This window comes from Rattus norvegicus, chromosome 2, assembly GCF_036323735.1.
Source record: "Rattus norvegicus strain BN/NHsdMcwi chromosome 2, GRCr8, whole genome shotgun sequence".
Classification (NCBI taxonomy): Eukaryota; Metazoa; Chordata; class Mammalia; order Rodentia; family Muridae; genus Rattus; species Rattus norvegicus.
In genome coordinates, this window is record NC_086020.1 from 62,566,473 (window position 1) to 62,710,651 (window position 144,179).

Sequence of the window (144,179 nt, forward strand, 5' to 3'; positions counted from 1 at the left end):
CATGGGATTATTTCTATCTTTCTGTACCTGTTGAGGCCCGTTTTTTGACCAATTATATGGTCAATTTTGGAGAAAGTACCATGAGGAGCTGAGAAGAAGGTATATCCTTTTGCTTTAGGATAGAATGTTCTATAAATATCCGTTAAGTCCATTTGGCTCATGACTTCTCTTAGTCTGTCGACATCACTGTTTAATTTCTGTTTCCATGATCTGTCCATTGATGAGAGTGGGGTGTTGTAATCTCCCACTATTATTGTGTGAGGTGCAAAGTGTGTTTTGAGCTTTAGTAAGGTTTCTTTTACATATGTAGGTGCCCTTGTATTTGGGGCATAGATATTTAGGATTGAGAGTTCATCTTGGTGGATTTTTCCTTTGATGAATATGAAGTGTCCTTCCTTATCTTTTTTGATGACTTTTAGTTGGAAATTGATTTTATTTGATATTAGAATGGCTACTCCAGCTTGCTTCTTCTGACCATTTGCTTGGAAAGTTGTTTTCCAGCCTTTCACTCTGAGGTAGTGTCTGTCTTTGTCTCTGAGGTGTGTTTCCTGTCGGCAGCAGAATGCAGGGTCCTCGTTGCGTATCCAGTTTGTTAATCTATGTCTTTTTATTGGGGAGTTGAGGCCATTGATGTTGAGAGATATTAAGGAATAGTGATTATTGCTTCCCGTTATATTCATATTTGGATGTGAGGTTATGTTTGTGTGCTTTCATTCTCTTTGTTTTGTTGCCAAGACGATTAGTTTCTTGCTTCTTCTAGGGTATAGCTTGCCTCCTTATGTTGGGCTTTACCATTTATTATCCTTTGTAGTGCTGGATTTGTAGAAAGATATTGTGTAAATTTGGTTTTGTCATGGAATATCTTGGTTTCTCCATCTATGTTAATTGAGAGTTTTGCAGGAAACAGTAACCTGGGCTGGCATTTGTGTTCTCTTAGGGTCTGTATGACATCAGTCCAGGATCTTCTGTCCTTCATAGTTTCTGGCGAGAAGTCTGGTGTGATTCGGATAGGTCTGCCTTCATATGTTACTTGACCTTTTTCCCTTACTGCTTTTAATATTCTTTCTTTATTTTGTGCATTTGGTGTTTTGACTATTATGTGACGGGAGGTGTTTCTTTTCTGGTCCAATCTATTTGGAGTTCTGTAGGCATCTTGTATGCCTATGGGTATCTCTTTTTTTAGGTTAGGGAAGTTTTCTTCTATGATTTTGTTGAAGATATTTACTGGTCCTTTGAGCTGGGAGTCTTCACTCTCTTCTATACCTATTATCCTTAGGTTTGATCTTCTCATTGAGTCCTCGATTTCCTGTATGTTTTGGACCAGTAGCTTTTTCTGCTTTACATTATCTTTGACAGTTGAGTCAATGATTTCTATGGAATCTTCTGCTCCTGAGATTCTCTCTTCCATCTCTTGTATTCTGTTGGTGAAGCTTGTATCTACAGCTCCTTGTCTCTTCTTTTGGTTTTCTATATCCAGGGTTGTTTCCATGTGTTCTTTTTTGATTGCTTCTATTTCCATTTTTAATTCCTTCAACTGTTTGATTGTGTTTTCCTGGAATTCTTTCAGGGATTTTTGTGACTCCTCTCTATGGGCTTCTACTTGTTTATTTATGTTTTCCTGGAATTCTTTCAGGCATTTTTCGATTCCTCTCTGTAGGGTTCTACTTGTTCTCTAAGGGAGTTCTTCACATCTTTCTTGAAGTTCTCCAGCATCATGATCAAATATGATTTTGAAACTAGATCTTGCTTTTCTGGTGTGTTTGGATATTCCATGTTTGTTTTGGTGGGAGAATTGGGCTCCGATGATGGCATGTAGTCTTGGTTTCTGTTGCTTGGGTTCCTGCGCTTGCCTCTCGCCATCAGATTATCTCTAGTGTTACTTTGTTCTGCTATTTCTGACAGTGGCTAGACTGTCCTATAAGCCTGTGTGTCAGGAGTGCTGTAGACCTGTTTTCCTCTCTTTCAGTCAGTTATGGGGACAGAGTGTTCTGCTTTCGGGCGTGTAGTTTTTCCTCTCTACAGGTCTTCAGCTGTTCCTGTGGGCCTGTGTCTTGAGTTCACCAGGCAGCTTTCTTGCAGCAGACAAGTTGGTCTTACCTGTGGTCCCGAGGCTCAAGTTTGCTCGCGGGGTGCTGCCCAAGGGCTCTATGCGGCGGCAGCAACCAGGAAGACCTGTGCCGCCCCTTCCGGGAGCTTCAGTGCACCAGGGTTCCAGATGGCCTTTGGTGTTTTCCTCTGGCGTCCGAGATGTATGTACAGAGAGCAGTCTCTTCTGGTTTCCCAGGCTTGTCTGCCTCTCTGAAGGTTCAGCTCTCCCTCCCACGGGATTTGGGTGCAGAGAACTGTTTATCCGGTCTGTTTCCCTCAGGTTCCGGCGGTGTCTCAGGCAGGGGTCCTGCCGCTCCTGGGCCCTCCCCCACGGGAGCCCAGAGGCCTTATACAGTTTCCTCTTGGGCCAGGGATGTGGGCAGGGGTGGGCAGTGTTGGTGGTCTCTTCCGCTCTGCAGCCTCAGGAGTGCCCACCTGATCAGGCGGTGAGGTCTCTTTCCCACAGGGTCTGGAGCAGAGAGCTGCTGCGGGCCCGGGATCCGCGGGAGTGGGACCTCCGGCAAACACAGGACGTGCCCGGTCCTAGATGAACTCTGCCTCTGTGTGTCCCGATCTCACCCGGCAGCTCTCTTACAGCAGACAAGTTGGTCTTACCTGTGGTCCCTAGGCTCAAGTTTGCTCGCAATGTGCTGCCCAAGGGCTCTCTGCGGCGGCAGCAACCAGGAAGACGCAAGTCATTGTTTTTGATAGCTGAGTAATATTCCATTGCGTAGATGTACCACATTTTCTGTATCCATTCCTCTGTTGAAGGGCATCTGGGTTCTTTCCAGCTTCTGGCTATTAAAAATAAGGCTCCTATGAACATAGTGGAGCACGTGTCTTTTTTATATGTTGGGGCATCTTGTGGGTATATGCCCAAGAGAGGTATAGCTGGATCCTCAGGCAGTTCAATGTCCAATTTTCTGAGGAACCTCCAGACTGATTTCCAGAATGGTTGTACCAGTCTGCAATCCCACCAACAATGGAGGAGTGTTCCTCTTTCTCCACATCCTTGCCAGCATCTGCTGTCACCTGAGTTTTTGATCTTAGCCATTCTCACTGGTGTGAGGTGAAATCTCAGGGTTGTTTTGATTTGCATTTCCCTTATGACTAAAGATGTTGAACATTTCTTTAGGTGTTTCTCAGCCATTCGGCATTCCTCAGCTGTGAATTCTTTGTTTAGCTCTGAACCCCATTTTTTAATAGGGTTATTTGTCTCCCTGTGGTCTAACTTCTTCAGTTCTTTGTATATTTTGGATATAAGGCCTCTATCTGTTGTAGGATTGGTAAAGATCTTTTCCCAATCTGCTGGTTGCCGTTTTGTCCTAACCACACTGTCCTTTGCCTTACAGAAGCTTTGCAGTTTTATGAGATCCCATTTGTCGATTCTTGATCTTAGAGCATAAGCCATTGGTGTTTTGTTCAGGAAATTTTTTCCAGTGCCCATGTGTTCCAGATGCTTCCCTAGTTTTTCTTCTATTAGTTTGAGTGTATGTGGTTTGATGTGGAGGTCCTTGATCCACTTGGACTTAAGCTTTGTACAGGGTGATAAGCATGGATCGATCTGCATTCTTCTACATGCTGACCTCCAGTTGAACCAGCACCATTTGCTGAAAATGCTATCTTTTTTCCATTGGATGGTTTTGGCTCCTTTGTCAAAAATCAAGTGTCCATAGGTGTGTGGGTTCATTTCTGGGTCTTCAATTCTGTTGCAATCGTCTATCTGTCTGTCTCTGTACCAATACCATGCAGTTTTTATCACTATTGCTCTGTAATACTGCTTGAGTTCAGGGATAGTGATTCCCCCTGAAGTCCTTTTATTGTTGAGGATAGCTTTAGCTATCCTGGGTTTTTTGTTATTCCAGATGAATTTGCAAATTGTTCTGTCTAACTCTTTGAAGAATTGGATTGGTATTTTGATGGGGATTGCATTGAATCTGTAGATCGCTTTTGGTAAAATGGCCATTTTTACTATATTAATCCTGCCAATCCATGAGCATGGGAGATCTTTCCATCTTCTGAGGTCTTCTTCAATTTCTTTCTTCAGAGTTTTGAAGTTCTTATTGTACAGATCTTTTACTTGCTTGGTGAAAGTCACACCGAGGTACTTTATATTATTTGGATCTATAATGAAGGGTGTCGTTTCCCTAATTTCTTTCTCGGCTTCTTTCTCTTTTGTGTAGAGGAAGGCTACTGATTTATTTGAGTTAATTTTATACCCAGCCACTTTGCTGAAGTTGTTTATCAGCTTTAGTAGTTCTCTGGTGGAACTTTTGGGATCACTTACAAATACTATCATATCATCTGCAAATAGTGATATTTTGACTTCTTCTTTTCCGATCTGTATCCCCTTTACCTCCTTTTGTTGTCTGATTGCTCTGGCTAGAACTTCAAGAACTATATTGAATAGGTAGGGAGAGAGTGGGCAGCCTTGTGTAGTCCCTGATTTTAGTGGGATTGCTTCAAGTTTCTCTCCATTTAGTTTAATGTTAGCAACTGGATTGCTGTATATGGCTTTTACTATGTTTAGGTATGGGCCTTGAATTCCTATTCTTTCCAGGACTTTTATCATGAAGGGGTGTTGAATTTTGTCAAATGCTTTCTCAGCATCTAATGAAATGATCATGTGGTTCTGTTCTTTCAATTTGTTTATATAATGGATCACGTTGATGGTTTTCCGTATATTAAACCATCCCTCCATGCCTGGGATGAAGCTACTTGATCATGGTGGATGATTGTTTTGATGTGCTCTTGGATTCGGTTTGCCAGATTTTTATTGAGTATTTTTGCGTCGATATTCATAAGGGAAATTGGTCTGAAGTTCTCTTTCTTTGTTGTGTCTTTGTGTGGTTTAGGTATAAGAGTAATTGTGGCTTCATAGAAGGAATTCGGTAGTGCTCCATCTGTTTCAATTTTGTGGAATAGTTTGGATAATATTGGTATGAGGTCTTCTATGAAGGTTTGGTAGAATTCTGCACTAAACCCGTCTGGACCTGGGCTCTTTTTGGTTGGGAGACCTTTAATGACTGCTTCTATTTCCTTAGGAGTTATGGGGTTGTTTAACTGGTTTATCTGTTCCTGATTTAACTTCGGGACCTGGTATCTGTCTAGGAAATTGTCCATTTCCTGCAGATTTTCAAGTTTTGTTCAATATAGGCTTTTATAGTAAGATCTGATGATTTTTTGAATTTCCTCTGAATCTGTAGTTATGTCTCCCTTTTCATTTCTGATTTTGTTAATTTGGACACACTCTCTGTGTTCTCTCGTTAGTCTGGCTATGGGTTTATCTATCTTGTTGAATTTCTCAAAGAACCAACTTTTGTTTCTGTTGATTCTTTCTATGGTCCTTTTTGTTTCTACTTGGTTGATTTCAGCTCTGAGTTTATTTCCTGCCTTCTACTCCTCCTGGGTGTATTTGCTTCTTTTTCCTCTAGAGCTTTTAGGTGTGCTGTCAAGCTGCTGACATATGCTCTTTCCTGTTTCTTTCTGCAGGCACTCAGCACTACGAGTTTTCCTCTTAGCACAGCTTTCATTGTGTCCCATAAGTTTGGGTATGTTGTACCTTCATTTTCATTAAATTCTAAAAAGTCTTTAATTTCTTTCTTTATTTCTTCCTTGACCAGGTTATCATTGAGTAGAGCATTGTTCAATTTCCATGTATATGTGGGCATTCTTCCCTTATTGTTATTGAAGACCAGCTTTAGGCTGTGGTGGTCTGATAGCACGCATGGGATTATTTCTATCTTTCTGTACCTGTTGAGGCCCGTTTTTTGACCAATTATATGGTCAGTTTTGGAGAAAGTACCATGAGGAGCTGAGAAGAAGGTATATCCTTTTGCTTTAGGATAGAATGTTCTATAAATATCTGTTAAGTCCATTTGGCTCATGACTTCTCTTAGTCTGTCTACATCACTGTTTAATTTCTGTTTCCATGATCTGTCTATTGATGAGAGTGGGGTGTTGAAATCTCCTACTATTATTGTGTGAGGTGCAATGTGTGTTTTGAGCTTTAGTAAGGTTTCTTTTACGTATGTAGGTGCCCTTGTATTTGGGGCATAGATATTTAGGATTGAGAGTTCATCTTGGTGGATTTTTCCTTTGATGAATATGAAGTGTCCTTCCTTATCTTTTTTGATGACTTTTAATTGAAAATTGATTTATTTGATATTAGAATGGCTACTCCAGCTTGCTTCTTCCTACCATTTGCTTGGAAAGTTGTTTTCCAGCCTTTCACTCTGAGGTAGTGTCTGTCTTTGTCTCTGAGGTGTGTTTCCTGTAGGCAGCAGAATGCAGGGTCCTCGTTGCGTATCCAGTTTGTTAATCTATGTCTTTTTATTGGGGAGTTGAGGCCATTGATGTTGAGAGATATTAAGGAATAGTGATTATTGCTTCCTGTCATATTCATATTTGGATATGAGGTTATGTTTGTGTGCTTTTCTTCTCTTTGTTTTGTTGCCAAGACGATTAGTTTCTTGCTTTTTCTAGGGTGTAGCTTGCCTCCTTATGTTGGGCTTTACCATTTATTATCCTTTGTAGTGCTGGATTTGTAGAAAGATATTGTAAATTTGGTTTTGTCATGGAATATCTTGTTTTCTCCATCTATGTTAATTGAGAGTTTTGCAGGAAACAGTAACCTGGGCTGGCATTTGTGTTCTCTTAGGGTCCATATGACATCTGTCCAGGATCTTCTGGCTTTCATAGTTTCTGGTGAAAAGTCTGGTGTGATTCTGATAGGTCTGCCTTTATATGTTACTTGACCTTTTTCCCGTACTGCTTTTAATATTCTTTCTTTATTTTGTGCATTTGGTGTTTTGACTATTATGTGACGGAAGGAGTTTCTTTTCTGGTCCAATCTATTTGGAGTTCTGTAGGCTTCTTGTATGCTTATGGGTATCTCTTTCTTCAGGTTAGGGAAGTTTTCTTCTATGATTTTGTTGAAGATATTTACTGGTCCTTTGAGCTGAGAGTCTTCACTCTCTTCTATACCTATTACCCTTAGGTTTGATCTTCTCATTGAGTCCTGGATTTCCTGTATGTTTTGACCAGCAGCTTTTTCCACTTTACATTATCTTTGACAGTTGAGTCGATGATTTCTATGGAATCTTCTGCTCCTGAGATTCTCTCTTCCATCTCTTGTATTCTGTTGGTGAAGCTTGTATCTACAGCTCCTTGTCTCTTCTTTTGGCTTTCTATATCCATGGTTGTTTCCATGTGTTCTTTCTTGATTGCTTCTATTTCCATTTTTAATTCCTTCAACTGTTTGATTGTGTTTTCCTGGAATTCTTTCAGGGATTTTTGTGACTCCTCTCTATGGACTTCTACTTGTTTATTTATGTTTTCCTGGAATTCTCTTAGGGATTTTTGCGATTCCTCTCTGTAGGCTTCTACTTGTTCTCTAAGGGAGTTCTTCACGTCTTTCTTGAAGTCCTCCAGCATCATGATCAAATATGATTTTGAAACTAGATCTTGCTTTTCTGGTGTGTTTGGATATTCCGTGTTTTCTTTAGTGGGAGAATTGGGCTCCGATGATGCCATGTAATCTTGGTTTCTGTTGCTTGAGTTCCTGCGCTTGCCTCTCGCCATCAGATTATCTCTAGTGTTACTTTGTTCTGCTATTTCTGACAGTGGCTAGACTGTCCTATAAGCCTGCATTTCAGGAGTGCTGTAGACCTGTTTTCCTGTTTTCTTTCAGCCAGTTATGGGGACAGAGTGTTCTGCTTTCGGGCGTGTAGTTTTTCCTATCTACAGGTCTTCAGCTGTTCCTGTGGGCCTGTGTCTTGAGTTCACCAGGCAGGTCGCTTGCAGCAGAAAAGTTGGTCTTACCTGTGGTCCCGAGGCTCAAGTTTGCTCGTGGGGTGTTGCTTATGAGCTCTCCGAGGTGGCAGCCACCAGGAAGATCTGCGCCACCCTTTCCGGGAGCTTCCGTGCACCAGGGTTCCAGATGGCGTCTGAGATGTATTTGCAGAGTGCAGTCTCTTCTGGTTTCCCAGGCGTGTCTGCCTCTCTGAAGGTTTAGCTCTCCCTCCCACGGGATTTGGGTGCAGAGAACTGTTTATCTGGTCGGTCCCTTCATGTTCCGGCGGTGTCTCAGACGCAGCGGACCTGCTGCTCCTGGGCCCTCCCCCACGGGAACCCAGAGGCCGTATACAGTTTCCTCTTGGGCCAGGGATATGGGCAGGGGTGGGCAGTGTTGGTGGTCTCTTCCGCTCTGCAGCCTCAGGAGTGCCCACCTGACCAGGTGGTGAGGGCTCTCTCCCATGGAGTTTGGGAGCAGAGAGCTGCTGTGGGCCGGGATCTGCGGGTGTGGGACTCCCGCTAAATACCCGAAGTCGGCTCATTTTTTTTTTTAAAGAAAAATTTAAATGCAAAGTCTAAAACATCAAAAATTCTATCCCCGGCTCTCTGCTCCTCCCTGTTCCAGAGACAGTCGCATCTTCTCGTGCAGGGCCAGCCTCTTCTCATAGACAAGATGGTGAAGGTCGGTGTGAACAGATTTGGCCGTATCGGGAGCCTGGTTACCAGGGCTGCCTTCTCTTGTGACAAAGTGGACATTGTTGCCATCAACGACCCCTTCATTGACCTCAACTACATGGTCTACATGTTCCAGTATGACTCTACCCACGGCAAGTTCAAGGGCACAGTCAAGGCTGAGAATGGGAAGCTTGTCATCAACGGGAAGCCATCACCATCTTCCAGGAGTGAGATCCCACTAATATCAAATGGGGTGATGCTGGTGCTGAGTATGTCGTGGTCTCCTGGCGTCTTCACCACCATGGAGAAGGCTGGGGCTCACTTGAAGGGTGAAGCCAAAAGGGTCATCATTTCCACTCCTTCAGCTGATGCCCCCATGTTTGTGATGGGCGTGAACCACGAGAAATATGACAACTCCCTTAAGATTGTCAGCAATGTATCCTGCACCACCAACTGCTTAGTCCCCCTGGCCAAGGTCATCCATGACAACTTTGGCATTGTGGAAGGGCTCATGACCACAGTCCATGCCATCACTGCCACTCAGAAGACTGTGGATGGCCCCTCTGGAAAGTTGTGGCGTGATGGCCATGGGGCAGCCCAGAACATCATCCCTGCATCCACTGGTGCTGCCAAGGCTGTGGACAAGGTCATTCCAGAGCTGAATGAGAAACTCACTGGCATGGCCTTCCATGTTCCTACCCCCAATGTATCCATTATGGATCTGACATGCCGCCTGGAGAAACCTGCCAAGTACGATGACATCAAAAAGGTGGTGAAGCAGGCATCGAGGGTCCACTAAAGGGCATCCTGGGCTACACTGAGGACCAGGTTGTCTCCTGCGACTTCAACAGCAACTCCCACTCTTCCACCTTTGATTCTGGGGCTGGCAGTGCTCTCAACGACAATTTTGTAAAGCTCATTTCCTGGTATGACAATGAATACGGCTACAGCAACAGGGTGGTGGACCTCATGGCCTCCAAGGAGTAAGAAACCCTGGGCCACCCACCCCAGCTCAGCAAGGATACTGAGAGCAAGAGAGAGGCCCTCAGTTGCTGAGGAGTCCCCATCCCATCTCACCCCCCAACACTGAGCATCTCCCTCACAATTCCATCCCAGACCCCATAATAACAGGAGGGGCCTAGGGAGCCCTCCCTTCTCTCTTGAATATCATCAATAAAGTTCCACTGCACCCTCAAAAAAAATTCTATCCCCTTCACATTACTAGTAAAGTAAAACTGGATCCTAATGGTGCCATCCAATGACTTGCTTACTTTGATTACATTTGTTCAAAATTTGAAATATTGGCTTATAGAATCTTCATGAAATAGCTGGTATAGAGTCATTAAATATGGGAGACAAGACTCTGAGAGGCAACACTAGAAATATACTTTCAACTTAACAGTAATCTACAGTGAAAACATTACCAACCCAGAACCTACTCCTCTTAGAGAGTGAGTCCTTTGTCTGGGGCTTTACAGATAGATCCTAAAGCAACTGCCAATGAGACTGACAGAACAGTATCTGGGTCCTCGCATCATCTCTCCATGAGTTTTGGTATCACCTATGTCTTGCTCCTACAGCGTGTTGCCATAATTAAATTAGGAAAAACTCCATCTCACCCAGGACTTGCTATCCCTCTGGATTTACAGGAGGAAGTGGGCATGTTATGAAATGCAGACGGCAAGGATGGGAGGTTGAGCTCCAGTCAATGGCCAGAAAGAAGCTAAGGGCGCTCAGATTTACAGCCACAAGGAAACACACTGCCAACAGCATGAGTAAGCCTGGAAGAGGATCCTCTCCCATCAAGCCACACAAGAAAATATAACCCAGCTGCTGCTTTGATTGTTCCATCCTGAATCCAAAGACTCTAGACAGGTTTTGGTCAGACTTCTAATCCCCACATGCAAACATATGTTGTCTTAAGATACCATGCCTGTGACAGTATTGGCAGAACAATGAATGCAAACTCAGGGGCATATAGTAAGAGAACAAACTGTCCAGACATGTGTGTTCACTCTGACCCCTGTGAAACATTATATTGGCTCACTTCTCAGCTGAGCCACTTGTCAGAAGAGTGAGATGCAGGCAAATGCCAGAGGGCAGTTTAATGTCCAGTGATGCCCTTCCCTTCTCTGCACCTAAGTTCCCTCACCTGTAAAATGAGAGTTGTATAATTGGGAAACACCAGTGAACTTGTCAGGTTAAGAAGACTTGTGTTCTGTTTCAGGAAGAACACGATGCGCTTGCAAGCCCATTTGATCCGGGAATTAGCATGTAAAGGGTGGAAGAGAAAGAGACAGGTGTTGACAACCCACACAAATTTCTGTTCTGAGGAGACATTCAGAGGACCCATTCAGTGACATTCCCTTGGAAATCAGTGAAACGACTTCACCCAAACCAACCATAGACCATTATTTGCCAAGTCGGCTATTCTAGTCAGGATTTCTATTCCTGCACAAACATCATGACCAAGAAGCAAGTTTGAGAGGAAAGGGTATATTCAGCTTACACTTCCCCCATTGCTGTTCATCCCCAAAGGAAGTCAGGACAGGAACTCACACTGGGAAGGAACTAGGAGGTAGTAGCTGATGCAGAGGCCATGAAGGGATGCTACTTACCGGCTTGCTTCCCCTGGCTTGCTTAGCTTACTTTCTTATATAACCCAACACCACCAACCCAGGGATGGCACCACCCACAATAGTCTGGGCCCTCCCAGCTTGATCACTAATTGAGAAAATGCCTTACAGCTGGATCTCATGGAAGCATTTCCTTGAGGGAGGCTCCTTTCTCTGTGATAACTCCAGCTGTGTCAAGTTGACACACAAAGCCAACCAGCACAACTGACCCCTTGTCAACATGACACACAAACACATCATATTAAGTCTCAACCCTTACTTCTTATTCATCCCCAAGATCTAAATAACTTTAAAAGTCCCAGTCTTTACAAATTCTTACATTTTAAAATTTCAATCCTTAAAAAAAAAAAAAATTCAATCCTTTTAAAATATCCAATCTCTTGAAATTCAAAATCGTTTTACAATTCAAATTCTCTTAATTGTGGGCTCCATTGAAATATTTTATTATTTCAAGAGGAAAAAAATCAGAGCACAGTCACAATCAAAATCAAAATCAGACTTTTACTATCCAATGTAGTCTGGGATCCATTCACAATCTTCTGGGCTCCTCCAAGGGCTTGGGTCACTTCTCTAACTCTGTTCTTTGTAGCACACAGTTGTCTTCCAAGCTCCAGTTGCCTGTACTCCACTGCTGCTGCTGTTCTTGGTGGTCATCTCATGGTATTGGTATTGCAAAAAAAAATGCTGTTTTCTGTTACAACTGGACTGCACTTTCACAAATAGCACCTCATGGGTTCTTTTCATGGTGCTAAGCTTCAACTTCTTCTGCATGACCCCTTCAGTCCTGGCTGGGCCTTCAACTGCCACTGAGGCTGCACCCTCACCAATGGCCTCTCCTGGCCTCTCACATGGCCAAGCATCAGCTGCTACCCTTTCATGTTTCAAAACCAGAACCACCTGTGTAACTCGTGTACATTACCACGTCTGACTGCCAACGCAAGGTACAACCATGACTGCCTGTGGAACACAGCTTCTCTGCCTTCTCAGGAAACACTTCCCAGAAGATTTTACTTTAGTGATACTGGTCTCTTCTTAATCACTGCTAATTTCTTAACTCCAGCTAACCAGCATCAATCAACCCAGTAATGCAAAGGTTTTGCTTTAGTAGTTCTGATACCTTGTTAATCTTCAGCTCCAGCTAACCAAAACCACAGAATCTTCACAATCAAAACAGCAATGGTCCTGATAAGAGTCTTTAATCTTTCCCATGAAATTTCACAAGCTCAGCCTCCATCATTTGCACTGTTCTCAACATTTATCTTCCAAGCTCCTACAGAACAATCCCACAGAGCTCTTAACAGCCCAAAAGCTCTTCGAGCTCAAAGTTCCAAAAATCTTTCCACAGTCCTCCAAAAAATATGGTCAGGCTGACACAGGAATACCCCACTCCCTGTACTAGTTTATCTTAGAGTTTGTATTCCTGCACAAACACCATGACCAAGAAGCAAGTTGGGGAGGAAAGGGTTTATTCAGCTTACACTTCCACATTGCTGTTCATCACCAAAGGAAGTCAGGTCAGGAACTCACACAGTGTAAGGGCTTGAAGGCAGTAACTTACGGCTGATGCAGAGGCCACAGAGGGGTGTTGCTTACTGGATTGCTTCCTGTGGCTTGCCCCAGCTTGCTTTCTTATAGAACCCATGATTACCAGTCCAGGGATGCCACCACACATTCTGGGCCCTACCCGCTTGATCACTAATTGAGAAAATGCCTTACAGCTGGGTCTCATGGAGGCATTTCCTCAAGGGAGGCTCCTTTTTCTATGATAACTCCAGTTGTGTCAAGTTGATCAAAACTAGCCAGTACATGGGCAAATAGGCTACTAGCACTTCCAAGCTTCTTTTGTGGACAATATTCTGAAGAAACTTTTTGTTGGAGAAGGTCCAAATCAAGTTTTGGGTTTTGTTTTGTTCCTAATGAAAAAAATTAAAAATACACCCTCAGCCCAATTCTGAGACAATGAGCATGAAATGCCATGTCACACACACACACACACACACACACACACACACACACACACACACATGCCACGCACATGCACACACACCCCTTCCCTAATAGTAGACATGGCTTCATTATGAGACCGCTGTCTTGACTTCTGGTTAGGTGGAAGAGCAGAGCCAATATTCTTAGAAGTAAGCTGGAGCAGCACATTCATGTGAAATAGTTTTGTGGGTCTCCTTTTTCTGGTGCTACATAAAGAAAGGCTTTCAATGGAGCCATGGTAAGTAGTTTTTAAGATTTCAAAGTCAATGAGGGATATAACTGAAAGCATAAATTCAAAAACCATAGTGTGCTGAATGTTGAAAATAGAGAAGTGTTCTTTACAGTGTGAAAAAAAATCTGCTCATTAGGGCCTCAGAATGAATCCACTCTTACAAGCCTAATCCATGAATAAACTAAGAACTAGAACTTTGCTAAAAAATTCCTCATGGATTTACAAGTTGCTATAAGTCCCTGAGGAGCAGGGCTTGACCTATAAAGCTGCCCAGGGTACACAGGTCTGTACAGTGCAGAGAGAATTTGGGAACTGACATCTCTCCACAACAAAGACACTACTGATACCAAAAGCCAAGACCTATCTGGCTTTCTGTCTCCCATGTTAAATAGCACTTGGTGTGGGTTTAAGAGTAACTTGATGACTGCTGGCTTAAGAAAAGGGAATTTTGAAAGACTGTTGGAAACACAAAAACAGAAAAGTCAATCTTGAGTTTGTAAAAGCCTAGGAGTAAAAATCATTAAATTGAATTTCTCTTAATCTTAAATTTATAGCTATGACTATTCTAATAATATTCAGATTTTCTAATTACTTAGAAATATAAAAATAAAACAAAGGTATGTGCATATGCCTTTTTCCTCTTGTCAAATGAAAGAACAATGTCAAAGAGCCCAGTCAATAGAAGGTTTTAATAGAGGTATATTTAATTTCATCTCCCATTCTCTTTATTAGTCAAGTGAAAGCTAGGTCAATTCTTTGACAACTCTTGGATTTTGTGATTAACTCAGTTAAATGCTAAATGTATTGTTTGGGTTGAACATACTTAAAACATAGTAACAAAACTGGACCATAGTAACCAAGCTGATAATTAGCTACCTTGTATGATAAATCTGTTATGAAGTTTGCTTTAGCCAATGCAGGATTCCTTCCTTGCCTGAATAAGAATCTAATTTGGGATCACTATATGAGAAAGAAAAGTGATTAGCTTCAGATGGGGAAAGCATAAGAATGGCCAGCCAAAACAAGAACTGTTCCACCCTACGTAGAACATGCATAGTATAGAACATGCACTGTGATCATTTGATCAATTCAAACCTGAAGAGCCAGAGATTGGTCCTGATCTTCAATATTAGTAAGATATCAATTTTTACTCTTACTAGGTAGAGACCTTCAGAAGCATTTGAGCTGTAGAAACACCCAGAGTGGATTTTTTGTATATTGTTGAGTTGTCATATTTTCTAGATCATATTTAAGAACTCAACAAAGTAGTTTTCTCTTTCATGACAGTACCCACAGCAACTGTGGCCACCTGCACAGGACTTCCAAAAGATCAAGCCAGTCAGGGAAATCAGATCTGATTCTCCATCCTTTGGGTTCTAAGATGAAAGTCCATGGACTGGCTCCACGGTGTTCAAGTCTCTACATTACCTCTTACTCTCAGTCTTGGGGACTCAGCCTTTTAGCTCTGACATAAAATGCTGACATTCGGCAGCCATGATTCCAGGCCCATCCACACACATCCACTCATATTTTTCCTTCTGTAATAAAGTCATATCATTTGGTAGTAAACACTAGCAGAGTAACAGTTGGGGTGAAAACTAAGAATGAAAATACTCTGGAGGGTTTTCATCATGAATCAGAAGGCTTCCTTTGTCAAAACTTCATTGCAACTTGAGACTATTTAAATCCTTCTCCTCCCTTCAAGGTTGAACTCAAAGTTGACTGCCATACTTTCAAAATACCCATGTTGACTGTCAGTTTAATTGTTAAGGTGGTGTGTGTGTGTGTGTGTGTGTGTGTGTGTGTGTGTGTGTGTGTGTGTGTGAGAGAGAGAGAGAGAGAGAGAGAGAGAGAAACAATTTTCCTCACTGTAAAACCTGAGAAAACAAGTTAAAAGGAAGATACTTTTTGAGATAGTCTCATGTCTTCCAGGCAGAGGTGACCTTGAACTCTGAATTCTTTGCCTATCTACTGATTGTGTACCAAGATTACAAGTATGAGCTACCATGCTCAGTTTTTGCAGTAATACAAACTGATCCCAAGGGCCTTATTATACCAGAGCATTTTGGCACATGGTTTTGGAAGTTTTGTTCCATACACACCTGGTTCAATTGTTTCTGTGCGTGGTTGAGATAAGGCATGGCAGAAGAATGTAGCAGTCAAGGAGCAAAGAAATATCATGTGATGTGAGACAACTCTTTCCTTCCCCCTTTTGTTCAATATTCCCATCTCTGGATGGTTCCACCACATAAGACATAACCATAGGTGTGTGCTTTCTAAACTCTAGGCACTTTTGAGTCCAATGAAGTTAACATTCAAGATTGAGTTTCACATTCGGCAGCAAGAAGCATAGGATTAATGACACATATTTTGTCTTTCCAACCTAATCCTCATTCTGACTCCAGACCCAGGTACTTCACTGGCAGCTTGGTATCTCCACTAGAAAATCAGAAAGCCACTTACATGTCTTAGATGTGCCTCAAAGTTTCTCCCACTGAACTTGCTCCACTTTCAATCTTCCTCCTGAATCCGTCCTTAAACTCTGATGACCCTTTCTTACCATACTTAAGCATCCTTAAATCCACATCTTTCCGAGTCTCATTTTTTTACTAAAATCCCTTGGCACTTTTCCAGTGTTCATTAGTAAAAGGCTAAATCCTTCATGAGACTGCACAATTATAGATTCTTTGGGCTGAAAACAGCAGAATGACCATGACCTTCAATTAGGTTCAATAATAATGACACCACTTAACAAAAGATACCTTATTGAACTATTTTTTGGCAAGGAATTTTTAAATGCAAATACATAATGGTCATGGATTCAACTTCCTCAGTAGGGTGCACAATTTTGAGAATGTCTCCCCTCCTCACATGACCAAAAATTGTCACAGCCCCATACTAATTTGTTTTCAGAAGACAACAAGCTTCAAGATCAGAATCATTTAGTTGTGTTTGACTGAATGAATAAGTTACTTGTTTTGGTCAAGCATACATGGCATATGGTTATACCTTTGGGCTGTCTCAGAATAAAGTAGAATACCTACCAACCATGAGTTATGCATTCTACATTCACCCCATACTGTCTGTGTTGATCAGCAGTTAATGAAAAAATAAAGGAGAATATTAAACATCCAATTTTCCTGTTTTAGAGCCACACAGAGAATGGGCACACTGAACAGAATGGAAACACAAGACAACCAAAGGTATGTCCCTCTCTCCTTCCTTAGGAATTTCATGATGCTGACAGGAACATAAAGTTGCCAAACTAAACATACCACATTCTAATTTGATGCCAACTGCAAATAAAATCAGATAAACATGAAAATTATTAGAGATGAAAATGACTGTGGTCATTCCTTAAAGATGCTCAAAATGGCTTTTGTGAGCTCCAAATGAAGCTAGGCACTTCATCTAAGGAAGAGATGAAGATTTCAGATTGGGAGGGAGAATATGACTGTAGTTCTAGTCTAGCCTGATCAGATAAAAATGTGACATCAGACTCTACAATGGACTTAAAGATGAAGTGGACTTCTTATTACTGGGGACACTAAAAGGCATGTAAGGACAGCTCAACAGTTTATGTAATGAAATCAGGTGGAATTTGGTGATGAATGTTAGCTGAGTGACAATTTTGGAAGGAAACCAAGCATGAATATTCTGCGTGCTTTCTGCTCCTGATCAGAAATTTCTTAATTTGTCAAAATGCCTTTGCAACCTGAGTATGAGTTTAACCTCCTACTGCCTTTAAAAGCAGAACAGAACTGCCCACGGGTGACTAGTTGGATTACCTGTGCATGTCCTTAATTCCAGGAATTAGATGAAGACATGTAAGAAAGATATTACTACTTCAGACTCATTAAGATGCCCACAGTCCAAGCAATAATAGTAACAATCAATGGTAATGAGAAAATAGAGAAACTGGAGCTCTTGCGTGTTGTTTGAGAGGCTGGGGAAGGTTCAACCTTGATAGAACACAGAGCATAGTTTCCTAAAAATGTCTACAGTAGAACTACTACAGGACCCAACAAACCTTTTTTGGAAAATGTATTCGAAAAAACTCTTAAGTGTAAGAGTCTGAGAGCTGTAAGCACACCTGTGTTCATATCAGGAATATCCACAACAATCCAGAAATGAAACACGTCGAATACCAAGCAACAGATAATGAATAAACAAAATTGGAATTTATATCTTTGTGTGTATATGTATGTGTGGATGGATGGATGGATACTTTGAAAAGAAGACAGTTTATCAATTACTGTAACATGGGTGAATTTTGAGGACAGCACAGCAATTTAAGTCATGCATTAAACAACGCTATGTGATTCCACTTACAGAGATATCTAAAATGGAAAAAATAGGTCAGGATGATAGATCTCTTATGGGCAACCCAAGGTGACATCTTGCTTCCTGGTAGAAACTAGCCACAGATTTGTTGTTCGGTTCTAATGAAATATCATGGAATTACCTTGATGTTTCTTTTAGTTACCCTTTTCTCTCTGGGAAAGCATGGATCATTTAAGCAGCTAGAAACATGCTAGAGAACATTGGTGCCCTTAAGCCTTGGCACCTCTGGTGGCCTAAGAATCCTCAGATTTCCTCAACTGATCCAGGATCACAAAATTTAAGAGTAAATCTTCTGCTATCCTTGCCAGCCCCAAATGATTTTAGACTCTAGAACCAGTTAACCTAGAATCTAACAACAACAGAAGCTTCCTATCAAACCTTAGCTGTTCCTTCTGAAATATTATTTACTTCTTTCTAGAAGGAAGAAGTTGGTCATTTGTTAAAGCAAGGTATTTCCCTTCAAAAATATCTCAACGGTGATAGTTTGGGTTATTCTCTGCTTATATGTCAAGCCTGGGGCCAATAAACTGGAAGAATTGAAAGTCTCAGAAGATGACACCACCGAATCCTTAAGTCAGGGAACTCTACTCCACACGTGCAGGAGGAAAGAGACCATGCTAAAGTGCAAGAACAGAGTTCCTTACTGATGGCATTGATTCTCCTCAAACAAGGAATTCCATGTTTCCCTGAGAGGGTAAATATGAGAAGGTCAGTTAGCTCAAGATGACTCACCAAAATGTACCCAGAGTAGCTGTATGCTCACCGGGAGACCCCTGTTGGCATTAGTGGCTGTAAATTATGGTCATTCCTAAGAGGTAACAAGAGAGGTTCTGTCAGCTGTGCAATTACTTTGTTTTGGCAGGACACTTTGGAGTCAAGAAAACATTGGCTGGAGTTCAAGGCCAAGATTTTGGATCAGCTGCCACCATAATTTTTCAGAAATATGATGACCGTTCCTCAAGAAATAGTTTCCAAAGTAGGCTGCAGGAATGCCCCTGTACATGCTTGAAAGGGATTTAAAGAATGAAGCCCTTAGGGACCTCTGAGCAGAAGGTGAGAGAGGTCCAGGTCATAGGAGGAATAAATCCTCCTCACCAAATATAGTGATGATTCAGAGAGGGATTTCAGTGAGACAGGATGGACACACGCTCTTTATCTTGTAAATGACAAAGAACACAGCAGAATAAAAACTACCTGGGTTATCTGTAGAGGTCGTCTCTTAAATGCAAGTTCTGTGCTAACTATAGCAAGGGAAACATCCTATACTACCCAGCATAGGTTTGGGTATGAGACTAGGAGAGTTGTGTAAGCATGTTAAGGACAAGCCAGTGGGTCTGGTGGCCAGTGAGATCCAGGGTGGGTTCTTCTCACTTTCATATTATTGCTGGCCTTGCAGATCTATACAACAAAACATTTTCCATACTTTATAATTCAGAGGAATCATTGAAATTTGAATGTGCAAGTCTGTGGCTTGTCGTAAAGAACATTCTCAGTCTTTTTTTTAATTTAGTGTAACATGGCATCTACACAAACACCCAAGCCATATCAGGGTTGTTGAAAGAAAAATTTACCATGTGCCCAGGTTCCTCAGGCAGAGAAGATATGGTTTGAGTGGTAAAAAGTTGGGTTTTAAATATAGTGTCTTGAGTCAGAAAGAACATTATGGAAATGTATATGATGGCTACAGAGGCAGTGTATGTGACTAGTGAGGAGGTGGGAACAACCATCTAGAGAAGGCATTGGGGCAATTATAAGTTAAATACAACACTTGACGTGTTTGTTGTATGTTGTGAAGGTACTGTTTTGTTCACTGAAAAGATGTGGAAGGACCATTAGCCTACATCTCTGTAACAACACTAACAAAAACACCAATGCTTTGAAAACAGTAGCTAGACTATGAAATAACATCCTTAAAATACAAGGTGAATCATTAATTTGTTACCAGTTATATTAATTTGTATTAATCTTTTAGAAATAAAAGTAAGTGTATTAAAAATCTTTCTGCCATTTAAGAAGTGTTGGTAGTGGCTGGTTAATATATAAAGTTTCCAAAATGGAGGCTAAGGCTAAAGGGTTTTGTTGTTTTAAGGAAATCGTCATCCTAATCTCACAGAAGCCTATAAAAAGGTCTCTGCTCAATGATGAATTTATATCAGTGATATGTTATAAACACTACATTTAGTAAATTCAACAGCAATGATCAAGTTGTGTGGACTAAGGATTTACTTGGAAAGCTTACTGTGTTGCACTCATTTTGAATTTTTATCTTCTATATTTTATCACATTTACAACTATACTATATATGTGGGGTATTGGCTATGGAAATCATTGGAGTTTTGGAAGAGGTGGGGGACCTGAAAGACTCAACAGTGAAGCTCCACTTGTGATAGTCCAGGTAGGTTTGGTCCTTTTGTGTTGCCTTTCCCCTTCCCAACTTCCAAGGCTTCTGCAAAGACAAGAGTTTAGGATGCTTAACTGAAGTCACAAAAGCATTTTGATGTTTAAGGATGTCTGTTTAGGGGCTCTAAATAGTTGGTGTCTTGACAAATCTCTACAACAGGACTTTCTTTAAGCATGTTGTGGAACTGAGACATTCTTTCCAGTTGAAGGTTCTTTTCTGGGTAGGAAGAATCCCTCACTTCCCAGATCAGCGAACTTCCCAGATCAGAGCTTTGGAGCTCTGGGCAACAAAAGCTCATGAATGGATCACCCAATATCAAAGAAGGACTGCGTCCTCTTCTATAACAGAATGATGTCATGGACTGATGGGTCATCCCAATAAGAAGAGGAAGAGAAGGGATGGCAGCTATGTAGTGACCCCGCAATGAACAGGTATGAGGGGAAGTGCCATGATCTTCCGTGTGGACTTCTGTAGTGTAAATACCGATATCATAGCCACTTTAAAGATAATACATGATAATAATATGATAAGATAGTAATATGATATTGCTGGCATGGATTTGGGAGATCACGTAGTATACGTACCATAGATATGGGTGAAGGGGTTGGGGATTTAGCTCAGTGGTAGAGCGCTTGCCTAGCAAGCGCAAGACCCTGGGTTCAGTCCCCAGCTCAAAAAAAAAAAAAAAAAAGACAGAATCAATACTTTGGCTGGAGAGATGGTTCAGTGGTTAAGAGCACTGACTGCTCTTCCAGAGGTCCTGAGTTCAATTCCCAGCAACCACATGTTGGCTCACAACCATCTGTAACAGATCCTGGTGTATCTCAAGACAGCTACAATGTACTCATATACATTAAATAAATAAAATATTTAAAAAAATTCCAACAACATATGCAGTAGAAGAATAGATAATTAGCAAGCATGTTTGGAGTTTTTATTATCTATGCTTTCTATAAAATGTACTTAATTATAAATTTAATTTTAAAGAATTCTGGTTTTTTTTTTTTCTTTTTTTTCGGAGCTGGGGACCGAACCCAAGGCCTTGCGCTTGCTAGGCAAGCGCTCTACCACTGAGCTAAATCCCCAACCCCTGGTTTTTTTTTTTTTTGTTTTGTTTTGTTTTGGTTTGTTTTGGTTTGGTTTTTGTTTTGTTTTGTTTTTTGGGAACCAATGATTGACAGAGACACTGAAAGAAAAGAAGCATCGTCAGGAAATCCTGTAACCACGAGACACTTGGACACCCTCGTGGCGCTGAGAGGAAATTTAGACAGGAAAGAAGTCACACGGCTGCATGCTTGCCCAGTTATCCGTGCACTCAGTTGGCAAGACCTGAAACCCTAATAAAAATAAGTGAGAAAAAGTATCAGAATATAATGAGTGCAGGGGCTGGGGGTTGGCAAATTGGAGAGCCGGTTCCACCCATAGACATCCCTTTCTTCTCAAAGCAAACAAACAAATAAAAACAAATTCACAGACCACAAATCACGGACTCAAATCCCCTCACCAGAGATTACAGAGCGGGGCAGGCCACGAGGGAAGCAGGAAAGCTTATGGAAGAAACTGGATTTGAACTTCAGATAAAGGTTTGACTACTATGAAGTAAAGAGCCACTAGTCAGGAAGAACAGTGGGAAATAAAATCTAAATAGGCAGTCAGGCATGGTGGTGCATACCTGTGATAACAGTACTGGGGGGCCGTGTGAGGGATCTGTAGTTCAAGGTCACCCTTGGCTTACACAGCAAGTGTAAGGCCAGCCAAACTGCATGAGACCATTTCAAAAATAAAAAGTCTGACAAGAAAGTAAAAGGGATTTTTATTCCTGGGCAAGAAAGAAATCAGTTGATGTAATCGAGTTCAGCACTATGTGCCTGAACCAGACAAATAGTGTGACTCAGTGCCACAGACTCAAAGAGTCAGGGTGACAGACTGTGGAGTCTGACCTGTGGAGAGTGAGCCAAGAGGCTCAGGGCATCAGATGCACCAAGTCGCTCAGGAACGCCAGTACAGCAGTTGTGTGAGGAATGAGAAGGGTCAGAAACAGAATGAAGAAATAGTCTCCTTCCTGCTGATTTGGGATCAGGAGATGAAGAGCTCATGTGGTGATGGTGAAATGAAGGGCTGGGATCTGACTGGATATGGAAGGTAATGAAAAGAGAGGTCACTCCCAGAGAACTGCGTTTTACTAAACTGGATGGGTGATGCTGCCATCGAGAGCGGGGTTCCTGACTTGAGACTGTAGCTCTGGCTTCTTGATCACTTTGAACCAAAGCAGGTTACTCAAAGCCTCAGTTTACACGTCTCTGTGGTAAGGAGGAAAACCAAAGTGCCCCCCAACCTTGTTACAGAGCTGAGGAAATTGAAGGAGGGAACACAGGTGTTGAGCCCAACCCTGGCCCGAGGGCAGACCTCAGTGGACACTTAGCATCCTCCAACAGAGAAGGGCTTGCACTCCGAATGCTTTTCACTCTCCTGAGTAAGATTCGGAGAATCGTCTAAGCTGTGCACAGTTAAGACATGAGGGGGCAAGCTCTGTTTCAATGCGCTCTCTCTTGCTAGACGTTTGCCTGGAAGCACGAAGTGCCTTTAAAACCACCCTGGATATTTCTGCTTTGAGGGATGTCTGTCCTGAACAACTGCTTTTTCTCAAGCCTCCCCCAAACCAACCTCTGCTCCACCAGAGAGAGAGAGACTGGCGCTGACCACTCTGCTTCATGGCAGAAGACTTGCTATGGCCTGGAAGGCAGCCCTGTGCTGGGCCTCTTCTGGAAGAGTAAGTGTCTGCACTATCCTGGCCTTGAGGCTGCTGGGTCTGGGAAAAGGAAGGCTTTCTGGAGACCAGGAATCACATGGCCTCCCCTACAGAGTGCTCTCTTACAGCTTGTATGCTGCTTCACCCCTCTTGGTCCCTTGGAATGTAGTATGTAAAAAAAGAAATAATAAAACTCTTTGATCTATACTGACAAATGTACCAGTTGGTAACACTCTCCCTCTTTTCTTCATTAAATGTATTAATGTTTTAATTGAAATAGAATTATATTATTTCTCCCTCCCTTTCCTCCCTCTAGCCCCTCCAGGCAACTCTCCATCAAACCCTTCCATGCTCCCCAATCTAAGCTGATCACTATTTCATTACTCACATATATATGTATATGTGTGTGTATATGTATGTATATATATACATGTGTATGTGTGTGTATATATGTGTATACATGTGTATGTGTGTATATATGTATATATGTGTATGTATTATGTATGTACATGTATATATATGTGTATGTATATGTGTGTATATGTGCATGTATGTGTGTATGTATGTGTGTATATTGTATATGTATGTGTGTATGTATGTGTGTATGTATATATGTATGTATGTGTATGTATGTATGTATGTATGTATGTATACATATGGACAGTTGGGTCCACTTTCACTATTTGTGTGCATACAGTTTCCAGGCTAACCACTATGCATAGGACAACCAATTAGGGGCCTCATCATCAGTGAGGCACAGTGGGAGAGCTCGACAGCATTCCCGTTGCTATTATTTGAATGGAGAGTGTCACCAGCAGGATCAGATTTGGGAGTTTGATTGCTAGATGGTGGGCTTTTGGAGATAGACTGGTCCCTTGGTGGTATCAGAATATGGTGATGCTACTGGGAGTTGGCTAAAAGTAGATGGGCTCTAGTGGGATAAAGTAAATGACTGGGTATACTTTTGGGGAACTATGACTCACCCTCATTCCTTCCTGAATCCCTTTCCCTTGGTTCCTGTAAATTGCCTATCTATTCCTCTACATGTGCCCTCTGCCATGGTGCTCTGCCTCAAACATGGGTCTAAGCAACAGTGGACTGAGCTCTCTGAATCCAAGAGCCAAAATAAATCTTTCTCCTGTTTCTGTCAGATAATTCAGTCACAACTACACAAAAGCATTATATCCACAGAATTTCTGGGGCTGAGGGCAGCTAATAGTAGGAAAGCTATTCCTTATGACAACTGAGAGACAGGGTCTTCTCCAGCAGACCACAGCTTCCCAGGAGTGAATTCTGAGGATCAGTTCTAAGGACTGTCTCAGCAATAGAGGAGGCAGAAGGCAGGCATAGTGTGACCACAGGTTCAACATTGGCCCCTCCATCCTGATGAGAGAACCCATATTTGGATGAAAGTGTTCAGCCCTCTGAATTCATCCAGCTATGACAGACTCCCTTTTAGTCCTTTTACATACCTTCCTCAGAGGTTCACTTCAAGTCACACTGTCAAGACTGAGGCCACTAGCCATCAAAACAGACTGAGAAGAAAGCAGACTGTGTCTCTTACCAGAACCCTCCTCCAAATTACTGTAGGTTTGTCTTATTTTGCAGAAAGAAACAAACAAATAATAACAAATTGGTTGAATGTTTTATGGTATGTCAGGTGGGAGGTCTAAGTCTGAAACCATGGCAATCTGGTGAGGTTGTAACTCGTATTGTTTTCATTTTTCACACAAGATTGCCTAGCTCAAGGGTCAGAGCCGAGCTATGAAACAGAAAGGATGCAAGTGACCCAGAAGCAAACAGCATTTACTGCCACAAAGTGTGTAGTACACAGGCCTTCGCTCACACCCACTTCTGGTCTTCCTCCTCTCTGTGCCTTGGGAACTTCTGCCTCTGGTGATTGTGAGGGTTACACCAAGCCTGCAAAAGGAATTCTTTTCCTTGGCTCTATTTTGACCTGAGTAGATGGTTTCAGAAGAAGCTCCTTTTTAAAGGTATGAGGCCATTGGTACCTTTGACATTAATAGTTGCTACTTAAATCAACATAGATATTTATGCTTTACGGCTGGATCACATCCCTAAATCAGTGGTATTTAGGTCTCTTTGGGAATCCTTGGTAAAACATAGGTCCATTATCCCAATAAGGCATCCTTGGCCTGTCAAAAGTTGCTGGCTGAATATCATGTTTTGAGGGTACTGAGCTGTAGGGCTATAGGGAAAGAATCAAAGAATCCATGGCCCTAGAGATGGATGGGAAAGTAGCAAGAATGAATACCTTTTCCTAGAGGTCATCTCCAGGCTTGCCCTTACCCCTACCACACCTTCCCATGCTGCCCCACTCCAATCAACATCCTGCTACAGCATCACCTCAAACAGGATCCCAGTGCATGTGACACCTGTGGCCTCATTCAAGGACCCCCTGACTGTGGCATCAGGACCAAGGGGACAGTGCTCCAGGCACGCCAATCACTATATGTTTCTCGGACATAAGAATGGGTGACTTTTGAGACAGTGAGATGGCCTCTTTTAGCCCAGATGAAGCTAGAGATGCGGAAGGCTGATCACTCCATGTGGTATTCTTGCTGAGAGCTCTTTGGGAAACAGGACGGAAGTTCTCTGGACTGTGGGTGAGGAACACAATGACATGAATCAATGACATCATCGGGAGCATGCAATGTCTCAAGGTACCCAGGTTCATTCCCCTAACCTAGCTGCCTTGTCTGACCCCAGTAGGAGACGATGTGCCTAGCCCTGCAGGGATTTGATGTGCCAGGGTGGGGGATACCCAGGGGCTCCTCTACCCTCTCAGAGGAGAAGGGGAGGGAGGGGTGAGGGGAGGGATTGTGTGAAGCGGAGACTGGTGGGGAGGCGGTGATGGGGATGTAAAGTGAATAAATAGATTAATGAGGGAAAAAGATGCCCAGGTACAAAGTAGGGGGAGTATTCTCCATTCTTCAGGGTTTGGCACTCATCCCAATGACACATTACTATCTCTGTACATTTCCTTTGTGGGGCAAAAATTCTTGAGTCCTTCATGGACTCAACATTTCATTCAAACGTTTTAATACATCATCCCCAACAATTGATCTTTCGCTTTGGCTTATCCAAGGGAATAAAAAATCCTCAGAAAACTTGAAAATATGCAGTATATATTATAGAATTATAGACAGGAAACTGTTTCTGTAACTTATACTTTTAATGAGAACATATTGTTATACTTAGCTATGTGATATTCTTGCTGAATATGAACCTTTACAAGAACACATACACATTTATATCCAAACACCAAATGAAGTAGATTGCTTAAATGACCAATTTTGCACCAGAAATCAAATATATTATACAAAACAGGGTTATATCCACAATCATTAATCCTTGCTTTCTACACAGAACAACAATAAATTAAATCACATTATATGCAGATAGTTCTACTTACATCAGAATAGTAAACTATATGTAGCTAGTGTGGCCTTGAGTTTTCTGCCAGATTCATGGTAAGTTTTTATTGTTTGGTGGTCCTATATTTAAATTATCCATGAACAAAATGGCTCAAAAGACACAGGCTGTGGGGCTGACCTGCAGTGCCTAGCTCATGACCCCCTGGTGTTTGAGCTCTGCCCAGGGAACAAAGCTCTGATTCTCTACAGTTCGAGGGCACTTCCTTGCTGACTTATAGGCTACACCACACTGAACATGTTCAGGCACAGGCATTGAATAATGGATAAGATGGTCCATGTCAAAATCCACGTTTTCTTCTTTCTCTGCAGAAATAACTCTTTCTCTACCCAATAATAAGTGACACTTTTGTTCTAGAAAATAAAAATGAACTTGGTGGCCTGTTATGATTCACACTTGGCAAATGGACTCTTTATCCCTGTGCATATAAATTTATGTCTTTAAATATGAATCAAAGAAATGGAACATGTTTTATTAACTCGAAAGTCTACTTGTTCAAATCTTTCCACCAGGAATCATAGGATACCTCATATACCAAAGAGTTTTTGTGACATATTTATTTTTACCTCTGAGAGTCTGCTCTCAGTGAAATCCTTTCAATTATGTTTGAAGTGACTTAAAACAGAAATGCCTGCATCTGCTGGCTCAGAATGCTCTGAGTTTGGGATGAATGAACATTAGTGGTTAATGAGAGATTTGAACAACCTCCAATTCAGTGCCTTTTGAGGATTCTGTTCATCCCATAGGCCTGCGGGAGACGTCTGAAAAACCCGTAGGCTGAGAACAAAGTCCAGCTCCCTGGTTTACATGAAAATCACAGATGTGAACTGTCTGAGAGCATGCATGGCCAAGATACTGTCAGCTACCTCCTCACAGTGGTGCTGTTTTGTCTGTGTCTCTGAGTAAGTGCGGAGGCCTCCTCACAAGTTCCGACCTGCATGGGAAAGCTGCTGACACCTCCATAGAAATGCGATGGATGGCAGGTGGGACTCCGGGAAGAACAGTAGAGCCTGTGTCCGCTTCAAACTTCTTCTCCCTGTCACCTCCCCTGTCACCTCGGAGGCATAAGCTCCTGGTTCTTCTCTCAGGCATGTCCAGCACTTCTTGTGGAGACTGGCTATTGAAGAAGGTCTAAACTGTTCCTTATTCTTCCATTCTAAAGACCAACTTCAGAGATGGAACCCTCCAGTGGGGCTGGCTCATTCTCCCTACTTCTATGCTGCCCCTAAAGCATCCTGTGTTTCTAGACAGTTTCCATTTTTTCCCACTGACTAAGAAATTCAGCTCATTAGCAGCTGTCTTCTGAAGTCCTGAACCATGGGGTGTAACAAATAAAACATGCCATGTAGGTTTAGAGCCAAATGTCAATAGGCATTTACCTTCATAGTTGCACCCACTAGGGATCTGAGTTCTTTGTGTCTCAAGAAACTTAGGCCCTAGTATTTTCCAATTTATGAACACTGTTCCTTCGGTCTCTTTTTCTTAAATATGCATGCATGCGCGCACGCATACACATCTAAAAGAACCTGCCCAAGTAACTCTGCTTCAAGAAGCAATGGCTCCACTGGAAACAGCTTCTGAACCCGCTCTGTGTCTGTCCGAGATATACAAGGCCTCCCTTTTCACTTCCCACTGCCTGTCTTAGACTCCTCCAATCAGTCCCAACCAGAGGAAAAGAGGCAAGTTAGGGACACAGGCAGATGTGCCTTCAGCAAAGGGGCAGGGTGCCTGTAAGCAGGGGGAAGTGACTTGTCATTCCAAAAGCTTTTTCTTCAAGAGAAAGAGGAAGTGGGGGTGGGGCATCTGCTCTCATTCCATAGGATTCCCCTCTCCTCCATGAGTTCTGAAATGTAAACAACCATTTCAAGACATGTGGAGTTCTGTCCGTGGTTCAGGAAAAGACACGCAGATGGCTCCTCAAAACAATGCATGTTGACGGAGTCCATGTGAAACCTCTGTGCTGGGAATAGATATGACTCTACCCAGAAAGTTCTATTTCTGAGTTCAGCTTCTCTCTCAAATCTAAGACAATAACATTGGCTGTAAAATTCGTGTTTATTTCCATCACCACAAGTATATGCTTATTTTAGCGTGCATATGAACTTATATTTGACCAAATATGAAAAATGCTAATAAAATACTCACCCTTTGAAACCTTGATCATTGGACTTAAGAGTAAAAAATTATAGAATGGCTTAAGAACTAAAGTTCCATTTTGTTTATTATATAACATTGACTACTGACAGATTATGAATAATTGTCAAAGTAGTTGCTTTGCAGTGAGGAATTTGAGTTCTACAATACAATACCAAGAGTGCTTAACCCAGGGCCATCACGGAACAAACATCTACAGCCTCAGCGAAGGTTTCCCAACTTAGTGGTGTTTTCAGAACTTCATTTTAGAAACTCATATGAAGACTTATTTTTCCGAGACAAGGACTAACTGTGCAACTACAGCTGACCTGAAACTCACTCTGGAATCCAGTCTGGCCCTGAACTCATAGATATTCCCCTGCTTCCACCTCCCAAGTACTGGGATTGAAGACATGTGCCACTTTGCCTAGTCATGTAAAGACATTCAAGAAAGACAAACCATACAGCAGACATGTAAATGAGCAATCAACCTTAATAATACTAGAATTGCTTTAACATTGTAAGAAAGGACTCCAGGGACCTCATGATTAACCCTGCCTTTTTTTTTTTAAAGGCTAGCTTCCTTCTCATCTTTAACATCTAATCTGGGACTATGCTACTAACCTTAGAACAATTCCTCTAGCTAGAGCAAAAATAAAAGATACTTGTAGTAACAACACTGCCATTAATGGGTCACCATATAAACTCAAGAAAGGACTAGAAATATCTACACCCAAGGAATATAGCCAGGTAGAGAACTTTCCCCACCACCACCCTCCTGTAATTAACACACAGGTTCAAAAAAAATAAACATCAGAAAATGAGTATCTCTGAAACACAGGGGAAAACGTCGTTGAAAAAGAGAGAAACAAACAGCCCTCTGGCTCTAAGGACTGGGGTGGTTGCAGTCCGCTCATCTGTCTCCATTAGGTGCGTCTCTGACCATCAGCCGCAGCCTTCCTGAGTTGTGCTCCACAAGCTCTCCTCCTAGATTAGCATTTTTGAAGTTTACCTTTCTGGCCTACTTTTTCTGCTCTTTTGGAAGTCAGCATTTTTTTCCCTCAATATCCCACGTGCAGAACCACAATGTACCTCCTTCCATGGTTCAAGAGCTAATTCATTTTATCATGAGGTTTGCATCCCATTTCCTGAGCCATAAAGAAATGCACCCCTCACAGAGGCAGGTCATTCACTTTGACTTAACCGAGAATGAGGTGTGACACACTCCTTCCCCGGGGAGCTAGCTTTCAGAGCTTGCTGCGCTTGCCTGACTTTCTCTACAGTTAACCTGAACGGATATCCAAGGAGTTACTTAATTCCTCCCCTTCAAACTGGGTTTCAGATGCTCAAAAATGTTACCAAGAGAAGCGTAATTACAAGACTGTCCCCTTGTTCCCTCCTCGAATGATAAACTAGGAACCCAAATTTAAACCTCCGCACACAGAACCGAGCGCAAAGCCGATACCCAGCAAAGGTTGGCTCTCAGTCCTGGCCATGCTGCCCTTGTCTGTCCTAGATCACTGTCCAAGCTATGGGTGATTTGTGGTGGCTGTAAAACTCTATGAGGTTAAAGGGACACAGCACCTACCAACGTTCTCTTTTTTAATCAAAATCATCACCTCAGATTTTGATAAATTGTGTGCAGTTTTTTAAAATGTATCATCACTGTATCTTGCTGTCGAATTCTCACTGTCTGCTTGTTCTGGAGGGAAAGGGGTTGTGTTTCTTTATAGATTCTGCTGAAGTCTACTGGTTTTGAAGTGCATCATTCGACCATAGTTCAGAAGGGATGTAGCCCTCCAATAACATACATTTTAAAGCGGTCGAAAATGAACAACAGCTTAACATCAATCTAATGCTTCAGATACTGTAAGCTCAACAGACTTCTCCCCATCTTCAGTCAGAGCAGCGAGGTTAGTATTAGCCACAGCCAAGAAAGAGAACAGCAGAGAAAAAGAGAACCAGTCCTCCCTCACCACAGATTTGTCACACGCCTCCTCCATGCTCTTAAAATATAAGTGAAATTTAATCTTCAAAATGAAAAAATAGACACATTTCTAATACCAAAATATAAGATTAAAATACTTAAAAATAAAATGTTAGTATGAAGTAGGGCTTTTTTTTACATCATAAAAGAAACATTTTAGACTGATTTTTTTATATAAATCCACCTAACTCACTAGTATTTACAGATTTCCAGAGTAGCTTTGATGAGACACTAAAAGAGACAGGGAGGATCCTTTCTTGAGATATGAAGTCAGACCTGAATGTGGACGTTGGACGAAGCCCTCGGCAACCACAAACCTGTTCCCCAACTCCAGAGAGAGGGGCATGCATTCCCAGCCTTGAGATTTCTCTCATTCCTTTGTCCTCTTATTGGGTGTTAAATTCTTTCCAAGAATATTCTACTTGTAAAAATTGTTTTATTCTAGCTACAAAACATTTCATTTTGGAAAAACCACATTTTTATAACCTTGTGTGAAATACCCCCAAAGCAATCAAGATATGGAGACTCCAGACTTTCGAGACATAAATCTACTCCGATGCCCCTCCAACAGCCAGAACACTTAACAGGATTACGTTATATAATTATATCTGTTTGCCATGAGATGAAAGACCAGAAGGCAGATAGTGATTAATAATCATTCCTGAGCTTCTAAAGAAAATTTAAAATGAAATGACTACTGCTTAAAAGAATGAATTCTCCAAGAACACCCTTTCTGTTCCATTGATGTCTGTCCTTCAACTATCTCTTTAAGGAATCTCAAGCAGACAAAGCAAGGGGGGCATTTCTTTTAAGCCACCGAAAAATGTGATCTGATGGAATCTTCCCGCAGCTCTCGATGTTTCCCAATGTTGCTTTCTTCTTGGTGATTTCGCCTCTCAATGGTTATTCTGTATTTCTTCCTGGGTAAAGGCAAAACAAATGTAATAATAAAACCTCACTTGACTATAAAATACTATGGTTCCTCTTACAAAGAGTGCCCTCCAGGGACATCTGGGTTAGGTTTGATAAATGACTAGTGACACAATATGAAACCCTGGTTGGAGATTAAAGTAGTGTGCCCCCAAGGCATCATGTCCTTATTCAGGGAGGAAAATTGGCATGCTTTCTGAAATGCCAGAGGACAAGCCTTCCCCTTCTTCCTAGGAGCCTTATCTATTCTGCCCCAGAATCTCAGCTTGACTCCCAGGATATGACCCCAGATAAAGATCAGACTAAGTGTACTGTGACTAAAGGGACAGGAACTCGATTGTTCCCACAAAGAGCTACATACACTCGGACATACATCTCCATGCAAAAATGAAGAAACATTACAAATAAACCATGACGATTTATAACGACCCATGAATTCAACTACCGAAGATGACAACAGGATGGGCCACTGTCACTGCAGCAAAGGACTGAAATCTTGCACACATGTGTACATTGTAAGTTTATGAGCCTTGACGTTAAGACACAACAACAGCTACGAATGTGACTTCTCCAAATACAGGACACACTGCAGGGATCACAGACCACCGGGAGCTCTTTTCAAGGGAACTTGTTCTAAATCAAAGGAAGCCTGAGAATAGGAAGTTCATTCTTTGTCCAGATCTCCTCCTTGTGATTGTATTTGATAGGTCGAAGGGACTCTCAAAAATAGATCAATGATCCAGGGATCCCAACCACTTTCTAGCAAGTGCCATAGGAATCCAAAACTCACTGCCTGCCAAACCCAAGATGGAGCCAAAGAACCGCTTTAGTAATTTAACCATCATCCTTCTTGTTTAAAAGAAGGGTGTGGGCCAATCACACGGAGCGTTATACAAAGACAGGAGACAAAGGCATAAAGGGGCAGAGTGAATTTTAACTCCATAAACAGTCCCTACCTGAAAAAGTAGAAGGCCATTAGCAAACCAGCACCTAGTAGGGCCCCCACAACAATTCCTGTCACTGCTGATTCTTCTAGGCCACCTGCTTGAAAAGAAACATCAATAATCAGAGCTCATTTTGAGAAATGAGTAAAAGTACTTTTGATTTTTGCTCATCTCCCATTTGAAACTAATTTTCCTCTTTGCGATATATGTATAATATATATTGTAACATATTGTACATGATTTATATATAATATTTATATATTATATGAAATATATAATGTAAAATATGTATGTCTAATGTTCTGAGAAAAGGTTTTCAGAAAATACTAAATAAACGCACTGTGGCGTGAGAGTGAACAGACCAAGGTCAGAACAAGTTCAAAACTGGACCCGGGACAAACACCAGTCAGCCTAGCACTTGGGAAGATGAGGCAGAGGCTCTCAAGTTTGAAGCCAGCCTGAACCACATAGCAAGATCTATGACAGGGAAGGAGAATGGAGGGAACAAAGGGGATGGGAGAAAAGATAGATAAAGAGAATAAAAGATGGAGAAAGAGACAGGCTCAAGATGCACTTGATGAAAGCTGCAAACTGAAGATCTCAGACATAACCATCCTGGTTTTGAGTTTAAAGTCGAAGATGCATGAATGGACAGAGGCGATGGCCTGCACTTGTCTCCCTCAGGTGGGTGACAGTGACACTTCAATGGTGACACTTCAAAAGTCCGGGGGAAATTGCACTGGGTCAGTATTCTGTTTTCAGATGTTCTCTCACCAGAGCCAGAGTTCCATCCCAAATGTCCTATATAGCTTTGTGAAAATGTAAACCTTAAATCCTTCTCAGTAGGATCTCAGTTCCCAAAAAGTCAACAGCTATTTTCCTTTCAGAGTTTAGAATAAGCTTGCAGTGCATGGACTCCTTGGCTCCTCGGGTGACAGCTGGGTAAATTCCCTTTACATGTGGGAAATGTGAGAGTTGGCAGGTTGTAGGGAGTCTACTAGGGTCCCCAAATTGGCAAGAAGGAAAGTGAGATGTGGGATCCAGACCTAGCAATTATATAGTCAACACGCTTTCTCCTTAATTCTTTCTCATAATTATCACATGGATAAAAATTCCCACCATTCAAAGATGGTCCTGAGACATAATGGCCATTCATATATTCACCTAAAATCACTAACTGGCCTGAAAGATTGACATCATTTGTTCTTATTCATAATTACAAAGCCCCTCAAAGACAATCACCTCCTAAACCGTCCCTTTTGCTGTGCTATTCAAAAAAAAAAAAAACTTGCCTCTCTATCTGCACCCAGAATATGAATAATTTGGTGGGAGTGTGTGTGTGTGTGTGTGTGTGTGTGTGTGTGTGTGTGTGTGTGTGTGTGTGTGTTCAATACTTATTTGCCACTTTGGAAGTTGTCAAGCATTTAAGAGCATTCTGTCCTGTCCTAAAGATTTGGAGGTCAACTGTGAACTTTGAAACCAATAATGAAATTTCTTACAAGAGTTGAACAAGTGACAGCTAATAACATTTCTATTTTTCCTAAAAGTGGAAACCTCTAATAACTAAGAGAATGTATTGTGAGATATAAATCCAGGCAGAATATCCTACCATTTGGAAGTAAAGAATAAAGGAAAGAAATATGGAAGGTTTTAATAATAGAGGAGGGTCAGCCATTTGTAAATTGTTTCCATGGGTTTGAAGGTATCAGAAAAATGCATGGGTGCTTTCAGAACATGAGTTCCTGAGAGAAACATGTTCCAGACTCACATGATCCTGGAACTGGAGAAGGACAGTAAATTAAGTCTCTGAACTTACATGATTTGCAAGGAGAGCTGTTGGTGTGCTCCACAATTCTGGTTTCATCTATTCTCAATTTCAAAGAGCCCCAAGGATATTTGACATTGGATCGCATTTTGAACCGGCCTTCTTTTCCAAAGTAATCACCAATGACCTACAGAAAGACAAAAGTCAGATGGACAAAAGGTAAGACCAAAGGTACCTGTTCCCAAAGGAGGCACAAAGTGCACAGTCTTGCAGGCATGCTCCAAAGCACAGGGCCTGATCTACACAGGCTGTGTCTGCACATCACCACCTTCAGGAATTGACAGCAAGAGCTTCAGAAAAGCAAGAAATGGGAGAAGTGTTCCCCTACTGTGCACACTGTGACTGCCTCAGTGACTCCTCCTGGCATGGAAGAAATCCAAGTCTTGGAGGCTTAGAAAGGTGTGGACACAACAGACAGTGCCACCTGAGGTCCATCTGGAGGTCACAGCCTACCAATGCTGGCCCTCGGTATTCATCAGTTGGTACTGCAAAGTGGGAAGGGTAGATTTTTCATTTCCCTATGAAACAATAATCTACAAATTTACATGTTTTCCCCTTCCTCATCCCATAGGACCTTGTCTGGCCTTCTGCCATAGGCAGTTCACACCGTCAGCCATGTTTTAGGCCCGTTTTCCTTAGAAAATGAGACAGAATCAATGCTACTACATACATACTCAAGTTAAGTATGTAACAGGTACACAGCCCACATTCTTCAGTTAAATTGTATGTAGATAGATAGATTGATTGATTGATTGATAGATTGATAGATAGATAGATACATATCTATACACACATATATATTTAGAGTGACAACAAGGTAACTTAGGAGCCTTTGTCACCAAGTCTTAGGACCTAAATTTGATCCCCAGGACCCACATGTTGGAATAAGATAACTGACTCCTACAAATTGTTGTCTGATCTACACACACACACACACACAGAGAGAGAGAGAGAGAGAGAGAGAGAGAGAGAGAGAGAGAGAGAGAGAGAGAGAGGGAGGGAGGGAGGGAGAGAGAGAGAGACACAAATAGATACATAGATACATAAATACATAAATAAATGCAATTTTTACAAATTTAGAGTGTCACTAAGGAACTCTCTGACCCTCCTTCGGTCACTGCCTCTTTAGAGGTTGCATTCATCTCTGATAAAGTCACTTCTTATGCTCTGCCATTATCAGGTTGGACTGTTTCAGCTGTCACCTTAGACCCCTGGAAAATCACCCCTCATTCACGACGTAATTGTAGAGTCAAGCTCCAGTTACATGACTAGTAGATCAGTCACGCAAGCTGAACTGGCAGTGCCTTCTCGCCCACAGTCTCCTGGGTGGTCTGTGAGATTTCTCCTCCCTCCTGACTGAGTCATACCAGGCCCTCATAGGCTATATCTGGTCATGGTCAAAACAATCCTAGGTCTTCCTGAAATAGGACTGTTACTGCTATGTGCTGAGCAAACCCAGTGTACTGCAACCTCACAATGAGATGAGATGGGTTATCACTTCCCACCTTCTCCAGAGAGGGAAGCTGGACTGCAGATGAGACCCAGAACTTGGGGAAAGGGGTGGGGTGGGATATGAAGTCATTCAGTGAACATAGTGAGAGGACTCCTGTTCCATCACCAAAGGCTAGACTACCCCTACAGAGAGGAAAACAGCAAGTCCCGCATGTCTGTGTCCACAAAGGCAACAAGAGTGATGACCTCCCAAGGAAACAGGGCACACTTCGTTATCTGCTGAAAAGTACATTTTCAGTAGAAATACTGAATATTTATTTAATACTTATTTCTTTCTCTATTTCTTTGTCCATTAGAGGTCATGTGTTACTTTTCTAGATTTCATTTTGTATGGCTCTAACAATGTCAGAAGATCAGTGAGGAAAATACTACATTTCCCATGTTAAAGCCCCTGCCCCCAGTGACCATCAGAGGCTTGTCTTCCTTACATGACAGACTTCTCTGTCCTGAGACTCCACCATCTTTTGAAATAGTAACACCTGAAAATCTGTAACAACACTAGAAAAAGAAATCCAGAAATGTAAGAGGCATGTTAAGTTGCACTTCCTCTGTCGACGGATGTCCTTATTACACAGTACTGAGGAGAGACTCTTGACCATTGAGAAGTAGGGTTTCTCTACCAAGAACACACATGGCACCATGTCCTGCCTTCTGTCTGAGCCCTCAACCAACAGTGAGCTTTCATCCATGGAAAGACTCATTCTTATTTGAAGTGTGCTTTGGACACCAGGACAAATGCACTCTCGGAGTCCCCACTTGTGAGACTCAACAAAGCAGAACCTTCTCTCACCTCCTGGGTACCTGCTTCTGTATCAGTCATGGCAACCACAGAGAAGTCTCCATACCGATCCCCATTAGCATCTATGGACACCTGCCCGGCGATACCTACAGAAGAGGTAAAGAACTCTGAGTTAGATTCTTAGGGAGCCTCTGCCTGCCAAGAAAATGAATTAATGGGATTTTTTTAAAAACAAATTCATGCCACAGGGAATCACATCAGACTGGGAGCATTTTTGTTGGCATTTGGAAAGACATTGTAATTTCATCTGTGTCTGCATTCCTAAATTCTTAACATTTCTCCATTTAGAAAAGAAAAGAAAAAGAAATAAATGATCTTTGGGGAATACTTTTTTTTTAAATGAATTAAGGCCAGTCCTGAAGCAACGTGTTCATTCTAGAGTTTTGATTTTTTTATTCCCTAAGAAGTAGCAGAGAAGTAAAGATGTCTTATCACACATAGGTTGATGTGACTTATTGGATAACTCTTATAAAGAAAATCAGTCGGGCCTAGGATTCAGTGAGCGTTTTTCATACAGGTTGCATCAACACCCAGGGAAGCTGGAGGCCTGGTTGCTGAGTCTCTGGAGCCAATGTTTAAAGAGCATTGCCTAATGTGTGTTCATTTATTGGTTATTTTAACATTATCTGAAAGATTCCTGGGGGCTGAGTTAACATTGCCACAGAGGTTAAGTTAGAGCAGATGGATTCTTTGCTGAAGGAGGGTCCTAGACAGAGCACTAAAGTCCAGTGAAGGAGGGGCCAGTGAACGGGGTTAAGGTGCTTGCCACCAGACTGGACAGAGGTTTGATCTCTGGGACCCACATGGTAGAAGGAGCAAAGTAACTTCTACATCCATACTGTAGCACATGTATAGACAGACACACGCATACACACACACACACACACACACACACACACACACACACACATACACACACACAAATAAAATAAGGTATTGATCCCCTTAGCCTCTCTACAACTGACATAAACAGGATCATGTTCCCACCAAGAGGATGTGGAGATATTTGCATGAGATAAAACACTCGAGGCATGTCCAACAAATACCTAAGCGAAGCCAGCTGTTTTCTTCTTCCAGTTCCCCTACTGCTATTACTCCTACAGGTTGGGTATCCTACAGCTGAAGTACTTGGGCCAGAAGTGTTGCAGATTTCAGATGTTTTCAGTTGTTTGAATATGCATACACCTTGCAGGTAGGACACAAGTCTAAACACAATAAAACTTCGTATACACTTGCACACATAGCCAGAAGGTAATCTTAATGTGATATTTTAAATAACTGTTTTGCATGGAACAAACATCCATTGTAAGGAAGTTTCCATCGGACACTTGATTTGGGGATTTTGAACTTGAGATCTGGGAATGAAGGGTGATATTTTAAAGTTACTGGTATCACTACTGTGCTTTCAATATCACAGAAAGCACTTGGCCATCCTCAATCACTCTGGACGACTCAGCACATCAAGATGGACTTCAGTAAAAGAGTAAAAATTATAAAAGTCCCTGGAAAGTACACAGGAAGAAACCTGTGATTCAAATCACTATCAAGAAGTCTAAGTGACTGATCTGGTTTGGTTTACAAAGACCCCGAGGCAAGAAAAGAACCAAAGAACTGTGAGGTTTCTAATGAAGGACGTGTGGGTTTATAGTCAGAGCCAGTGAGATATGAAGCTGGAGCAGATCATCCAGAACACAGAGGACCCACCCACCCTGATCAGCAATGATGGGTACTCACAGTGGCCAATCCCCAAAAGGCCACTAGAGAACAATGGCTGATAATAAATAGTCTGTTACTTTGTCTTCCTTCACTAAGTAGTAGGATGTGTGTATCGGCCATGTTCTTATTAAACAAAAGCCATTCGTTTTCTTTGTGGGAGAATTCCATATTGTTCTTAATTGGTGCTTCAATGAATTTGGTTCTCTCCAGAAGTAATGACTGCCCCAGTAGAAAGAGTGTCTGCTGAGAAGTATCCCAGGGGAAAGTTCCATCCTCTTGTGTGGTTTGGAGAGGCAGTCTTTTGGGTTTACTGTCCTTTGGGCTGTGGTTTGAAGGTCCACTGATTTTTCCGGACTTTGGCTTGCTTTGCTGGAAACAGAATGGAGGTGCCATTCGTCTACATTTTTTGTCTTCTTCATGCAAGCAGGTTACAAAAGATAGACCTATTATCATATTGTGTATCTTTGGGGGCATATAAAACTTCAAATTATATACATTTAGTTTGTACATACATGTGTACATATGAATATATGTAGGTAGATAGATAGATAGATAGATAGATAGATAGATAGATAGATAGATAGATAGATAGATAGGGAGTTTCTTCTCCAAATATTGTGGCTGTCCGAAATCACTTGTCATCTGTTCAGAGGTGTTAGGGAAGGTGTGTCCTGCTGAGTGTTTTGCAGCGTATTTTATAAGGTGAAGTGGCCCTAGTAATCCAAGACCTCATTACATCTCTAAGTTATTGCAATTCTGCCAGGAAATAGGGTGAGAACTCTTGGGGTGGCTGCTTTGCAAAGTGAGACTTCACCTGAGAGTATCGAGCAGAAGGTGAAGTTGTCAGGCTGGGCACAGAATTTTCCTATGTATCAGCAGTGACTCTCTCTACCCCAGTTTCTGTTTGCCTAGAGTGGAGCTTGTGTTCTATGCCACAGTCCTGTTTACTTTGTCCCCCTGACCTCTCACCCAGAGGAAATACGGCTTCTTCTTGGACCATTTATTGAAGGTCTTCAGAGTTGATCATAGGTTTCATGGCAATAAAATCCAATTTTGTCAAATAACATCCAAGGTAATTTTTTTCTCCCAACAACTTAATGGTCACTTACAGCAACCACCAAAATTAAAATTGTTTTTAACGTTAGGAAGGTTTGAGTTTTTCTTCACACATCTACCCTAGAGTTCTTTGAGGGACTACCTTCAAATGCACTATTTTTTAGCAAATAAAATAGACTCCAATCCATTCAAATACAAACTTACCTTGGCATTAATCTTTACCTTTTGGGCACATAAGGTTATAGTTTTAGACTCAACTGTGCAATTATTTATACTCTTGGTGCATACTGACTGTGTAGACTTGGCCCTAAAATGGAACCATCAAGATGGCGTTAAGAGAAAATTTAGCGCATGTCTTGGCTTTAAACAAAACTGTATCCCAGCCATTGTGGGCACCTGCCCTCCTCTCAACAACCTCCTTCACTGGTGCCTTTCAGCATCCCCACCTCTGGCTCCTATCCCGCTGTCAGAAGACCAAGAACAAATGACCGCACCATGCAGTGAGTAATAGCTAAGAATGGGATGTGCCTGACCAAGGTTGTGTCCCCATACACCAGGTTCTTGGTGTATTGTGCGCAACTTCTGGGAAACTTGTTTGTCCTAATATGCTCCCTGAATTACCCGATTTGATTCCTGCCCCTCAGCTGAAGCAGGAAGAGGCAAAGCAAATTCATCCAGGGAGCTTACTCACCCCAAGCAACTACTTGTCTGAAAAATGAAAGCTGCCACTCTTGTCTAGAGTTAAACATGGTATTCACTGAAAATACCATAGAAAGTTAGCAGTAGCTACCATAGCTACTACCCAGACAACCCTATCTGGAGCTCCACTCCTTCCCTTTAATCTCTGTGGATGAGCTGACAACATAGAACATAGAGGGGACCACCCTGTACTCCTCTCTCAAATGTACCCTTGGCTTTGTTCTTGTCACTGAAACTTTTCGCTTCTCAATGAGAAGTTTCACGAGTAAGTATAAGCAGACTCCAGCCCACTAAAGGACTCACAGGATGAGCTGGCACAGTGCAGAACTATAGATGCTTTTCCGTTAACTTACTTTTCAGCCTCTTCCAGAGAAAATGGGGAATGAAAGAATGGCCCCTTCGGCTTCCTGTTTCCCGAGTCTGCACTCTGTGTTAATGGTTCTCAGAAGATGCTCACCAGCGAACTACAGGTTATGTGCCACAGAGCAGTCACAAGGCATACCATCTCCCTAGAGACTAAGAGACTTTCTATTTCAGCAGGATTTCCGGGTCCATGGGTCTGGTCCCATTGCTTCTTGAACACTGGGTCCTACCACACCGTCCCATATATTCAGACATGAGTCACGTAGACCTCCCAGCTCCTCAGTTGACAACCTCCTACCACATACACTCAGACCACAATGAAACTGATGCTCCCTCTGCAGCACAGTGTCCTAAACAAAATGACGTCTCCCATTGCCCTGGGGTCTCACTCTGCTGCCATGTTCACAGACCTTTCCTTGGCTACTCTAAACCGGCATCCCACACCACCCCTTTCTATATCTCCCTACTCTATCTTATTTTAGAGCGCTGGGAAGGGGCTATGTGTTTATTGCCTTTTCCCACACACACACATTTGCACATGAGAGAAAGTGATTGTGGGCACCATCTTTACATCATCAGTGCTTCGTCTCCTGTTCCTTGAACAGTGCCTGCTACATCGTAGATGCCTGTTGAATAGATTGGGTGAATGAACATGTAGTTGCTGCCTGCCCTTGGAACCAGCTCAGGCCAGTTTGGAGCGTTAGTGAGGTAAGTCTTATATACACTATTAACAAAAATATAGATTAGCAGAATTTTCTGTAAGATGTTTGGCAAATAGTCAACCCTGAACAGGTTGTATTTAGGAATATATATATATATATATATATAATAACTAGTGAATATAAGGAGGCATGAATGTGAAGAACAGGAGGGTATACATGAGGGTTTGGAGGGAGAAATAAAAAAGGAGAAATGTAATTATAACCTCAATTTTTTTTAATTTAAAAAAGAAGCCATTTTGGTAGTAAATGAATCAATGAAGCCGATCAAAAGAAAAGTAAGTTTGGCAATAGTCACTGTACTTTATAAAACACCAACATACATTGAAATCTAAAAATCCTTCACATTAGGAATGTTCTCTGTGAAAAATAGTCACACAAAACTTCAGCGAGGATGTAAGATCCTATGCCACCATATAGCAGAATGGCAAGACCTGTAACAACTGAGGTATCCAGTCAGAGAGAGATTAGAGCTGGGTCTGGGGTCATCTGTAATCCATGTGCTCTGGAAACAGAAGCAGGAGGAATGTCTCATGCTTAAGGCCAATTCGCTCCATATAAGCAAGTTCCAGGTCAGCTAGGACTATATAGTAAGACCCTGGCTCAAAACAAATAAACAAAAAGAATTACGGAAATTATTATATAACCATAAGGCAGAACCACATCTCTCATTTTAAAATGTATTAGATCTGTGAGTGCCTGTATGAATTTTTTTGACATACAAAAAAAATAAGAGTGTAATATAAATAAAACTACAGTGAAAAGTGGTGTTGACAGTGAGACCCGCTGGATAAAAGTTCTATGGGGCGTATAACGATGCTACCAGAAAGCATAGCACTCCTCCGGAGTCATCTAGGAAAGGGCTGTTATAACGATTGCACTGGGAAGGGAGACAGGGGTGGGAAGCAAAGCTTTCACTTTCCATTTTATACATTTGTGTTCTATTTAAATTTCCTAGCCAAGCATGATCTCATTTTTAAATGTCAACCTAGGTTGTTGGAATGATGAGATGGTGTCCTTTTTGTTGCGGTTATTCTTATGCTTTTCTGTTTTGCTTTTTTAAAGCAGGAACTAATATTCACTGTCTTGAAAGTAAAGTAAAAGCCGAGGGCCTGGACCTGCCGCAGCTCTCAGCACCAGGTTGGAAATGACTTCTTCCGCATTCCACTAAAACCAACGGTCTGATCACAGGAGCCCACACCCACGTTAACACTCTTCTAAGCCGGACTGCACATCTTCCACAATCGTGTTTCTGTAGTGAATAACACTTATGTACTCACTTACGTGATTTTTAAGTACACGGGGCTAGGTAGATGGTTCTATGGGTAAAGTGCTTACTATGCAGGCGTGAGGACCTGAGTTCACTCTTGTCCCATGTACAGTTCATAGCTGTCATCCTGGTGTTGACAGAGGCAGAATCAGGCAGGTCTCGGGGGCTTGCTGCCCAATCAGTCTAGACAAACGGTGACCTCTTGATTCAATACAAAATTGCCTCAAAAACTAAGTTGAAGAACAAAATAAAACCTGACATGAGCTTTCACACACACACACACACACACACACACACACACACACACACACACACACCATAGTGTACTTGTTATTTAAATAAGCAGCAACAGGACCATCTTTATTGCAGTAAAATTTGCTCAAAGCGTGTCTACATGCATTGCATTATTTGACCTTATTTTCACAAGACTGTGACTTGAACTGACTTATCCTTACTTTTAAAATGGAGAAAGCAACACAACTGTAGCATATATAGAGGGCCCAGGTCAAATTCACACAGGCTCCCTGACTGTTGGTTCAGTCTCTTTTGGGTCCCTGTGAACCCAGGTCAGTTGATTCTGTGGGTTTTCTTATGGTGTCACTGACCCCTCAGCCACCTTCAAGCCTTCCTCCCCCTCTTCCACAGGATTCTCCGAGCTCCTCCTAATGTTTGGCTGTGGGTCTCTGCACCAGTCGCTGGATGAAGTCTCTGATGTAGCTTGGTCATCTTTAGGACTCCTAACAGTAAGACTGGGAGCTGTGGACTATGTAAGAGTCTATGACTCTTTTGCATGCTTTTGGTATCCTTTTTGTCCTGCTAGGTTGCCTTGTGCAGCCTTAAACATGAGGGGAGGTGCCTAGTCTTAGTGCAACTTAGTACGCCGTGTTGATATCCCTGAGAGGCCTGCCCTTTTCAGAAGGGAAATGGAGGAGGAGTGGATTGGAGGAAGAAGGGAGGTGGGGAGAGAAACTGAGAGGAAAGGAGGAGGAAACTGTGGTTGGGATGTAATATAGATGAGACAAATGTTTTAAATGGAGAAAGAAAGACTCTAGAAAGGGCCTTAGTTCCAGCAGATAGGGCTCACAGGAGCAGCACCTTATTTGGCTGCTGTGCTGCAACCATGGAAACCGAATCCCTACCTTCAAATGTCCTGTTCCAAGTCTGCTGGATGATTTTCCCCCCATCCTTCTTGCTGTAGCCAGCTCTGAGCACTTCATGCAAAGCCAGAACGTAGAGGAGGATGGCATCATGGAAGCCTTCAACGAACATGTTCACCTGCAGAGGAAACCCACTGGGTGAGCCTGAGACCCTGGTGATTCCTATCCAACAATGATACAAGCAACCACCGTGGTCCAACCTGAGTCTGGAAGTGTGAGATCCACGGTGGAAGTGGGCAGAGCTATCAAAAGTAATGGCCAAGCCTTATGTTTCCTGACACTGACTGAGTAGGAAAAACCCTGACGTGGGAATTTGCAGAGCAAACAAAGCATTACAGAAGGCAAAGAAACAGTTCTGTGGTCCAGGTAATCATTCCGGGAACTTCCGACAGTTTCCTTCCATGCACATCCAGCCTTCTACCCACATCTTCTGTCAGACTCAACATGAGTCTGACTCCCCAGTGAAGTCTGCCCTAACTTCCATAGCCCATAAGATCACCAAACTCTCAAGCGGAGGACACCCACAGAACAGTAGTAACTGGGCAAGCTGAGGCAGAGAAGTCAAGAGTCTGAGGCCAGCCTATACCACATGGCAACACCTTGTCTCAAAACATTAAAACAAAAATCCATTTGTTCATATTTATCAAAACTGTTGTCCATTGCCTATAGGTATGGAAGATACAAAAAGGGAACACAGTGCTTTCTGCCTGCCTATGGAGTGGGGCCATGCTGTCTTCTGAATTGGCAGTAACCCCTCAGTCTCTCTCTCCACCCTCTGCCAGACTTGAAGGACAGAGATGGATGCATTCTTGACTGTTGGTACAGTTTGATCTCTAGCTCCAGTAAGGTCTCTCTGATTTCCATAGCCTTGGTTTAATAAATGGAAACACTGGCCATTGAACTTAGGGAAGTTGCTGTGTCTCATTGCATTTTGTTTCATCTATATCCATGCACATGGTATAGATCCTTCTTCAAGGGTAATTGCAAGAATCATGGCATAACACCATAAAGTGTTTGGTGCATATCAAGTGTTAAACCACTAGTTTTGTGGGTCACATAATGTTCTCCGTAGTATACACTAGAGTTATTCAGGATACAGTAAGAAGACATAAAATAGAGCAGTTAGTATTATAGATTGGGAAGATGACGGCAAGAAGCTCGTTGGTGGGAGCAAAAGCTGAGCTGAGTTTTGAAAATGAGCAGGTGAGTGGAAGGGAGGAAGGTTTGCAAAAACACTATGAATAGAATAATGTGGCGAAAGCATATCCTGACCACTGCTCCATTAAAAGCAGCAACCGCTCTGCTGAGCTGAGGCCAGAGGAATGAGGCCACATGGAGACAACCAGTAGAAACTCAGACTGCTGGGATCAAAAGTCCTCCCCAGGGAACTTGGCCTGTCCTTAGTAGGCACTTGATACCATGACTTGCATTATTTCCTCCTTAGAAAGACTATAAGTCCCCTTTGGTAGGTCCTGCTTCCACATTTATACCGTTACAACATAAATTCGAGTAAAATGATCCACTGCCATCTTGAAATACTGGATAATTTGCAAACTGTACAAAAGGCACAGAATATTCATACCTCAAGAGTCAGAGTTAAGAACAGAAAGCCAAGGTTACAGGAAGACTTGGACATTCCTCAGAGGACCTGGGAGGTGCTTATGTAAGAAGCAGCCAGCCCAGTTCTTCTAAAGAGGAACCCACAGGAAGAATGCCTTCACTGACCTTCTGTACGGCCCAACTCAACATATTCACAGATGGTGTCTCCCTGTTTGAAAACATGAATGGCATCACGTCTTTCATGGGCACACCCACAGAGGGCAGCTCAACACCCAGTTTCATTTGTCCTCACCCCACCCCTCCTTGAGTCCTGTTTTGCATTATAGGAACAAATACTTCAGATTTGCCGAGAACCTGGGCAGCTCCAGCTTTGTCCTTTGTAGCTGTGTGCCTACATCATTCTGGGCCTTCAGTTCCTCATCTCAAAAGTTAAAGAAATAACAGTGCCTTCCTCCTGGGGTTGATAGCAGGTTAAGAAATGTAAAGGACTTCAAACAGCTTCTGCCACCATCAACCCTGATAACTTTTATTGCTCTGACTGTCTAGAGATGAGGAGTTTTAAACCCAAGAATTCTACTTAGCTTCTAATTCCGAGTAGCAGTATCCAATAAGCAACCTCTTTTATTGACCCATTTTATTCTTGATGGAAAGTAGGGCTGCTGATTCACACTCTGGTGCCCCAGACAGATCTCTTACAGCACTATGATCCTAATGCTACCAAGTAAAAAGCATAGCTCTGTCCAAGCTGGTTTATGCCACTGACCTTCAGGGTACATAGGACAAGTTCAAGGTCACAGAGATCTTGTAGTTGGCAACTAGCTGGATCTATAGCTCACTCCTAACTGGGACTCCTCAATCTCCAGATTCCTCATTTGTGAAGTACACGGCTTAATTTAGCACTGGATCACCTCACAGAGATTTTCTGGGGATTAAAATAAAACACCCACAGAAGTTCCTGAGACCATGAATGCCTTGGGTTCATACTCTTAGCTGTCAAACTTACATCTCAAAGATGCTGTTTTCTTAGGCAGAGAATGCTATAGAAATAACATCTACCAGTCAAAGATAATTTTCAACTGCCTCGAATATGCTAATTTAATTTTCCAAAGGAATACAAATTTTCACTTAGACCATGAAGTCATCATGACTTGAGAAAGCTTGCAGGCTGATGAATCTTAATAAGTAGAGTTTAGCTGTTAAATTTAATTCTCAAAACATGGTCATGATTCCCCTACAGGTCTATCCTCTCTTTTATACCTCTATAGAAATCACCTTGCTACAGGGGAAAGGCATGGAATCCTAGTTGGAACATTGAGGGAGGGAGGTGTCCTAAGAGAGCACTAGACTTCCCATGTCTTTCTGAAGAGCTCTTGGCTGCTAATTGTTGGCTTCCAGAGAAGGAGTCATGGTCTTCAATGGCCTAGCCACTATCAAGTTGCCCATTCTGTAGGAAATAATGTCCTACCCATGTTCATTTGAGCAACAGTTGCATGAGGAGTACCATTGTTTTGCTCAGTCTTCCTGAGTTTTATTCTTGCATGTAATGCTCTGCAAATCCCTGATGCTAGGCCACCTGTGGTATCCCTGATTAAAATATGATGTGAGTTCCTGGGCCTCACCCTGTTTATTTATGTCTGCCTCCTCCTTTTCTTCCTCTTTCTTATCCTCCTCTTCTCCCTCCTTCTCTTCTTCTTCCTCCTCTTCTTCCTCTTCCTCCTTCTATCCTCCTCTCTAAATCCTTATCCAGAGACACCGTACTGATGCTGGCCATTGATGGGCCTGGTCATACACCCTAGCACCAAGACCTAACTACCCCTTTCCATCCCTTCCTTCTTGAGGCATTCTCCCATCCACTACAATGGGAGTGAACAATCGTCGGCCCAAGAAAGATGAACTTGAATTGTTTTTGTCCTAACGAGTTTGACACCAAACAGAACAGGTAGGCTCTGGACATAAACTCTGTTCTGAAACCTGTCTTGATTTCCAAGTAGACTGCAACAGTTACCTCTTTACTCTTTAGAGTGGCAGAGTGTCTCCCTCTCCTGCCACAGTTAGCGGAAAGGATGCTGGCCCCACTGAAGCTCTGTGGAGGAGGTTTCATCACACCTACCTCATAAACCCCCCAGTCAGAAGCAAACCCCTGATGCTGCCTTTTCTCAAGGAGAACATTCTCACTCTCACACATGGGTTTTAGTGGGAGGGAAGCCCGTTAGCACATTACAGCCACTGAAAATTGGAAGTGCAAATTAAGGAGAAAAACAATGAGAGAGGGGGAAAAGACAGCATTAAGTAGTGTTAAGAACACTTTCCTTTGGACTTCCCAGCTAGAAGGAACCAGATTACTTGTTGTGCCTCCCTGTCTCTGGACAAAACACTTGAACCTCGAGGTCCTGGCTTGGAGATCACACTGTTACCAATCACAGGAAATGGGATTCCCTTCACTAGATACTTGTTTGAGTGTTCACCGTCTGTTTTAGTTACAAGAGGAACAGAGGGGCAGAAAGGCTTACTTTGCCTCACAGGTCAAGGGAACAGTAATCATGGAGGCTAAGTCCTGGTGGCAGCACCTGAGCAGGCTAGTCCTACTGCATTGAAGTCACTAGGAAACAGAGAGCAGTGAGGGCTTGTGTAAGCTAGCTTCTTCCTTTTGACGCAACCCAGGATCCTAGTCCAAGGAAGCTGCCTTTCGTGTGGCCTCTCCCACTTCACTTAGACAACCCCTCACAGGCATATCCGAAGACTTATGTAATCTAAATAACGTGCCCAGAAGCTTGTCTCCTCTGAAATTCCAGATCCTTGATGGCAATCAAAACCCGCCATCATAACATCCTTTTAGCTGGAAAATCCTCCCATAGCATCATTTGCTGAGCTCTTAAATTCCTGAGTGCAGCCGCTCCTGGGCCAGATAATGAAGATGTTGGATTAAGAAAACATGGCTGTTTGCAATCTCCACCGGCAGCATCACTGACCCATGCAGACAGGCTCTACACATGAAGTCATGACATGACCTCTTGTCTGCCAGCACTGTTAGCCACATTCTCTCTCATGGAGAAAGCTGAATAAAAGTGATCATCCTTTTCCTTTTTCAAATGAGCCTAGGATAGGTAACAGTTGGCCTTCTCGCATGGCCCCCCTGTTACACTGCATAATATCTTCCCCCATTTCTCTCTGGGGAGGCAAATTCACATTTAGATGAACTGCTCAATGCTTGTGAGTAAGTAAAGTCTACTTCAAATGCCCTGTATCATGAGAAAGACCTGTAAAGGGGGTGCCTGGATACCAGAAAAAATGCAAGGCTCTCAGGTGAAGGCTGCTGAAAGAAAACTCCCAAAGGGGAGTGCCAAGCTGAACCGTCCTGGGGTTTTGCTTGTGGCACTCACATGAAACCAAGCATGTCACACAGTGGTTCTATCTCCCTTACCACAAACTGTTGGTTCCCGATGCAAATGAGGAAAGCTGTGGGTGTTAATGTCTCAAGATCCTCTGAAAAAGACATGCCTTCTAACCTCTCATTCGGCTGAAGATCACATAAGAAAAAAGTGGACTTTTGGAAAGGGAGCAAGTAGGAGATGAACCACCGTCTGCTCTCTCCCTTCATAACTAATAATGCCAGCATCACCTTGTCAAATGGACATAATAAGGCCTTGGAAGTGGATCTTGTCTGAGTCCCATGCACTGCTGAAGACAGCAGGCATCAGGAGTGGCTTGGCAATGCTGCATGGGTAGCTCAAAAGCCCAAGATAACTCTACATTTGGTAAACACTGAACGCATCACTTCTATAATTTATACTTTAAATATATATTAGCTGGGACTGAGAGGACAACTCAGTGGATAGAGGGCTTGCTATGAAGTGTGAGGACCCCAGTTTAGATCTGTAGAACCCATGTGAATGCCAAGTGAGCGTGGTGGCTCAGCTCACCTGTAATTCTAGTGCTCAGAGGACAGAAGCAGCTGTACGCACTGTTTGGGGAAGCTCTGGGTTTAATGGGAAACTGCCTCAATGAATAAGATGCAGAGCTCGGGCCATCAACCTCGGGCCTCTACACACATGTATACACATATGCAAACATACATGTCTACCTCCGTGCATACACATACCACAGAAACATACTCTATGTATTATTAGTTTTCATTCAATTTCCCTAGAAGTCATAACATTAAAAGTCTGTACCCCAGCAACACTGGAAAGCACCATGTTCCAAGGGCTACCACACTCTCTCCAATGTCTCATAAAGAGAAGTCTCACTTTGCCAGACCGAGACTCTTGATTGCTTGTTGACGTATTTTAGCCTTGGGAGAAGTTAATCTAAACACACTGAAACTTCCCTGAATTCTGAGAAAGTCAGACATCTTATCAACAATGGAGCTAAATATTGCTTTTGCTTCTAGGATGGGAGATCTCTTCCTTCCTCAACTGACTTCAGGGTGGGATTTTCCCCTAAGTTGCCCAGAAAACTGTCTCCATCCTGAGCTGCCCAGAGAACTGTCTCCACCCTTGTATCAAAGTTGCTGGACTTGCAAGTATCTTTGATCATGTAGCCAAAAGAATAGCTGTCTCCCATGATAAAACCAATAAATCATAAACAGAAGGAGGATTTCTTCTCCCTCATCACCTAGAACAGAAGGGTTTAGAAAAAAAATATGCTGATAGAGATGCAGGTTTTGGTGGGGTGGGTTGTGAGGAAGATCTCACCTTACCAACTGCAGTGCATTTCTGTGTTTTTAACCCTCAGAGAACTCTCATTTTAGGGTACTTGAGGATGACTTGCAAATTAACTAAAGTTTTAAGGTAACCTTTTTTCCATTGTAAATATTTCTGTAAATACTACCAGTTGGATATTAGAACAGTAGGATACTTTTCTGAATCCAATCCTATTTTTATTTTATACAGTATTTTTCAACTGTGATCTTTGGAGCAAAAGCCAATGGCAGGAAAAAATAGTTTGTACCAGTTTCATGAAGTATGTCTTTGGGTTTTTGTAAATAATTTTAGCTCAAATAAAATTGCTACTTTAAATACAAAAAAAAATGTCTTTGTGAGATCATAGAGTTATGTCGGCATTCATCATGACAATATAGACCTCATACCTGGCACGTCAAACTCACTGACAAGAGCAAACACTGGCAAGGAAATCAATCCAGTAAGTCTCCTGTAGAAGAGCAATCAATGAATAGGACTCTAGGGCTAACACAGCACAAGTGTCAATGGCCTTTTACAAACTTTTGGTGCTCACATAGGGAACTGCATTGTGAGTGACATCTATCCTTAACCTCGATAGCTCACTTATATGCATCTAGATGTCTGGAAAGCCAGTGGCCCAACCCCCATATGGCTTTGCAATACCAATGCGATTTGTGTCCTTTTCAAGGGAGAATGTTTACATGGTCATGAATCAAAACTCAGCAGGTTCAGACGACAGGTGACATGCAAGACAGTGACAAAGACACCAGAAAAGGAAGAGAGGAGAGACCAGGGAAGAGGGAGATAGCAAACTCAGAAATAGATAAAGGTTGAATGTCGGGACCTGCTCTTTCACAAATACCAAAAGGCTCTTTCCAATGGCTATAGGCCATTTGGTAATCTCCCCTTCCCTCTCTCCGTCAGCCTAAGCCTATAGTAACTTGGCATCTTATACTGTTTTTCCACAACCCCTCTCTTCTTCCTCCATACCTGCCCCTTTGCAAATAGTACCTTTATCAGGTCCTGTCACCTCCCTCAGGCAGGTCTTCTTTTTCCTCCCAGCACATTCACGGATAAACCTACTTTCACGCATCCACTCACACTTGCTCTCACCCAAACCTCCTCCTTTCCATGGCAGCTGCACTTAGCACAGATTTGAGTCTTGTCACTCAGCAGTCTCTTTTGCATATTTGCATGGCTGCGTACCTAGGCATTGCACTGCTACTGAGAATATCGGCCATGTTACAGGTACATCTCTTTTCATAGGTCCAAGGGCCAGCATCTAATACAGAAACTTCATTCACTTGAGTTGACCTAAGTGTCACCTGCCACTTCCCACTACTCTCACTTGTGCCTGCCTCTAGCATGCCATCATCTTGGCCATTTACTAACACTAATGTTCTGTAAATGAGGGGAAGAAATCCCAACATTTGTTACAGTGATATTTAAAATGAGGGTAAACAGGGTGTTGTGTAATCGTAGTCCCTGTGACTCAGGAGGTTAAGATCCAGATTGCTAAAGCTCACATCCCTGAGGCCAATCTGGGCCACATTGTGAGATCCTATCTGAAAATCAGAATAGAAATGGAATAAATGGGTCCGAAGAAAGGATTTTAGGGCCTCTTCCATGATAAAACCAATAAATCCCACTGTGTTTTAGCTGTTCAAAGGCCTCCTTTGGGCACTGTTGGCTGAGATTGCTATAATGTGGGTACCGCAGCTACCACTTAAGGGCAAGGCTTCCAGACCAACACTGGGAGGGAGGCTCGTACTGCAGCTGGTGATCTCAATCAGTGAATTAGGACTAAATAGTTGTTTATGAGATCTTTTCCATCAAGGTTGCTACCAAACCAATAAAACTGAATTAACCAACATTGCTTTCGTAAGAAGCTCAGTGTTTTATATTTTGGAAATTATGTGTAGATAAAGTTAAGTAATTATTGGCAACTTCGGGGCATAGAATATTATTATTACATGCCTACAAAGTGAGATTTGTGTAAAGATAATCAGAACCGTAGAACAAAATAAATAATCTAAGATACACACACACATACACACACAGTCTTCCGGATTAGACTGAAACATCTCAACAGGGAAAACCAAGTCTTTTCAGCACATGGTAGGACTACAGAAAACAATGGGGAAAGATTGAGGTTTGACTCTCAAATCACAGCAGATACAAAGACTCACTTGAGATGAATCATAGACATAAGTATCCTGTCTAAAACTTTTATAAAGTCTGAAAGAAAATGGAATATCATTGTGATTTTGGCACTGGCAAATTTTTGTTAATGAGAAAGTACAAAAAGCACTGAACGTTAAAAAATAAATAGGCTAATGTATTCCACTCCTACGAAAGATTCACTTCCTTTAATTTGACTTTGTAAGCACATAACAAACTGCCCTGCTGCTACTTGCACATCAAGAAAGCAGGGGCGTCAGGAGTGTTATAACTACAGTCAGGGAGGTTGGTACTGACTCACATTCTTCCTCCACACCGTCTCTACACTCACAGTGGCTCCTTCAGTGTTCCCGTGTGTGATCCACTCACTCCAGGGGTCTGTCTTCATTGCCCTGGTCCCTTCAACTCACTCACAGCTACATACTCCAAAGTGACGTTTCTCCAGTGTTTGAATGCATAGAGTTTACCTGGGAACCTTGTTCAAAAATACATCTTGATTGATCCAGTCTGTGGAACTGGGAATCTAACTGTCCTTGTTCCCACAGTGTCTGAAATGATGCTCCTGACACTGATGCTTGCAAGGCTGTCCAATTCATCGTCATCTGGAACTCTCAAGTCCTGGGACTACTACAGTCCCCTATCCTCCCATACTCTTCGATGTGCAGAACAAGCTCTTTGGACTTGGACTTCCCTCCTCCTCTGCATTTGGTTTCAGAGCTCTGAATGGAGTCATTTCAGGGGAACAAAAAAGTAGGTACATGAATGTCATTCAGGCCCAGGTGCCAATGGGAAACTACGAGTAGAAGCCTGCCTGACACTCAGGGGACAGGTTGCAGTCAGACACACACACATTGGTTATCTTCTACAGAGAAACAGTCACCCTGCCTATAGATGAAGGCTACACTACACATACACACACACACACACACACACACACACACACACACACACACACACACACACAATGTGTTTAGAGAGAAAGGGGCCAGAGGAGAAACTTGGAAGTAGCAATATTTGTGGAGCAAGCGGCAAAGAGAAATCATGAAAGAAAACTGAATACAGAGATCTGGTTAGAGAAACTCGCACATTGTGGTATTTGGGCAGCCAGGGCAGGAGCTAGTTTCCAAAATAAGAAAGATGTCTTTCGAAATAACTCTTCCACTTGGGCTGTGACTTCATTGCCCCCACCCAACCGTGTCTAATGCATCCCTGCTCCTAAGCTTCTGTTCCTTTTATTTGTCTTACTTAAAAGGCTCATCGTTCCTTACCCATCAAAAGCTGCCTGCACAGGCACTAGGCTGTCCTCAGAGTACCTAGGACAATACTTTACCTCAAGGTAAAGAAAGCACTTACCTTAGTAAGGGCTTGATAGTATTCACAGAGGCTCAGTCAACAAACATCTTCCAGCTCAACTACCTATTCCTGATGTTACATAGGTCAATAGAGTGGTCACTACAAGGGAACTGTGGACACAGAGGACACCAAATAAGATAGCCCTCAATCTGGCCAATCCAAGAAGGGTCAAGTTACTACGTTAATATGATCCACAGGATTTCTTAATGAAAACTGCCAATCTCTTTAAGATCTTTAGGATAGAGTGGAAGAACATATAACTGACTTCAGTAATTAGTAGTCACTCATCGAGACAGTAGAGTAGATGAAGTCATTGATAAAGCTCTCAAATTAAAGCCAAAGCCAAAGACTTATAATAAAAATAAAAATCCCTACCTCTAAATCACTATCCACAGGGCCAACATTTTTAGATCGTTAGCAAATGAAGCAAGCTGGCTGCAGTGGAGCACTAGAAAGTACAGACTAATTCATTATAATATCCTAAAGCTCAACTCACTTTCAAACTTCAATCTGGTTTCAATGGTTGAATCCTAGTAATATATTACTCTGTTCTTATTTATAATGTGCTGAACCCCAGAAAAGATGTCATTTAAAACTATTCTTATATGACACCTAAGGCCCTGAGGGTGTTCTACTTACAGCTCCTGGGCTGTTAACTTTGGACACCCTCACCCAGCGCACTTAGTTATAAAATCCCTTTATCAATCATTTTTTTCATAACTTCCAAGAGTAATTTAATATGAATTTTATCCATTTAGCAGATTAGAGTCTCCGACAAACAGGTGCCCTTGTGTCCTTGATAATGTTAGTAATGTTGTGTTGTATTGATGGTCATTATCTTAGTTTCACTTCTGTTCCTGTGATAAAATACCCTCTGACAAAAGCAAAGTAAGGGACAAGGGACAGTTTATCTCACAACTCTACGTTATGCTCCATTAGTAGCAGGGATGTCATGGTGACCGGAGCTTGAAAAAACTTACCACATTATGCCCACAGTTAAGAGAAAGCAAAAGGCACTTACAGGCTGTGCTCTGTTCAGTTCCTCCTCTTAGTCCTACAGTCCAGGGGCGGGTGCTGCCCACTTTTCTTGCTGGCTCATTCCATATCAAGTAAAGCCCTCAGAGGCATGCCCCTAGACCAACCCAATCTAGACAATTCCTCCCTGAATCTTCCTTCTACATTGTGTCAAAATAATAATTTAAAATGGCCACCTCGCCCATCAACTGACTTTTTTAAATTATTTTTTGCTTTTTGAGATTTTAATTAGTTATATCATTCCCTGTTCCCTTCCCTTGCTCCAAACCTTTTCCTATATTCCTTATTCTTTTCCAAATTCATGGCTTCTGTTTTCATTAATTATTGTTGCCTACATGTATGTATGTATGTATGTATGTATTTCTAAATACATATGTACAACCTAGTTAGTCTGTATAATATCATTTGTATGTGTGTTTTCACGGATGACCATTTGGTGTTAGAAAAAACAATCAGTGTGCTCTACCCTAGGGAAGACTATCTCTCCCACTCTCCTCTTTCCTTAGTTGTTTATAGTTCTTTGTATAGGGCTGAGATTTCTGGACTTCTCCCAACCTCTTTCATATTCACATGGATCAGGGATCATTGTGGAAGAAGACGCAGGAAGATTGCAAGAACCAGAAGAACAAGGAGTTTGCTGTAAGATTATATCTCCTAGAAGATACACCCACACACATCTCACGAACATGGTGGTCTAAACATGAACTGAACAAGGTCAAACAACATCATTGAGCCACTGCCTTGGGCTCTCCCACCTCATGTACCAATGAAGAGAGCAGCATCGATGAACAATGGCCTCCTGAACCAAATCTCTGCCCTATAGTTACAAACAAAACCCCTGTGGATACACTCAGCATGCAACATCAGAATTCCCTGTTAGCAGTGGCTGGGGAGGCTGAAATTGGCCTATCGGCCTCTTTGCTCCCAAGCTGGATGTCTTAACATATGTCATTTCCTTCTAGCTCCTACCAAATGACTTGAGGTCCAGAGTTATTCTGTTGTGACACTGAGTTGAAATCAAACACTCATGTAATAGAGTTTAAATTATGAAAGGACCATTACTCCTCTAGTCATTGGGTGACTTCATAAGTCGTTCTACACTACTTTCCTGCAGCAGATGAGGGATGCCTGACATCCACAGAACATTCTCTGGCAACACAATACCAATACCTCCTCTAGGTTCATTCGCCTCAGGCCTTCCTTTTCCAGGTTCTCCCTTTAAACTCAGTCTCCTGGGGAAGCTAATCTACAGCCCCAACATCACTGTGTAAAGGAGCCCTGAGTAAAGAAGGGATAGCAAGACCCCAGGTTGACACAAAGCCTTTAGAAAGGATGAGAAATGCAGAAAAAAGAATTTTGTCCGCTAATATTGCCCTTCCAGGCCTTACAGGCTCACAAGTGCAGTTCTTCAGCCTTAGGTACATTCTTCCCACAGGTCAAACTGGTCTTGTGCCTACAGTATGGATTCGAGGTGAACAGACTTCTCTGAGAATAATTACATTGTACTTCAGATGTGAGGAAGTTGCCCAGATGAGCTGGCATGCCCTTCTACCCCAGTCAGTATCAGAAAACTCCTTAGCCTTTCAGTTGTGGGTGGCTTTGCGTGCACAATGCTATTTCGCTCATGCATTCGTGAGAGTGTTATCACCATTGCTGCAAACATCTTTGTGTCTCAAGTTGTTGTATCGCCACAAACACTAACACTACCCCACATTCATTCAAAAGGATAAAACAGGATGCTTGGCTTCAGAGTCCTTTTGCGTAAGCCCTGGGCCTCTTTGTATTTTTCCAGTGTGCTAGGTCAAAGCTTTTTACAGTTAGAAAGCCACACCTAACAATGTGTAACAATCACAAGCAAATGAGTGCTTATTTATAGTCAAAAAAGCTTTAACCCAGAATATTCCAACGTCTTCAAATAGTCTATTCGTGTTACTTAACCTATTTAAAAGATACCAGAATAATTTAAAACAATTTCCACCTTTAAGAAAATGACAGTGATTTTTTTAAGTCCAATATCTTCATTTAAGAGTTTTGAAGGCCAGCAAATATTTCTCTAGCTAGCAAAAACCCCTTGCCATGCCTCCATCCCCCCTTCTTTTTTTCCTAACAAAACCCCTCATCCATTTTCCTAATACAACTAATCTTATTAATATGTTTGCACGCAGACTCATCGTTCTTTTTTTTTTTTTTGTTAAAACCAACTTGAGATTTGATTCTATTCTCACAAATAAAATTAGCAAGGACCTACTGCATCTGAAAAGGACTTTTCATTTGGACACACTATCCCTGGCTGGCTATGAGAAAATGGGGTGAGATCTGAGGAAAGGGAGCTGCAAGAGAAGAGGCTGCCTTTCCATTCTGATGGAGCCTTGCAGAAGCCTTGACTGCGCAGTGCTGTCAGAGTGGGGCAAATACATTTTGCATCAACTGCATTCTCTTCTCTTTCATTTGTTTGGCTGAAGACCTAACTTTTCCATTCTTCAACTAAGAGATTTTGGATCTAATTAGATAGCATGAGACAAGAGGAGAGTGAAATAAATACCTCGCTGAGATGTTATTGATGACTGATAAAGTTAAATGGATTAAATACCATGAGACCTTCCCCCTCAGAGAAATTACAGTATTACTTTTCAACACTTTAAATGTCTCAAATGTCACATCTAGGCTCTTTAAACAATTATTTATTAAACCTTGTGTCTCTCAAATACAACGCCTAATGAGCTGCCCATCCCCCCACTCCGCATTGATTTGTGAGCATCAGAGGGAGACCTAGGATAGGAAACATGCTCCCAAGGCACCCCATCCCATCCCCTCTGCCACACTGCCACACATCAGACTCTCCCACAGTATTTGTTTAAATAGACAAATTTTCAACTTTTAAAGAAAAAGAAAAAGCAAGCTATGGGTGGCCTGAGAACCACAAATGAGCAAATACCCCAAGTCATAAAATCCCCTTCTGTTCAGAATACCCGGTTAGAAATACAAAACAGTATTTACCAAATTCTACCCAGGGTTAAAAACAGATCACATTAGAAACTGTAAAACTGAACTTGAAACCACAAAGCACTAAGATCCAGAATTGTCTTTTTTTTTTTAATGTACACTACACACTCTTTTTATTTATTTTTTTCTTTTAATGTTCAGTTGTTTGTTTGTGAGGAGACCAACACAAGCGGTGCTGCCCATATGGGAATCAGGGCAATTTGCAAGAGTCAAGTCTCTCTTTCCACCAGGTGGTTCTGGGGATCAGAATCTAGTCCTCGGGAACATGCCACGGGTGTTATACATCAGAGGAATCCTGATCCATTCTTTAGAATTAGGCTGCAATCCTACATCTGCAAGCCTTGTGGCTGTGTCTTTGTAAAACAAGCTAGGCACAGAACATTGCAATTCCTTAACTCTTGAGTCCAGCATTAGGGCTTGCCTTTGCAGTTAAATAATATAGGCTGGTGGCCAGCTTAGAGCTAAAGAAAAGCTGGTTGTGTATACTCTAAATCTAGAATAGTATTTCCAAGAAGCATTTCTGATGTAGTATTACAAACAGCTGAGTACTCTTATGTAATAAAATTCTCCTACAGTGTGTGTACTTCTGTGTACAAACCTATGGTGCCCTGCACATGGGTTAACTAGGAAGTAATTTTACAATAAAGAATGAACAAATTCTATACCCAGCTAATGATAATGACACTTAGCTTTTAAACTAAGACTTGTTAGACATAACTTTGAGCTTTAAATAGCAGAAACCTAAAAATGAGAAGACCCGGCTAGAATCTACAGTTGTTAAGCAGAGAAGTCAAGAAATCTGACCAAGAAGATAGAGAAATATCTAGGGTTTTCTGTCTGGCCAGTCAAACCTACTAGGCCAGTTCCAGCGAGTTTCAGGCCAGCGAGAAACCCAGTCTTCATAACACAAGTGGATGACACAGGTTTTCCTTTAGCTTTACATGCCTGTGATACATATATGTATGCACATGCATACACACATACCCATATACAACAAAAAGGAAGTCAGAATCCTTCTACTAAGCTTACACAGAAAAGAAAGAAACTGTTCTTCCCCATCCTGCCAGAAGACAAGTGTGTCACTGAGGAAAATGTAAGTGCAAAAGAGTGTGCCCGGAACAGATGAATAGGGAAAGTGTGAAGCTGAGAACGTTGGTAAGAGTGGTAAGTCTGGGGTCTTAGATGACACTCCTTTCCTGGCTCCCAAAAGTTAATACAGCCTAATGACCTCCAGAAGGTTCAGAAGAGTATTTTTTTAATGAAACTGGCCATCCTATGAGAAAAATGTACTCAAGATAATAATGTTTAAGGTGATTCTTCAAAATAGCTGGGTTGATGCTCATGGCGCTCCAATCCAGTTCAACATTAGACAGATTTGTTATCAAAGCCCTGGAGAGGGCTGAAGGAGGCACATAAAAATAGAAGGAGAAAAACACTCATGAAATGCTTCCAGTATGGATGATGAAAAGATAAAATAGCAACAAATAAGAACCTGGAAGAAATTGGGAATGTAGATGGATAAGACAATAAAAAGGATGACAAGACTCCTAACTCAACAAGCATAAATAGCATCAGTTATGAGAAAGAACTCATTGATGTGCCTTTTGATAGGATAATATTTACCTTGATTGTTTATTTAATTATGACAGAGCATCAATTACAAAATTAGCCCCAATTTTAGACAAATTAAATAAAAATAGCATATACTCTAGAATTGGTAGAAGGGATATCAGGAAGATAAGCCTCTGTGTCCAAGAACCGAAGTCAAGGTGCTGTTTTGAAGTGTGGATCCACGCAGACAAGCAGAAAGTATGGAGGTTTTTCTTTGTCTTTCTCATTTCTAATCTTTTTTATTTTTTTCTTGAAGACAGCATCTTCAAGTCTTGGCTTGTCTGGAACTCATTATGTTGACCCAGCTGACCTGGAACTTGTAGTGATCCTCCTGCCCTGGTTTCTCAAATACCAAGATCATGGGCATATACCACCAAATCTACCTAGAAAGCTTTTGAAAATTAAAAATATAAAAGACATTTCCAAATCCAGTAGTTTGGATGATAAAGTCAGAACAATCTCTCAGAAAGGAAAAGAAAAAGGCAGAATTAGAAATAACACTTGCTTTGACAGCATAAGTACTAGAAGATGAGACAGATAATATAAGAACCAGATAAAGATGACTACCACTCAACTCTAAAAGTTTCTGAAGGAGGGAACTAAAGACATGACATCGAGATTTTAAAATACACACACCAAGCCCAGCGCAGTAGCTCACATCTATAATCTCAGCATTTGGGAGACTAAGACAATAAGCTTGCCACAGTTCCACAGTCTGAGCTACATAAAGAACTCCAGCCCAGTCAGAGCTACAGTGCAAGACCCTGTCCTCCAAATAACAAAATATAAAATACAAATGGATAAGCAAACACACTCATACCAGGACTCATCACTGAGAATTTTCAGATCACCAATCAGTCCAGTTTTCTGTTTGTTTGTTTGTTTGTTTGTTTTCTAATTCATTCCCCCTTCCTTCTTCTGTGTCACTTTGCTTTACATCATTAAAAGATAACGTCTCTTGGTTGTATTTCACTGTCATGTTACTCCTGATTAGTTCAGTCTGCATGGAACACAGGCAAGAGAACAGAACCAGAAGGAAGAGGAAAGCCAGGATATACCCCCTCCCAACTCTCTCTTTGCCTTGAGTAATATCTCCAGTAAAAACTGTATTTTTCCATCCTTCTAGCTTTTGTGGGCAGCCCAAACTTTGGGGACCTAATAGATCCCCATGATCCTAATGATGACTTTTTGCAATTTCTAATTTCTGGCTTGCTTTACTCTTCCATTAGGAATCATCTCCTCTAACATGTTGAACTCTGTTCGTTCTATTGAATTCCTGCTGAACTGGCTCTATTTGCCTTACTAGAACCTCACTGATACAATCAATCAAACAGAGGAAATACTAAAAGTCTTGAAGGATAAACAGGAAAAGAAAACAGAACTTTAAAATAAAGAATTAAAATGATAACAATAAGAGCTACAAAATAAAAGTAATGGCATCAAAGTCTTATGGAAAAAGAATCTTTAAACTACAATTTTATACCCAGCTAAACTGTCAACTTAATGTTGAAATAATTAGTATTATTATTAATATAGTACAAAATGTATAATGCACAAAGTATCAAAAACTTTTTCCCATTGATGCACTCTTTCTTCAAAACAAACAAGAATTTTAAGAATAAAAAAGGAGATATGATATCTAAAAAAAAAAGGATCATGCAATACAAGAGAAAACTAAAAGACAGTTCCAAACTGATGTTAAAATAAGAAATTACTCCAAACTGGAGCAGAAAGATAAGGTTCAAAACATTAATGTCATGACATAAAACCCTTTACTGAGGCACTAAAATAAAATAGTAAGAACTATGTAAAAGCAAATAAGAAAACTGTCATTAAATTCCAGAGAAGGTACAGGAGAAACAACAAATGCTCACAACAATGAATGTGTAAGAAGTGAGCACGACATCTCAGAAATAAAGCTAATGGTTTCTCTAATATAAGACTAGATAGAACTTTAGCATTTTCTTCATTTTTCTTCTGGGGAAATGATTTTTTCAATGTAATCCTACACAAATATTTTTCTTATTTGTGTAAATAAACATGCCTCAGGACAATAACCAAATGGTATACTATCCAGCTGTAGCCATGATCTAGCCCAGTGGTTCTCTTCTTTTTTCTACATGGATCACCTAGGTGAAACACTGACTCTCTCTCCAAAATGTATATGATTATGCTGTAAATCTTTACATGAGCATAATAATAAAAATCTGAATACTATCTTTTATCTTTTCTTCAAGCCTTATTTTGTAAAAAAAAATTAACAAGAAAAGAAAATATTAGGAGACAAAATAATGTGTCAAACAATTTGATCTTTTTTCCATTTCAGGAATCAAGACATAGTATCAAAATTTTACTACCAAGAATAACAATGTAAATAATCCATTTTAAAAGCATATAGACAATATCAGGAAAATCATTAATCAACCCTGTGTAGTCAGAAGCCCAGAAGGGAGGAGACACGGAGGAATTTATATATGACTATAATCCTTATAGTACTAAAAATGTACTACTTAATTGAATGTACTACCTTTTTCATTCATTGTATCATGCCCTTTCAATCTGGAAATCTACGATATTTTTATTTAAACAACATCAGGAAAAGAAGGTGAAGTTCACCCAAGGGAAAAGCCAACTGTTAAAGTTCCAGCTGGTGAATAGGTCTCAAAAGTGCCAAATACAATAGGAAGAATGGATCAAGGCCAGGAGTGGGATTTACAGGAAGGAGAACCCAGGGATGCTGCCAGAGCCAAAAAAAAGTGTCTTCAACTTTGGCTCACCCAGTCCTAAGAAATAGTAGTGAGAACAGCAGGTCCTGGAAAGTCAGCTGACTCACGAGTGCAGAATGAATGAATGTGTAAGAAGTGAGCACGACATCTCAGAAATAAAGCTAATGGTTTCTCTAATATAAGACTACATAGAACTTTAGCATTTTCTTCATTTTTCTTCTGGGGAAATGATTTTTTTCAATGTAATCCTGCACAAATATTGTTCTTATTTGTGTAAATAAACATGCCTCCGGACAATAACCAAATGGTATACTATCCAGCTGTAGCCATGATCTAGCCCAGTGGTTCTCTTCTTTTTTCTACATGGATCACCTAGGTGAAACACTGACTCTCTCTCCAAAATGTATATACTGTGCACTTACAGAGTCGGGTATGTAATTACAAGTAGTCAATGCATCATGAGGCAGGAAACTTTCATCTCCTTAAAGCACCTACAGAAACCTGTAAAAGGGCCCTCTGCCTCCATCATTCTGCTGGAGATGAGTACCATCCACATGTCCTGGTGCTAAGGTGCATGACATTTTCTGTGAACTGGCACAGGAATGCATCTATGATGTGACCTCAAAGCTCAAGGTTGTGGGTATTTTCTTCCCACTCATGAGTTTTTAGAGGATTAGGATTCCATCTGGGACCACACATTTTCCAGGATCAGGTTCACAGCCATGCTCCCCAGAGAACTCAACAAACAGTATCTGATAATCAAGAAAATGATGGTTTACATGTGGGCGAAGGGTGACTGCAGCTGAAGAGGACACTGAATCTTAGCACGAGTTGTCAAGTATGTGAGAGTGTGAAGGGAAACTGATATGCTAAAAGTGTGTACTTTGGACTGGTGAGTACAGAGAAAACAAGGAAATACTTCAGCCTGCCAGGCTCACGCAGAGGGCCTGATACACTTAATCTTTGGGTCATAAGTTTGCCTCCTTGTTGGGTACATTGTTGTTAAGAGGATCAGACTGATGTAGTGGAAAAAGAAAATCACTGGCCCAGGAGTCAGGGGATGCAACTAATCTCAGCTTGGCCACCATACAGCGCATTCTAAAACCAAATACCAGCACTGTGGATTTGGAACCACTCCTGAGGCAGAGTGCTAAGCAGCTCCATTAAAATGCCCTTGAGTGAGAGCCACTGCACACGTAGGTGACCCAATACAAAATCCAATGGTGGCGGCCAGGCAGGCACTTGGCAAAACCTTTTCTGAACCAGGCTTCAAGATCCTGGGGCCTCTCCAATGCAGCATTACTTCTTGGTTTGCATTTATCAGTGACCCCCAAGTGGTCTTCAGAACCCCTGTTGTGGACACTTTTACTACCCTCACACCATCTCCATCTGTGAAGCTGAACTTTTTGTGTCCCTAAGGAGGTCCATACACAGAACCCATGGCTGATGAGCATTGCTGACAAAGACAGGATACTAAAAAAGGCTTTGGCTATTTGAGAAGAGATCAGGGTTGATGTTTCCCCAGTATAACAATACAGGTTGAGTATCCCAGAAACTTTAAGTGCTGGTGTGACATCACAAATGGAAACCTCCTCATATCTTGTGGTGGCTTGCAATCAAAAGGCAGGGGCAGTTGAGATAATGTACAAAATTATCATCAATCCACATGTCTAAGGTGTATAGGAATCAGTGTGTTTTACAATTAGACTTGGATTCTACATTCCAAATAATGTGCGTACATGTATTTATCGAAATTAAAAACAAATCTGAAACCCCAAATACTTATGGTCCTAAGCATTTCAGGCAAGGGATACTCCTAAAAAGAAAGCATTTAACAGGGGGCTTGCTTATGGTTTCAAAGATTTAGTCCATTGTTACCATGGCAGGGAGCATGGCAGCACACATGACCTGGAGCCAGTAGCTAAGAGGTATATTCTGATGTGCCATCAGAGAGAGAGGGGTGATGGAGAGAACCTGGTTTGGCATGTGCTTTTGAAACTACAAGTTCCACTTCCCGGTGACACACTTCCTCCAAAAAGTTTCCACCTACTCTGATAAGGCCCCAGTTCCTAGTCCTTCTAATCCTTTTAAATAGTACCACTCTCCAGTAACCAAGCATTCTATTTGAATATAGGAGCATTCAAATACATATGGGGCCATTCTTATCAAGCCACCACACACAGCAATGAGGAAACAAACTAATATATAGCCTTGCAAACAGAATAAAGAATCTGATTGTCACAATAAGTATAGAGCCAAGTGTTACCTTGAGGGAAACTGTATGTTCTCTGTATAACACCTTATACTCCACTTCCCACCCTTTTCTCTTTATTTTTGTGAATTGCAAACATATATTCCATCTAACGTCCACCCCCTCCAGTCTTCTTACGTCCTCTAAACATGCCCATTCCCAACTTCATGTCTTCTGGTTTGTTCAGTTTTTTTATAAGCCACTAATCCCAGTGATTGTTGTCCACATGTACAGGGGTGAGGACCATGCACTGAACCCTGGAAAACCTGTCTGTGGCCACATTCTCAATAAGGAATGACACTCTTTCCCCTGTTTTTCTCAATTAAATTTTTAATTTTTTTACAGAGAGCAAGTTATGGAAATGAAGGTTGATTTTACAAAAACAAAACTGTATTAACTGGGGCTAGGTAAGTGGCTCACTCTGTTGATTACTGCAAAAGCTTTGAAGACCTGATTTCAGCCTCTAGCAACCACGCAAAACTCCAGGTGGAGCAGCACGTGCCTGTAATCCTAGATTAGGGAAGGCAGAGGCAGAAAGATCCCCAGGAGTTGCTGACAGCTGACTAGCTGGGTCAACAAGCACCAGGTTCCATGAGAAACTGCCTCAATAGATAAGATGCAGAGGGAGGGAGACTCCCTACGTCGACGACTGAGCTCAACATACATGTACATACACATGCACACATGATTGTGCACACATATGCTCACATATACACTTAAAAAATTGATTAATTCATCCAAGTTTAAGCAAAAATATAAAATCACTGTGCTATTAAAATATTCAAATAATTTTACTGTTTAATAATTATTGTTTCTCTGTCTTTCTAGTGCTACAATGTAGCCTGTAAAAAAAAAATTTTAATTTCACTTATTTTCATTTTTGAAAAGATCATAGCTTTTTTAGGGGTACTAGCAATATGCTAATACGGATGTGACTCTAATAAACATAAAATTGGATCCGGGATATCATTCAATTTGCAATGCTAAAGCAAAACCCCAAAGGCACAATGTCTCTTCTCACCCTCGTCTAAGCAATCCTTCATGCTTGCGCCATTTTTATTTGTTATGCTGGGAAAGCGTCTCATTTTTAAAAGACAGAAAAACCTTCACCAAAGAAAAATAAAAGAGGATTTCTCAATCTGCGATACTGTCTCAACCCCCTACATTAAGCACCGTGCTTCATGCATCAGTCAGACACAATGCTGTCCTCTGCAGTAACACAAACTCTGAATTTTAAAGCTCAGAAGATTCAATATCTTCTTGGTGCTGTAGGGTTATAATTTATATTTTATTTTCATTCAATATACTCAATTTAATAATTGAATTCAGCTAAATTTAATTTAGCAGTAGACACATCAGCATAAGCATGAAGAAACAGAAGTGTTAAAAGGAAACAAAGCAGAGCCTACCCGGAAGTCACGTGATTACCTGGTGACCACATAGTACTACGAGGAGGACTAATGAGTCCACCACACTTGCTGGATATGAGATGAAGACAGGGGCAGAGCCCATGCAAGGCTCTATGAAGTTATGTTCTATGCAGACATATATGCCCGTGGATGCAAACATGAGAAGCTAAAAGACCTGGAGCAAAGCTGTCCACGTGAAGCCTTAGACAAATGAGGCACCGCCCACCACACTGCTCTACTTCCTGTCCTCTGGAGCCCAGGCTTCTAACTCTAGTTCCTTTGCTCTCTCCCACCACACAGCACAGCCAACTATGGACTAACCTTGTAAGCAACTGTGCTCAAAAGCTATGAAAAGGAAGGGTGGCAGGTTGGATGGTGGATTGGATTTTCCTTTTTTATTTTTCCAGCTCTGAGAGTCAAACCCAGAGCTGGAAAAATAAAAAAGGAAAATTAAATGTATCTTCAGAATTAAAATAAATCATTATAATAACCTCAATTCTACTTAAAATTGTCAATTTTACTTATTTTTAAAAGTCAGCATGGAGAGGCAGTATCATAGTTCACAGATGCAAATACTCTTGAAAATACTAGAATTAGAAAAATACTGTGAGTTGTAGTCATAGCGATAGTCTTCTTAATGAGATTTTGGTTGGCCTACAATTACGTCAGACAACATATGATGAAGTAATTAAACTTTAACAACTTCAGAAAGGAAGCAGACAAGACGACACTGCCGCTCAGCTTTCAAATCATAGTTACTATGGACCACTGGGTAAAATATGTACATGAAATACCTTTAATTTTCATTATTGACAGGGAAGCGAAGACAGACCAGCACACCCACCTCAGCCCACTTACTCAAAGGCCCTCTGCTCACCCCACCCTGAGAATGGATTTGAACATCTCAGAAACAGAGCTAACTGTGCCAAAGGCTGTCTGAACAATAGCGACCAGGGAGGTGTTTAACCCTTAGCCCGGACTGAGCTTCCTTAAAATGCATGAGTAACAAAAAACGTTTCTGGAGCGGGAAGACCTAGAACACCCAAGGAGGAAGCAGCTTGCCGCAGAGCAGAGGAGAAAACTCCACGGCCAGCGAGAGACAGGAACAGACCAACCAAGAAGAGGACATCCATTGTGCAAAGAACGAGCCTCCAAAACCTAAAATATCTTCTGCCACCAAGCTTTGGACAAATTAGCCATGCAAAGCCCGGGCACTCCTTCAACTGCCTCCTCCCCCTCCAACAACACGCTCCTAACTTAGTAAATGACTGGAATCTACAGGGTCTCCCCCTCCCACAACATGCTCCTAGCTTAGAAAACGATGGGAGTCTACAGACACCCTGTTCTGCATCACAGGTCCCCGGGAAAAGGCAGTTTTCCACCCTTCAGCAGTTGCAAAGGAGAAGTGTAAGTGAATTGCAGGACTGATGATGGGGTGGGGGTTGGGGAGAGGAAAAGTGGCCAGGAAAAAAAAAAAAACACGGGAGGCGACAGCAACATTCAGACTTGAACTCGGAATTTTTGAATGGCTCAGAATGGGACACTTTGTCACCTCTGGTTTAATTAGAAGCCTGTTTTCAGGATGCTGGAGGGCGAGGTTCATAATCAAGCACTTACGTAATCCTCCTCATTGAGCCCTTGTTTCTCAACAGAACTTTTCACCTCCATGGAAAACTTCTCAAACTCAGGCTTCGCGGTCCTCAGCAGGGTGACTGTTTGGAGGGATGAGTAAGCTTGCTTAGCTTCAAAGTCGTGTTTGTCCCCTCTCTTCCACGAGCCATCTCCTACGGGAGAAATGAAAATATTTATAATTCCAAGCCAGTCACCATAAAGAGGCCATTCTGTCTTTTCAACTGCCATGTGTCCCCACATGGTACCGTTGGCAGCAGAGGCAGAGGTATTGTCATAGTTCTGCGCTTAGGTATAATATGACAATGTCAAAATCATTAAAGAAGAAGCTGTCTCTCCGGACACATGTTCCTTTGAAATGTGAGAGAGACAGACAAGCTCTGTTGATGTAATTGCCTTATAATAACCATGGAACTGCGATTGTCAGCCCCCCGGAACTGCGGCACTGCGGAAACAAAGTTCCTTTCTATTCACACTTACTTCCTTTCCATTATGGGTGTGTTTGTGTGTATGTATGCATGAATCTATCTATCCATCCATCTATCTATCTATCTATCTATCTATCTACCATCTATCTATCAATATCTATCTGACAAATATCTATATCTATCATGGAAATGAACCAAGTCACTAGTGTGGCCAAACAAGCACAATGCTATTTGGACCTGGAGTGCAGGTTAGAGTAAAGCATGAGGAAAGATTACATACAAGGTTGGTACTGTTAAAAGCTGGAGGCTACTTCTTCATCTTCCCAGGATAGAAAGGGTGAACTTGAGGGATTATATCTGTACTGTATTGACAAGGTCATCAAAAGTACTAAACAATGCTAAATCGGTGTGTAAAATCATGAATATCTTGAGCACACATATATCAATAATGAAAGATGCATTATAGGTAGATAAGTAGATAGATAGATAGATAGATAGATAGATAGATAGATAGATAGATTATTCATACATTCATACATACACACATACATACACACATACATACACACAAACACACAGGTGATGGATGGGTAATAGATATCTTGAACACTTTTATAAGCATAAACTCAGTCCTCAAAATATCCTTTCTACTTAACAGATGAGGAAACTGAAGCACAGAGACAGTGTTGTTTCACAGATCCTGCCTCACAAAAGTGAAGGCTAGTCATCTGGGAAAGTCTCATTCTCTTCTTTTGATTTCATTTTGGTAGCTTGAAGGGCCCCAAAAGACAAGACAGACGGACTTCTGATTTATAATGATAAGCAACTTTCCAAATGAATCTGCAGCTTTCTGAAGACAAGGTAAGAGTACCACATAAGTCAACTGTGCCCTTCAATGCCCTGTCTGCATCGATAGCTCGAACCTAACAGCTCAGAAGCAGGGGGACCTCTGAGTATATGGACAAGTCTACGGCATAAATTCTACAAGTCCAGAAGTCCACTACAGAATGACTGTCTCTGGAATCTCTAGCACAGCTTGAGCCAGATACATCTGAACTCTGTGCGTATGCGCACAACTCTATCATGGCCACAGAGGACATCATAGATGTCATCGAGAGTCTCTACCAAATTTGAAAACAAGATCTGAACCATGTAAACAACCAAATAGCCTCCTGTAGGACTCGGGGACAGAAAAAGAAAGCAAAGGGAAGAGGCAACAAGCTCCAAGCAGGAGCCATCTCATGTGAAGATAAGGAATTAGTCTGGTCCTAATGTGTAAACAGGGATTTAATAGATAGAGAAGATGGTGGAAAGGCGTGTCTGGCAGAACCCATACAACTGGGAAAAGGCACAAGTATGTATAGCATCCAGCAGGCAGAGCAGAAGATGGATCTCAGTCTGGAAGATGAGAAAAGACAGAAGCAGAGAGAGTGTTTGTGGAAACATCTGTTTCATCACAATCCTAATAATAGCAACCGTTAATTAGTTGGTTACTATGCCCAGGAGCTACTTAGAGATAAATAAGACAGAGCTGATAACATAATTCATTAAAGACTAAATCTGTGCTCAATGACCACAACATTCAATTCAAGCCACCAAAACAAAAATTGACAAGACTCATTCTCCCTCTTCTCCCTCTTCTATGACTTTTCCCAAATCCCTAGGAGATCATAGCCTAAGAGAAGCCATGCCTGGCTCTGGAGCCAGTGAGAGAGCCTAGAAGGGTACTCGGTACCCAAGACCCAGACACAGTCACAGTCACTAGCCATGGATGAACCAAAGCCCAAGAGTTCTCATGGAGGAACCTACTTCCTATAGACATGCAGTAAGTACTTGCTGAATAATTTTCTTGTTTTCCATTGCACTTGTTTTTAATCGTGTGTATGTGTGCAAGCTCATCTGTGTATGTGCGTGCATACACATGACACAGAGACCAGAAAACAGCAGTGGACCTCACAGGGGATTGTGAACTGCCAAATATGGATGCTGAGAACCTCACTCAGAGCATCTGCAAGAGCAACGCACACTCTTCTGACTGCTGAGCCATCAATGTAGGCCCTACTGACTCAGTTTCTAGTTGAATCGAAGTGTCAGCATCTGCTGAAGCTAGGCTATAACACATGATGTTTCCCTACCATACATGAATGCCTAAATGTGGTCCCCAGACTAAGTTTAAGAAGACACAAGTAGGGATACATAAAAGTCCTGATCTTTCTAGACAAAGATAATTAGAGTCTTTCATCAATGGAGAAGAGTTCAGTTTTCTTCAGGGACTGAAGGGAAATTCTTAATTAATTAAATTAATTCTTAGATTAATTAATTCTTAAATTAATTCTCATGGGCTTTTATGCTATCTTAAAGAATACATGTGAAAGTAAAACAGCAATAAACTCAGTAAATAAGAGAGGAAAAATATATTTTTCAAAAACGAGTGAAATCCAGTCTAACAGTGCCAGCATGACCTAACTTTAGAAGTTTGTTTCTAGAAAATCATATAAATGACAATGCTTAATAAAGCCAAACCAACCTAAGTAGGTATTTGTTCACAACCATAACTTCTTCTGCGGTGAGCTCTTCTCCTACGAGGAAGGCAAAGGTTGATTTGCACGGTGTCCCATCAGTGGGGACAAATTTAATTCAGCAGACAACTAGGTGCCTCTGGAGATTTATGAGCAGAACGGAAGAATGGCAGGAGAGGAGCAGGCCTTAGGAAATAGCAGTGGATTAGAGCGGGGAGACACTGAGCATTCGCAGCCACAGTAATCCAGGCAAGAGGTTAAGAGAGATCGTCTGTGGGACGTCACATGCCAAAAACACAAAGCGGGACTTCCAGGAGATCAAGCTCACTAAGAACTTTTATTTTCCATTTTCTTTTTTCTTTTTTCCTTTCCTTTTCTTTCTTTCTTTCTTTTTTCTTGTTTCTTTTTTCTTTTTTTTTTTGGTATTTTGATATGATAGTACATTTTTTCAAAAATAAATGTTTCAACTTTTATAATCATAAGAGATAGCACCCACAAGAATGGAAACGAGATAACTATACGAGAGGAATCCCAAATCAACAATGGTGAGGGAGGGGCAGTCAACAGGGAGGGAGATGCATCACAAATGGCGTCAAGGAGAAGAAGAACAGTGAAGAAAAAGCAGAGTGAAGGAGAGAAGGACAGGAAGAAATGATGGTGTTGGTTACTGTCACTGCCCACCCCAAGTGACTTCAGAAGGCCAAAGGACACCACTAGGCTGAGGTTAGAAACAGGTCTGAAGCTAGAGAGAGTATGGCTACAAAAGGCCCTGGATGCCAATCCTACACACATCAGGGTTGGAGCCCAGGGACTCCCTGCCCTAAAGAAGAAAGTGCAGGATGGAAAGGAGTGCACTGTGCACAGACTGTTTCTGGTGAGCAGGAATAGTTACAGGAGACACAGAGGCACTAACAGAAATGTAACAGAGGCCTCCAAACCCGGAGCATAAAATTTTCAGAAAGGAATAGTTAGAAACCTCCCCGGGCTGCCCTGGAGCTACGTCATCCCATGGAGCAGCCACCAGCTGCAGTGTTATTATTTAAATTCCAATTACCTGAAAACTCCTCCCTCACCACGTCTGCCACATTTCAGGTGTTCGATGGTCAGCCATGACTGCCACGTGACCAGTGGCCACCCAAGCAATGCTAAATAGAATATGCCTAGCCCTACAGTCTGAGGACTCAGAGGGATGGGTTACAGGATGACGAGTGTGAAGCCAGTCTGGGCAATTAGGCAGGGCCATGTGCAGAAAAGGTGAGAGACTTGGAGCAAGCCATGAAAGGAAAGAAAGAGGAGGAGAAGAAAAGAACAGAGGGCGAGGAGGAGAGAGGGAGGGAGGGCAGGAGAGAGAGAGGGGGAGAGAAAAGGAAGGAAGAAGGAAGGGGAAACATAGGAAAGAAGTAAAGGGGACCATAACAGGAAGTGCCATTAAACTGCATTATTTGGAGCATGGTCCTCACCAAGGCTAAAAAATTCACCAAGAAAGCTACTTGTGACCTTAAGAAAATGACTTTCAGGAGAGGGATAGGTATTGATGTTATTTTTTTAATTACATGCGTATTGGTGGTTATGTAATAACCAACTTGACACAATCTTAATCATCTGGGAATGAAGCCTCAGTCAGAGCCACCGCAGATAACAGGCTCCATTTCCCGGACTTGGGGCATCTGGAACGTGTGTGAGTGTGAGCTGAACACCAGCACGCAAGCATCGAACTTACTGCTCTGTGCTCTTGATTGTGGATGTAACGTGATGAGTTACTTTAAATGACTGTCTCTTTTACTTCCCAACAACGCCAGGTTATTTTATCACAGCAAGAGGAAAAACAATGTGTGAGTGTGTGTGTGAGTGTGTGTGTGTGTGTGTGTGTGTGTGCGCGCGCGCCTGCCTGTCTGTGTGAACAGAGGTGTACACGAATGTAGGTGTGAAGGTCTATGCACGCCTGCGGGTGCATGAATGCCAGAAGATAACATCAAAACCCTGAGAACTGGAATCCCAGGTACATTAGGGATGCCCGGCTTGTTATGTGGGTACCGGGATCTAAGCCCCAAGCCCCATGGTTGGCTAGAAGAGCTTTTTAGCAATGAGCCGCCTCTCAGCCCACAGGGTAGGAGTTTCACAACTGTCCTGAGGAAGGAATTAAAAAGAAAAAGAAGTCTGCTGCTGAGAAGTAAGGTAGAAAAGAAGATGTCTCTTCATCATCCTTCAGAGTAAGAGAAAGCATGGGCTTTGCCTCACTTTGCTAGACTTTAATATTAAATTAAATTAATATCAAATAATAAATCAGGAACGCAAGCTTGCACTGAGTGAAGAAAATCAAGAACATGTATGAAAAGGAAGGCGGGCCGTGTAGCCGGGACGGTAGCTCCAATGGCTGCTGCCTTTGCTCTAATGACTGGGACATCCTGCAACTCAGCACCTACCAAGGACTGAGCACACAGCTGGCCTTCAGTGGATGGGACACAGAATTGACTGCCTGTCATTCACCTAGGCTGCCTGGTTACCGCTGTGGCTCTTCAGCTCTGGTAGTTGTCAGTGAAAAAAGACGCTCATCTTGCCTCATCTTACCCACTCCCCACAGTCCCAGTGTCACACAGAGCCAGGGGCTAGGCTCCCAGACACTCCCACCAATAGTCCATGCAGCTCAGTATAGCTCCTTTGCCTGCAGCCAGGTAGCCTTCCGTCCTCATAGCAATTCTATGAAAAGATTGAAAGCCGATGCTTACAAAGGAGGAAACCAAGGATCCAGGAGGTTAAACATACAAACAGGAGAACCTTCAAACCAGGGCAAGATACTTAAGCCTTATCCAACCTGTGTGCAGACCCTCAAAGCTGAAGCACCCCAAGATTTAAGACCACATCTGCAGGGCACAATGCACAGACTCAAAAGAAAAGAGTAGCACAGAAAACCCAGGAGAAGTCCTAGCACGCTGCCCAGCAACCACTGCAGCTGAAGGGATGTATGAGAATTCCTTTCTTTTCTCTCTTTGTTCCAAATTGACTGTAAAGTGCCTATATCACCTTTATGGCAAAGCTTTACAAAAGCAATCCCTCCTGCGGCATCTGTGCTCCACTGTGGTATCTGTACTCGACTTTACTTGAAGCCTCACCTGAGTTCCTGCTGTCTGAGTTCTCAGGAAACAAGGTGAATGCAACAACAATCCCAGTGCTGCAGCTAGGATCAAGCAAGTGCCTTCCCACTATACACCTTTGGAGAAGGTGCTAAGGAGGCTAAAATGACCAGAGAGAAATCCCAATGGGTGCTATGAGAACATCTGTAAGGCAATGCTATCATCTACTCCCTAGGTAGTTTTTTAAGTACAGTCTTAAAAATCTCTTCAAGCACTTTAATTCCCCCAGACTGTATTATACACTGAACTGGTCGTCATAAAATTTGGACAGGTTTGGAGACAATTCTGAGGGCTCACCAAGACTGAGACATCTAGTAGTCAGACAAAATAGATGCACTGTTGACTGTGCTTTCTAAAAATAGCAGTAAAAACAGAGACCATCCTCTAGAACAGCGACTCTGAACCCGAGGGTCATGATCTCTTTGAGGTCTCATTATCGGATATCCTTCATATCAGATATTCACACGATGAGTCATTACAGCAATTACAGTTACAAGGAAGCAAAGAAACGGTTTTATGGTTGGGGGGGTCACCACAACATGAGGAACTGTATTAAAGGGGTGCAGCCTTAGGAAGGTTGAGAACCTCTGATCTAGAACAAATATACAGTTTGCGTGAAGAACCGTAGGGAACACAGGGTGTTGAAGGATCTTTTTGGAATCACAGCTCTGTGATAATGGAGGGTTGTTAGATTATCAAAGAAGACCCTTATAATGATACTCCAGAATGAAAGTTTGGGTGATTCTGCCCAATGTCGTTGGTCACTTCTGCTCTGAGGAAATAGATGCTTCAGGGTCTATGGAAGACACAGAAAGGCACCTTACTGTAGGCTCCGTCCTCCTTCCTTACTCCCAGAATCCCACACCAGCTTTGATATCTAGGAGTCCAACTGAGAATTTCCAACTTTATCCAGGGGTAGCCAACCCGATACAGCCGGAAGTTGAGTAGAGCTTCCATGGGAGCCAACAAAAAGAGCCAAGTCAACGGGAAGGATCTCCTCTCATCTGCTAGTCTTGACCTGGTTAAACTAGAACTAAAGAATGACCTGTGGAGTCATGGTCGCAATCTTTGATATTGAAAATGGAGGCAGGAAATCTAAGACATTTGTAATACTAAGGATCTTGGGAAATCGGATCTCTACCCTGGACTTGCCACAACCAGACCTCTTTCAGGTACAAGAAACCTTTATGTGTGTGTCACTGCAGTTAAGTGTAGTAATTATTTTTTTACAGATATCATTCATAATGTACGCAGACCCTTAGGGTGGGTTAGATGTGAGTCGGTGAAGGCAGTAGTAGAACGGACCACCTGATATGTGTGTCTAAAACACACATCAGAGAAAAGTTTGCCAACTTAACTACAATTTTTAACATTCCGTGTGCGGTAGTCAAAGCAAACTAAGACTAATAATGAACGTGACAAATATTTGTCAGATACTTGCTATGCCTCATAATATCTGCTGGGTGGTTAACCCAATTCCTCTCCTGTGTGTGTATCTGTCGCTCAGCCTGATGAGTCACTAGAACAGACCAAGGCTGCAGAGGAAGGCAGATTAACTCACTTCCCGAAGATTAAGGTTGTAGCTGTTAACTCTTAGGTCTTAGCAGTTAAGAGTCAGTAGACAGGAAAGTCTCTTGGGCTCATTGAGACCAGAGCCCAAAGCCTGAACAAATGCACAGTAAAAATGTAAAAGAATCAGATTTAATCAGAAGCCTCAAGTACTCATTGTGATTTGGGCAAAACCATTTTGCGATTAAATTTTCAGGAAAATAAAACTGGAGCTAGAGAGATGGTTTGGCGGTTAAGAGCCCTGGCTGCTCTCGCAGAGGACCTGAATTTGGTGTCCAGCCCCACATGGTGGTTCACAATGAGATGAACTCTTCTGCCATCTGTGGGCACTAAGCACACATATGGTGCCCATGCATACATGCCAGGCCACACACATGAAAGAAAGAAAGAAAGAAAGAAAGAAAGAAAGAAAGAAAGAAAGAAAGAAAGAAAGAAAGAAAGAAAGAGAGAGAGAAAGAAGGAAAGAAAAAAAGGAAGGAAGGAAGAGAAAAAAGAAAAAAGAAATTTAAAACAATTAAAAAGAGAACAAAAATGGAACCCATGGAATAAGATTTCTAACATATGAATAATTTAATTATTTAAAGTAGTTAATTTCGCCCAGACATGGTGTCATACACCTCTAATGCCATCACTTGGAAGACAGTCCAGTGGACCCCTGTGAGTCCACTGATCTAGCTGTTCCAGGACAGCCATGGCTACATAGAGAGACACTGACTCAAAAAAAAAGTTTCGAAAATTTTAAATATAATTTTTAAATGTATATATTAAAAATGAAACTGGAGGAGCTGCTAAAGAGATAGCACAGAGTAAAGGGCACTTGCTGCTCCTTCAGAGAACTCAGATTTGGCTCCCAAATGACAGATCAAAGCTGTCTGTAACTCTGGCTCCAGGATCCAGTGCCTTCTTCCGCCCTCTCGGGCACCCACCAGGCACAAGTGGTACATGGGCACACATGCAGACAAAAAAAACTATACACGTGAAATATAATAAAATTGAAAAGTTAATAAATAAAAATGGGCTTCCACAATGACTCAGTAAGTAAAGACACCAGCTACCCAATCCTGATGACCTGCATGCAGCCCCCCAGAACTCACATAAAAGCAGAAGAGAAATAGCTCCATACACACACACACACACACACACACACACACACACACACACACACACACAGAGACAGAGACAGAGACAGAGACAAAGACAGACAGACAGAGAGAGAGACAGAGAGACAGAGAGATTAAAAATTAAACCTACAGAAACTTTGTTATGGACATAAAAATAAATTCTGATAAAGTTATATTTTACAAGATTGATAAAGGATACAGAAAATTTCACCATTGGTATATAAAAATATAGATTGCCAAAACCTCTGTATGGGAAACGGTGCTAATTCCTAGCAATGCTTGTGTAGAACCATTAAGCCAGCATTATGCCTCCAGAGATTTATATTATGTAATATATAATATATTCTAAGTATATGACTATCAGTGTATATGTATTTCAGACTATTCAGCATATACTGTTCTTAATAACAAAAGGCTGGAGGCAGTGCTAAGAAATAGAGGTGGATTAAAGGTATACTATGCCTCTGTACCATAATACTATCATTTTATTGAAAATTATTCTTGTGAAATATACATATAATAGACAATATATATTTCTAAGAAATTGCAATGTAACTTTTTGAGAGTTGCAGAATTTTAACTTATTTTCTTCCGGTTTTTCTTAATACATTTTCCACATTTTCTGCAACGCTCGTGCATTGTTCTAACAGGGTAAAGCCACACCAGTTTTATCTGTAGATGAAAGCAGTCCTAGTAGTAACACTTGCATTTGTTACTACATGCTCAATGCAGGCAAACATGCTTGTCTGTTTATAGCCTGCGTTCTTACACATCATTTTAAATTCTCTATTTCACCTTGTAAGTCAGAATTGATATATTTCCTTTAACCTGCTTTTATCTCTATGTTAAAGAACTCGGTGCTGGAGTCACGAGTATAATGATATTCTGGCTTTAAGTCAGTAAACGAAAACAACACTCCGCTTAACAGAGCCGAGGGAGGGAGGAAGGGAAAGACCAGAATGCTAGTGAGCAGAGTGAAATCCGGGATCCGTCCTGTACGCACCACATCCCCGCTGCTATCCATCACAGGAAGCAGTGGCTACTTTTGTTTCATCAGCTTTTCTTTAACCCCAGGAGAAGTGTGTTATATTATCTGTATATACACAATGACTGCTGCTGAAGTAAACCAGGAAATTGGGGCAGGAAACCATGGTGAATGTTTAAAGGCTTGGATCCTATCTAAATAACTATATATCATCAGCAAGCACTCAGAAGTGGAACTCTCCATAAACACGCCATCTGTAATCTGCATGTTTACAACTCTAAGGCCATGTAGCTTTGAGCAGACATTGTGTGTGTCTGAGAAAATGTCCTATAGTCCTGAAATGACTACTTGCACGAGAGTCCTAACTACCATGGAAGGAAAAGGCTTTGAATTTGTGATCAAGATGAGCCCTGTAAGCATTCTTCCATTACATAGGTGCTGAAGAGATGGCTCCCGGTTTAAGAGCCCTGGCTGCTCTCCCAGAGAACCCATATTCAAGTCACAGCATCCACGTAGAAGCTCACATTGGTTTGTAACACTAGTTCCCAGGCTATGCAACGCCCTCTTCTGGCCTCCTTGGACACTGCAGACATGTGATGCACAGACATACATGCAGGCAAAACACCCAAATAGGTACAAATAAATACTTACTTTAACTTTAAAAAAATAACCCTTTATTACACAGACCCTGGGAGTTTCCCTAAATCCGTTATAAGGAATCACAGATGTCTTTGACCTATATCAGTGGCTCGTGAAATTCTACTTAAGAGCAGATTAAGGAGGGCCTGGAGAGATGACTCAGAGGTTAAGAGCATTGAACGCTCTCCCAGAGGTCCTGAGTTCAATTCCTAGCAACCACACATGGTGGCTCACAACCATCTGTAATGGGGATCTGATGCCCTCTTCTGGTGTCTGAAGAGAGTGACAGTGAACTCACATACCTAAAATAAATAATAAAGTGGGCACTCATGCAGACAAAAAAACCTACATACATGAAATACAATAAAAATTGAAAAAAATCAATAAATAAGAACAGGCTTCCACAAAGGTTCAGTAAGTAAAGGCACCTCCTACCCAATCCTGATGACCTGCATGCAGCCCCGGAGAACTCACATAAAAGCAGAAGAGAAACAGCTCCATATGTGTGCGCGCGCGCGCACACACACACACACACACACAGACAGAGAGAGAGAGAAACAGATTAAATATTAAACCTACAGAAACTGTTTATGGACATAAAGATAAATTCTGATGAAGTTATATTTTACAAGATTGATAAAGAATACAGAAAATGGTATATAAAAATATAGATTGGCAAAACCTCTGTATGGGAAACGGTGCCAATCCTAGCAATACTTGCATAGAGCCATGAAGCCAGCATTATGCCTCCAGAGATTTTTTTTTAAGAGCGGATTAAGGTATCGTAAGCTACAAGGGAGGGGAGTTAGGAACAAAGACGTCCACATGCTTTTATCTTAACTTGCCTGATCATCATTTCCTTTTGTATTGCTCTCTATAATACATTTATAAGATGAATACATTATAAATAGTCACACATGTATAATATGAATACATTATAAATAGTCACACACTACTATATTACTAAAACGTATTACATGCGTATTATGAAACAATACATATGCTAACTATGGCAACGCCTTGGCATATTGTATCCTATAACATTATGTTCTAATCTGTTCCTGCTACCTAAAATCCTACCCCAAATCACACCTAAATTATTCCAAAAGTCCACCGTGACCATGGCATCTGGTACCCACATGTACATTCCTGTGGAGTTAGGACTGGGCTACGCTGATACACTCAGGACTTCCTTGACACCACAGGTATGTGGGGTCTTTTGCTCCCAGTGGATTCTCAGAAAAGACGAAAAGCTTGAGAAACCATGAGGCAATATATATGGCAGTACTCAGAATCATGAATTTCCAGAATCAAATATGGCTCCCACGGTGACAGAAAGTACATCTATGGGCCTCCCTAAAGCTTTTGACTCTTCTTCATTCCTCTTTCTGACATGTTGACAGAGTCGGAGAAGCTGGAAGTTACCGTAAGAAGAACTGTTGAAGAGTTCAATGTTGAAGAAAGCGTAGTCTCCACTGGTCATGCCGTGTCTGTGCACCGCCAACATGATTCTCCGAATGGTGTCACCACTGGCACACATGATCACCACTGGGGAGAGAAACAGTATGTGAGTCACCAAACACAGCAGGCGGAAAGCAGGCCAAAACAACCAGGGGACAACAGGCACAGAACGGGCCATCTATAAAGTCTTGAGTAGCTCCTCACAAACTACCTAATGCATGGTGACCATGTACCCGCAGGAGGGACATTACACATCTGTGGCATTACAAATAGTTGGGTAGGGACATTCACACATCCCATGGGATTCCCAAAAGTTGGGTAGAAAAACATACTGTGTTTTTTCCTAAGCATACATACCCATGATAACATTTAACTTCTAAGTCAGACACTGGGACAGATTAACAATAGTAACTAATAATAAAATAGAACAATTACAACAAATACTACAACAAAAGTAACTTGAAACTTACAAAATTTCAAACTACAATTGGCTACGAGTAGCTAAATCCTAAGATGAAGCCATATCTAAAAGGGACAAAGGGAATTACATGGTTTTAACTTAAAATGAACATAGAAAATAGCACCATAACCAAGAGATAGGAGCCAGCAATACAGACACAACAGCCTCTGGATAGAACACCGAGAGGACTGGAAATTACACAAATAGGCAAAGTGCATCTCATCAGGAGGAAGCAGCTACAAAACCAACCTAGAGGACCCTAGGATGAGTGACCCATCCATACTCCCTAAAGTACTCAACTTAATGGGGAACAAAGGCAGGCTTGTAAAACACTAAACACCAAGAGACTTAAAATAAGAAAAAGCTAAAAGCAATGTATGCTACTCAAATGGATTCTAGATCTTAAAATACAAGCAAAAAACCTTCAACAAAAACATTAAAAGGCAGCCGATGAAATCTGACTGAAGGTCTGCAACTAGGTCACGGGATATGTTCGCATGAAAGCTCTTGTTTTATGACTATTACTGCAGTTACTTATGAAAACATCCATGTCCTTAAATGTTTTGAGAAATCTTGAGATATGAATCAGTCTGTAGAGTCCCTTGCCTGGAGTGCCCACAGCCATGGGTTTGATTCTCAGCATCACAGGAAACTGGGTGCAGAGTCATACACCTGTAATCACAGCGCTGTGTGGGTCATCCTGGACGTTAAATGAGACTTTGCCTCAAAGAAAAAGTGTTTAGAAGTATAGAAGCATGATCCTGTAAATTATCCTTGAATCATCTTTGCATTATCTTCATAATTGTGTACATTCATGTGATTATACAAACACGTACCAGCAGTGTTCGCGCACATGTATGCACACACACAGTCCGTGTTCTGTCAGTTTGTAGCCACAGTGTTAAATATAAGAGGCTTTAAGCATCTTTAAGAGACTGTTGTCGTGGCCTAAGCGAGACACAGGCGACAGTGAAGTGGGGGGACTCGGCCACTGTCCAGTCAATCTGATGGTTCTTGGCTCACAGGCCCATGACCAGGAGAACTGTATTTTCCTCTTATGCAGGATGAGAGGAGACCCACAGAGGCCTGGTGCTGTAAATTGCCTTACCGTGCTTCATGCCAGCCCTCTGGGATGTGTGTGTTCTTTGTAAAAGTATGGGTGCTGAAACACATAAAACAAATTGCAGTCTGTGCCTGAACAGCCTTGGCATCCTGCATGAAGGCCCGGGCTCCTACTGATATGTCTGCCATTCCCTGCACACACTGGCTCAGAGCTCCAGGATATGACTGACATTTAACTACAGAAAGGTGCCGTTCGCACAACAGCAGCACTAGGAAACATGGCTTTAAGGCAATGAGAAACACCTGAAGCCCATAACTGTGAGAGTAGATGTTGTTTCTTTTGGAATTATAATTATACATTTGGGATTTTTCTTCAAAATCCCAAGATGTCTCAATAAAGAAGGTCTCAAAGAAACTCCTAATTACCAACTTGGGCCCTCATTTTAGATCAAACTCCTTTGATGGAAAAAATCACAGGCAAGGTATCTCAGAAAATAGCTAATAAGGGGCTCAAGCTGGACAAGTCCAAAGAGCATGGATTCCAAGAATGGGCATCTCCAGAGGGAACCACGGAGCCCCAATTGGCTGAATACTAAGGAACTCTTATCAACTTGTATGGACTGTGTAGAGTTCAGTGTCTGTCAATAGCTACATGCAGAAACTGATTCTGCTGGCACATTGGATGAATAGCCTACATGGTATTTGTAGATTATCAGAACTGCAGATTGCTTAATTCCCATGAGGGCCACGTAGTCGGGACATATTGACACATGTGTCAATATGGCCTCTCTCTTAGCATGCTAACTGGGGAACCAGATTATAAGCAACAGCATGCTACAAGGAACATGGATCAGAGAAGCCAGTGGGGCACCAGGTGTTAATCCTAAGCATCCTTTTGAGAGCCGTACCTGTCCTAGGGTAGACCAGACTGAACCCTGAGGCCAGAGAACTGGCATCCCTACATCCTGAACAGAGTCCGGTCCTTTCTTTACGTTCCTGCTTTGCCTCTGTACTTCTCCCCTACTTCTATCATAGCCTCTGACGAATTTTTCTTGAAGTGTTACTACATTTGTGACTGAGAAAGGGTGCTAGACATTTGTCTACCTGCTTAGATTTTCATTCTTCTCAGTTTTGTCCATTTTGTGCCAAGTATACGGTTTGCTCAAAAAAAAAAAAAAGTAATTCATTCCCAAGGTCACTGTTTCTCTCAAATAATACAAATCTGTAACATCGTCGTCGTCATTGTCATCATCCTCATCATCACCACCATCATCACCATCACCATCATCACCATCATCCTCCTCTAGTTTTAGTTCAAGTAGAAGCAATACCACTTCATAGTACTGATTACCACCAACAAAGCCATTGGAGTACAGAACCCTAGTTTTTATGGTGTGCCTCAACCTTTCAGGGTTGTCGCATTCATACCTAGTTGAACTGTGGGTACTTTTAGCAAACTTTCCTCTATACAATTTATCAAAAGGCTTGAAATATTTTTTCTGAGATAGCTTTCTGTTCTTATTCATATTTCATCATTTTATACAGTAGCCGGATTACATAGTTAACAAGCACAAGTGATGTAAGAGGAGTAGGTACGACCTAGGAAGTACCTGGAAACGTACAGACCGTGTGTCACATGAGGAAAACTCTCTAGCTTCCCAGACCTCCCAACGATAGATGAGGCTGACAGAGAAACAGGGTCTGCCAATCCTCCTGCACAAGTGGGAGTCAATGCAGACTGCTTTCGTTGTATCAATATGTATTTCAATAAATAAATATCAACTGCTTTTAGACAGCTCCTCTCTGCATAACCCTTTTCTGTCCTAGAACTTGCTATGTTGAACAGGCCACAAATGTCTGAAAATCACAGGAATCCAGCTGCCTTTGCCTTCGAGGGCTGGGATTGAAGGCATGTGCCACCAAGCCTGGTTTTAATATGTAACGATTTATCAGAGATCAATATATCACACTTCAGAAAGAAAGGATAATGACTGATCCTGCGTGCTTCTTAGTAGCCTATTTTTTTAAACCTGTCCCACTTTAACTTGTGACATTGGTGTCATCTTTCCCCATCTGGGTGCCACACTATCACCACTAAATGGCTTCTCATTGTAGCAACATGTTCTTGTAATCAAAGGGGTTACACACACTGGAATGGCTTTAAATGTTAATTAACAGAGTTAATCACATTCCAAGCGGTGTCTATACACACATACTATGGAAAATCTCCTTTCCCGCTCTTGGACGTCCATTAAGGAAGCTTCCAATGACTGGAAAATATCATCCTGAGTGAGCTAACCCAAACACAGAAAGACATACATGGTATGCACTCACTGATAAGTGGCTATTAGCCCAAATGCTTGAATTACCCTAGATGCCTAGAACAAATGAAACTCGAGACGGATGATCAAAATGTGAATGCTTCACTCCTTCTCTAAAAGGGGAACAAGAATACCCTTGGCAGGGAAGAGAGAGGCAAAGATTAAAACAGAGACTGAAGGAACTCCCATTCAGAGCCTGCCCCACATGTGGCCCATACATATACAGCCACCCAATTAGACAAGATGGATGAAGCAAAGAAGTGCAGACCGACAGGAGCTGGATGTAGATCTCTCCTGAGAGACACAGCCAGAATACAGCAAATACAGAGGCGAATGCCAGCAGCAAACCACTAAACTGAGAATAGGACCCCCGTTGAAGGAATCAGAGAAAGAACTGGAAGAGGTTGAAGGGGCTCGAGACCCCATATGTACAACAATGTCAAGCAACCAGAGCTTCCAGGGACTAAGCCACTACCTAAAGACTATACATGGACTGACCCTGGACTCTGACCTCATAGGTAGCAATGAATATCCTAGTAAGAGCACCAGTGGAAGGGGAAGCCCTGGGTCCTGCTAAGACTGAACCCCCAGTGAACTAGACTGTTGTGGGGAGGGCGGCAATGGGGGGATGGTTGGGAGGGGAACACCCATAAGGAAGGGGAGGGGGGAGGGGGATGTTTGCCCGGATACCGGGAAAGGGAATAACACTTGAAATGTATATAAGAAATACTCAAGTTAATAAAAAAAAATATAGAAAAAGAAAAAAAAAGTTAAAAAAAAAAGAAAAAAAAAAAGGAAGCTTCCAATGGGTCTTCTCAGCAGCTTAGGGGGTTGTCTCAGAAGTACAGCAGCTTAAAGCCCTATATAAACTGTATAAAGCAACTTTTGAGGTTTTCTACATATATGTCATGGAGGTTTTTTAATTATTATTTTCAAATGTTTAAGTTTTGATTAACGTTTACTCCAATGTGTTAATGATGTAATCAAATATAAAATAGAACATTTTGATGTTATACCTGCCATTTCCCAAGACTATTCTTTGCATCTAACTGCCAGGGTCATTGTCAAACTTATCTTCAAAGTTGTACTTTTTTTTATTAAACAGAGTGCTTAATTTTAAAGTATTATGTTGCCATCATATAGTGTATAAAATGTATAATTGCCATTCATTGTAACTATTATTTATTTTTAAACTAAAGTGTAAGAATACCTTTTGATCAAAGAAATCTGTTATTAATTGGTTTTTTCTCTTTTCTGATGTGGCATAAAAACTTCTGAGTTTAACTGCCAACAGATGACCAACCACAAGTGAACCACTTCTCAGCTGCAGCCTTGCTCATAGCAGAAACGACTTACAAACATTTAGTTTTTGTATCTAATCTCTGACTATTAAAATGCTTATACAGTTTATTTTTACCAAAGAGATGTAATTCATTAAGATAAAGTTGCAGTATAAATGTCGTCTTATAACATAAATGAATAAACAAATAAATAAGCAAGATTCCAATGGGTTAACATCCCTCTTCTCTCAAGGAGCCCCCATTTGTCCCAGCAAGAAGGAAAGTAACAAATTTTCTCATTGGTGAATCAGAACAGGAGAGAGGTAGGCTAGGCTCTTTCTTCAGAGCAGAGCCTCCTGCTGCACACTGAAAGTGTGATCACAGAAAAGAAAAATGTAACAGTAGGAGCTGGGGGGTTGGCTCAGTGGTTAAGAGCACTTCTTGTTATTGCAAAGGACCCAGGTTCGATTCCCAGCACACACAGGGAGGTTCATCACCTCCTCTGGCACCAGAGCACCAGGCATACATGTGATACACTACATTCTGGCAAAAAAAAAAAAAAACTCATACACATAAAATAATAAAAATAAATCTAAAAAGAAAATTTTAAATATACACTAAATATTAAGGAAATAAAATCATTAGAGAAATAATTTAAGAAATGTTCTTAGTTAAAAGACATGAGTTTCTGATATTCTTCTAACCCAAAGACAAGAAGAAAGGCCCAAGTGAGGAAGCTTAAATCCCACTTAGAAACAACATAGTCATAGGAGGCAGAGGGAGGGAGGGACCCAGGTAGGAAAGGAGAGATAGAGGGGACTAGGGGTCGGATCCTCCAGTATGGGGAGAGTCAGGAGAGAAGCCCAGAGGGACAGGAGAATGAATGGAAATATGCAGCTGCAAGGGGTGGGGAGTCTCTAAGAAGTCCCAGAGACCTGGGATGGGAGAGACTCCGAGTGTGAATGTGGGTGGCCTTAGCCAAATGCTCAACAGAGGGGATATGAAACCTGAAGAGACCACTCTAGTAGTCATACAGGACCCCCAGTGGAGGGATAAGGACACCAACTGACCTACAAAATTTTCAACCCCAAATTGCTCCTGTCTAAAAGAAATGGAAGGACAAGAATAGAGCAGAGCCTGAAGGAATAGCTGACCAGTGGCCATCCCAACTTGGGATCTTTCCCACGAGTAGGCATCAATCCCTAACTCTATTACTGATGCTGTGTTGTGCTTGCAGACAGGAGCCTAGCATGGCTGTTCTCTGAGAGGCTCTACCAGCAGCTGACTGAGACAGATGCAGAAACCCACAGCCAAGCATGAGATGGTGGTCTGCGACCCCTATGGAATATTCCTTGGGGCAAGGATTGAAGGAACTAAAGGGGATGGCAACCCCATTGGAAGATGAAGTCTCAACTAACCTGGACCCCTGGGAGCTCTCAGAGACTGAGCCACCGACCAAAGAGCATCCATGGGCTAGACCTAGGCCCCTAGCATATATGTAGCAGAGGGCTGCCTTGTCTGGTCTCAGTGGGAGAGGATGCACCTAACCCTGTAGAGACTTGATGCCCCAGGGTGATGGATACCCAGGGTGGGGGCACCCTCTCAAAGGTGAAGGGGACACAATTCTGCAAGGGGAACCCCTAGAGGAGGCAGCATTTGGGATATAAATAAATAATAACTAAATATATAAATGGCATGAGTTTCTGAGAAAAGGGTCACACCAAGGTGAAACACTGACAGCAGTGTGCACTGTGATAAAGTATTGAACTACTGAGAACAAAAAAAAAAATTCTAAAAATATTTTGTGGGGGTGGCTGGTGATAGTAAATTCTAAGTCCAGAATACATCAATTCAAACTAACAGCAACTTCAGACTCTAGAAGCCAATGAAGTGATGCCATCAAATTTTGAGAGGAAAATTACTTATAGCATGGAGTTCTGTGCAGAATTGTATAATTATGTGTAAGGGTAAGATGAATAAGTCTGCAGTCCTGAAAAGTTTCAAAACGTATCTCTTGCCCATCCTTAGAAAGCTCCTGGAGGATGTGGTCCTCCAACAAAGAAAGGAGGGCACACACGGAACGAACAGGCTCAAAATGAGAACCGGTGGAAAGCCTTGGGAATCACTAAACAAGGAGCTCAGGGTCGTAGTAGAATAGAATGCCAAGAAAAGGACGACACTGAAGCAGCTCCCGAGCTTGGAATAGAGGAGAGCTTATATGTGATTTTAGCAGTCACTCCACAGCAGTCTAAGCAAACAAAAGGATGAGTGTGTGTGTACCAGTGTGTGTATGAGTGTGTGTGCACGTGTGTGTGCATATGTGTGCGTGTGTGTTCATGTGTGTGTGCGTGTGTGTGCGTGTGTGTGCGTGTGTGTGCATGTGTGTATGTGTGTGTGCATGTGTGTGCATGTGTATGTGCATGTGTGTGTGCATGTGTTGTGCCTGTGTATGTGTGCATGTGTGTGTTCATGTGTGTGTGCATATGCGTGTGTGCATGTATGTGTGTTCGTGTGTGTGCATGTGTGTGCATGTGTGTGCATGTGTGTGTGCCTGTGTATGTGTGCATGTGTGTGTTCGTGTGTGTGTGCATATGCGTGTGTGCATGTGTGTGTGCATGTGTGTGCATCTGTGTGCATCTGTGTGCATCTGTGTGCATCTGTGTGCCTGTGTGTGTGCGTGTATGTGTGTATCTGTGTGCCTGTGTGTGTGTTCTGTGTGTGCATGTGTGTGTGCATGTGTGTGTGCATGTGTGTGCCTGTGTATGTGTGCATGTGTGTGTTTGTGTGTGTGTGCATATGCGTGTGTGCATGTGTGTGTGCGTGTGTGTGCATGTGTGTGTGCATCTGTGTGCGTGTGTGTGCATCTGTGTACCTCTGTGTGTGCGTGTATGTGTGTATCTGTGTGCCTGTGTGTGTGCTGTGTGTGTGCTTGTGTGTGTGTGCATGTGTGTGTGCATGTATGTGTGTGCGTGTGTGTGCATGTGTTTGTGCATGTGTGTGTGCGTGTGTTTGTGCATGTGTGTGTGCGTGTGTATGTGCGTGTGTGTAGGTATATACATATATACATATGTATTCATATATGTGTATATGTGTGTATATGTATGTATATGTATATTTATACACATATGTATTCATATATATATGTATATATATATGAAGGCATATCCTCAACCAACTGGATTCACTGTAAACATCATTCAGAAGGTAACATGAATATCAATACTGAGGTAAGGAAAATGTTGACATGATCATACAGGAGGAATGAAGAACACACTGCATGTGTAGTTAGCAGAGAGTGGATGATAACTTAGCCATTCTCCACTAGCATTCCAAGAGACAGAACCTAAAACTGAAAAGAAAAATCAAAAGTAGCTTCTAATTTGGAATTCTAAAGGAAAGTCGCTGGTGAACATCCACAGGAGTCAGCTATGATGCTCTGGTTAATTCGAAACGAGAGGTAGGGGACAAGAAGCATTTTTCCAGACAACACCTGGGGGTTTGGGGGTTTAAAGGGTTTGGGAGGGAGGGGGTAGTTAACCTTACATAGATGTATACCTAGCTTGGATAAAAACAAAAACTTAATTTCTTTCAAAAGCATATTTCTCTGTTCCTACACTACATAGTAACAAATATCATTTATAAAATACAGACTGTGCCCTTGTTTCTGCTGCTCCGAAGCTCTATCCATTGGAAAGACCCCTGTCATTTCTACACTGTGGCCTGTAGCACCTTTCTTTCCCAGTTCTATACACTAGGGAGGTTTATGAGGGTCCTTTGCTTTAAAATTCTGCTGACAAATTATTTGATCATTTAGATCAGAGTATTAAAAATAAGTTGTTCTTGTGCTCATTAAGTATTTCTATCTCTGTGGTCACTCTCCAAGCCAAAATACATAACAATACATAGGAAGAATTAAAAAAAATAAAGCTAGTTTTTATACAAAACAATTTGTGTAGGTTTCTTCTACTTTTGCATCTGAGAAAGTACATAAACACAACACTGACCTTTCTCTGCTTAAAAAAAGTGTGTTTCTGACTTTTTTATAATAAATGTATCATTTCCTGTGATGTAGCAAGATCCGTAGCGAACTATTTAAACAAATCCAGTACTAAATACAAAGTATTTGCCTGTTGCTTGTTCGTTTACACTTTGGGACAGGGTTGGCCTTGAACTCACAAGCTTTTTGCTTCAGCTCCTGGATGCTGGGATTTACAAGCATGTGCTACCATTCCCATCTAAGATCATATGTATGTATGCATGTATGTGTGTGTGTATGTCTGCATGTATGTATTTCTGCCACTGACATCTATTTCCTAAAGTGTTTGTAGAATACCCTTAATACATGAAATAGACGATCCAGAATGTAAATGGTGAGCATAGCTTAGCTACCTGCCTGAAGAGTCATTTTGTCTAGTTTTCCTTGGAATTTCTGGGGGTGAAAATAATATCTCCCTTACAACTCAAATTTTTATTTGGAATTAAACACAGAAACTTTTTTAAAAGACTTGAATATTCAAGAATCACTCAAGGGGCTGGGGATTTAGCTCAGTGGTAGAGCGCTTACCTAGGAAGCGCAAGGCCCTGGGTTCTGGTCCCCAGCTCCGAAAAAAAAGAACCAAAAAAAAAAAAAAAAGAATCACTCTCCAGTATTCTCTGCCCCACCCCCATGTATATAAAAAAAAATGGTCACCATCTTGTAATAACCAGGATGCACGGACAAACAAATCCTTGTGAAATCTCATCTACTGCTTCCTAGTTCTCGAGGCTGCCTGAGGCTGGTTCTTGAGAAACTTTCTATTGCCCTCATGCCTGGGGGTTGAAATTGATTCTATCCTCTTAGCTGATAATATACACGCTGTGAAGTTGCTGTTATTTTTTTTTAAATCACACCTACACAGGTGTGTGCTTTCATTATAGGAGACTTTTTTAAGTTTTTCAATTGACTTAAATGACAAACCCCCTAAGAGATATGGATAATTTGGGGATTTTGAGAGGGTTGTTTGTTTAATTTTTATTTCTAAAAGGCGTTATGTAGCCAAAAGAAAATTTAGTCACACTATTGAGATGGCAGGGAAGATATTCAGATATCCATAATTTGATTTTAAAGTTGAAATGTTCTTTCCAAAAGAGGGATAGGAGGGACTCTCTAAAGCATGCCCTGGCCCCTCCTAAAGACAGGAGATGCTCTGTGGCAGAAATGCTGTCAGTTACATTTTTACATTTGGAGGAATAGGACTCCAGCTCAGAATAGCGGTTGGAAGAGGCCTGATTCTCATCTAGTACCTTGTTTCGAGTTCAGTGCCTTGCATTCCAGAGGTGTGGGCTTCTCTGCTTCAAGTTCTTCCCAGGATATGGCTTCCCCTTCTAGGTGAAGGTGATTATTATCAAATATAGCACAACACCCACTACAATGAAGCCACACGTTTACTGCTTGGGTCTGGCACTGTTTCAAGGAATGCTGGTAACTTTGTTCATTAAACCCTTCCAGCATCCCCAAGACGTAGCTGTTGTAGGAAGCCCACTTTACCTGAAGAGACTGGGGTACAGTTTAACAGCCCAGGATCCTGTTAGCTAGCAAGGGACTGAGCCACAAACTCCCCTGAAACCATGCACTAAACCTCTACCACTTAACACCGTGCTTGACTATGTTGAAGTGGAGATTCAGGTCTACAGGAAGCACCTGAGAGCTCACGACTTTCTCTATGAAGAGTAAAAAATTGAGAGGAAGTCAGCCTGGAAAAGAAACTATTTTTATTTAAATTTCAGGAAACCTGCCGTATTGCTACTGACACAGATTTTAGAGAAAGAATCATAAGATCGTAATATAAAATACACACGCCAGACTAACAGACTCGCACCGCTAAATTGAATGAGAATAAATGCGAGGAGATCGAAGTACATCTACCAAGCTTGGTGTATTTAAAAATAGTAATAGGGACAGAACGCAGGCTGAAGTCCTTTTAAACCAAAACACAACAGTCATCCCCCACCCCCACCCCAGACCACTATCGCACTGTGACCCTCCCAACACCATGGTTCCAAGAGCACTGTGTGGCTCAAGGCCCCACAGCAGAGCAGACAGATCCTCTTATCCCAGGCCACTGTACCAAGGTCACCGCCATTCTGGGTTCAGCGAGGCAGGGACAAAATTTGCAAATCTCGGATCTAGCGAGGCGTGAGGACACGCCCCCATTCCCAGCCTGCCCTGGGAAGTCACCAGCTTTGAGATAAGGCACTGGAAGCCCAGAATTGAAGGAATACCAGGGTGCGGTAGCCTGAAGACTGGGAGTGGGGGAAAAAGTGGGTTTCTCGCCCAGCAGGGGCAAATCTGCTACGATAGGACAGAACTTTCCTTTTACATAACCAATGCCTTGCCTGCGCACCTAACAGTGATTCTGCATAGACAGCCTGGAGTTCTTAGGTCGAAACTTGTCCTGTCCGCACTGTCTACAACACCTTGAAGTCAGGGTAGCCAAACTGGAGAGAGGGGAGGGGGCAGCTGTGACCCCACTCTTGAAGCTTTCTCTGCCCACCTCACCTGTTCTGAGCCTGCAAGCTAAGTGTCCCGCAACAGCCAGGCCCCAGGTTCCCAGCAGTCGAATTGTTGCCAGTGCTAGGCAAGCCAGGATAGTACCCCCGGGCATCGGAAGCTTTGCGGCGTGGGGGGAGGGGGAGAGTAATACCGAGGACATTCTGGGCGCCTGCGCACCAAGGGGAAACAAAGGCGGGATTTCTCGAATGTTGTGAACCACAACTGGGATGTCCGGACTCACTGCCCTACACTGGGTATTCGTCTCCCTCCTCTAGCTACACGACAGAAACCTGGGCAGCTGCAGGGGATTCCCACGCTCCCTCTAGCCATGATCACAATCCCCAGCACTGTGCTCTGTCTAGATTGGCTATTGTTCCAAACCCTCCAGCGACTGGCAGAGAAAGGGTCAGGAAGGGAACCGATGGGAAGAAAGCTAAGGCGCGCGCTCTGGCCAAGCCCAGCTCCCTGCGCTTTCAGAGGCTGCGAAGCCCAGCGCGCCCGGGGCGAGTGAGTGTCTCCTGAATTCAGACACAGCGACGCACTCTGGTACCTGTGCAGAAGCTTGTTTATAAGACACTAGAAGGGGCATGGAAGGAATTTAAAGGGAAGGCTTTTAAAAGAGACTTGGGGTCTATGGAAAGAGCAGTCAAGGAAGCCAGGAGACCCCCAGCTAGTCAAGAAGCTGCGCGCTGCTAGCTGTCCCCAGACGCTGTGGTCCTACCAGGGGGCGCGCGACAGCAATGAACAGAGTAACGAATTCCTGGAACGCATGGCACCCCGGAACTGTCGAAAGGGAAAAGCCTTGGTATTTGGCCACACCTGTCATACCTGAGCTAACAATCGGCTCAGACGTCCCCTCGACTGGCCAGGTCCACCTTCCCGGGACTGTCTAGGCACACCCCTTCCACCGCGATGGGCTATCCTCCACCCGCCCCTGGGTCAGGCAGCTCACACTTGAACAAGCTCCCGCGCGCAACTTCCACGGGTCCTCGGGTTATAGGGAAGGGTGGGGTCTGCAGAAGACTGACTTGGTGGGATTTCGGGGGAGCCACCAAGAACCGCTGGGTCAGAGCCAAGGACCCCTTGTCGCGCTCCTGCTCACCTCGCTCACTGCCCTGGATGTAGCGCACTATGTCGTCCAGGTCCAAGTCTTTGGTCTCGTCGAAATTGTAGGCAGACGTGTGCAAGCCCTCCTCCTGGAAAACCTCGTGGACCCCCTCGAGAGTGAAGTAGCAGTTTCTCTCGAGTTTGTCGTCGCTGTAGAGCAGGGCAGCGCGGCTCCAGTGGTGGTGGCGGAACAGAGCGAGCATCATCTCTCCCATCTTGGCGTAGGCAGGCGCCACGCGCGTGAGGTGCGAGTACTCCGTGTCCTTGTGCTGGAAACCCGCGGCCAGCGCTCCTGCGGACAGCATCGGCAGGTCCCAGTGAGACGCCAGCCGGGCCACCGGCGCCGCAGCGTACTCGCACACCGGACCCAGGATGAGGTCCGGCTTGGCGCCGCGCGCCGCCGCCACGCGGTCCACCAAACTGAAGAGCGCGCGGTTGCCACAGTCAGAGTCTTCATAGGCCACCTGGAAGCGAGTGCCGGGCGGCAGCAGCTTCCTGCCGGTGCCATTGCCCTCCACGCTACGCAGCGCGTACTCGATGGCCGGCCTCACCCGGGCCAGCGAGAACAAGTACGAATCGTCCCGGGGCAATAGCACAAGCACCTCGATCTTTTGAGCCGCCAGCGCCTCTCTCTCCCGGCGCCTGTTGCCTGGCCCGGTGTCCCCACCGCCACTACTCGCACCGCCAGCCAGCAGCGCCCGGGCCAGCAGCACGCACGCCGAGAAAGTGAACAGCAGCAGGGACCGCATCCTGTTGCCAGCAAGCGCTCGCCCTGGCCACCGGCTCGCCCTCTGCCCCCCACCCACCCTGCCCCTTTCCTCCCTGCTCTTTTCTTTCCTCTGTCCCTGCGCCCCCTTAGGCGCTCCAAGAAAACAGAATACCCCCTTCAGTAACGCGCCAAAAGATAGAGAGGAAGACTCCTCTGCAATATCCCTAGGCTTAAAAAAAAAAAAAGCAAAGAAAGAAAAAAGAAAAAAGTTCACAGAATGTAAACCTGTGCGTCTGTAATATACATATAGACTTATTATAAATATATATATATATATATATATATATATATATATGTATATATATATTCTCCCTTCCTTTGCACATAGGCTATTTGGCTTAGAGGTGGCTTCTTATTTGGGCGTTGCTAAGGTTGCGTTTGAAGGCCTTATTTGTAAAAGAAAAAGAAGTTAAACTTGTCCAAGTGCTTGTAATTGACGGTGCACCTCCTTCGCGTTTGATCCCATTGATTCGCGCGGGTTTCTGGATCCATAGCCGGTGTTTAAATAGCGTGGCAGCGGCGCAGCGCGTTACCACACATGGCGCGCCGAGGCCGGGCTTGTCTCTGCAACGGGTGGGGTGGGTGAGGGTGGGGAGGGGTGGGGTGGGGGCTGGGCTGGGGGAGCCTCTCATTAACATTCTTACATCAGGGCTCCTCCCCGCACCCCTGGCCTACTCGTGGTTGCCGGGTCCCTAAGCCCCACTCTTTGCCGGTGCTCAGCTTTGGCCCAAAGCCGCAGCCGCCCACGTCTACACCCGCGGGAGCCCTCACTGCGCAGCGTTACTCTAAGGTCCCCGCCTCTCCCTGGCTCCGCTCTCTCCAGCCCCAGGATTTAAAAAAAAAGAAAGAAAATGTAAATATGTTTGAAGGAAAAAAAAATGAGCGCTCGCACATGCACAAAACACACGCGCTGCGAAAACAGAGGGGAGATATTTCTCCAAATTGGTGGCTTCGTTGCAAAACTCCATAGGGTCTCACCTCTTTTCGTGATCTGGCCACGTTCTGTCTGGATGCGTCCAGTCCTGTCCCGCACCTGACCTTTCTGGTCCCTGGAGCAAGGTCAGGGAACAAGGAACAAGGTCCCAGTGCAAGAAGGTTCATTTGCAGACCTGGTATGCCCATCTGGCCTGAGCGGTGCCCGCAGCGGTCCTTCCCCCGCCCGGAGTGAGTGCTCTCCCTCTGGGCTGCGGAGACACGCTAGAATCACAGTGTCTGCGGCGTCACCGTGTCCCAGTGCGCAGACCCTCCGCGGGGTCATCGAGACCAGAAAAGCGAAACTTGTTGCTTCGGATGTTGGGTAAATGATTCCACTCCCGGAAGTGTCGCGGAGCTTGAAAAGCATCTCCCAAAGGTAGTATTTGCTAAACTCCATAACTAAAAGAGACACACTCACCCACTGCCCCCAAATCTTCCCCCCAGAGAATCCCTAACTACCGAAAAGCAGTCTGCCAACCCCAGAGCTTCTGTACCAGGATGCCCGATATTCTGGGATGCCCAGAAAGGTCCTGCCCGGGAGACCCAGTCTTCCCACTGGTCACAGCTACCACAGCGATGCAGACGGAGTGGAAACGACTGTGGAGACGTCTCAGACCGAGGCGCAGCTCAGGACCGAGCAGCTGCGCAGGTCCAGAAGGCCCTGCACCCTCTTTTCGTGGTCACGCAGCAAAGACATTTACGGCGAGAACAGGCTGTATTGCACAAGGTAGTTCTGACACCAAAGTCTTGCAAATTAAAGTTAATTCAAAATGTTTCTAAATGTTCTTTCATTTGGCTGGGCGTCAGTGTGCGCGAATTCTATTAGTCTTAAACTTACGCCCTCTCTCGGCAGGAACTTGAATGAGATTCTTCACCAGCTGCCCCAGGCTCTTTTTTTTTTTAAATAGTTAGGAGCCCCCCTAAAATGTCCTTGCTCTCATTTGTGACTATGAAGTGATAAATCGAGGTGTCCGAGGACACGGCAAATCCAGGCATCAACCCTCCTCGAGGCTTAACAGCCCCCTCTCTGTCGCCCTTTCTAGCAGTGAAAATGCAATCGAGGGTAACTTTTCAAAACCGGAGCCGATTAGATTTCAGTTGTACACTGTGGTCCCCAAACCTTCGCTGTAAGTAGGGACTTCTAAATCCTAGGTGAGCTTCTGTTTATTTAATTAGAGCTGCTAACCAATACTAAGGGTAGTTATCCACGCACATTAGAAACTGACAAGTAGCGCTTCACAGCAATTAAATCCTTCCTGAACTCTTGGGAGAGCAAACATTTGTTTATAGAGTCATAGTTATTTAAGAAAAAAAAAAAAGACAACAGCTAAATCCTGGATTCCAAGGGTCTTAGTGGATTTCAGCTGGTTGCCAGGAGACATGAAGGACTGGGGTTTCCTATTACTACCCGGTATGCCCTGTCTGGGGAACGCCAGCCAACAGCGATATGATTCTGCAGTGTATGGTGTGGGCTCACTGGAAGAGTCTGGGATTTCAGTGGCACCGAGTGTGGAGTGCCTCTCACATCTCTGGAGCTGCCCAGCCTCGCCCTTGGGTCAACAGCAGGGCATTGCTCTTCCTTTAAGGCTGGCACCATAGCCTCCCTGTGGTCTTTGAGTAGAAGCGCTCAACTTCCAGCCTGTTGTTAAAAGAGCACAGAGGACAGGAGACCGGATCAACCCAGAAACAGAGGAGAGGAGGCCACAAAGTTGCTGCCTGTGTGCATTGTTCAACACATCCTTTGCAGATTCCAAATGAACAGAAGCTGAGATTTTAAAAAGAAAGGTCTTCCAGTGCCAACGAGCACAAGATTATTAACAGTAATACAAGCCTATTGTCCCAGTATTGGGAGGGTTTTGTCTACTTATTGTGGGTGTTAGGAGGGTTTGTTTACTTTCCATCATAATTCTTTGGGCAACCAGCTGACGATATCATGTGTGACTGTCGTGTAGTTCTGCATCTTAGGCCTGAAAGAACTGTGGCCCAAAGCCTGCACAGTACATTTAAATACCTCTTTGTCTCCTGAGGATATTTTCTACTGGGAAAGATCACATGCAACACTACGTAAAACAGGGTCGGTAAGCAAAGGGATTCCCACTGTAGGTAACATTCTTTGTATCACATTTATAGGTGGGCCTGGTGGCACAGGCTGTGCTGAAGGATGTCAAAGGCCACCTGGGCTGCAGATTAATCCAAGGCCAGCCTGGGTGACTTAATTTTACAAGGTTCTGTTACCAATAAAAAGCAAAAAAAAAAAAAAAAAAGAAAGAAAGAAAGAAAGCTGGAAATGGGATTACTTGCCTACGATAAATTCAATACAATGTAATACACAGGCACACACACACACACACACACACACACACACACCATCTTATGAGATCTTAGCAATATATTTTCAGGCTTTCCAGAAGAGTAAAACTGAACAGCACTTGAGAAATATAACTTTTGTAACATTTTTTTATCATGTTAGCAAAACAAGAAAGAAAAGAAAGAGAAACAGTCTTGCATTCAGGTTTTAAACACTGTTCCTTTCAACTCCAAAAACAAACAAACAAAACAACAACCAGAAAAAAAAAACCACTGAAGTTGGGGAAGGGTCATTTTTTTTTCACATTCAGAATTCAGTTATCAATTTCAATTGTCTAAGAAAACAAAGGACTAACGTTAACTAGTGGAAAGCCTAAACACATTAGTGTTAAATGTGATATTACAGAAACTCAGAAGTTTTATAAGGTTTAGAAATATTTTTATCAATATCCAAGAGCTATTTTGTTTCTAGTTCTGTCAAGTGAATTTTGTGTCCAGATGTTTTTGGTTGGTTGGTTGGTTGGGGTTTGTTTGTTTGTTTGTTTGTTTGTTTGTTTGTTTGTGGCTACAGCCATACAGTATGGAGAAGCTATGGTGTCATTTCAAAGGACAAGGACAAAGTGTGGAGCAGAGACTGAAGGAAAGGCCATCCAGAGACTGTCCCAACTGGGGATCCATCCCATCTGCAGACACCAGACCCAGACACTATTGTGGATGCCAAGAAGTGCATGCTGACCGGAGCTTGTTATAACTGTCTCCTGAGAGGCTCTACCAGAGCCTAACAAATACAGAGGTGGATGCTCACAGCCAACCATTGGACTGAACTTGGGGTCCCCAGTGGAGGGGTTAGAGAAAGAACTGAAGGAGCTGAACGGGTTTGCAACCCCATAGGAAGAATAACAATATCAACCAAGCAGACACGCAAGAGCTTCCAGGGACTAAACCACCAACCAAAGAGTACACATGGAGCGACCCATGGCTCTCACCACATATGTAGCAGAGGATGGCATTGTCTGGTATCAACAGAAGAGGCTCTTGGTCCTATGAAGGCCCCGATTCCCCAGTGTAGGGGAATGTCAAGGCTTGGAGGTGGGAATGGGTGGGTGGGAGGGGGATCATCCTCATAGAAGCAGGGGAAGAGAGATGGAATAGGAGGGTTCCAGAGGGGAAACTGGGGAAGGGGATAACATTTGAAATGTAAATACATAAAATATCGAGTAAAAAAAGAAATGTACTAAAAAATGCCTGGGGCATTTTCTCCACAAATCCCCTGCCTCACAACCCTGGCCTGAAACCCACCAAGTAAGGGTCCTTGCAGATTGTCCAAGGTCCTTCCATCTTGTCCAGCCAATCCTGAGGTCACACTAAAGAATACCACAGTGAAGCCTTAACATAGAAGAAAATACCTTCTGCAAGACAGAATTGTTGAAAACACACTTCCCCCTAGAGGAGAAAAGATGAAAGGCCATGACACATAATCCAAAAACCCTTTCTGAAGTGAATACTGAGATTTTCATTTCTAAACATACAGCCAATGGTTTAGAGAACGCTATTGAAGAAGTGAAAGGAAAATCAGTGGACACCAAAAGAATTAAATTAGAATTTTGGCTCTAGGTCTCCCCTCTCCTTGGGAGGACTCTATTAATCGGCCCCATGTCTTCTATTATACAAATCTGTAATTTCTTTTTAGTGAATATAACAAATAATAGTAAGTATGTATTTTTATTTAAATTATGACTCAATTTAATTAGGAGCTATAGTTGCATGTGGCCTTCAAGGGCTTCTCTTGAAAGTATAGAACTTTCTATTACAATAGTGTCTTCGTTTCTCTGAGGATGTTCTGAGGCTTGTGACTGTAGAAAGATTTCTGAAACACATACTGACCATCTGTCTTAGATGGCCTGAGTACAGACATAAGAAATGCAAATAATGTAGTGTTGTTAATTCATAGACAGTGTGTCTAATGTAGTCAAAACAAGAATATGGGCCAGGGAGACGGTTCAGCATATAAAGGTACCTGCAACCAAGCCTGGTGACCTGAGTTCAGTCCCTTTAGATGCACATGGTGGGAGAATGAAGTCTCTTAACTCCCCCTGTGATCTCCACAGATGTTACACACACACACATACACACACACACACACACACACACACACCACAGATGTTACACACACATTACAGATGTTACACACACACATTACAGATGTTACACACACCACAGATGTTACACACACACTGTAATTTTTATAAATTGAAAACTACATGTGATTTAAATTTATATATAGCAATACTGACTATATTTTGTTGTTTTGTTTTTTCCTTTTTTTTTTCTTTTAGCTTGGAAAAGAATCTGAGAAAGTGCATAAACATATAAATGGAATTTTAGGCACATGAATAACCGCCTCTCTTGGGTTTTGCTACCTGAGGATCTCCTTCTCCTTAAGCCTTTAGACCTGGCCCTAGTCCTCAGAGATGTTTGCTCTTCTGTCTGAGAAGCACAGCATCCCTCAAGCCTGCGGTCACACTAAGTTGTATTGCGATCACACTAAGTTGTATTGCAGTCACACTAAGTTGTATTGCGGTCACACTAAGTTGTATTGCGGTCACACTAAGTTGTATTGCCGTCACACTAAGTTGTATTGCAATCACACTAAGTTGTATTGCTATTTACTTTTTTTCTAATTTGGGTGTGGGTTGGGATTTAGTCTCCAGAGTAGATAGCGTGTGCTTAGAAATCTCACAGAGAGACCTGTAAGCTGCCGTCCCAATAGTGAGCCTTCAGCTTTCTTTCTTTTTTTTCTTTTTTTCGGAGCTGGGGACCGAACCCAGGGCCTTGCGCTTGCTAGGCAAGCGCTCTACCACTGAGCTAAATTCCCAACCCCCAGCTTTCTTATTTGTTCATTTGTTTCTTGAGTCGGGGTCTCATGTAGCCCAGGCTAGCCTCGAATTTCCCTGTGTAGCCAAAGATGACTTTAGTTCCTGATTCTCCTGCTCCTTCACACCAAGATCTGGGATCATATATGTGACCACTATACAGAGCAATTTTCTAGCTTTTACATCTAGATATTAATCTAGTGCTGTATAAATAAGATTGGGAAAAAGTAGTAGCTAACGTCTTGATGTACACTTGAAAAGTATTTAATGGTCATTATTGTCATGTCTAATGCCTGGTTTTTAAAGTACTACACATCGGAGATTTTGGGTCAGTGGTTTGCAAAGAATGAAGAAATAAATATTTAGCCTTTATGCAATTTGTTTAAAATAAACTACCTCTACAAGTGACCTAATTTATAATGGATGGAACTGTTTGGCAATATCACTTTAATAGTGGCCCCAGATTCCCAACCAGATATTTCCTGTCAAGCTGCAGCATGCAGCTGCCTATGACTGATACAGCGCTCCTCAGAAAGACAGAGCACCAGGGAACACAGGAATTGATTGAGAAGCAATGAACACAGGGCAGAAAAAAAGTACAAGACCCTGAATGTTGAGGGTGGGAAGGAGTGCAGAAAACAGATTGGACGAGATGCAAATAAGATCGCATTGGAATGAATGAACTTACCTCATACATTGTAGGCATTGCCATAAATAACAAGAGAAGGCTTAATGGAGAAAGATACTTGCTACTAAGCCTGACAGCCTGATTCTAATCCCTAGTATGCATATAGTGGAGAAAAAGAAACCACTTCCACTAGTGCTCACTGACCTACACACATGCCATGACATTCCTGTGCACATATGGCAATATATCCACACACACACAATAAATGAATGTAATTTTAAAATAATAAAGAAAAATAAAATAGTAAAGAATCAATAAATACATTGATATTGCAATGTATTGTACATCCAAGCTATAAAAGTTTAGGGCACCAAGCTTGATGACCTTGTTCAATAAAACAGACACCTTTTAAACATATAAAGAATGTTTTTAAAAAAATACCAGTGGTCATGGAGAAAATCTCACATAAACCCACTCCTAGATAAAAATCTATAGGCAGTTCATGGCTTCGAAGAGAAGACTTAGTCTTCTCCAGGGATGAGACCCCTGATAGGTAACCCAATCCCAAACCCTAAACAGATATAACACAAGCAACACTAAATAAACCTATCAAGCACTAATAAACCTAAATAAACTGAGTTAAGTATGGTGTGGCAATAAAAATTAAAGGAGATAAGGTCAATAATGTGAGGAGTGGGAGTGGACATGGGGGAGTTGGGTGGGTGTAAATGATGTAAATATAGTACTCATGTGTGAAAATTCTCAAAAAAATTAGATTAAAAAATATACCTACAAACCACAACAATTAACCAGCATAATGTAATACACCAAGGCTGTCATAGTGGCGCTCACCTCTTGGCAGCAGCCAACAGCTTTCTAGCCATACTAAAGGCTCACTTGACCATGACCACTGGTATTTTTTTAAAAAACATTCTTTATATGTTTAAAAGGTGTCTGTTTTATTGAACAAGGTCATCAAGCTTGGTGTCCTAAACTTTTATACCTTGGATGTCTGGGTCTGCAAACCTAGCAAACTACCCAGGCTAAAGAACTCATGAATCTTGAAAGAGATCCACCATTTTACGAAGCCAGCATAATCTTTAGCTTCATCTTAAATATCCATCCTTATGCCCACAGATAACTGTAACTCTCACCGGTCATCAAAGAAACTTCTATATACAACAGATGGAGATCATCACAGAAAAATGCGACCCATCAAAATGCAAAGAACCCTAGACTCAGAACTCCAGGGAACTAAAGAATGTTGAGAGCAGGAGAAACAGTCTTCCCCAGGAAAGAGTCCTCCAACTTGCTATCCCATACCAAGAATCATATGCACACATACAAGTAACATCATACGGACTGAGCAGGTTATATTGATGTATTTGCGTGTGTGTGTGTGTGTGTGTGTGTGTGTGTGTGTGTGTGTGTGTGTGTGTGTGAATGTCTAAAGAAAAAGGCCCTGAATTTGAGAGACAGCAAGAGGAACAGATGGGAAAGGTTGGAAGAAGGAAAGGGAAGAATAGAAATGATATAATTATTAAAATTTCTAATTTTAAAAATGTTTAAAATGTCAATTTTTAAATATGCTATAGCTTTTCTCTATTATTTCAGAATTTTTTCTTTTGTTTGGAGATATTGTTTGACACAAGTTATATTTAAATCTATGTGATAGGCAGTCATGTTATAATAGTCAAATACCCTAAGGTCCAGACGAACGAACAGTATCAGGACAAAAATTTACCAAATTTCAAAAGTACATTATTAAAGTCAGTTTTCTGATATTATTGTATTATAATATCAAATATTTTATACTCAAAAAGTAACCAGAAACAAGCAATAAAATATAAACTCTATCAGAATGGGAAGTTTTTTCTTCAGTCCTTCATCTTGTCTCTCAAGACCAATTTGGAGACACTTTCATTTTATTTTAACAATGATAAAATTGAAGAATGCAAAGACCACTATGCAGCAGATTTTGGAGAGAAACGATGAATCAATTAAAGAAAAGAAGATGATTTGGAGAGAATTTAGCTCATATAACACAAACTCATAGACTTCTAAAGTCATATTCAAGCAGCATCCTGTTGGATTTCAGATATAAGAAGTCGAGACCCTAAATCCCATCTTGAAGTGCTGGTACTGTGTTGATCTAGCAACACATCATTATTCAGAGTTAGCGCTTGATCTCTGCTAATAAGAAAAAAATTAGTTAATTTATTATTTAATCTATGCACTGTCTTTTATCATGCTCTGACCAGGAATTAAAAGTGATGTGGAAAACATCTGTTATCATAATATGTAATGTTGTGAAGTGTTTTTTCTTTCTTTCTTTCTTTCCAGCAAGTACATTCCACTTGGCATTATAACACGGATAGCTGACACAGGAGACTAAAATAGAATAGAACGCCATGAGGAAAACATCAGGAAAATTCTTGACATTTGCCCTCTCATATTTTTGGTAATCGTGTTGTGACATCGAATTTCGCCCTCGAGTTGCTGGCGAGAATTGCTTCATCCTGTTGTCACGCTTTCTCTCCAATTTTAACATGAATCCTGTGACTTTGAACACTCTTGGTCATCTTAAAGTCTGACAAGTTCCTCAGAATCCAGTGAGTGTAGGTGCACATGTCGCCTCAAACTGCACATTCTAGAGAACCCTCTGGGGCTCTTCTTGAATTTCATGCATGGACTTTGGAATTAACCACACCCTCAATTGCCATCAGACTGTTACCATAGTTCAAGGTTCTTGCCTAAATTTGACTTCTTCTCTTCATTGCCCCAGGTTCTTTAAGTAAGCTTAATAAGAAATAAATCAGGATCCTTGAGAGGGTGCGCTTCTTGTGCATGTGTCATTATGATATGGAAATTATATTGCGGTATTTCTCATTTTCACAGGGAACGTGGATACATCTTCATGCTGATGTTAGAAGTAAAATCTACATCTCGATGTGCATTCTACCATAATTTCCTCTTTCGGTTCAAACACTGCGGCCAAAGAAATTCCATATAGTAATTAAACACCTGATTGTCCTAAGTATTGTAGAGTTGCTACAAAGAAAGAAAAAAATGAAGGCATGAATGAGTGACCAAAACCAAATGGTAGCCTTCGAGTACAGTGGTCCCTCTGCAGCCATGATTATGCCTTCTGGTACTGAGCAAAATCCACAAGAAGTAGTTCAGTGACGTCATCTAACCCACACATCGGGTGCTTTAAATCATCTCCATGGTTACCTGTAATATATAAAGATGCAAATGCTATGCAGGTAGTTTTACAACGTGCTGCTTAGGATATAATAACAAGGAAAAGGTATGTATCCATTCAACCTGGATGCAGCATTTTCCTGCATATATTTATCCATGGTTGGTTGAATCCACGGATGCAAAAGCAGCATCAGAGAATGCCAGCTGTCTGTATTTCAAACCACAGCTTCAAGCCAGACATAGGACTAGCCTAGTAAGCTTAGATCCTAAGCTATAGGATTAGCACATAAAATAATCCAAACCAGAAGAGACTGCACTCTGCGCACATCCAGACGCCAGAGGAAAACACCAAACGCCATCTGGAACCCTGGTGCATGGAGGCTCCCGGAAAGAGCGGTGCAGATCTTCACGGTTGCTGACGCCGCGGAGAGGACTTAGGCAGTACCCCACGAGCACACTTGAGCCTCGGAACCGCAGGTAGGACCAACTTTTCCCCTGCAAGAAACCTGCCTGGTGAACTCAGGACACACAGAGGCAAAATTCCTCTAGGACCGGGCACTTCCTGTGTTTACCGGAAGTCCCACACCCGCGGATCCCAGCCCGCAGCAGCTCTCTGCCCCCAAACCCCGTGGGAGAGAGACCTCACCGCCTGGTCAGGTGGGCACTCCTGAGGCTGCAGAGCGGAGGAGACCACCAACACTGTTCACCCCTGCCCACATCCCTGGCCCAAGAGGAAACTGTATAAGGCCTCTGGGTTCCTGTAGGGGAGGGCCCAGGAGCGGCAGGACCCCTGCGCCTGAGACACTGCCGGAACCTGAAGGAAACAGACCGGATAAACAGTTCTCTGCACCCAAATCCCGTGGGAGGGAGAGCTAAACCCTCAGAGAGGCAGACACGCCTGGGAAACCAGAAGGGACTGCACTCTGTGCACATCCAGACGCCAGAGGAAAACACCAAATGCCATCTGGAACCCTGGTGCATGGAGGCTCCCGGAAAGAGCGGCGCAGATCTTCTCGGTTGCTGCCGCCGCGGAGAGGACTTAGGCAGTACCCCACGAGCACACTTGAGCGTCGGAACCTCAGGTAGGACCAACTTTTCCCCTGCAAGTGACCTGCCTGGTGAACTCAAGACACAGGCCCACAGGAACAGCTGAAGACCTATAGAGAGGAAAAACTACACGCCCGAAAGCAGAACACTCTGTCCCCATAACTGGCTGAAAGAAAACAGGAAAACAGGTCTACAGCACTCCTGACACACAGGCTTATAGGACAGTCTAGTCACTGTCAGAAATAGCAGAACAAAGTAACACTAGAGATAATCTGATGGCGAGAGGCAAGCGCAGGAACCCAAGCAACAGAAACCAAGACTACATGGCATCATCGGAGCCCAATTCTCCCACCAAAACAAACATGGAATATCCAAACACACCAGAAAAGCAAGATCTAGTTTCAAAATCATATTTGATCATGATGCTGGAGGACTTTAAGAAAGACGTGAAGAACTCCCTTAGAGAACAAGTAGAAGCCTACAGAGAGGAATCGCAAAAATGCCTGAAAGAATTCCAGGAAAACATAAATAAACAAGTAGAAACCCATAGAGAGGAGACACAAAAATCCCTGAAAGAATTCCAGGAAAACACAATCAAACAGTTGAAGGAATTAAAAATGGAAATAGAAGCAATCAAGAAAGAACACATGGAAACAACCCTGGATATAGAAAATCAAAAGAAGAGACAAGGAGCTGTAGATACAAGCTTCACCAACAGAATACAAGAGATGGAAGAGAGAATATCGGGAGCAGAAGATTCCCTAGAAATCATTGACTCAACTATCAAAGATAATGTAAAGGAGAAAAAGCTACTGGTCCAAAACATACAGGAAATCCAGGACTCAATGAGAAGATCAACCCTAAGGATAATAGGTATAGAAGAGAGTGAAGACTCCCAGCTCAAAGGACCAGTAAATATCGTCAACAAAATCATAGAAGAAAACTTCCCTAACCTAAAAAAAGAGATACCCATAGGCATACAAGAAGCCTACAGAACTCCAAATAGATTGGACCAGAAAAGAAACACCTCCCGTCACATAATAGTCAAAACACCAAACGCACAAAATAAAGAAAGAATATTAACAGCAGTAAGGGAAAAAGGTCAAGTAACATATAAAGGCAGACCTATCAGAATCACACCAGACTTTTCACCAGAAACTATGAAGGACAGAAGATCCTGGACAGATGTCATACAGACACTAAGAGAACACAAGTGCCAGCCCAGGTTACTGTATCCTGCAAAACTCTCAATTAACATAGATGGAGAAACCAAGATATTCCATGACAAAACCAAATTTACACAATATCTTTCTACAAATCCAGCACTACAAAGGATAATGAAGGGTAAAGCCCAACATAAGGAGGCAAGCTATACCCTAGAAGAAGCAAGAAACTAATCGTCTTGGCAACAAAACAAAGAGAAGAAAAGCACACAAACATAACCTCACATCCAAATATGAATATAACGGGAAGCAATAATCACTATTCCTTAATATCTCTCAACATCAATGGCCTCAACTCCCCAATAAAAAGACATAGATTAACAAACTGGATACGCAACGAGGACCCTGCATTCTGCTGCCTACAGGAAACACACCTCAAAGACAAAGACAGACACTACCTCAGAGTGAAAGGCTGGAAAAAAACTTTCCAAGCAAATGGTCAGAAGAAGCAAGCTGGAGTAGCCATTCTAATATCAAATAAAATCAATTTTCAATTAAAAGTCATCAAAAAAGATAAGGAAGGACACTTCATATTCATCAAAGGAAAAATCCACCAAAATGAACTCTCAATCCTAAATATCTATGCCCCAAATACAAGGGCACCTACATACGTAAAAGAAACCTTACTAAAGCTCAAAACACACATTGCACCTCACACAATAATAGTGGGAGATTTCAACACCCCACTCTCATCAATGGACAGATCATGGAAACAGAAATTACACAGAGACGTAGACAGACTAAGAGAAGTCATGAGCCAAATGGACTTAACAGATATTTATAGAACATTCTATCCTAAAGCAAAAGGATATACCTTCTTCTCAGCTCCTCATGGTACTTTCTCCAAAACTGACCATATAATTGGTCAAAAAACGGGCCTCAACAGGTACAGAAAGATAGAAATAATCCCATGCGTGCTATCGGACCACCACGGCCTAAAACTGGTCTTCAATAACAATAAGGAAAGAATGCCCACATATACGTGGAAATTGAACAATGCTCTACTCAATGATAACCTAGTCCAGGAAGAAATAAAGAAAGAAATTAAAAACTTTTTAGAATTTAATGAAAATGAAGGTACAACATACCCAAACTTATGGGACACAATGAAAGCTGTGCTAAGAGGAAAACTCATAGCGCTGTGTGCCTGCAGAAAGAAACAGGAAAGAGCATATGTCAGCAGCTTGACAGCACACCTAAAAGCTCTAGAACAAAAAGAAGCAAATACACCCAGGAGGAGTAGAAGGCAGGAAATAATCAAACTCAGAGCTGAAATCAACCAAGTAGAAACAAAAAGGACCATAGAAAGAATCAACAGAACCAAAAGTTGGTTCTTTGAGAAAATCAACAAGATAGATAAACCCTTAGCCAGACTAACGAGAGGACCCAGAGAGTGTGTCCAAATTAACAAAATCAGAAATGAAAAGGGAGACATAACTACAGATTCAGAGGAAATTCAAAAAATCATCAGATCTTACTATAAAAACCTATTTTCAACAAAACTTGAAAATCTACAGGAAATGGACAATTTCCTAGACAAATATCAGGTACCGAAGTTAAATCAGGAACAGATAAACCAGTTAAACAACCCCATAACTCCTAAGGAAATAGAAGCAGTCATTAAAGGTCTCCCAACCAAAAAGAGCCCAGGTCCAGATGGGTTTAGTGCAGAATTCTATCAGACCTTCATAGAACACCTCATACCAATATTATCCAAACTATTCCACAAAATTGAAACAGATGGAGCCCTACCGAATTCCTTCTATGAAGCCACAATTACTCTTATACCTAAACCACACAAAGACACAACAAAGAAAGAGAACTTCAGACCAATTTCCCTTATGAATATCGACGCAAAAATACTCAATAAAATTCTGGCAAACCGAATCCAAGAGCACATCAAAACAATCATCCACCATGATCAGGTAGGCTTCATCCCAGGCATGCAGGGATGGTTTAATATACGGAAAACCATCAACGTGATCCATTATATAAACAAACTGAAAGAACAAAACCACATGATCATTTCATTAGATGCTGAGAAAGCATTTGACAAAATTCAACACCCCTTCATAATAAAAGTCCTGGAAAGAATAGGAATTCAAGGCCCATACCTAAACATAGTAAAAGCCATATACAGCAAACCAGTTGCTAACATTAAACTAAATGGAGAGAAACTTGAAGCAATCCCACTAAAATCAGGGACTAGACAAGGCTGCCCACTCTCTCCCTACTTATTCAATATAGTTCTTGAAGTTCTAGCCAGAGCAATCAGACAACAAAAGGAGGTCAAGGGGATACGGATCGGAAAAGAAGAAGTCAAAATATCACTATTTGCAGATGATATGATAGTTTATTTAAGTGATCCCAAAAGTTCCACCAGAGAACTACTAAAGCTGATAAACAACTTCAGCAAAGTGGCTGGGTATAAAATTAACTCAAATAAATCAGTAGCCTTCCTCTACACAAAAGAGAAACAAGCCGAGAAAGAAATTAGGGAAACGACACCCTTCATAATAGACCCAAATAATATAAAGTACCTCGGTGTGACTTTAACCAAGCAAGTAAAAGATCTGTACAATAAGAACTTCAAGACACTGAGGAAAGAAATTGAAGAAGACCTCAGAAGATGGAAAGATCTCCCATGCTCATGGATTGGCAGGATTAATGTAGTAAAAATGGCCATTTTACCAAAAGCAATCTACAGATTCAATGCAATCCCCATCAAAATACCAATCCAATGCTTCAAAGAGTTAGACAGAACAATTTGCAAATTCATCTGGAATAACAAAAAACCCAGGATAGCTAAAACTATCTTCAACAATAAAAGGACTTCAGGGGGAATCACTATCCCTGAACTCAAGCAGTATTACAGAGCAATAGTGATAAAAACTGCATGGTATTGGTACAGAGACAGACAGATAGACCAATGGAATAGAATTGAAGACCCAGAAATGAACCCACACACCTATGGTCACTTGATTTTTGACAAAGGAGCCAAAACCATCCAATGGAAAAAAGATAGCATTTTCAGCAAATGGTGCTGGTTCAACTGGAGGTCAACATGTAGAAGAATGCAGATTGATCCATGCTTATCACCCTGTACAAAGCTTAAGTCCAAGTGGATCAAGGACCTCCACATCAAACCTGATACACTCAAACTAATAGAAGAAAAACTAGGGAAGCATCTGGAACACATGGGCACTGGAAAAAATTTCCTGAACAAAACACCAATGGCTTATGCTCTAAGATCAAGAATCGACAAATGGGATCTCATAAAACTGCAAAGCTTCTGTAAGACAAAGGACACTGTGGTTAGGACAAATCGGCAACCAACAGATTGGGAAAAGATCTTTACCAATCCTACAACAGATAGAGGCCTTATATCCAAAATATACAAAGAACTCAAGAAGTTAGACCGCAGGGAGACAAATAACCCTATTAAAAAATGGGGTTCAGAGCTAAACAAAGAATTCACAGCTGAGGAATGCCGAATGGTTGAGAAACACCTAAAGAAATGTTCAACATCTTTAGTCATAAGGGAAATGCAAATCAAAACAACCCTGAGATTTCACCTCACACCAGTGAGAATGGCTAAGATCAAAAACTCAGGTGACAGCAGACGCTGGCGAGGATGCAGAGAAAGAGGAACACTCCTCCATTGTTGGTGGGATTGCAGACTTGTACAACCATTCTGGAAATCAGTCTGGAGGTTCCTCAGAAAATTGGACATTGAACTGCCTGAGGATCCAGCTATACCTCTCTTGGGCATATACCCAAAAGATGCCCCAACATATAAAAAAGACACGTGCTCCACTATGTTCATCGCAGCCTTATTTATAATAGCCAGAAACTGGAAAGAACCCAGATGCCCTTCAACAGAGGAATGGATACAGAAAATGTGGTACATCTACACAATGGAATATTACTCAGCTATCAAAAACAACGGCTTTATGAAATTCGTAGGCAAGTGGTTGGAACTGGAAAATATCATCCTGAGTGAGCTAACCCAATCACAGGAAGACATACATGGTATGCACTCACTGGTAAGTGGCTATTAGCCCAAATGCTTGAATGACCCTAGTGCCTAGAACAAATGAAACTCAAGACGGATGATCAAAATGTGAATGCTTCACTCCTTCTCTAAAAGGGGAACAAGAATACCCTTGGCAGGGAAGAGAGAGGCAAAGATTAAAACAGAGACTGAAGGAACTCCCATTCAGAGCCTGCCCCACATGTGGCCCATACATATACAGCCACCCATTTAGACAAGATGGATGAAGCAAAGAAGTGCAGACCGACAGGAGCCGGATGTAGATCGCTCCTGAGAGACACAGCCAGAATACAGCAAATACAGAGGCGAATGCCAGCAGCAAACCACTGAACTGAGAATAGGACCCCCGTTGAAGGAATCAGAGAAAGAACTGGAAGAGCTTGAAGGGGTTCGAGACCCCATATGTACAACAATGCCAAGCAACCAGAGCTTCCAGGGACTAAGCCACTACCTAAAGACTATACATGGACTGACCCTGGACTCTGACCTCATAGGTAGCAATGAATATCCTAGTAAGAGCACCAGTGGAAGGGGAAGCCCTGGGTCCTGCTAAGACTGGACCCCCAGTGAACTAGACTGTTTGGGGGAGTGCGGCAATGGGGGGAGGGTTGGGAGGGGAACACCCATAAGGAAGGGGAGGGGGAGGGGGATGTTTGCCCGGAAACCAAAGAATTATTATTAAGTATTAAATAAATAAAAAAAATAATCCAAACCATAATTTCTCTGAACAATAGCCAAGATGGCTCCTATTTAGGCATAACAAACCACCTCAACATTTAGCATCTTAAAATAGCAACCATCTATTACACCTACTTACAAGTCTTCAGAAGAGAGATTCTGCTCTCTAGTTCTCCGGGTGTCTACTCTACAATTGCTAAGATGGCTAAAGCCAATGTTCAAGAAAACCTCACTTAACTGCCTGGATGCTAGAGCTAGGGTTATCAACTAAGGCTTCAGCTCTCAGCCACAAAGCCTCTCTACCTGGTTACCCTGGGTTTCTTACAGAGTGGTGACGCCATTCTAGTAAGGCAACTTACAGTTCACAAGTGCCTCTCAAGACTCTGGCATGCTTGACACTTGCTGAAGTCTCATTGGCCACAATACATTACATGGCCACAAGTGAAGCGGTGTTATCTGGTGGAGAACATAACACATCAATATGCCATTCTACAGACCAGGTCCACTGCCCCATATACTGAATGGTATGTTGCACTGTGATAGTAAATCTTGATTATTAACTTGGTAGGATCGAGAATTACCATGGAAATAGGCCTCCAGGTGTGTCTGTAAAGGGTTATCTGTATTAGGTTAATCACTGTAGGAAGATCAACCCTAAATGTCGTTGGCACGATTCCATGGGTTGGAACTGCATATAAAAGAGGGAGCTAGCCTAGTACCAGCATCCTTCACTCTCTTCTTCATGACTCTGGACCCCACATGACCAGCCACTGCCTCCTCCTGCCACCATACTTTTCCTGCTAACTGTCCTTTCATGGAACTGTAAGTCAAAATAAACCCTTCTTTCCTCCCTTGAGTTGCCTTTGTCGTGATAACAAAACAAGTGATTAACGACCTGCAGGAAGTCACCACTGGTTTGTATGAGTATTAAGCCAATAACTGAAAACAGCTATAACAGTCCTAGAAAGACATTTGGCTCTCCCCTTTTGAGACAACACACAATACAAAGAGGAAGCCACCAAGGTAGTGGGCTCTAAAGTGATGTAGCCACATAGCTACTGTCAAAAAAGCTAAAACGCAAAAAGACAACGGGTGGTTTTGTTTGGAGCAGTGTTACTGAGCAAGTCTTCTGTAGAAATGGTCTGTGGAAGCAGAACTGGCCAGTTGCATGTCCACTCAACATCCACTCTTCCCTCTATCTTTATTAACAGAACCCCACTTTTTTAATTAATCAAAAAGAATTATATCATCCCTCTCTTTCCTTCATCCCCTCCCTCCCATGTATCCTCCTCAGACACTCTCCAGATTCCCACTCCCTCCCTCTCAAACTCACAGCTTCTTTCCCTTTGATTATTATTATTATATGAGCACATAAGCACATAAACCCAACCTGCTGCATCTGCTTAGTGCTGCTTGCATCTATGTGATTTCAGAGCTCACCACTTGGTATTGAATAACCAACAAGGGGGCTCATCCTTGAGAAAGACTAATTTTCCTCTCTTGTCAGTCATTCATTGCTTAGAGCTCTTTGTCTAGGGGTAGGGCACAGTGAGATTCCCACCTTCGGGTTAGCATGTCTGTCAATGATATCATTGTTGAAGTTGTGTTCGAAGAAGTGTGTAGCCTCCTTGTCATTTCTAGGAGACAGTCTTACTTTTTCAGGGCCGCAATATGCTCTGCTTAACAAACTACACTGGCATGCTCCCCCCCCCCGAACTAAGTATGGTGAATTGAATGAATTGAACTTTTGAGGAAAGGTTTACAGTCTCTAAGGTCTTTCGGCCTTTTCCATTCTTCATTACTGGAATGTGTCTGATAGCTGGAACTCTAGCAACCATATTAAATGACCTTGAGGATTTTGCCCTGTGATGGCTAAAGTTATGTCTTAAATTTAAATTGTCATTCTCAAGAGATCTAGGCTATGGGAAAAAAATAAGAAAGAGGTCTATAAAAGGAAAATGCCTCTAATCTGTAATCTCCACTTGCCCAAAGATAGATAACTTCCTGGAATGCTGGATGCTGTTGTTGATGTAAGATAACAAGCCTTGTGTTTTTGCTTCTGTAAACAAGCTTGATTGCCCCAACTGCACAGCTTGTGCTTAATCCCACATAAGCAGGGGGTATGTAGGCAGGAAGTATGTCAAGGTGTATGCTTGTATTTGATTGGGCAAAGGTGGGAAGGACATCATCTTGTGAGTGTTGTCTTTACACATAGCCCCTGACTGAGGTAATTCAGTGCCATACCCTTGGAGATCTCAGTATGGACCTGGTCAGTATCCATGGACCAAGCCATTGAATAATAAAGTTTGCTTCAAGTTTAACTCAAAAATCGTGGTAGTGATTTTTCTCTCACCTGGTGGGATTAACAGTCCCACTGCTAGGGGTCATACAGAAGAAAATATGGTGTTTCGACCCTCTGCTGTTGATTGATCTATAGTCTTCTTTTACAAGGATGAATAAGTTCATAGCTTTTATACTAACTATTCTTTGAATTGGAAACCAACACATCTGAACCTAATCCCGACTAATGCCTGAAGATAGGATGTTACTTGAACTATATAAATTGAGTTGTTTGTGGCTTCTTGAAAGTTGATGTTCATTTTCTTTTGTGCTTTCTTGTTCCATAGAAATGTCTTTTGAAATTCTCCAATTGTTTCACTGTACCCAGGGAGTGCAAGGGGGAGCAGACTCTGCCTGTACAAAGAACATAGCTTGTCAAGGGGTCAGTGTAGTGGCCAGGATGGTGGTGGTAATAACAAACTGAGAAGATACACGAGGGAACATAATTAAAACCACAAAGGGGGTTCTTCTTTTCATTTGAATGCATTGTGGGACAAACACTGGACGTCTAAATGCTCTTCTCGGACCCTAGAGAGTCCTCAGATAAGCCTTGAGCCATTCTGCAAAAGACGAACAAAGCCTGACATGAGAAAGCCCAGAAGCTAGGGAACAAAACATATTCCAAACATGGTTTCTAACCTAACAGTGAGCTTTGGATCAGTGTGGTAGGTTAGTGGGCACTGAAGACTGGAACTCATTAGGAGGAGAGGTCCATGTTGGATCATCATGAGAAGTTGGTTTGTAGAGAAGAACACAAAAAAAAAAAAATAGAGAGAAAGAGTTCGGCAGAATTTTAGAGCTTGAATCTTCCTGGAATTACAGAGCAGAGCCTGGCAATCTCTGAGCAAAACGGCAGAAAAATGTAACTCATTATTTTTAATATGAGCCTGATATTAGTGCATGTGGAGCTGAAGGAGTGTAACCATGAGGAAATTATTGGATTTTTTATAATATTCAAAATACAAAATAATATATTTTCCTAAATGGACTAAGGTGATAGCTGTGACAAACAAGAAAGGAACAGGGAAGAAAGAAGTCATCAGGACAAAGTGACTAGGAAAAGAAGGATGGACATCAGCAGCTTCAACCAGGCTAATTCAGACTCTCCTGTGACTATTTAGACATATATTTAAAAAACAACTAAGAAACTTTGAAAGTTGTTACAAAATCTGAGTGTTTACTGAGACAAGGCCTCACTATGAAGCCCTATCTGTCCTGAACTCACTGTGTAAATGAGGAGGGCCTTGAACTCACCACACACAGGCTTAAATAGTCTTTTCTTTTTTCTTTAAGATTTTAGGCTTTGTGAGACTTGGAGGAGATGAAGAATGGGAGGGTACACAGAGTCTATGCAGCCACTTGAAGCCATGGTGATGTCTTGGGCCAGGCTGCCACTAAGAGCCATGACTGGGTCCTTGGCCCTATTGCAGCCAGAATCTGTGGTGACATCTGTGGTCTGTGTTCCCACCAAAGGCCATTCAGCTGTCCGTAGTCTGAACTGCCACCTGAGGCCATGTTGATGTCCAGGGGCCATGCTGACGCCAGGCTCCAAACTGATCTAGTGGCCTGTGCAACCACCTGAGGCCATGTGACATCCTGGCCCAGGCTGCCCCTGAGGCCATGTGTGGATCCACAGTCCTGCTGCAGCTTGGATCTGTGTTGATGTCTGTGGTTCACATTACCACCAAAGGCCAAGTTCCGTATCTGGACTGTTGCCTGAGGCCATATTGATGTCTGAGCACTATGTTGAGCCAGCACCACTGGTGGTGTAGGTGAGGAAGAGCTGGCCCTGATGGCCTGCATGAGAAAGATGGCCCTGCTGGGGATGGTGCAGGAGAGCTGGCAGGCAGAGCCACTCAGTTACCACATATCCTGGCTTTGAATTGGCCCACCCCAACATCTATCCCACCTAGGAGCTACTGGAGTACAGGAAGGGGCTGGTCCTGCAGATCCAAAGCTGCAGGATCTCATGACTCAGGGAAACATCAGGGTATCCAAGAGGAGTCCCAGTGAGGATCCAGTATTGATGGTATAGCAGAAGCCAGAGGCCTCGAACCAGACCAATGACTCATGGCAGTGAACTTTTGCAAGTAAGCTGTTTGGACAAAAGGGTGTACTGTGTGACACACAATGACACACTGACGCTTTCACACTGAGATTTCTTTCTATTATTTTATTTTGGGGGTGGGGTAGGGGAAAGATTACAAGGGTAAAAGGCAGAAACAGAAGGACTGGGAAAGGAGTGGGATTGGGATACATGACGTGAAATTCATAAAATTTGTTTTAAAATTTGTTCAAAATCATAAATAAAAAATAAAGCAAATAAATAAAAAATAAAAAGCAATCAAAAAGCAAAGAAGAAAGACAGACAGACAGAGACAGAGAGAAAAAAGACTAAGCAAGCCGTGGAAACTAAGCAATCAGGTAGCATTCCAACATGGCCTCCACTTCAGTTCCAGCCTCCAGATTCCTGCCTTGAGTTTCCAGCCCAACTTCTCTTCATGATGGACTAGCAGCAGTGAACTGAAACAAACTCTTTCCTCCCTGAGTTGCTTTTGGTCATAGTGTCTATCGTATCAATACAAAGCAAACCAGAATGCCTTCTAATTCATAAAAGATACAGTCCAGGGGGAGATGGCTCAGTTAGCAAAGTGCTTGCCCTACAAACATCAACCCTCACAAAGATAACACTCAGATAGTCCCAGCATTGGGAAGGCAGAGACAGGTGGATGCCTGAGAGCTTACTACCCAGTTAGTCTAGCTACCTGGAGAGCTGCGGGCCAAGAAGAGATATTGTCTAAACTGAAGTAAAGGTGGATGTCACCTGAAACAACACCTAAGGGTGTCTTCTGACCTCCATATAAACGTGGACACACAGGCATATTCGTACACCAAGATAATCAATCAATTGATTAATCAAAGCAAAAGATACAACCCAAAATGTCAAGCCAAAATATGAAAACAATAATTAGTGATGGTAAAGTCGGATACATATGACTAAGGAAGTTTGTGGATCTTCTAGTCAATGCAGAGTCTGGAGCAAGATTTCATTGCCGTGGGAAAATATCTCCTGTCAATAAGCCTAAAACAGAAAACTCCCTAGGCCCTCCTTTGAAATATGTTTCTGTGGTAGACTTGCATGTCCATCCTTTGTTAGCCTCTGATTTATCAGGAAAAGTTGGAGAGAATGAGTGGAGGTGTTGGTTGGCCATTTCATAGAGTTGACAGATATGAGAGAAAGAGGATGCTAGTTGGATCTATGCTAAAGAGTCCTTCCTAGGATCCTAAAACTTGAAACTGAAGCTACTCGATGAGGGAATGAGGGGTACCATGAAAACCCTTTGAGGTATTTATGCCCGCTCACCGTACAATGCGTTCTAAGTTTCTGTTCCTTTGCCTTAACTACACAGGGAGTCCCAGGCCATTTTAGTGACAGAGAAGAAACTATTTCAGCAAAAAGAAAAAGAAAGAAAATATTTTCCCAGACTCCCCCTCAGAGCTCTAAGAGTTCCCCATTCATCCAGCATTGACTGTCCTGCCTCCACAGCAGCCTGAGGTGCTACTTGACCCAATTTCCAAGAGAAATATGCAAACTGACCCCCTGATTCTTTCCCAAGGTCTCCACCCACCCTGCTCTCAAAGAGAAAACTGAACTTAGAATGTGTAAGTCCTAACGTCCAGCTTCTCATCTTTATCTAAAATGGAAAAAAAAGTCATCATATTTCCCACATTTTACCCCCCGCAGGTGTCCAGGATGCACCGTTAACACTCCTGCAACTTCTGGGTCCTCTTGGGTGCTAATTAGATCTCACAAACCAGAAGTCATAAAAGCTAATAAGTGTGTCTTCCTTTTCTACCATTCCCTCTTTGAGATTGATTTCCCCTCGCGCTGGTCATGTTTTGCTGCAGAAAATGGAAGTCGGTTGGGGATTTAGCTCAGCGGTAGAGCGCTTGCCTAGCACGCGCAAGGCCCTGGGTTCGGTCCCCAGCTCCGGAAAAAAAAGAAAAAAAAAATGGAAGCACCACAGATACTTCAAGCAGAACAGACTTTGACAGCTATTGGAAATGCCTTTATGATTGATTATTAAGTCTCCTCTATGCCCCTCCCAACATTTTTTTCACTTCTTAAAGTCACATGTATGTTCTCTACTTCCTACCAATCTTCTGTTCCAATCGAGTATGGATTAGACCAGAAACATTCCACACCAGCAAGTGAGAGCAAGTGAAGAAGCCAGCTTTCTCCATTGATGCTGTCCCAGCTCCTGCAAGAAGGATTAAATCCTAGTTATATTTTCCAGCCTGCAGTACATTGATCTAATTACTGTGCACACTTTAAAGAAGTACAAGTTATAAGTGATTGCATCATTTAAAAGAAATCACTACTACTCCAACATTAAAAGTAATGATATTGGAAGAACTAGAGAGATGGCTCCGCTTTTGGCCAAAAGTTCACACCACCCACCTGAGTTGCATGTTTTACAATTTACACCCTACTCACATCCATACCTAGATGTGTGTTTAAGCATTAAAAACTAAGAGACACATGTTAGAGAGAGTGCAGCATCCGTCTTCCGGAGTAGGGATCACCTTGCTTCCTATAATCTCCAGATTCATCCCTCTTTGTGATGTGTTCTTGTTTTCCTTGCCTGTGAATAAATTCTATTGTGCAGATTGTCACATTTTTACTCTCTAGTCATCCACTGATAGACACACTGGCTGGTTCCACTTCCTTGTTATTGTGAACAGAGCAGCAACAAACATGGATATACAAGTATTTAAGGTGAGTTTCTCACTGGTAAGTTTGCAATATGGTCCATAAATAATGAACCATAATAGAATCACTAGAGAAATAATGGACCATACCAAGGCTGACCCAGAAGCTCTTTACCACTGCTCAGTTTTGGATGTCCTCCTTTAGCATACATGCTTAATGCATTATTAGTGACTGGGAAGCACATTTTGTTGGGCATGTGACCTTTTCATTTGGATGTGTAGTATAAATGCAGGTTAAAAAAAATTGAGCTGTCAAAGTGACTGTTCCAATGACTACAGGTCAAGGCCTCTCCCACTTTGTCCCAACTCTTTTTGTCCAGCTGCAGATGATGCAAGAGGGATTCAGTGCTCCACTTCCCACTGTGGACATCAGATCAGAAACAACCTTCCTCCTCCTCTGCCCCAGCAGCCTGCATACAAACTGTGTGATCTGCTCTTGTTGGGAGCCAGGATCCTAGAAAAGGGGACCCTAGGTGGATGGAATCATAGGGAACTATCAGGAGATGGCAATAGTGGTGGTGTCCCTGATCTGGGAGTGGTGAGCCTCACTGCAGTTCAGCAATGCCATGTCTTACACTTCTGACTCTTGAGGACCTCAGAGCAGCTCAGGCAATGTAAAAGATGCTGTCCTCATCCACCCATGTCAGCTGGGCCCTACCATCTCTGTCCGTAGCTGACAATCAACTGTCTGAGCCTGCATCTCTGAATGGACTCTTTGCTCAAAACAGGAGGCTGCCTGTGCTAATGTCACCCACAAAGACCAGACACTAGGCAAGCCTCTGAGCAACTCCCTGACATAGGGGCAGGAGCCAGCCCATGAGTGTCCAGCACTGTTCAACTCCAGTAAGATGGGTCTCTAAGACATGGGTACCCACAGTTTCCCTCTTCAAAACTAACTGTAAAGGCCACAGTAAGAGAAAAGTATATGCACTTCCTCAGCCACCTCGCCACCCCCATCTCATCTCTCTGCTCTCGAAGCTGCCTATATAATCTCACATTCCAAGTTTTTCCTCTGGGAGAAATCAAGCTCAAAAAGTTCTCTGGCAAAATGGAACTGTGCTGGGATATTAACACAGCAACATGGCTACTCTGGCTAGAATACAAACTCAACATTTAATCCCAAACAATGATGATAAAGTTAGTTTGTAAAAGGGAGAACCCACGTCTGAAAGTGCTGTCTAATTGAGTGGCAGACAAAGCGATGAGTCAGAGAAAGATTTGACAGAATAAATTTTCTCAACTCTCACAAGAACAGAGAGAAAGGAAGAGTGACAAGAGAGAGCAGCTCAGAGGAGACAGGGCAGTTTTACTGGGACAGTTGTGTTGCAGAAAAATAACAAGCTAGACACAGGTGAGGACAGAACAAGCCAGAGAATGAGGAGGAGCCACGCGATTAGAACAAATTGCCAATGTTAGCATGAGACCAAGCAGAACAATTCAGTCAGAAGCTGAAAGAAGCCAGATTGAATCAGTCAGCATGGAGAGGAATTTTGAGTCAGAACAGCTGAGTTGACCAGCAGCCAGCATTCAGAAAGAACTAGGAAGGGTGAGCTTATTCAGCAGTATGTCTCAGAGACTGAAAACAGTCTAGGCCTAGATAAGATTGTATGGAGGCTAGAAGCTTAAGCCTAGGTTAATGAACAGAGGCAGTAAGCCTTGGAGACAATAATTGCACCAGGAAAATAAAAGTTACTTTTACATAGCACTTTACTAAGAAGACACTGGTAGCTCAGATGTTGGGAATAACAAGAGCTCAGGGAAAACAGGCAACCCATTTACACTCAGAAAGGTAAGCCTGACTAGATACTGAAAGAACAATGTCCCCCCAAAAATCATCTGAGAGAAGCATCCATTGGCAAAGTCCAAACCACAGACTAACTCACATTATGGGTACAATTGGAAAAGAGAAATTGATCCTTTTGGCTTCCAAGGTGATGGTGAATGCCATATCCCATCAAAACTGTGCTCTGGGGAGCATTTGTAGTATCAGCTGAGAGCTGTTATAAAGAAGGGTTGGACTCTTGCAAGAAAATAAAAGGCAAAGAAAAACATAATCTCTCCAAGCAGAAAATAATTTAATTAGTGGCTTTGTATCTAGGTATGGACATAGAAGAAATATTCACTGGCCCTTGTTAAAGCAAAGAAAGGCAAACTATATACAAGGCATTGCAGTGGGTATAGGAATGCAAGGCCAGGGATCAGGGTAGAGATGTGTTGGCAGATTACTTAAGGAGTGCCCAGCAGGGGAGAGAGTCTGGCTAAATTGCCCTAATTTTACTCTTGCTGAAAACTGACCTCGATGACCAGACATCTCCTGCGGAATGTTGGGGATGGATAACGAGATCAAAAGGAACTTGAGGCATCAATATCAAGGGAATAAATAACTAGCTAGGCTTCTTGCTGAAACTGGATTTTACCAGCGAGAATAGATAGATACCTGGAAAAAGCTTTAGAAGCCTGACCAAGAACCTTTGCCACCATGAAGAGGGTAATGAAGCCTTCTGGCTGTTTTCTACTAATGCCAACAAAATGATTGTCACATCCTTTATTCTGTGCTTAACCAGGTGTCTGGGAGTTAAGGCTTCAAGGGAATAAAACTGCTGTGTTCTCTCTCAGTATGGTACTGATTGATTGATTGATCTTTCTGTAAGCTGACACTTCTTCAGTCAATTTCTCTGTCTTCCATGATCTGTCTTCTCCATTTGTAGAATAGCTCACCTTTCACTTTTATTGGATCACCTTCTTTTATCTTACTTATCAAACAGACTTTACATTTTCTTGAATTTCTCTAATCTTGCAAGATAATTAGAACATAGAGCTGAGATTTGCATTTTCAGGCTACCTAGTACTTCTTGGTACTATGTCTTGTCCATGCCAGGCAAGCACTGTACCACTGAGCTATCCCTCCAGACCCTACTGCTTCTTCGGGATTCCCTTACATAGTAGAAGATCCTATGAGATATTGTTCATCCACTATCATTTAATTGTTACAGCTGCTTTCTGAAATAGGCATTTTTGTCAACTCCATTTCAGAGATGCTGTAGACAAGCATTCCAAAATTTTAATAATTTATTTGTAGCCACCCAGGCAGTATGTGGGAGGGATGGGATCTGGATCTTATCCAACTCTAAAATCCAATTACCTAAGAAAGTACTCCATGGGGTTGAGGGGTGGGGGTTCTACTCAGCCAAAACTTGACTAGAACTTTCCCACATCACTGGCATCCCCACCCTGGAATACAATTCAGTCTCCATCTGTCTGACTAACAAGAGGCTCCATTAGTGCACAGAGCACTGTTTATCTTCTATGTTTTGGAAATCCATTGTCAAGGAGCTTTTTCTTTCTGTTACAAAATATGAGTACCCGGTTCCATTTATATTAAAATCGTTAGCTATGATTAGTTAGCATAAGCACAGTCCCTGAGATGTAGCTCAGTGAAAGAGTGTTTGCCTAGCAGGCACGAGGCCTTAGGCTTGAGACTCTGGCACACCAAAACAAACAACAAAGTTCTCAATTAGTGGGATTGTCTATTTGAAAGTCAAAGGGGAGCCCCTTAAAAGGGTTACATAAGTAATCCAATGTATACTGTCAACAATATAGAACTGGGAAGACTAAGTCCAATCTATTAAAATGGAGTCTGGATAGCTAACTGAATGCTCGCTGCCATCAAATATGAACAAGCCAGAACCTAAGTCTTCATGGACTTTTCCACCTCAATATATGCAGCTCACTGAGCTCTCACACATTATATTATCAAGAACTGTGAAGGTTTCTGTTCTATGTCTGAAGTATGTGGGTGTTATGACAGCTGAACAACAAACTAAATAAATTTTCTCAGTTCAGCATTTAGTCTAATAAGTCAGTCTTAAAATCTACTAAAAATAGTTTCCAGGAACATAGCTCTTAACACTTAGTCCCTTGGACTCTTTTGTCTGAAGTACCATTTCCTAGTAAATCACTCACTGTCCCAGAAATCTCGCTTTGAGCAGACACTCTTCTATTTCTCGATGGGGGTTACTTCTGAGCTGTCAGAGCACAGAGATCAAAGAAGCATTAGTTGACACATCTTTTACACATCCAGTTACTGGGCTTTGGGAAATGATCCACATTATATAAAATTTGCATCTGGGTGGCTACAGACATATTTTCATCATTTAAAATCCAGAGGGCCTCTTATTTCAGGCAGCCATTCAAAGATGATGAAACAAAATGATATATTGTTTTCTTCCTTTGAACAAGGAAACACCATGCAGATCCAGTTAAAAGCCAAGCAAAACAAAAATAAATTGCAATACTCAAAGGATGTCCTGTATTATGGAAGAAAACATTGTCCACACAGTGCACAGAACCACAGGCTGGGGCCATCTAAGCCCTCACATGCTACCAGCCCAGAGTGGGTATTGCTACATGCTGGGAGACTATGCAAAGGACTGACAGAGGCCTGGGAAGACCCCAGAAGTCTTCATGTTTATACTTAAGAAGAAAAGCACAATACTCTAAAATGTCTCCAAGATGTCCTTTTATCCTGTAGGGTAAGGAGATAGATTCAAAAACAAACATGTCTGAAAGAATTCTTCACCTACATTCCCCCAAGATAGTCATAGTGCACCATGCAGGCCCACACTGTAAAGCATCAAACAAACCAGAAGTTGAAGAAGGAGCTTAGACAGATAAATAGACAGACAGATGGATGGACAGACAGACAGACAGACAGACAAATGTAAATGTTTATTGGGATGGTTTCCAACTCATCTTGATCTTAATCAAGGATGCTTTTAGCCATGCCTCCTCCTGAAGGAACATCCTCTATTGGCCTTGCTTTCCCACCTGTCAGCTGGCAGAACACAGTGTCCCAGGCAACACACAAGACTACCTCTTTTAGTACATGGCTAATGACTATGATGACGTTGTAGCATCCTGGCCATTCTCAGTCCCAAAGTAAGAACTAGGACTCTACACAGAATGCTTCTTCTTGTCTTTCCTCTTTTCCTCCTCCAGAGAGAGAGGAAGGAGACCATTTGTGACCGTGGGGCACATTCTCTGAGGGAGTCTTCACTGCTGGACACTATCTCTTTTATTTTGTTGTTGCTGCTGTTGTTGTTATTGGGAGGGACAGAAGAATCAAGCTTGAGTGAGTCTGGAATGGAGTAAGTGGACAGAATTCAGAGCACTCTGGTTTAGAGATGTTACAGCTTTCTGCCTGGCACCTGGCCCTGCAGTAGTTTGGGAAAGGGTATGGTTGAATATGTGTTTGGGACTATTTGGGTTGAATGTGGAAGTTATACCAACATGGAAGTCATTCTCAAAATACTGCAGAATACCAAAGAAAAACACTGAAAATAAAATAAACATCACTAAGACAACTATCAAGCAAATATTCTAGTCAGAGTTAACCAAAAATAAAATTTCACAGGGAAAGTATCATTTGATATGTCAAGTTTTACAAAACCTGCAAGGGAATTTTATATCATTGGTGTTTATCATGTATGGTTCTGTGTGAGACATTGATAAGAAGTGATGAGATGGGTCAGTGAATGAATCACCTAAATAACAGAAATACCTTTTACATTATTATAAAGATAAATAGTAGATGGCATTTTTCCATCCTTCTCTACAACTTAATAAACAGTGAGGAGGAACGTATAATAGAATTGCTCTTTTGGGACATTCTACCAGCAGAATCACTTTTACTTCCACCTCCATTTGTCCCTTAACAGGGTCATTGTCCTTCCTTGACTCTTGCACACAGTGATCAAGGATATCTTGTAACTGTGAATAAGCATTCTCTTCTAAGAATGAGCACTGTACCTGGTACCTAGCTGATACCTGAGCCATCTGAGCTCTTTTCATGGGCACAAAGGTAAATAATGGCACCATTATCAGGGAGATTGCAATGACATAGAGTCGGTGAGTGGTTCCCATAGCAACAGGCACATGCCAGGTGTTCTTATTGAAAAGTCTTCGAAGGGAGGAGAGTTTGTTCCTCTGCTGACAAGAAAGCTATTGAGCATGTGCAGGCCCCACATCCTCAGCCTTGTCCATGTCTGCCCAAGTGTCCTATCCAAGATCCCCTGGAGTCTTCATCATAGGTAAGAAATCTAGTGAGTTTGACTGTTCACTTGATACTGTGAATCTTCCGGTTGTCTCCTCAGCTGCCCCAACCCCAAGATGATGGCAGAGAAAGGATTCCTCCAAAGATATCTGGAGAGTTTCTGCTTCCTTGTATGCACTGCTAATTCTGTTTTCTCAGCTTCACCTTCCTCTTGTGTCATTTAGAGTCACAAGAAGTCTGGTAAGAATGCATGGCATACTTGAAAGAAATTGTCTATGTGACGCCCAGTGCTATGTGAACTCTTAATAAAAAATTACTATTGCTAAAGCGACTGCATCCCACCACCAGCGACCTCCCAGTGTCCTTACCTCACTGTTCCATTGCTTACAGAGATGATTTGAGTAACCATGATGCAACCACATGCCTAATGAGAGAGAGGTGGGTCCTAGTGAAAAGTCTCTGAGTCACTGGGCCATGTCTATGAAGGGCAGTAGTAAAGCACAAGTCTTTTTCTCTTTTTAGCTCCCCATTCAAGAGGTTGGCAGCTATGAAACGCCACACACTCCAGCATTGATGTGATACTGGTCACAGATCCAAAACCAAAGGGCTGGTTGATCATGAACTAATGTTCCGAAATTGTGTCAAAATAAATCACTCATTACATCTAACGCAAAATAATTTTATGTGAATATTTGTCATTATTTAAAGAATATTCTATATGTGTTGAATACCAGTTGTCAGGAGCCATCATAGGAGAAGCTAAAAACTAGCAGGTGATCTTCCTGAGATGGATCTACCTTGAATTAAAATCTATGATGGATTTGCTCCAGTAGGAAAGGCCTGAGGGGAAATACATTTTAGCAAAAGATTCCTACTATCAATATTCTTTTCCATTTAGCTATTAGTACAACCTTTTGAGCAGCTCTCTCCAAATCTGCAGACCTACGGAGATGTACTACTATCTTATAGTGATGCTATACATAGAGACAAATAGATAATAATTCTATAGAATTTGGTTTGATTGGAATAATTTTTTAGAGACAGTCTTAGTCACTAGAAAGATGTGATAAAGTTAGAATCAAGAATAGAATGTGCCCACTCCTCAGAATAATTGCATAATAAGAAACACAATGAGCTTTCATAATCACATTAAAAAGAGAAATAGGCTTGGGACAATTTTATGCTCAAGGAAAAGAATTTAGGTCCAAGTATAAAGTCACAGGTGTGCACTATGATAAGGCAAGGCCATGTAAAAACTGTTTCTTTGAACTTTTAATGACTATGTTATAATGAAACCCTGCTTTGAACTTAATATCAACATCCTTCTGTAACTCCCATTTTTTGTAACATTTTTTGTCTGAAGTAATTTTCTAATGAACTTTTTGTCATACAAAGTTTTATACAAACTTTAAGTTAGTATAAAAAGACCATAGAAAAGAAATAAAGTTGTTGGTTGTTGGTTGAATGGTTTCACTTGGGGAGCTTTGCCCCATCCATCCATCCATCCATCCATCCATCCATCCAATGTACTTGTTTTTTTGTTTATATGTTTGTGTGTAGGTATATGTGTATGTATATAAGCATGCATGAATACTTGTGGAGTTGTGGCAAACAGCTGGGCTTGGCCAGAGTGTGAACACATGAATGTTTGAATGTATATGAGTCTGTACATATTTGCCTGTATAAAGCATTTTAATTCTTTTCCTTTCCTCCCTCTCTGGTTCACAGATAGTTAACCAGCCTAACCAGAAAGATTTCTGGCTGATTTACCAGAAAAAGGAGCACCAGCAATAAATCCTTTCACTTAATTCCCTGCTGCTAAACAGTATGTGTTAATTGCCAGATATTAGCACTTATTACAGCACAAGTAATAAAGAGTTAAGTTTTTACTGCTTAATGGAGCACAGAACAGTAAGAAAGAGTTAAGTTTCCCTAGCACTTATTTAAGCATAGAATTCAATAAAGCACAGAGAATTATAATGTTCAAAAAGCACAGAGTTAAAGAGAAAAGAAGCCAGCGTTTTTAACCATAGAATAAGCAATAAAGTTTTTAGAAACTTTTAGAAGTTATCAGCAAGCATTCAGTATAGTTAGGGAGCTTGAAGTCCAGAGACCATCACTCTTTAAAGCAATGTTCAGTGCTGTGTCCCACTTCAAGCCCATTCCAGGCTGGGCCGGCTCCTAGCAACCAGTGTCATACTTTTTCTCAATATTTTCAATTTGAGGCTACTTGAATGCAAGAACATGGGACCTGATAATACAAATCGCCACCTGGACTCTTAGCATCCCCAATATTAGATGGAAATCAGCAGCAGCTGAAGCTTCAAGAGTTGACATACCATGTCCAAATTTATATTCAGTCAATGTCAGAAACAGCTTTGCCTGATTCTTAACCCGAAAGCTCCAAAGCTCCTTCCAGTGATGTTTACAGAGCCCCTAAAAGGGCGGCAAATTTGAAGTTCTTATGACCGTGTTTCCATGTTATTCTGCTGACTCAGCGTTCCCCAGCACCATCTCTGCAAGGTGTCTTCTCTTCAAGACGAAATCAACAACGGTGTGTGACAGCAATCAACTCTGGCGAAAATAAGAAACGAAAGATTTGCTAAAAGATGAAAAGTGGCCCATAGAACTAAAGCAACAGGTGGTCAGCAAGCCTTGCAAAGGACAGAATCCAGGCAAAACCAGAAAACCCAGTAGTAAGAGCTGACAGACAGGGCTCTGAGCCTTCGCCTCTGGAGTGAATCAGCTTCAACTATTTTCAGTTCTGATGTCACTCTCCTTCATGCCTTACATTCCGGTGAGAGTCTCACTGAAACCATTTGGATGTTCTCCATTCAGCTTTTACCCTGAAGCAGGACCTGGAGCACAGTGGGAGGTGGGGGCTCTGATTCATAAGTCACCAAGACTGCTTTTCAGAAAGGAAAACAGAGGTTTTATGGGTGTTGGGCAGGCACATCGAGATGTCTGTTGTAGTAGCTTTAAGGTATATATGATCAACAAAGCCAGATTTATACAAAACGTTCACAGAAATGCACTGTAGGGACAGTTCTTAAAGAAGAGTCATGTATACAGCCTTGTTTCACTAATGGCCACTTTTAATGGAAAAAGAAACCAAGAAGTTTCAAGGAAAAGCTCTCACAGATATCTAGTATTGTCTGAAATTACTCTTTGCTGCTCTGGCATTTTGGTGTGTATAAACATGCAATCAGGCAGGAAGGAATCTTGGATTTATAATCCATAAAATGTAAAGCCACAATAAATTTTAAGATGAAATTCAAACAAAATGGCAAGAACAATGTCCCTCAAACGGCTTGCATAAGCTTAACATGACAGACAATCCTGACTGAAGGACTTCTGATCTATGTGCCTGGAGAGCAACCCTTCCCCCCATGACACCCCACCTCCGTCTCCATCCCCAAGTGTCATAGAGCTGGGCTCCACTGAGCTGTTGTACACAGTGATGGCTCAGTCTGCCCACCAGTCTCTACTCTTTTCTTATTATTAGCCCATGATAATTAGAGTAAGTATTATTTGATGTGGAGTTGAAAACAGGAAAAGTCTTGGCAAGACCCAGTTCTGAAACCGTCACCCAGCTGATGTATAACACATAGATTCTACATTTCTGAGCTACGCTTAGAACTATAGGTGCAAGTTAGGCACATTGACAAGGAGGGTTCATTGGTGTGGAGCCTCTTATGGGGAACCCTTTGAAGGGCAGGGCATTAGAATCACTTAGAGCTATAAGTTCTTGGACCTGTAGATGGTGTAAAAGTTCTATATCCATCTTAATTGCTCATATGCCCTAGTGTTCTGCATATTGTGTACACACCTGCTAGGCTCTTGACTGTCTGTATTTAGTTCACAAAATCTCCTGATTCTATGAGTATTTCCATTTGTGTTTTATTTCCCCTAATATATTCACGCGTAAAATGAGTCAACTTTATTGTTAAATGGTATGGAAAACCACCTAAAAAGATTACATGGTATATATTGGGATTCAGACAACCCCTCTGGCTGTAAGCTATGTATAAGGATAAACAAGTTAATAAAATCAATAGCTAATCATTTTCTAGCAATTCTTCTAAGTAAAGGCACATATAAGGAACTGTTCTTTCTTAATTAAAATAGTTCTAAAGGCTTGAGAGAGGTTTTTGTTTTGTCAAAAAGATCAACTCAACAAAAGAAGACATTATATGCATTGGCTTCCTAAATTAATTCTAAATATTATTCCCAACTATAAGACTGGGTTAAATGAATTATAGCATCTAGGAAACAGACACAGAAATCTTACAATTGAAAAGAAATATTTTCTTTAAAAAAATAAATACTTTCGTGTGTGTTATAAGAAAAAATATAAGCAGGAATTCTGTAATAATGTCTAAATTTTCATTTTGTTTCTAAGAGAAACTCCAGGACTTTCACTAGCATGTTATGGACTAACTGGGTGCCTGTCCATAATATAATGATGGTAATTATCTTTTTAAAAACTTTCTGTGAATATGCATTTTTATTAATTTTTTTCAAACAGTATATTCTGATAATGGTTTCCTTCTCCCCCCTCATCTCCTCTTAGATCCTCCACCTCAACCATTCCATCCAACCTTGTGATTTCTTCCTCTCTTCAGAAACTAAACCAAACTGGCCAATTAATAAACAAACAAACCAACAAAACAAACAAAGAAACAAAAAAATAACAGACTCAAAGATAACATTTCCATACCCATTTCATTTGAGTTGATTCCTCATCCCACTCCCCCAGCTCCTTTACCCCATTTCCCTGCAGTGCCTTTATCCCTCAAGTATTCCTCCTTCTCCTCCACCCCTGCCCCCCAAAAAACTCTTTTTTTCAGCCTCAAATGAGAACCACTTGGTGATCACTGGTAGATTTAGAAGTAACTCTTTCTATAAAAGGACAATGGAGAGAGGCATAAGCAAATAGCACTAGGAATATTTCAGAAAAGAATAGCTCTCATATTATCCCTGGAGCAAAGGCCATCTTGAATATATTTATTCCAGTACCAAACTGATTCTGACTGGATGATGTGGTGTCTGAATAAAAATGACCCCCATAGGCTCATAGATTTGAATTCTTGGTTGAAGGAAGTGGCACTATTTGAAAAGGTTAGGAACTGTGACCTTGTTGAAGGAAGTGTGTAATTGGGCATGGGCTTTGAGGTTTCAGAAGCCTGTGCCAAGCCCAGAGACTGACTGACTCTCTCTCTCTCTCTCTCTCTCTCTCTCTCTCTCTCTCTCTCTCTCTGATCCCTGTGGATCCAGCTGTAGAACTATCAGCTACCATGTCTGCTGCCAGGCTCCCTACCATGAGGATAATGAACTAAACCTCTGAATCTACAAGCAACCCCCCAATTAAGTGTTTTCTTTTATAAGAATTGCCATGGTCATGGTGTCTCTTCACAGCGGTAGAACAGTGGCTAAGACAGATGAGTTAACAAGACCGCCAGTTATAGACTGGCTTCCTAGAAACCTTTCTGTAATGTTTAGTTTCATCTGAAATAAAATACAGTTATCCTTAACTTACCATGGTCAGAAATCTAAAGAATTTTACTTTAATAATAACACACTTAGACTAAAATGTTCTGGCAACATTTTATATCTCTGTGTGAAAACTCCCATGATGAAGTTGGTCATACTGAAAGAATGTGGAACTGGGCAAATCTGTTTGCACAGTTTAAAATGAGTTAGTAATTGGGTTATAAAAAAACATAGTTCTGCATTATCTCTCACTTTAAAATGTCATCTTTTGTGGTACCTCATATGAAAAAGATCAAAAAAACTTCAGAACCATAAGAAACTCTGTGATTTGAGCCTCTGTCGGCATTAATTTGGGGTACGGGGTTCTGCAGAGTGCAAAGGAGAACGTGGACTTAATTATCTGAGCACTAGGATGCTTCTGGGGTACCAAGCAACGGGATGAAATGGACGCACTTTGAAGCTGACCGGGTTGAGGGCTGAACAGAGGCCTTGCCCTTGACTGAGTGATCGGGAACGTCATCGTCGACTATGCTGAGCCTCAACTTCTCAATTGGTATGTGTTCGCCAAATGGGTTATCCAATCCTTCCCAACACTGGATGCACCATAACCCCACCCAAGTCCCTGTGCTCCAAGAAATGTTCCTTGGCACGGTCTCTCCTCCACAAAGAAAGAAAAGTCTGTAGTCTGCATGTGTTTGAGACTCTTAGGCTCTCTGGTTCCTGTCTAGGGGCAAAGGCTGCCATGGCTGCAGCATCTTGAGCATCCATGGGGGTCAGTGATAAAAATCTTCCTCAGGAGGAAGTACACAAAGGTAATTCTGACCTCAGAAGCGGCCGCTGGGTATATGGCTAGACAAAAACCCAGCTCACACCACTCCTTTACAGAGCGGGCCTTTGCTCCACATTTCAATACCTAAGGCCTATGCTGACTGGTTTCCTGCTATAAATGGAGTGTCTGCTTTATAAACCAAAAGTCACAAGCCTGAGAACTTTTTCGTCTCTGGTTGCAGCTCATCAAGTGTCCAGTCACGAGGAATGCCACCAGTTGAGATCACTTGTTACATTACAGTCAGTGATCATTCATAGTCTGTTATGAACCAGAGATGATGTCAAGACCATCACCACTAAGAGAAAGCACACAACCCTTCAGCTGAGGAGTTCATGAGCTGTTCAGTCATGAGCTCCTTAGAAACTCTAGTGGCAAACTTTGACTGTTATGTATCCTTTTGGAAAACCTGAGGGTTCTGATTCCAGCAAATCCAAGTCATTCCTGCTAGGCAGAGTTAGAGTGGCAAGAGCATGGTGGGAGCAAAAGCACTTAAAACATTGCTCATGAAGGGCAATCATTGAGCATTTCTACAGTGAAGCCCAGAAGGGCGAGAGAAGCAAAGAGAAGCCTACCTCTTTGGGATTGTACAGAGGGAAGGAACCAGGATATACACAAGCGAGTCTGACAGCCAGGGTCCAGTGGTGACACAAAGATATCCTGAGAAGTCAATATTGAGGAATGTTTTTGAATCAATATGTTATTTTTAAATGGCTCCGCATGTACCTAGAGAGGTTTGGATTTTATTTTTAAAGAGAACATTCACATCTTCTTTATCCCCTCCTCTTCTCCTTCCTCCTTGAAGTGTTCCTTTTTTTTATGCTGGAGGAGAGGTTGTGCAAAGGATCATTGCCTGGAGCATCATGGCCTGGACAGGATCATGGCTATCACATATCATCACCATGTGGTGATGCAGAGGACCACATAACCCGTTTGGCAAGTGTACTGATAGAGAAGTCCCTTCTGGTGTCTTTAGGGGTCTAAGAATAAGGTTTCTAGGTGAAGCAGCAGCACGAGATGGCGGTATCAGCATCAAGGCGACACACTAAGTCGTGACAGCCCAAAACAGTAGCAACAAGAACAGTGTTCACCGGTGGGACATCCCATTGACACTTAAGAGCAAATCACAAAGAAGAAGAAAGCAACCGGGAAGGGATGACAGTAGGAAGATGTCTTCGTGGGAGGTCAACCCAGCTGGGAATGAGCACACCAGGAGAAGGGAGAATATTTCTGTGAAGAAGGGATGGGAATTTGGCTACATGCAGGAAAGCTGACAAGGGAGAAACAGTGTAGGCAAGACAGCCAGGTTTGTCATGCAGAAACCATGTACAGATGTGGAAAGGGAGTGAGCCTATGGCGTTGGGTTGGGATTGAAGGTATTGCTATGAAATCACAGTTGTCTATAAGTAGATTCAGACATATGGTAATTAGTGTGTACATATATACATATATATGCATACCTAATGTATATATACACATTATACATTCATATAATATTATATATATACAGAGAGAGAGAGAGAGAGAGAGAGATCACCAGTTTACTAAACACAACCATACTCAACAGCAATGAACACACATAAAGCTCAGGTCTTTCTTGAACTCTAAATAAAAGAAGAGAGAGGTGAGTGTGGCTATCAAATCAACTAGAGGGACTTGTGGCAGCCAAACGTCCAGTGTCCCAGCTGTGACATTGTGATATAATCGTGCAAGTGTTCCCATTGCAGGGAGCTAGGTAACAGGAAATCTCTCTATGATTTTCTCTTTTACAACTAAATACAAATCTATGATGATTTTTCTATCTCAATTTTAGGGTGCAGGAGAAGGAACCAGAACTTCTAGAGGACACAGAGGATCCATGGGATGAGTTTGGGAACATCATGTCAGAAAGCAAGAGATCCTTGAAGAACAGAGGACCTGCCTGAAAGGGAACCACAACAGGAACAATGTAACTATGGAGCTAAATAGCAATCATAGTTGATTAGAATCCAAGCATGTGACCTTATATTACCATTGATAACTGGTGAATTATAAGTTTAATGAAGTGTAGCATATTTGAATAGCATCCAAGTTTCACCCCACAGAAAAGCCTGTTAAATACAGAGAGCTGTACTGGTAGGATTTCTGCGTTGGTACTTGCATTCACAGCTCACCTAAACATTAATTCAGTTCTACTGAAAACAGAATCCATGCTGGGGGTGGGGGCAATAATTTGAATTCCTTTTCTTCTGCATTCGCTAATCCTAGCCAATTGTTGAAGGCACGGTGAATAATAAGTTGTTTTTAAGGTGGTTCTTTAAACCATGTTTTACTAAGTTTCAAATTCCAACTTTCTGGGGCCTTTGACCTTCAGCATCCAGGATACACCTGCACGTGAACACTGCATGGGAGGCACAGCTTGGCACTGAAGCTATTTGATCTCCACCTACAGGTATTCGCAGGACCAGCTTGCACGCACCACTGTATTCCGGTGCCTCAGAGCAATCCTGTGGCTTGCCTCCCTGGGTAGATGCTTGCTTCCCCAGACCCTCCTGAGGACATCATATTTGCAGCCATCCATCAATGGGAAATGCTGAATATGTGCACAATGGAATATTATACAGCCATGAAGTTCTGTCATTTGCAGCCACATGGATGAGCCTTGAGAGGAACCTTATGCTAAGTGAAATCAGCCAGACACAGGACATTGGAGATTGGTTTTAATGCTTTGATTCAATCAGGATTCTGCGTGACCAAGTCACGCACTTGGTCCTTGTCCGCACTGAGTTTTTGATTGACCAATAAAGATGCCATTGGCCAATGGCTGGGCACGGGGCAGGACACTTAGAGTTGTACGGTTAGGATGCAGAAAGAAATGGAGCAGAATCACCAGGATTGGGGCTTGGGGGAGGCAGAAAAGGAGAACTGCAGGAGAGAGAGCCTGTGAGCCATGTGAGAATTCCAAATTTGGGTGGTGGTCATTAGCCACCTCTCCGATTGGACCTGGGGTAGCAGGGGAAGAAGGTTAGGAGTGTCCAGCCTTTGAGGTAGCCAAGGCATTTTAAAAATGAGCTAATGCGTATGTGTCTTTCATTCGTGGATCCAAAGATCCTGGGGAAGTGTGTGCATGTGATCCTCAGGGAGCCAAAGTGGTGTAGCAAAACCTCACCACTATGACAGGAACACAAATATCACATGTTTGGGAGCTAAATATGGTGACCTCATAGAAGCTGAGAACAGAAGAGAAACCAGAGCCTGGAGAGAGTAAAGGGGTGAGAGATGTTGAAAGAGATTATCAAATATGGAAATGCACTTAAGAGAGGAGAGATGGTTTCTGATGCTTTATACTACTGCAGGGGACTGGAGCTAATCATGATTTAATGTGTACACATTGTGTAGATACACTGAATACAAGTATACGCATTCAAGATACCTGCAAAAACGATTTTGAGTATTCCCAGCACAATAAGTGTGATTGTTTGAGAAAGATACATGACTACCCTTATTGGATCCATTGCATATTAATATCTATGTATCAAAATATCACCATGTACTCATATATAGGCACACTTATTAGATATTAATTTAAAAATTTTAATGCTATTGAAACCATCACAGAGCTGCATGTGGTTAGGCACGTGGTGGTCTCCATTAAGGCACACACCCAGGAAGACACAGTAGTCCACACTTCTAGTCCTAGCACTTGGGAGGTAGAGGCAGGTGGGTCTCTGTGAGTTAAAGGCTGGCCTGGTCTACATAGTAAGTTCCAGGACAGCCAAAGCTGCATAGTGAGACCCTGTCTCCAGAATGGAGATGGTTGTGGGGTGGTGCAGAAGGAGCACATGCACAGTGAGGGCCAGCCCACTCAAAGAACAAGATAACATCCTAATTCTGCTTAGAAGAGCTATCACCCAGAGATAACTCAGCTCCGTTGTTTGTACAGCTCTAATCCAGTTGGCACAAAAACTGTGCAAGACTTCAATGTCCAATGTCGCTCAGCTCCACTAAGTGCTGGTTTTCAACTATAATTTTTTTCAGGAGCCACATGCTTGTGATCTTAGGAAACTAGAAAAATAATAATACTATACCATGATAATGAATGGTAAGCACGTGAAGTACCAATAGATTGGGCAGAAGAGAAAGGTTGCATTAAATTTCAAAATGGCAATTATTTTGTTGTTTGTTGCTGTTGTTGTTTACTTTTTATTGATTTTTTTTGTGAGTTTCACATCACAGACCCCAGTTCCCCTCATATCTGCCCTTTGCCCTTGCAACCTCCTGCCAAAATAAAACACATACACACATACCCACACACGCATGCACACACGCACGCACGTGTGTGCCGCAAACAAACAAACAACGCATAGAAAACATCTCATCCTGGAAGCTGTAGTATGCCACAGTGTGTCCCACAGTATATCCCTCTGTCCACACATCTTCACTTGCAATGTCCATTGCAATGTATTGGTCTGGTTCACGATCTCTGGCTTCTCTAACACCGTCACTATTAGATCCTCACTGGGACTCCTCCTGTTGCCCTGTGTCAAAGAGATCCTGTAGCTTTGGAACAGCAGGATCGTTCATGCTGCCCGACCATTCACATGATACAGATTTTGGGATGGGACAACTCAGAGGCCTGGATCTGGGCCCGGGTGGTAGCTGAGCTGGTCACCCTTCTGGCTTTTCTTTATCTGCACCACTGGGTGCAGGGGAGCTCTGCAGCACTGCTCAATTGCCATTGGCAGGAGGGAGGGTCAGCTCTCCTGCTCTCTTGGCTCTCGTGCCCTCCAGCTGGCCCACCAGAAGCCATGCCTCCAGAGCTGGTTGCACTGTGCTGCCCAGTCAAGGTGCGGGCCTCACCCTTGTGAGGGGCTGGGCCAGCTCTCCCACTCTCACACTCTTGGAGCCGGCTCATCCAAGCCTTTGCCATCAGGGTCACCTCTACTGTGTTGCCCAAGGGAGATGCAGAGCCTGCTCTCCAGAGTACTGCAGCTGGTAAGTTGCAGGGCTAGCCACTAGCTGGAGGTGGGGGGAGGGGAGGGTTAAGAGCACCCCTGTGCCTGTGCCACCCCACAGCAGGCAAGTGGCGGGGTCCGGGTTCCAATACTCATGCCCTCGGGGCCGGCTCACCCACACACCCAGACACCAGGACCAGCTCCACTATACTGCCTGGGCAAACGTGAAGGGCAGTCTCTACCAGTGAGAGATGCTCTCCCAAATGCAGCATCCAGTGAGGGGTGGTGCCAGTCATGCACAGCTCCTAGACATCCACGTGGTCCCTAGCGGCGGACCAACCAGGGGCACCCCCATGTTTTCTAGTGGAAATATGAGTCATAGACATTGACACCTACCCCTGCATAGCCACGTTCAGACAGGACCATCAGCCACAGGTTGGGCTGGGACATTACCATGACCTCAGGTAGCTAGCCACTCACAACCGGCTACTCCTCGCCACCCTCAAGTCTCCAGTTCCGTCTCTCTTCATAGTATTCAAGGCTGCTCCACTTCTCTTTCTCTCCTATCTGACCACCACAGACTGGCACATCGTGATGGCTCCTACTGCAGGTTGGCCACACAGCTGGTGGGCCTCCATGCTGAAGTCTGTGTCCATGGACTGACACTGAAACTGAGGTCAAAACTTCCTGCCTCTAAGCTGTTTTACCTCAGGTTTGGTTTGGTTTGGTTTGGTTTGGTTTTGTTTTGTTTTGCCATAATGACAAAACACGACTGTGATGCTTTGTATATGCTTGGCCCAGGCAGGGGCACTATTAGGAGGCGTGGCCTTGTTGGAGGAAGTGTGTCACTGTGGGTGTGGGCTTAAGATCCTCACCCTAGCTGCCTGGAAGTCGGCCTTCCACTAACAGCCTTCAGATGAAGCCGTAGAACTCTCAGCTCCTCCTGCACCATGCCTGCCTGGATGCTGCCATGCTCCCGCCTTGATGATAATGAACTGAACCTCTGAACCTGTAAGCCAGCCCCAATGAAATGTTGTCCTTATAAGAGTTGCCTTGGTCATGGTGTCTGTTCACAGCAGTAAAACTCTAAGACACGGACTAACACAAAGACTTTGGGAACAGCAAATATCTTCGAGACCCATCTTCCTCCACAAAGGGGGATTAACAAACAAAACAAATAAAAACAAGAAATGCAGCCCCTAGGTGTATCTAGATAAATCCTAGGTGTATCTAAACAAAGGCTTATAAAATCTAGGACAGGCTGATGGCATCATCGAGGAAACAATGTATGAGCCAAATGGATAAAGCTATTGGAGGTTTAAAGTTAAATGTGACAACTGTGACAGACTGATTAATATACCCATCCATAGACTGCCATACCCAGCCCTCTGGAACCTGTGTTTCTCATGACAGAAGTCACTTCATGGGCAACTAAAGAAAGACCTTGAGATGAAGCTGTCATTCTTGATTATCAGGGACAATCAATCCAATGTTCTCAGAATATAGTCCATGAATAAAGCTGTGTGAAGAGATCTCTGAGTGCTTGTGAGATAACTCCAAGGAAACAAGACAAAAGCCTTCTAACCTGTTCCTCCATAGCGTGGGTTGTTCTGGAATGTGCTTCATGCCCGTCTGGGGTGTAGTAAGTAGAAGTGGGTTTTACTTCAGATTAACCATCATCTTTCTTTTGTTATTCAATATTTCAAGCACAGATTATCCTTGTACACAGCCTAAACTCATCAATTTTGCTCATGACCTTGTTTAACTAACCCTCAGGATATAAATTGTCTGATGCCCTGAATAAAGTTGACTACTGCATGAAACTTTAGTGCATCTTATTTTAAGGCCACCACCCTCCCGGGTTCAGGCCATCAACTACAGCAGTAAATACAATGTAATCACAGGAATCCTTGTAAGATGTCTTGGTTATCTTCCTGTGACTGTCATAAAATACCTGACCAGAACAATTTAGGGAAGGATTTGTTTTGGCTCCCATCCAAACTTTGGTCACTCAAAAGGAGAAATGGCAGCAGGATCTTGAGGCATCTAGCCTCAAATCATCTGCTGCTCAGCTAGATTTCTCAAGACCACAGCCTAGGGAATGGTGTCACCCAATTAGGGTGAGTCTCCCCATCATAACTTAATAAAGTTAGTCCTTTACAGGCGTGCCTAGAGACTTGTGTCTTTGGTAATTGCAGATTCTGTCAGGTTGACAATCAGTATTAACCATAATAGAGGGAATAGTGATTCAGAGTCAATAATGGATCAGAGTCAAAGATTAGAAAATATGATGCCACTGTCTTTGAAGATGGAGGAAGGGCACCACCAGCCAAGTAGTAAAGATGCATCTAGAAGCTGGAAAGAACAAAAGAGGAACACTCAGAAAAGAAGACAGCCTTCCCAATACCTTGATGTTAGTTCAAAGAGAGTAACTTTCAGCATCTGCCCATGAGATAATAAATTCACAATGTGGAAGCCACTAGGTTTGCTGGGATCTGCTAGAGTTAATCAAGGTGAGGACTCATCTCAGAGACAATCACAGAAGAAAAGGCTCACTTCCTCACAGAGGAGGAACAGGGGTGGCTCATAAAGGTGCTGGGGCGAGGAACAAGCTGTGGAAAACACCCAGAGGAGCTCTTGTAATGCATACTTCGTGTCCCTATTATATGATTTGAGTTTGCTTCTGTGGACAGTGAACAGTAACCTTGCGACACAGGTGCAGCTGGTGGAAGTAAATTAATGTGTGTTGGGGCAAATACCTTCCCTGTTTAGCAAATGGTGTTAACTCCCCATCAACTCAATTTGGCACACACACACACACACACAGCCCCATTTCACATCTGTGGCGTTACCTGTCACCCTGTTCTACACCTAAGAGCTGCCCCTGACTTCCAGACACATGGAAATCTTCACTCCAGACCTTGATCTAAATTAGACCTTTGCCTGTGTGTCTCAGTACCCTCTTGTTTAGACTGGGCCTTTGAATACTGGCCTCAGGCCTGCTCTATGAACGTGTCTCTGTTTTAGGACCAGTGTGGATCTGGCGACCACTTTCTGTGACCTTGCTTTTTGTGTCTTCAAGCTTATTCGGACTTCTCAGATCTAGGCTTTGATTAAGCCTTCAAGGTCTCCTTTTACCTCTCAGACCTGCATAAAAGTAACATTCATTGCTAGTTCTTATACCTGGTAGAGTTGGCATCCACACATCAAAAGGAAGGTCTTTATCTTCTGCAACCTGAACAAAACAGTAGACACAACGAATTACCTGCCTATTACTGTGCATGTTAGTTCCACTACAAACATACATGATGTATGTCTATGTGTATATGTGTATATGTATATGTGTGTGAATGTATGTATGTGCGTATGTATGTATGTGTATACGTATGTGTGTAGTATGTATGTATGTATGATTTGATTATAGAAGACCCCACAAGAAACAGCCAGATACTATGGATTATAATCACAACATACTCCGGAGGCAAAAAGCAAGAGAGTCGGGACTTCAGGACCAGTCAAGACCCTGTCTCAAAAGGCAAAACCAACCAACAGATACCAAGCAAGGTTAGAAGTCAGAATATCAAGGCCCTAGACCTCCTATCCTGAGCATATACCAACCTTCTTAAGTGACTGTTCTCCATAGACCATGACCATGTTGATGTAGTGAATGTGGCTAATCACAGGGCCACTGTGTTCCAGTCACAGTGAGTTGAGCTGATTGGTGTGTTGGCCTCAACACCAACCTGGCAATTAGCCCAAGACTGGACAAATGACCCAAGTCATCAGCCAGTCATAGAATAGCCCCTTGCCAAAATGTTTCCATAGCAATTGAAAGAGGTGCCCTTTCCTGAAGGAGGTGAGGGAGCAAGATGAAGACAGCCAGGTCTCTGATCTCATGAGGGAAAACCTGATGACGAGAATAAAGTAGGCCAAAGACCAGAGAGTCATAGCAAGTACGTGAGCTTTAGCAGCATTTCAGTCCCATGAGAAGCACACTGCTTGCAAGTGTAGGCTAACATCTGAATGCTCGGGTGACTATGGGCAACTTGTCTTCTCTGGAGTCAAGTTTCCTGCATGTAAAGAGAAGGTTACATTTGGTATTTAGCTCATGGAGATATTAGAATAAAGGAATCCATCCATATCAAGCATCTTGAACAAGGCCTGGCACATGGTCATCTCACAGTAAATAACAAAAAATAGGACAGACAAAATGCCCCAGCAAGGGAAGGAGCTTGCCACAAAACCTGAAGACCTGAGTTCAAACCCTAGACCTCCACTTGGTAGAAGGTGAGAATTGACTCCTCCAATTGTCCTCTGACCTCTATAAGGAGGCCATAACATGCAGCCCCTCAATACACTTTAAATAAATGGAATAAGTAAAAGTATTTTATAAATATAAACTCTTCTAGTTGCCCACAAGACTAGCCCTACCCTTGTCCTGATTTTGATTCAGTTCCCAGAGCAAATAGCTTCCACGTTTTGCCCTGTCAGTAGTTGGCCTCTATCACTTATGACCTGAAGAATCCTGAGAGACACAGTTGTTTTCCTGAATTCCCAAACCCCATGAAATACTTTAATGAAAAAAAGTTTTCATAGTTGGGCAAGTTTTGGCAACATTTAGCTATTTACTGCATTTTAATTTATACATTTCTCCCTCTTTGAGAGTCACATTAATGCTCAAAGGCTCTGAGAAGCCTGCAATTCAGAAGTCACAGGATTTTATTCCACAGACCCTCTCCAAACATATTTAACTGCAGTTGTCATTCTTCTTAAGACCTCTCCATAGTCTTCACAAGGAGCTTTTCAGAAAACAGGCTTTGCCAAATGGATAGGCCGTCCAGATGAGACAACTGAAGAGTCTGCAGAGCCTCAGGCTGAGTCCAGCTCTGTTCGACACTGAGGCAAGCTATCCTCTTTCAGTCCCTCTGATCCCGTGCAAATATGCACAGTTGTCATTGAGCATTCGAAGAGTGCGTGCTGAACACACTGCTTTCCATTTTATGCTGTTCCCAAACTGTGTTATCATCATAGCTTCAAGATCCTTGAAGATCAACATATACCTTGGAAATTTAAGTGGCAGAATTAAAATGAATTTTTTTTGTAACAGTTTGGAAAAAATTATGTGAGACATGTAATGGCCTCTTAGATAAAAGATAACAAGAAGGCTCGCTTTTATTTTCCAAGAGGCAGGGTCAATAGAGAGAGAGCATACAGTTCAAGAGGATTTCAACTCACTCATGGTGCCAGATCCCTTTGCTTTTATTTGTAGAACAGTCGAAACATTGTATAAGTCACCCCCATGTCCCTCTAAATCCTAATGTATAATTATGCAAAGCTGTTTGTATTGACCTTTAGGTCAAATCTGGGCAGTGGATATCACTCTTATGGTTACTAATAATTGTAATTGATTGTTGGGCCCAAAGAACTGTCAGAGGGGACTTTTGGTCCTTGGGGGAGACTTAGGTCCCTCTGGCAGCCTTACAACCTAAATTAGACTGTGTTGTATAACAGTATCAGGCATCTGATATGGGACTTGCCAAACTTCATGGCTTCAGGCTCACGGAATGTACATCCCTGCTCCAGGGAGGTTAAATATTTTTCCAAATCAGTAGATAAAACAAACTCCCTGACCTCAACTTACTTCCTGGCGCCGGGAGTCCTGAGTAGCTCCTGAGGAGTGTCTGTCTGCTATCAAGTGACAGGACACATTCAGACTGGCTCCTGCACTCGGGACCATGTGGTACCTGATCCTGTCTCCATCTTTGGAGCTAAGATTTTTGGCTACAACTTAGTTTCTGAGTCCAGAGGGCAACAGGCCAGGGGTAGATACCATTATACGCCATTGAATCAGGCTTGAAGGGCAACTGGGCCTTCTTAGAGTGTGAGGCAATGTGCTGTAGCGAGAGGCCACTGAGAGCCGGTCCTCACAGACCCGGGCAATGACGTCACACCTGAAATGGCGAGAAGGCTGTAAGACCGTCTTAAGGACATACTATGCGCAGGCTTTAAACCTTATAAAGCCAACCAGAAGGGAGTTAATCCACGAAAGGGAACATGAAGCTCCTTCCCCAGAGGGTCACTTGACTCTTACTGACATCTACTGACTACGGTAGACACTGTCACCGAAGAGATGACACAGAACTCAAGGGAATGTTAGATGAGAGAGGGCGGTTCCCCCGGGTGGTCTAAAAGATGAAACAAATTAATAGCAAAGGGAAATAAATGGCAGGAATTAGAAAGTCTGTAGAGACCTCTGTCTCCTGCGCAGGATATGTGTGTCAGCCCAGAGATCTCCGTAATAGATCTCCGTAATAAACCTCGCCTTTGCTTATTTAAAAAAAAGAAAAAGAAAAAAAAGAAAGTCTGTAGAGTGCGAGAGAGAGTGGACATCAATTTCCTAACACAATTAAATCCTTCATGATCCTTCAAGAGATCTAGCACCATAGTTGAGGCTTCATATATTTTAAGTTCCCCAACACATTCAGCTTTCCCTCTTCCAGTCAATTCTATTTGCTTTTAAGATTCCCCTGCATTTGTACTGCTATGCACAAGCAAGCTACAGAGAGAGGGAGAGGGAGAGAGAGAGAGAAGGAGAGAGAGAGAGGGAGAGAGAGAGAGAGAGAGAGAGAGAGAGAGAGAGAGAGAGAGAGAGAGAGAGACTGAGAGACTTCTGGCTCTCCCTGTAAGTAGGTCATGTTTAACCAGAAAGTGTGGATTTGTTTCTCATCTTTACTGAATCATTGAACTCAATATTCTCCTTCCAGCTCTTCTCACTGAACGTGGAGACTTGTACAGCCATATTCTTCCTATTCACACCCTACCTCAAGAGCCTGTGACTAGCCCAGTAACTCATATTCTAAAACACACACAACCGAGGCCAGCTCGAATTGTCTACGTCACACAGCCATCCTTCTCCCGTAATGCACTAAGCTAAACCACCTTACAATGGTCCCTCAGAGAATGCCTCAACCCACTGAAGGCCATGACTGGAAACCTCCAGAAGGTAGGAGGAGGCAAGGTCATCACTTGCCTCTTCTCTACCCTTCCGGACCTGTGTGGTACCCTCCTGTGCACACATGTGACCCTTGATGAACTTATGGTAGACTGAATGGACGGAGGAGCTCAAGACATCATTGGGTTGAAGAAATTTTTTCATAACTGTCATCATGACTAATTACTCCAAATTGAAATCATAAAAATAAAACATTTTTGAGTTCTATTCCCTTTTTTAAATTTATGATATTGTAACATACTTACATTTCTCCCTTCTCTTTCCTCTCTCCAAACCCTCCCATACACCCTTTCCCACTCCTTTCTTTACTAATTATTTCATGCATATATGTATATACAAACGTATTTCTAAATATAACCTGTTCGGTCTGTATTATGCTACTGTATGTGTGTTTTCAGGGCTGACTATTTGGCACTGGACAACCAATTGGTGTGCTCTTCTCTGGAAGGCCATCTTCCCCTATCCCAGCCTTTCACCACTGTGCATAGTTCCCTGTTGAGGCTCGTGGGTTCCTCTCCCTCCAGTTTCCCATGTTCATTGCTGTCATCCTTGTCCATCTCACGTTTGAACAGTCATGTTGGTGAGTCTCTATTGGTGTAAGCTTTTGATATTACTAGGAGATAAAAATCCCACAGCAAACTCCCTGATCTTTCAGCTCTTACAATCTTTCTGTCCCCTCTTCTGCAATGTTCCCTGAGCTGGGAGGTGGGAGTGTTTTGTTAGTTGTGTTCTGCATTTTGATTGACTGTGGTTTCCTGTAATGATATCCATCTGATACAAACTGAGGCATTTTCTTGCCTCAGTTTGACTACACTTATCTGTCGGCAAAGGACAGACGTTTAATTGTTTGAAGAAACACTGGGGAGTGTGTCTTGTCTTCCTGGCATCTTCGATCCTTGTCTGAAAACAAAATAAAGCTTTCTTTTGAACTTTTGTCTCATCTCCACAAGGTACAAAGTACCTTGAACAAAGTACAGTGTGTGCAGAAGATCTCCAAAGAGAAAGGGACCATGTGATCAAAAGGTGACAGTATTTTTGTGGTTCAGTGGCATTTTCTTTTCTGAGAAAGAACTTAGTTCTTGTGTCTGCAAACACACTGCTGGTCCTTTACAACACTGCTAGATAAACTAATTTGTTTGAAGCCTTAACGGAATCTCAAACACCTCACATGTTACCTGGAACATATTAGCCCCTGGATCATCATTTGTCAATTGAACAGCAGGTCAGAAGAAACTGCTAATGGTATTTCTGATGTTCTTGTAACGGTTAAGACGTTGAATTTATCCCTATACGCCAACGTGGGAGCTCTTAGCTAAGACCACACAACGGTCCCTCAAAAAATGTTGGCTATTGCAATGAAATTTTAAAAACAGAAATCCAGACTGTTGCAATAGCTAGTGAACACTGCAAGTTCCTTTTGCATTTGGAAGAAATTTGCTGATGTTTGCCTCAGTTTGACTCGAGTTTCTCAATCTGGTCTTTTCCCCCCAACATTCTTGGCATCATGTCAAAAAATTATAAAAGCAATTTTAAGGCAATCAACAGACCATCTGAGTCATAACTAAGACATACTTCTGGAATTCAAAACCCCAATGCACCATTTCTTACACTACCTGAACTAACAAATAAATATAATATAATTATACAAACTGTATAGAAGTTCATTGAGATGTATGGACTTTGGACTTAATTAATTTTGGTTTATGATGTTTTTATTTGCAAATTCTTTTTAATAAATTAATAAAAATAACTATAGAAGAATAGTTAATAAACATAAAGATATAACAATTTCTCAGTGCTGAATTATTAAATTGAGTTCCTTCTTTTCTGTTCATTTGTTTGTTTGAAACAGGATCTCATATAGCCCAGGGTGGCCTCAGAGTCCTCTGTAGCTGTTCACAGCCTTGAACCCCTGATTCTCCTTCCTCTACCTCTCCAGTGCTGGGATTACACACATGCATCACCATGCCCTGTCTGTGCAGAGCTGGGAGTCTAATTCAGACCTTTTACATGATAGGCAATGTCTTATGAACCGAGCTACATCCCAACTCTACAGTGGCTACTCCCTCTAAACTGGTCTGTATCATTTGAAAGCTGTCTCTAGGGGCTGGAGAATGGCTCAGTGGTTAAGAGCACTGTCTGCTCTTCCTGAGGTCCTGAGTTCAACTCTCAGCAACCACATGGTGGCTCACAACCATCTATAATCAGGTCTGGTGCCCTCTTCTGGCCTGTAGTTGCATACATGCAGGCAGAAAGCTGTATGATGTATACATAATAAATAAATAAATGTTTTTTAAAAGGGGGGGCGGGTTGGGGATTTAGCTCAGCGGTAGAGCACTTGCCCTGGGTTCAGTCCCCAGCTCCGAAAAAAAAGAAAAAGAAAACAAAAAGAAAAAAGAAAGCTGTCTCTAACCCATGTAAGTCAGACCAGTGGATTGAATTGGATATGCAGTAAAATTTATAATTTAACAGCAAGATAGGGCTGCAGATGTGATTCCAGTGGAGTAGATGCCTTGCATGCTCAATGCCCTGGGTTCCGTTCCCAGCACTGTACGTAAAAGATGAAAAACTGTGGAGGGTGGTCTCCTGCATCCTATGTGACAGCAAGATGAGTTCATTCACTGCAATGGGTCATAGCTCTGTGATTTAGTTACTTCCCTCAATATGTCCCATTCAGTGGAAATGTCTTTTAGAATCTCCATATTTTCCTGTGCTATGATTCTGAGACTTTACAATGAAAACTTGGGAGCACCTAGTTTCTGGGTGCCTCAGAGCACAAAAGTAATTTTACTTTTCTTCAAGTAGATGATGGCAGGGTGCAGCTGGGATTGCTGAGGGAAATTATTGCCTGAAATTGAGGCTTCCCCCTCCTGGAGGCCTTACCCTGCCGTTGTTACCTACCATTCTGAACACACTGGGAAGTTAACCTTGAATTTTTTTTTAAAAAGTGGGGGGGGGTCCTTTTCTGTTGTTGTTGATGTTTGAGGTCTTGTTTCTCTATAACCACAATGTCTTTATTTAAACTGCCCATGTCTGGGAACTCAAATCCAGATCCTAGCCTTGTACAGTGACCATTTTATCAATTCTCTATTTTTTTTTCACAGAAGCAAATGCCACAGAAATTATTTGAAATAAAGCAAAATTTGAAATTTGAGGGCTGATGAGCTGCCCTGGGGCTCCACTTACTATATATAATATTAGTACTTTTAAAATGCTTTACAAATGGGGGCGGGGGAGATAGTTCAACAAAGTTTTGGCCACAGAAGCATGCAGACCTGAGTTTGGATCCTCAGTAATCATAGAAGATCATAGTTAGGCATGATCACATACAGCTATAAGCCTAGGTCATGCCAGGGACACAAGATCCCAAGACTCACTGGACAGCCATTCTAGCCAATCAGAAGGTTGTGAGACCAGGGTCAGTGAGATCCTCTCTCAAAAGACAGGGTAGGAAGCAATGGAG

General features: G+C 42.3%; 1 protein-coding gene and 1 pseudogene across 3 annotated transcripts; one reads left to right on the top strand and one right to left on the bottom strand.

Moving 5' to 3' along the window:
- Nucleotides 1-8,522: 8,522 nt before the first annotated feature.
- LOC108350170 (glyceraldehyde-3-phosphate dehydrogenase pseudogene) lies at nucleotides 8,523-9,546 on the top strand (annotated as a pseudogene).
- A 16,538-nt stretch (nucleotides 9,547-26,084) lies between these two features.
- Nucleotides 26,085-94,025, bottom strand: Npr3 (natriuretic peptide receptor 3). 3 transcript variants are annotated; one of them, XM_039101782.2, is made up of 8 exons: nucleotides 93,276-94,025; nucleotides 78,731-78,853; nucleotides 66,902-67,068; nucleotides 43,456-43,591; nucleotides 36,485-36,579; nucleotides 34,174-34,309; nucleotides 32,370-32,457; nucleotides 26,085-31,403 (listed from the first exon to the last, which is right to left on the bottom strand). In XM_039101782.2, exons 2-8 carry the CDS (start codon nucleotides 78,843-78,845, stop codon nucleotides 31,292-31,294), a joined length of 849 nt encoding a protein of 282 aa, XP_038957710.1. In that variant the 5' UTR covers nucleotides 78,846-78,853; nucleotides 93,276-94,025; the 3' UTR covers nucleotides 26,085-31,291.
- Between the last annotated feature and the right edge of the window lie 50,154 nt (nucleotides 94,026-144,179).

What these genes read in the sequence shown, in the direction of transcription:
- Npr3 (XM_006232045.5), bottom strand. Translation starts at nt 92,277, where the DNA reads ATGCGGTCCCTGCTGCTGTTCACTTTCTCGGCGTGCGTGCTGCTGGCC. An exon ending in CTTCAACAGTTCTTCTTACG is followed by an intron (nt 67,069 to 78,730) that starts GTAACTTCCAGC and finishes TTTCTCCCGTAG; the next exon opens with GAGATGGCTCGTGGAAGAGA. An exon ending in CAGAAGCAGGTACCCAGGAG is followed by an intron (nt 34,310 to 36,484) that starts GTGAGAGAAGGT and finishes GTCTTTCTGTAG; the next exon opens with GTCATTGGTGATTACTTTGG.